Below are 115,256 nucleotides of genomic sequence, written 5' to 3' on the forward strand. Positions count from 1 at the left end.
CTGATGAACTAGTTGCACAGAATTTAGAAGCCAATGGAGAAAATTATGATATAGTCTCTTGTTATTTCAGAAATAATTCACGCCTCTGTTTAGTGAGTTTTAGTAGAGAGACCGTCTAGTCTTAACAGCAAGAGCTGGTATTTTATATTCTTTCTGTTGCTCTACGTGACAAAATATCTTGCAAGTCAATTAGTCTCCAAAGCTTTTCTTTTTAATCAAGCAGTAAGTTGATTCGTTTTTTTCCCCCTGCTGCAGTGGTATCTTAAGTTGTCATGACAAGAATAAGTCAGCGTGTCATTGTGAATGCACTTGTATTCCTAATGAAGTTTCTATTGCAAGCCAAGGATTTTGTACAATCTTTCAGGTAATTTTTATAATAGAGTGGGGTGGTCAAATCCTTTTGATGATCTTCTGGATTGGTCCTGTTGTAGTGAAGTGTAAGTGATTTTTGCAATGTTTGAGACTGACTTGCACATTTTCCCTGAATAGCTGTGTTAAGAACCTCCAATGGCATACTTATATCAACTTTCATTGTTGTGTCTCAATCTTGGAAACATGGCTAGTAAACATATTATGCCAGGGCTTCAGTCAGCGTTTTGTAGATTCAATAAAAGCTTATCTATTGTAACTTTCTGGGTGGGATTTGTACTGATGTAAAAACCTCCTGCGTTTTTCATAATACTGACTTCCAGGAAGTACTGTTACTGGTGACAGGATGCGTTCCCTTCCATTAAATGAAGTTTTAACATGCAGGTATATTCCTCTATTGTCAAAGTGTATCTTAATTCTCTTAATTTTAATCATATTAGCCAGCTAACCTCAGAGGAAGTTACTGTATTTGGGAATGCTGGTAACTTATTTTTGCAACAATCAAAAGACTGAACGGTAGAAGCAGCAAATCCTTATCATCGTGGCTAGCTGTTAGTGCACGTGTTGTTGTAGTCCCATGACAACGTGTAGCACTCTGCAGAGCTGCGGTTATGGTAATGATCAGAACTCCCATGGACAGAGGCTACACCAGCACAACCATTAATGTGGGTACCGATACATATCTTCACGGGCTTCATTAGTTTATTATGTGATAAACACCATGTGAAGAGCAGTGGGTTATAACTACATTATGGTTAAATTTGTATTTTATAAGGTTTGTAGATTTTTCTGGGGAAAAGCAGACTTTTGAATTATGTAACTTCCGTGATAAAGATGCATGTATACCTAGAAAAAAAATCTATGCTTACTTGATAATGAAGGAATAAATACTACTAATGCCAAGTGTGTTGATGAACTGGTTTTTTTCTAAAATGTGGACTGACATCGGCAGTAGTTTTAGAAAGAACAGGCATGCTGTGGGTCTGCGTGTGCTATGTAAGACTTCTTAAGACAACTGACTGCTGACAGACAGTGCTGCAAAAGTGTAAACTCCAGCTATATGAAGAGAAACTCCAAAAATTGTAAGCATGGCTTTGGACAGCACCGTGAAAGGAAAACCTAGTTCTAGAGAGAGCAATCTAAGTACATAATGGATGAGATGTAGCGATACCTGAGAATGAGATGCAGAACTAACACATCTTTCAGAAATAGTGCTGCCTTGTTGAAACATCAGTATTTCACGCTGGCTGCTGTGATAAGCAGAGGTTTCTAAAGCTGTTAATCCCATTTCACTGCTTAGAATGTGGGATTGCTTAATTAGGTGAAAAAATAAATCTACTTAGGCTGCTCTTCAGAACTTCAGTGCAGGACTTGACGAACAAAAACTCCGCTTCTTGGCAAGAGAAGGGGAGGTACAAGAGAAAAAAGAACTATGTCCTGTCATGGTGTTAGTTAAATCCCTGACCTTTAACTAAACCCTGAGTTCAACTCTGCAATAGGGGGTAGTGTTACCTGTTACGACAGGCTTTAACTTAGCAATAGCACAAGGTCTGCAGCCTGTTTTACAGTTCCGTAACTTTTCACACTAAGCATTTAAAATACTATTGCCATAACTTTCAGGTAGTTGATATTCCAGTAGCTATGTAGAATGGGATCACCAATACTTACATTCTGGGGTTCTCCCCGTTTTCTTCAGGGGGTGGGGGGAGAATGCTGGTATTCCTTAATATACATAGGAGATAAAATCCCCAAAGAAAAAAGCAGCTGCATAAGACAGTCTTATCCACATCAACATTCCCTTCAAAACACAGAGCTAATAATTATGTACAGTTGAGGCTATAGGTTCCTGTGAAGTTGTCCTGTCCATAAAGATCATATTCCTTGTATAGTACATAGTCTTTCAGGCAGTTTGGCAGTGGGAGGAAGGTCATGAAGACAGGACAACGGAGACGCAACCGGCCCATGCATTCCCGTATCTTCAGCCGGCAAAGATGCTTCAGAGAGCGAGGATTTGCTAGAAATGAGAAGGCGAGACTGATTAGTAAGTTACTTACTACATTTCATTCAATTTATTTATTCAATACTCTGCTACCTGGAAAACTGGACCTATCACTATCTAGCCTTTTTACCTCAGCCCATACATCTCTCAGTTATAATAACTGGCAGCTCAATCAACAGACTTTGGTTCTGTCAAGTTGGCTAAATATAGGTTAATGCGAATTTAAGTAGTAAAGTTTAGGGAATGTACTTTAACCCCAAATAATTGGTGCCAGTTTTCTGTCAACCTGAAGAAGCTAGTAAAAACAGAATTGCAAGCCGCTACTTCTTAATTTATGTACAAACAAAAAGGACATCAAATTAGAATTAAATCACTCAAAAATAGTAATTTATTAGATTTGTTCCCTCAACTTGAGGCAGGGGGAAAAAGCTTTTCTCCCCTTGAAGAGGATTGTGTTCCCTACATTGTAATTAAAGTTCCCAAGTGCACTACATAAATTGTACAGTTACCATCTGTCAGACTTCTGAGAGAAACTTAGTTTAAATCCCACACAGACTGATTTTTTAAGAGGTCTCTTGCTGTCAAAACATAACTTTTGGCCCAACAAGGGTCAAGAAAAGCACCAGTCTGACAGAAAGAAAATGAAAACTAAAATACCACCAACGAAAAAGGCCCCAATCCCAAAACAGCTTGTTTGTCATTTCAAATGTAAACATCAGATACTTACTTAAAATCGAATTGATGTCTGGCCAGAGCTCCTGTTCTTTGAGAACTGCTTCTAGCTTCCAGCAGATACTAACGTGATCGACGTAGTCTAACATTACTCGCACTACCTTCCCAGAGAGATGCTTCAGCCATGACAAGGTTATCACTTCACAGAACTGATAGAAACAAAATGTTTAATAGAATAATTAGTCAATACTCCTGTAAATGACTTCTGCCTCTGCAGGACAAGAGCAATTAAATAACTTCAGCAGAACGCTGGGAAGAATGAGTGTCCTGTCAGTCAGGGGAGCTTTAGAGGTTGTCACAGCTTGCATTAAGCCTCACTAGTAAAATCTGAGAGATGCTTATTTTGTACTAGACCCAGAAGTGAACTTAGGCAGCTGTATATTTGGTAATCAAGTGCTACCACTCCCTAAGTGGAATTTAGACTTGTGTCCCACCATGCTGAACAGGGGACCCACCAGCCCAGTGCATGCCACACCCCCTTAACGTCAGGTTCAAGAAGGGTTTATTAGGTTCAAGGGGACTCTACAAACTGCAGAACAATGATGCTGCTGGGTGTCTCTAGGAACCTCCTTAGGTTGGTCCAGGTGTGCTAATTTCTACTCGGTGCTTATCATGCCAGCTCCGGGGGGTCCTTACAACAGCCTTCCAGTCTAAGTGGCACGATACACGACAACCCAGCGAGCCAGCCTGCAAGTCCCTGCTTTCACAGCATGGACAAGACCACCCTGGAGAGCCAATTCTGTACTGATCATTAGCATATCATTAGCTATAGTTCCACAATTCAAAAATTTGCTGTCATGAACTAAGCCTGATGGCAACATCTATTTATTTTTAAAGCCTTGTCTATTCCTACCTTTATGTATAAACTGTCCTACAGTTTCAAAAGTTCCTTTTCTGATGCTGCATTAAGTACATTTTCATTTAGTTTTAGGAAGGATACTGGTAGTAGAACAACATATGAAGCCATCCGATATACTTGCCATTGTATCTTTGATAACGGTAGAAGTCCATCCATCAGTCACGTACTGGGAATGGGAACTGTTTCCCTGAGGGCAATCAAAGCAGCGGTGCACGTCATACCCATAGTTCATCAGCATTCTTAACATGACTTCATCTTTCAGAGCATACTGTAGAGCTGATGGAAAATGTGTTGTATTCACTCTGCAGAAGTAATTGACGTTAGCCCCATGTCGGAGCAGTAGATTCATTAACTCATAGTTGCCCATTCTCAAGGCTATCTGGAGACAGTTGATGGGATCTTGGTTTGGCAGGGCTCCAGCATTCAAGAGCAACTGTGTTGAACAGATATCCCCGTTGGAAACAGCAAAGTACAATGCTGATTTCCGGCGGTCATCGTAGCCTTTGCGAACTCTTTGATCCAGCATGAAATTGGCATCAAACCCAGATTTGAGGAGAAACTCAAGGCACTGAGGATGTGCTCCTGCTGCTGCCGAGTGAACTGGACTTATCCCACTTTCTTTAATGGCATCAAAATTAGTAACGGGAACTAAATTTTTTAGGGCTCTGAAGAATTAAAAAAAAGAAGAATCTCAGAATCTTAAACATACTGGGTCACCTAGCTCAATCTTTGAATTTCTCTGCATTGCTGGGCTTCAGAATTCATCATGACCGTATACAACTGTCTTAATTTACCAAATCAGTACCATGGCACGCTATACCTCTGCACTGACTTTAATTTCTAACAATTAAATTGTTAACCAGCAATGGATACTGACTTTACACCTACTACACATCAAATATTATTCTATTATACTATTATTCACAAACAACCCCATTCCTTGCTAGAGGAATAATGATTCCTTCTCAATAGAAGCTTTTCCTGAATGTCAAGAGCACAGTGTTATTGCTTAACGTACAGGAATTGGGGAACTAAGAGAATATATTATAATATGAATACATCTAATACATAATTCAATATATACATTTAAATTTAAATATAATTTCATTAATATGTATATAAAAACATAGGAATTAAGAATTCTCAGCTTCTTAATCACAAGGCAATATTCCTAGTATTGAAGAGTTGTTTCTCACTTATTGGTTGTGATTTTAGCATAAATATCTTCCAGTGGCCTTCCTGCCTTTAAAATAGGGGTAACTCTTATCCCCCAAGTCTATTTGATTGTTTACCTTCCTGTGATGGGGTGGAGATGAGGCATACCCAAAGAGAGTGAGGATGTCCCAAGAGCCTCAAGATCAGACTGGACAGTATTACTATTTGTGACAAGTGGGGAAATGCTATAGGAATTAGTATGTTCATCCTAAAATGATGAAGATTATCCTGACTGGTCTCTTACATTCAGACGCAGAAAACTCCTATTTACATGGTCAGAAAGAGTTCCTTCTGCAAAACTACAGATTGGCTGCCTGTTTTAAATAAGGTAGAATTAGCAAAATTAGTATTTCTGGTGTCACCATTACTTGATTTTTAAGTAGATTAACTCACAGAAAGTGTCCTCTGTATGCCGCTCTGTGGATTGGCAAATGACCCGAGTGCTTCGGTACATTGGCATCAGCCCCATATTCTAGTAAAAGACTCAGAGAATCTGGATTTCCTCCTCCTGCTGCTTCAAATAATACAGAAGCACAATCCATTGCCTGTGAAAGAACATCCGCACCTGGAAAGAAGCATCAAGGATTTTCACAGTAGTCACTGTAAATATCCGGCAGTAATTAATATTTCCAACCCCCCAGTGACATGGTATTGTGGATACTATTCTTCACCAAATAAAACCACTATGGGCATAAACCTTCATGTTGGATCCTTGGTACTGGGAACACGAAGGTCCAAATTGCTTTGGACACAACCACACAGTAAGACTTGACACTAGAACTGGGCAAGCAAGGGGTTTCGTTCTTATTCATAAAAATAATTGGGTTTTGGCTTACATACAATGCATTTCAGTTGTTCTACTTTACAAAGACTGGACAGATGTAACTGTAAATAGGAGAGAACCCAGTATCAAAACAGTTCATACAATCCAGTTCCAGTGCTGCTGAGCCATCATATAAAATTCCCCACCATAAATGTCTTGTCAAGCCTTCCCTAAGGTGACCTGTCTACGTGAGAAAACAATATTGCATTTAAAAACAATTACAACTACTCACTAAAACACTGATACATTATTTGAGTATTATGAAAATGTAGTCTTTATCAAGCCTTTACTTAACTACACCACAACAATCCTCTTGGTGCAGACAGCATTTAATTTTCTTTAGTAAGGAAAGTTACTTCTGCTGCTATTTCTGAAGACGTATCTTACAATAGCCAGTTCTAATCCAATCACAGAACTTTCAGGAGACTAAAAAATGTGTGTAAATAGGCTAACTACTTTAGAGGGAATATATGTGTGTGCGCGCGCATACACCTTCCCCTTCCCCCCCCCCCCCCCCCCCGTCCTATAACATGAAATTTAGATACTAGGAATTCTTTAGATGGACCTCAACTCACATGATCTGGGAGTCAAATTCTTAAATAAATTAAGATGCCATCCAAAAATGCAAACAAAGTATCTCCTGCAATGTGTCAGATTTGCTTACAGTTTTGTGAAGCATTCACTGATGACTACTACAGTTTGCTACAAGTAAGTAATCTTTAAAAATATATTTCATATACGTTTGGCTCTATTAACACTACCAGCTGTATACTCAGCAACATGGTAACAGTTCACTTCCTTTCACTTCAGTAATGCAAAGTTTTACTGGCTACTGAGCCAAGAACAATTTTTTGCTTCTGCATTTAGGAATAATTTTCTCTGTTGGAAAAAGGATTCACTTTGTCCCATTTGGGCTTTAAACATTTCAGTACTAACACATGTGGCTTACAATTTCTACTCGCTTGAACACCACCACCACCTAACCTACGTGTTACTAAATCAATCTACTGAGTTGTAAAACAGGACCACAGAATAGCTGAGGTTGGAAAGGACCTCTGGAGACCATCCAGTCCAACCCTGTGCTCAAGCAGGGTCAGCTACAGCAGGTTGCCCAGGACAGCATCCAGTGGCGTTTTTAGTACCTCCAAGGACAGAGACTCCACAACTTCTCTGAGTGACCTGTTCCGATGTTCAATCACCCTCACAGAAAAAAGTGTTTTCTTATGTTCAGACAGAATTTGCTAGGTTTCAGTTGGTGCCCATTGCGTCTTGTCCTGTTACTGGACACCACTGAGAAGAATCTGGCTCTGTCTTCTTTAACCATCCCATCAGATACTGATAACACTGGCAAGATAGACCCCCACCCCGAGCCGTCTCTTCCTATAACATCCTATATAATAAAGTCTCACCTTTTTGCAGTAAGAGCTCCATAATTTCTGTATGTCCCATCTGCGCAGCCAGTGCTAGAGGTGTGAGTCCATATCCACTGCGAGGGTCAGGATCTGCTCCGGAACGAAGGAGAAGCTTCACCAGATCCTTCCTGCCTAGTCTGGCTGCCTCATGTAAAGCAGTCCTCTTGTGGACACACTGTAAATTCACTTTTGCACCAGAATTTATCAACAAGGAGGCAATCTCATACGAATCATGTTTAATTGCTGTAAGACAATAAATGAAGTATCAGCCAGAATGTTATTCAACACTATTCTAGGCACTATAGCTTCTGTTATGTGGCAGTCCAGGAAAGCTGGAGCTGTTCCTGGCAGTGCTATTTATACACTGAGAAATGTCACACTACACTGAAAGGTTTAACAAGTCTGTTCTTTGTTTCCAGGATAACATTAACTGTACGAATGAATAATTTTATGGTAATCTCTTTTTCTCTCTGTAATCCTTTGTTGTGTTCGGTAATACTACGGAATGCAACTTCCCTTGCCACTAGACGGAGATCGTAGAGAGGGACTTGGTGTGGTCGGGAGCTGGCCTGCTCAGAGAGCTCTATTTAATCTTCATAAGCAGTTACCATAATATGAAAGTAAGTTTTAAATGACTGTGTCATATGCCTTCTTAGCTTAGTAAGACTGATCTGTTAAGTCAGTAAGGATCTTAAAAGAGTAATTTGCATTGGCCTCAGTGAATGGTATGAATAGGCAACACCTTTCCCCCCCTCTTTGATCTTCCAAGCTGTGCGGGGCAGAACAGTGAGAGCCCTTCACCAAGACAGATTAGACAGAGAAGCTTCATTTGCCACAGCTGCTTGAAATACCGCTGACAGCATGCTATAACCTGTGATGTCCTACTATCTGTAACCTACATGGCTGCTTCAGATAAATCCCACACATCCCCTTCTTGGGGCATGATGCATTTTAATATAGGGCACTTCAAAAGTATCTAGGAATTCTCTGCATCTTTTCTAAGCAGGTGGCCCTGACTAGAAGCTTTAGTAATTTCGAAAGGACAGACTGGGGGTCCTACAGATGGGTAGGCTTTTTCCTCTTCCTTTAACAATAGTTTTGAAAAAAACACCCTTCCAATATGGAAAAACTTACAGGTTTGTCCAAGAAACTTCTCCTTTAGAACTCAGATAATGAGAACACACTTTCCTTTTTTTTTTGGCTAGGACTCCATAAGAATAATAGCATCATAGCCAAAATTGGGGGAAGCAAATTAAATTAACAGAGAACATTTCTGAAAAACGTCTTGGCAAAAATATTAGGACTAGTTCCTTACAAATCAGGAATTACAGTTCTTGTGCATGATCAAATTAAAATGGCGCTCACACTAAGACTGATACTAGATATGGGACCTTCTTCTTCAATAAAAAAATTCAAAGAGAAGTGAACCGAGAATTTAGGCCTGGCTAGCTTCTTCACTTGGCATAGTTGGATTAATTCCAAGAATGTCTGAATAGGGACAAACACTGTTTTATGCTCTATGTAATGCAGATAAATCAGGCTGGTTTGCTATAATTTGAAAATCAAAACCAATTACCATGGGTTTTGGAGAAAGAGAAGCTGATGCAGTGAAAGACACACCACATAAGCAGAGAATATGAATGTTTTATGCCTGCAGACATGAAGAACAAGTGATACCATGAAGCAGCAGGAGGACCTGGTTATCTGGCACCACTGCATAAATGATGCCAAGGAAAGCAGAAGACAACACTCTGGCACTTCATGGAGAAAGCTATTTGATTCTTTGAGGAAGAAGATGTATGTTCCACTTGAACCTCAAACTCTTTGCAGCTGAGGGATGGAAAAGGGCAGGCATCTGGAGCTCCCTGCATTGGATCAGACTTTGGGGAAAGATTTTTAGCTTCTCCTAGTTCTGTTTCCCATACTTCCATAGACCAATATGGATAATACTTTAATTAGTAAGTAATACTAAGAACTTTGTGGTGACAGTCCCTAACTTGGAATTGTCAGCTCATTTAAAGCCTTGATATCATCTAAGACAGACAGACAGACAGGGACAGACACATTCCATACTGAGATTAAATTTTTTTTTCTCCTCATAGCAAAGAATTGTAGATATTCATTTGAGGTCAAATACATCAAAATGATACCTAAACTGTGTAACTATAACCTCACCTCACTCCCTCACCTCTCCACCCCTAAATAAGGTATTCACCTATAACTAAAGGAGAATCTCCCTCTTCATTCTTAACATTGGGATTGCAGCCATTGAGCAGGAGAAAGCGGACATTGTCTACAAAGCAATTTCTTACTGCCACCAAGAGAGGTGTTTCCCCTTTTAGAGTGGTCTGTTCCCACGTAAGGGCACGGGAGGCTGAAATACAGAAAAGCAGAACACATCTGAAGCTGAATCATTCATCAAACCTGACTCTGTAAAACTTTTTGGTGGAAAACCACAAGAACTCTGTACCTTTCAAAGTTATTTCAAGGATGTTCTTATTTAGCTGTGCTGCAGCTTCATGCACAGGAAGCCAGCCTTGCTGATCTGCTTCTTCAAAAGCAGAGCTGTGCCTCACCAACTTCATCAAGGCCTCTTCTTGGCCTGTGATATTTTAAGACAGACACATATCCCATTACTCATCATAAACCAAAATTCAGGCAACTAATATACTGAGTGCCATTTATCCCACCAGTGTATCTAGAATAAACAACTTCCTTTGTCAAAGCTATTTTTTCTCAGAGGGTGGTTTACATGAATGGAACAATCAATGACTGACATTGACTTACAAAGCATTTTGAATTATACATTGAAAAAACTTACTTATAATTAATATGACTAAAATATTTCATATACAATCCTCTCTTATGAGCAATAGCGCATGGAAGTTTAATGTATAAAGCAAACAGGTGTCCTAGTGAAACTGTAGGAAAAATATTTAGGCTGGGAAAAGTAAAATGAAGCTGAATTAACAGGATGAGACCTATCTTGTTATTCTTGCTTTTACTAACAATCTTACTGGAAATTTAACCACAGATGATTATGTTTTCAATTTTATATCTCATCAAGAAACAGCAAAAATTTCTTGGCTGCAAAGCCTGTTTAAGTAGAGGCCTGGTTTCTGTTCATGTTTTTTATCCCATCATTCCTGGGAGAAGGCAGTCTGTCCTCCTGTTACCTACAGCTATAGGGTGAGGGGACAGGCTGCTCTCAACCTCTGCTGCTGAAGTTCTCCTACATATGGAATAATTATATATTCATAAGGCCAGAAAGCAAGTGTAACTAGAGTTTAGGTGCATTCTTCATAGTGTGTGGAACATATATAGCACCTGCTTTTTCAGAAAAGACTTCGTTTCTTGATTCCGACTCCACTAAATATAACTACTTACTATGACATGTGAGTCTCTTTTCCCAAGTAACAAGTGATAGGACAAGAGGAAATGGCCTCAAGTTGCACCAGGGGAGGTTTAAATTGGGTATTAGGAAAAATTTCTTCATGGAAAGGGTTGTCAAGCACTGGAACAGGCTGCCCAGGGAAGTGGTTGAGTCCCCATCCCTGGAGGTATTTAAAAGACATGTAGATATGGCACTTAGGGATATGGTTCAGTGGTGGACTTAGTAGTGTTAGGTTAATGGTTGGACTTGATGATCTTAAAGGTCTTTTCCAACCTAAACAATTCTATGATTCTATGTATAAAGACTGGACTGAAGGTCTCCCACTGCCAGACAACTGTCCTAACAACTGTACTACTTATGCTCATTGTTTACTTATCTCTGTGACTCAGTATATAAATTGATTATACCACAACAAGTAGAAGTTTCAGAAGAGCAGGCTAAAAGCATCTCACATAGGAATAATTAAATAATTAAACTAAATTTTGGCAGTTAAGGAACAATTCTGGAACACTCTTCAGGTAGAGAAGGGATTTTAATCTGGGTGTCTCACAAAGTGAAATCCTTTTACGTAGCATTAATTGACTGGGGCCTTGCCATCCTGTTGCTTATTTTACAAGAAAGAGCTGGCATTGTCCCCTAATTCCAGGAGATGAAGCACTGGAGTCTGAGAGGAGTTACATTTGAACGATCCCATTACCATGTTCCTATCTAGTAAGTTAGCTTTTAGGTATCCCGTTTTTAGTCACCTTACTCCTCCCAAGACTATATAAAGAAAAACTGCATTTAAATCAGGTGATCAAACACCTAAAATGTAGGCATTGCTCAACGATGCAATACCCAAGTGATTCCTAGGGGTATGGGCTTAGTGTGGTGTATTTGTACTTAACTGTCCGAATTGCTGCAATTATCTTTCCACGTTCTTTACTTGCAATATACTGGAAACTGCATAAACAGAACAAAAATAATGCGAGAAGTAAAAGTTAATGTGTAGTTCAGGATATAATTTTACCTTAATTTAAATACTCGAGTCGAGACTACATGCTAGATTTCTGTAAGCTATGTAGGCTTTGTCAGGATTTAACACATTAAAACACTTTTTTGTTCATCTTCCCCTGCCACTGTAAATATTGGATTTTTCACACAAAGGCCAACAATTAAATACTAAAATGAGGGAAAGCTACCATACCAATCTATTTTTACATCACGTACGTCTCTTCTTCATAAAGCTTTGTACTCATTTAGATATTGATGTAAAACGTCACCTGAAAGTTTCATACATTCCATATTTTCAAGGAAATGAATATATTGTTTCAGGGAGAACTCAGAACAAGTGAGCTAGCAGTGGTTTCCAGCACCCATGAGACAAGGTCAGAGCAATCCAACACACAGAGTCACAAAGGAAAATAAGGTTACTACATACTTATAATATTGCCAAGAAAACACCCAAAATAGAAGTAATAACTTATTACCTTTCATCTTCTGTTGCATTGCCACTTGTTTCAATTTTATGCCTATCTTGTAAGCTTTCCTGAATAGCATGTTGGGTAGGGAGTTCATCATCAGAATCATCATCGAACACATATGTAGGATTATACATGGCAAATCAGCACAACCTGGATCACTTTCTGTAGGGAAATACTGCTTTTTAATTGGAAGCAGATGTTAAATCTTCAGGTTAAATCTGGAGTAAAAGAAATAGCAATTGCTGTTTAGGCATCAAGAGAAATGAAACATAGTTTAAAATAAACGAATCGGAACTTCTCCATCTCAAGCTGCAGCCTTCTCCCAGGTATTTAAGTTTGCGCTGCAGAGTTATTCTATTTAAAACAAGGTAAAGGTTTTGTATTCCAATAGCATGTACTAGCTTTTATCTCTGTTCCTCAGACTGAACATACAGAATAGCTACTTGTTCTGGCATTATGCATTAGAAAGCAACAAAAATAAGTGAAACTTAGTTTTCAGATAAGTAGTCATTCCCTCTTAAGTCTTTTAGACATTCAAGTACATCACAATTGTGCTCTGATGAATCCTTAGGAGGAAAACAGATGTGCAATTAGACTTGGGATGTTTTTTCAGTTTTTTCACAGAGGGCCTGGAAGTGAAGGGCAAGTAAAGGATGTGAAATTTTTTAATAATAGCTTTTGTTCCAACTGTTTCAACAAAGATATCGTTAGGGCCATATCTTGTAGTCAGGAAAGTATTGTAGATTTGTGCTATTATGTGCATCAGCCTTCCAACTGAAACAACATCAGACCCCATGCTTGAAAAAGATCAACTTTACCACCTTATGTTCATAATCTACAGCCATTTAGAACAGATAAACTTACAATTCTGCATTCTTCATCAATGCATACCTATTTTTTTCTAATACTTGTAAGGGATATGTGTAAAATACTGCAGCAATATATATCCAAATACAGGCAGAAATAAAAAACACTGGTGTAACCACAAAAAAGAAGAAAAGCTTAAGAATGGCATTAGTTTAAAAAAATAAAAAAAAAGTTTGCCAAATTGAAAGGGTTCAATTAAAAATATTTTTACCCTTTTAAGATTGTAATACAAACAATGGAACATAGAAATAAATCCCATTGATACTATTTGTTATGTCTAAATGTTAAAATTTAAGAAGAAAACATAAAAAATTATTAACGATCAAATCAATCATTAAATAGTATAATGCATGTAGATGTACACTGTTCTATGCATAAGCAGTCACACTGTTCTTTTGTATATTCAACTACATGCCATTATAGATTAAAATCACAGATGTTCTGCTAGGCTCAAGCCTCTCATCTGTTCTACCTTATCAAAACTTCCACTTCTGTCTTTCAAGAGAGTTGGCCTGAAAAAAACAACCAAAAACACAGGGCAAAGTAAAATAAGATTAATAAGTAAAACTGAAAGCAAATAAATAAATTAGCAAAATGAATGAGCACAGAAAAATGAAGGAAGTTGTCAAGATGCCACTTGCAAAGTTTGGAATGATTCTAGAAACATCTTAAAGTTGAGCAGCAGTAATTCATAGCAAACCTGCATAATTTAATTCATTACCTGATCCACCTAATGTGTGATTGCAAGGCCTTGCTCTGTAATTGCACATGTAGCAAAAAAGATAAATATATTAACATATATACAGACATATACACACAAGTAACTGTTAGTATTTGGTTATACTTACAGTACAATGAGTATATAAACATTTTAAATTTAGACTATTTCTTTTTTGTAAAAAGACCACTAATTTTCCTATAAATTGAGAAAATATACTGGTTTTCCTCACCTTCTGAAAGATGGAAGACCTCACACTTTGAAGAAGTGATTATTAAGTTGAAAGTGATATTTTCAGGATTGAAAATGATCTCAGTAGAGCCTATGTCCATTAATAGCTCACTATAAATACTTGATCATAAGATACTCTGGGACTTTCTCCATGTCTCTTTCATATAGGTTAGTTACGTTTAATAAACTGACCTGACAAATGGTGTCAGTGAAAGAAGGAATTAGAAGTCCAGTTTCTTTGTAAAAATACTCTCGTTACAAGTTTTTGGGATGAGAATTTGAGAACTAAGTAGTAACTATTACATTACGGAAAGAAAATTCTTCAGTGCTTTCCTACGAGAGTAAACTGAAGGTACTGTTAGAAGCTTACTTAAAAGAGTAAGACAGTGTAAAAAGAAAAACTAAACCCAATAAAAGCAAGCATAAACAAGTGAATAAAATCAAGCAAGAACTCTTAAAATTACTATGTTGTTTTGATTGCTTAATCACAATTCATGTATTAATATAAATAGAAAAGCAAACAAAAGATAAACATATAGAGGCTTTAAAGGGAAAAGCTCAGTTTCAGAAAGACAGAGCTATGCTGAAAACTTATGCTGGTGTAACACACAATAAGCAGGGGAATGAAGGACATCGATGCCTAGTTATAACAGTGAAGGTAGGACAGAGTGAGACTTTCATGTGCTTAATTTATTCCTACTGTATTTTGCGGAGGGATCCTTACAAAGCAACGATGATGGCTGTGTCTGAATGCAAGGCAGAAATAGTTCTTTACTGGAGGAGACCTAGGAAGAATGCTTGAGTAATTTTTTTTTTTTTTTAAAAGAAAACAAAAGTGCAGAATCAGTGAAGGAATTGAAACTGGACTGCCTCTCTGGAGCAATAGGGAAACAGATAACATTTTATGGCAGGTGGTGATAAGGGAGATTTTACCATTTATTCTTCACAGAAACTATTTGGAAAAAAACTCTTACAAAAATCAGAATATCTGAATTAAATCCTGAAAAGATTCATTTGCTGAGGAAGGAAGGCATCAGAAGTACCTACTATAGATAGTTAAATGATTTCTCATACTGCAATCTTTGCTGTTGCTATGACAGAACATAGGCTATATATAAATCCAGACTGAAATCCCAAAACTTACTACCTACTAGCTTTCCACTCACATAATTCAGCATTCTTAATGCTTCAAGTTCATTAACTGTAATGTTTCTCTCAGAAAGTGCAGACTATTGTCTTTTTCCATTAAGATTATTTTGTGATATTCAAGTAGTGCATAAAATTGATGTTTACACATTAATAATATCACCAAAGCCTAAAATCCTAGCTGTATCTTTTATAGAATTGTAAAGATGCTAATAATAATACATACTTATCTAAGACAAAATATTGAGGACCAGAAAATATTTGCATGCCCTATTTTAATATACAAAAGACCAGATGTTTCTTTTACACAGTATGTTCCACCTCCTCTGTACTGCAAGCCAACAAAAAGAATGGGATCTTGTGAAGTCTGTATCTGAACTGTCCAAAGTTAGTCATCCAGCTGGCAGAGCAATGCAACACCTCGCTTGATCCAGTGTTGAACTGGTTTATCTGTGTTAAGTGTCAAAGCAATGACGAAGTTAGTAGAATGTCCAGTAGTAGATAAGACTCCTTTACGCTCGCTTGTCTTGTAGAGTGGGCAAACATATGCATTAGCTTTCTTTACGTCCAATTCTGCAGCTTCAAAAAAAAACCAACCCCAAAATAATATATTACATTCAGCAGATCTATTGATAGAAACATAATCTACATACACATATTAAGTATTAACAGTAACATACTTAAAGCTAAATAAAAATGAAGAATTGTTTTGTGAGTAACATCATAAAATTATCTGGCTTTTTTCTGTGTTTTCTTTGTGTGGTTTGTTTTGTTTTTAAACCCAACTAATTTGACTACAATTTGTTTTCAGGAATCCATACCTTTCTGTGATTCTACCAGCTTTGTAATCATTCAAAGACACATTAAAATTTGAACAGTTACATAGTTAAAGCATAGTTTATACATGAGCTTTTAACAGCTCCACAAGAATTCTAGTCAAGCAGCCACAGAACCTAACCGCAATTCAAGTCACCTGCGATCCAAGGACACAGCTCTGCAGGGACTCTTTGTATGCCTAGACCACTTCCATGCAACTTGCGCAAAGTCTAAAATCATGCATGTCTGAAGAAATTCATGCAACCTCAAGAGAAAGTACAGGCAGAAAAATGGGAAACTTTGTAAGATTGCCTATTAGCTAATAACATCTAAGTTGCAACAGTTGCAGTACAAAGTCCTGCTTAAGTGAATAAATAAAACCAAGGATTTACTGCTCCTGATCAAAGAAAACAAGAGTTACGGAAAATTTCTTACTAGTACGACAGACAACTACCATAGCAGCTAAAAATAACCTGAGCAAACCTTGCTAAATCATGTGGGGTAAAACACTGAATCTCTGTAAGTCAATTAAAAGTTCTTCTCAATGTGAGTATAGCCAGGAATTCAAGCACCATGTGCTTTCCTACCCAAATTAACTTTTGGTTGAAAAATAGATCGGGCAGCACCTAAACTTATTTATAAAAAATTCATTTAACTAGTCCTTTCATCTAATCCATCATTAAAAAAAATCTGTGGGGAGAGGGACAGGCCTATTGCTCAGATGAGATGAGACTGAGTCAAGCTAGCAGGCCCAATTTTTAATGTAAAACTCATAGGTCAGTTGCACACGAATTCTGTGCACATTTGGGTGCTTTGGTGAGGGTAGGAGCATTGATCTTCTGTAAAAAAGGCTTTCACTGTTGCAATCTCCTGTTGAATAGCTCACACTTCAGAGAAATTATACTCACTTGGCTTTATCCAAATAATTGGCATCATATCAAAGAGCAATTTGGGATACTGCTCAGCTAACATTCCCCTGTCGAGAGAAAGCAACAAAGTAATTATTTGTGGCTTGGTATTAAGCCAAAGAGGGTTTTGGGGTGTGTGTTTTCGTTGTTGCTTGCTTGGGCTTTTTTTTTTTTTTCCTTCCCCAGTTTCCACGCGTGAAAAAGTATTTCATCTGGTGTGTTATTTCAATAATAGGAAAAGTATCACATAAAATATTTAAACAAATCTTGTTTGAGCACCAGAAAGCTTTCCAGAACCGTAGTAAAACACTTTGTTACTGACTTGGTCCTGTCCCAGCGAGCGCCGTCTAAAAATAATCCATGGATATAAACACCATCTTCTGGTGCAGTATCAGCAGTATCCTGAGGAATAACCTACAAGAAGTAAGTGTTCTGTGTTATTAAACTTTCATAGCTGTTTGCTTTTTGAGGCATTATGCCAACAGCCAATTTTCAGAAGACAATCCAAAATGGGAATAATATAGTAATACCTTCTTTTCACTACTACTTTTATACAAAACTATAAAGATAGCAGATTTCTGTGGGTTTGTTAATTACCTTTATTGTAGGTTATAAAATAAGGCTTTAATCACACAGACAAATACATACTCTACAGGCTGTTTTCTTGAGTGTAGAACTACTTTTAACGTACCTCTTTCACGGATGTTATTTACCATGCCTACCTTACCAAAGAATTAAATGTGTGTCTTCAAATTGCAGTGAGTTAGCTGCAAAATGAACCTTCCAGTCAGGATTTACTTACTACATCTCACTGCAACATCAGGAGTCAGATTGATAAAATATGCATTTATAATTTATCTCTACCTGAAATTCATATCCCAGAAGGTCAATAGGGATCCTGTGCTTCCTAGCATAGTTTTGCATTGCTCCAGTTAAGAAAGCTTGAGTAAAATAGAACCCCGACAGCCAAAAAACCGTGGGTTTCCCTAATTCATACCAGTCCTGGAAAAAGGAAAATGACACATTCAGTAATCAGAGAGACAAATTCCGTATTGTTTGACCATTGTCTACATAACAGTACTCAGAAAATCTAAGCAAAGTCTATCACTCCTTTCCCAATACTCCTTTAACATAAAGGACAAATTACATAAAGAAGCAGATTAAATAATTGGCAGTGCTGCCTCTGTACATTACCTGTAAAAATTTCAGCCTTTCTAGAAAATCTAGAATATAGCTCCCTAATGGTTTTAGACTTGGGTACGAACGTTTAGCCCAATTCTCAGGAACTTTTCCAATAAGTAGACTGCCACACAGAGCCTCCAGTTCAGCATCCATAACAACCAGTCCTTTAATGGCTTTCTTCAGGTTAATTAGTGTAGTACGAATAGTTCGGATTAAACTAGAATTAAAATATAAAACAGAGTTTTCACATGTTTTGCATGATTTGTAAAACATGACATCCTCACTGAAAAAAAAGAAAAAACAGGATTATGGAACCATCTATACAACTTGTATAGCTGCTACATAACTGTGTAATTAGCCACATCTGTAAAGTCGTAGATTTGTGCATTTGTGCCAATTTATTTAGGACTATAAACAGTTTAATACATTATTTTGTTGTCTCTGATATACTCTGTATTGTTTGGTAAGAGGATAAATTTGGAACTCCAAATGTATACACTATACACTAGATGAAGGAAAGAGATTTAGAGTACAATAGAGGAGGTGGGTAGGGTCTGCAACAAAGGAAAACTTGGATACTGAAGGCCAGAGAGCATTATCGAAAGTTTGGGAGAAAATGGAGTGGGAGACGTGAAGAGACAAATAGAAAAGAAGGAGGACAGAGAAAAAACAGGGAAGAAAGATTGGAGGAGCAGGCAAAAGATCAGAACGAAAATTAGGAAACGAAGTCAAAAGAGAGACTGGGGACCCAAAGAGAAAAATAAAAGTGATTATCGGTTTGTAATGCTAGGAGAATAAATGTGAAAATAAGGTATAGGAAGAAAGGCATCAGGAAACGGGAAAAAAAAAAGGAAAAATTCAGAACCAAAGCATATGACACAAGAAATAAGCAGAAATATTTCCAACTACCACGGAAAATGTTTCATAAACCATAACTGTGCATGTATCACAGTTTCTAAACCCTTTACCCTACAGGTCAGAAATATGAAGAAAATAAAATATAATCAAAGATAAAGAAAATGAAGTAAAAAAAAAAAAAAGGCACGTAAAAATACTGTTCACATTCTGTTTTCTAGGTGCCTCCTCAGACTCCCTTTTTCCTGACATCTATCCTACATTCCGACTTTCCACAAGGAGTAATGGTGCTTGGACTGCAGATATCACTGCAGACAATTAGAAAGGAACAAAATAAATAAATACAATATTTCACAGAACACAGACTTTACAGTGTATGATTCACATGAAAACTTCTGCAAATGGAATGATTTTCCTGCAAATGGAATACATTTAATAAAATACAACACGCCTACTTGTTAAATCTTTCCATTTCTTGCACCAACACAGTGTTCATACTTTCTTCATATCTCACAGGATATTTACTGAGGCAACCTTCAATGTCAAAATCATTTGGAAGCTGTAAATGACAACATATTTCGAAGTCACTCCATATATCATTATGTATCGGTATTACATTAAAAGTATGCAGATGTGAAAAACTGCAGAATAACAGATACCATTAAAGTTTCTGATGAGTATCTCATCAATATAGTATTTAGTAGTTTAATCCAAATAAAAGTTATAGTTTTTTTTAAAGTGATGTTTACCTTTTAAAAACCACCTAGAATTTTTCATACCATGAAGTTATGAATATGTTTCAATTTTATTAATTTTAAACTTGTTCACATGAATGAATCAACTGTTCTTCAAAGTTGTGTTTGCTCTGTTTTCTCTCTCTGTCTCCTATCTCCTACCTACTTAATAAAACTTCTTTCAACTGAAATATAGCTGCAGTCTGTTGCAGTCACACAAGTTATTACTTTCATATTGCACTAAATTCCTCACAGTAGGTTTTTCCTCCAACATGAAATCAGTTTGACACTGAAGATTCTAGTTAAAGAATTTCTGCTTTGTAAAAAGATAAATGGGAGTCATTGGTATAATACAATACCTTGCTGAGAATATCATCTGCAATTTCATAAAGAGCGCTGTCACCACCTCCAGAAGTTCCCTGAGTGCCACCTCCTTGCGTTAAAAGCAGAGATTCAAAGAGGATCTTAGTTTGCTGAAGATCTTTTGAAATATCCACATTTTCATGCAAACCAAATACCTCTGGTTGCTGACTAAAGGGAAGACTCTAAGGCAAAATAAACAATAAATATCTGCATGAGATAAAGCAGCATGCTAGGAATTAGATCCAAGTCATCTTTGAGAAGCCAAGTGAAAAACTACTACTGACTTCAACTGAAGGTGGATAAGGACCTTAATGGTAGGTATCTGCAGATAGTATTACTGGTGATAGAGCCACCACCTCACTTATGGAAAGCCATTTCCAAGGAATCCTTGATTATCTATGCTAGGTCCTCCTGTCCACTTACCGATTCCCTCTCAGAAACATTCTAGATGATGGGAAGGATCATACAAGGATGTTAGGCAAGAAGCCAAGCACACAGTTTAATGTGCTGCAAAACTACCTTTTTAACACAGAGAAGCCTTTAGAGATTGCTTTTTAGTGCATCATCATTATAACAGTTCAAAATCCTGTTGCTGCTTTTTACCTTAATAAACTCAATGTAGTCCTCATATGTGCCTTTTGGTGGAGCATAATAGTTGCCACTGGGAGAAAAAGTGTAACGAGGATTTTCAATTATGTTGGGATTATAGAAGTCATCCAGTATCGTCAGCAGTAAACGTCTGTCCCAGTCATCTGTCACTCGACCTCCGTAGTTGCACTCACCAGTTAGGTAAGACACAGCTTCAAAAGGAACGTGGCTATATTCATTTATGAATAACTGAAACAGAAGACATGAGTAATTCTAGAGACTTGAAACATCTGCAGAACAACAGTGTGACCTACAGACTAAAGGGCTGGAAGCTACAGTGCATGAAAAACTGCAGTTTATGGAGAAAATTTTCTCCCTAAGTGTTGGAAATGCAAATTCTGAAATCTTTTTTCAGGTAAAATTACTGTTTAAAATAAAGAGGAGTTAGTAGTAAGAGCCTCTTATGAATATCCAAATTAGTAAGTCATCCAAGTCATTCTTGAATTATTTACAAGTGGATAGTTTTTCCAGTCTAAACTTTCTAGATGGACACTTTTCTGTGTCATACAGAAATGTGCATTTCACACAATTTTTCTTCCAATCTTCAGAACCCTCTGATCTCTTTCATTAACTTCTTCACAACTTTTCCAACTGTTCAGCCTCAACTTCTGTAATTCACAGTTTTAGCTCTCCTGACTTTTCTGCACAGGGCCTGCAGAAGACTCAAGGTCAAGTAGTATTCAACATTTTATTTTAGGGAAGGAGAATAGTACAACGCTTTAACAAACAGTATATATGTAAAAAAAAGAAAAAAAAATCCTTCTCCTAACCACAAAAACCACCAGAATAGGTGACAGTCACTGACATGGTATTACTTAAAGCACAACGAGCTCTTATATATGACAATTTTAACTCTTGTTATAGTCATATATACTCATTATATGCCATATGTCTGTATGAATCCAAATCTCATGAAGAACAATTTTTAATTTTATCTCATTTGTAATTTTGAAAATATTTATAATATGATTGACGTTCCTTGCCTTTGTAGCTGAACTGAAGTCATGGAAATCTATGAACATTTAATGTAACTTAGGCGTATTGCTCCTTTTTGACTATCAGCTCGTTCCTATGCTTTGCAAGATCAGAGTTAAAGGTAGCAATAGATGATTTTACCTGCAGCTGTCTAATACTGATTCGCAAATCTGATTCATTAAATCCATAGGGTATATTCCAACCAAGAGGCCCAAATTTTCTTCTCTCCTGAACAAGAGCATGGAAAAAACAAACTCCAAAAAGCAGCTTCTCCCATACCTTTGAGAAAAACAAAACAACAAAAATATTATTAACTAGCCTATATGCTCATGCTGGTCTGTAACTTAAGAGAGGACACACCATTTGATTATGACTCTCCATCTAGGGTACAAATACAGGCAACTATTAAGTATGCTGCGGTTATTTGACTTGGGAACAAATACACACGTAGTTGCCACACATGCAAGCACATTTAGCTAGTTCCTCAAGAACCATTACACAAGATTTTTCTCTTCTTCCATGTAAAGGGCAGCTGACTTCATAAGAATTCAAATAGCACCAGATATTTATTTTTAAGGATCATTAGGCAAACATAAAATACAGATGTGTAGTTTAATATAAGTCCTTAGATGCACCCACTTATACCTACTTATATTGATTACCATACTCATATCTCTGGGTAATCCTACTGTTTTTTCACTTCTTTCACAGGTGATGATTAGCTACGTGGTTCATCACTTATCAGTAAGATAAGTGCTGGTCCCTGGTAGCAAGAAAAGATCTTCTCAGTGCTTATCATCTCAATAATGATAGGTATGCCCTAGTAATGAATGTTCAGACCTTATGTACATTGTATAATGTGTGCGTAATATATATGTAATTTAATAAAGCCTAAGAAACCTTTTTAAATATTGCCATGTGAAATTACCTGGCAGACTAATTCTCAACTAATCATCTTTATCATTGCAAAACCTCAACTTACAACCATAGTAAAAATTTTAGTTTATAATATACACTGGACAGAAATCAGTATATCTGTGGATAAAAAAAAAAAAAACAAACTGTCATGAGACAGGCACATTACCAGCTCTTTTTCAGGGCATCCAGAGAAGAATGCAGGATCAGAAATAGGATCAGAAAGAAATGACTGCAGCAGGTTTAACCGGAGACCAGTAGGAGGTTCATTTGTCATCTTCACTCCATTCTGCAGAATGGTTACTGGAAACTAGCAACAAAAAATAGCAAAACTGCATTCAGAAAGTGTGGAATAGATGCTATACTGTTATAATAATGTATTAGTACTCTGTGTTTGTTAGAGAAACAATTATCTGTAAGAAATTACAATTTAAACATGAACAGCTTTTAAAAAAATTCTCAAAGATCTCAAAGATCTTACAAGAAAGTAAGATCTTGCTGTAAACAACAAACCTGTATTTTTAAAATGTTTTCTTGGTATTCAACACCTTAGAAATAAAATGCAAAATTAAATTTTTGAATTTATGTGAAACAAAACCTCAGCGACAGCACAAAAACTTCTTAATTATATACGTTGGCAAAATGCAGTTCCATTCACTAGCACACAAAATACCACACATCACAGTATCAAAATATTACAAAGGAAGCTTGGTATTACTATGTTTATAATTATTTTTTAAATGTCCTGTCTTAATTAAATTATCTTTTCAACAGCCTCATTGTATTTCAGGGAAGTTCCATGTTATCAGCTCATTCAGGGATATGAATATTTCCAAAAAATATCATTGACTTTTCCTTTCCGCAAATACAGTGTATTTGGCAATGCATGTACCTTTGGTGAAGGGTAACTAGTAAGCCAAAGTCTGAAGACTGGATGACATTTTTCACTGTCAAACTCTTCACATATTTTCTCCAGCATCGGCATCCAGGAGACTGCTAAATGACAATTTTGCAAACAAACCCAGGTTCCTTCTTCCATTCCTTTTTGAATCATTTTTGTAGCTATAGGTCCTTGTCCTTGTCCTAATGAGATGGACTGAAACTTATTTCCAACCATCTCTCTGTCATTTGCAAATTTCAGGAGGCCTTGAAGAGAAAGCATAAAATTTTAGCATTTCTTCATTAAAAAGAAGTTATGTCAGGAAAAAAACCCTATTTTAAAATGTTTATTACTATTTTGTTAAAAATGTACATACAATAAGATGGTATAACTTATGGGTATAACTTAATGGGAATGGTATACCATTCCCATTTTTAGGGAGCACAGAATTTTACCAGTGTGACATGATGCACTCAAATCTACTTGCACAAAGTGCAAAATAATCGTTATTGTGTACTGAAGGGGAAATTCAGGTCCCTAATCGAAAAGCTGTACTACACTTTTGTTTTCTCTTTCTGTGTATACTTACTAGACATGGGGTCTGCTCCTGGAGATAGCACAAATATTAAAGGGATTGTAGAATTTGAATCTAAGTAACTTTTTGTTAGATCAAAAGGTGGTGGCTCTACAAATTTCTTCCCCAGTTTATCAGTTACAAATGTTGTTATAGCTGGACTAATCTGGTAAAAAAAGTAAATACAAACAATTAACATAAATTAAACATAACTGCATATTTGACAGCATCTTTTATGTACCATATAGTAGTTAAATTCCTGAGCCTACAGACACCTCTCTGCTTTGCATGGATTTGAGACTAGTCTTGCAGAATACTTCAGAAGCAAAGGTTTCACCTCTTGTTGACACCTTCCCCTTTTCTTTTTCCTTACAAGAGGAATAATAATGCTTTTAGAAAATAAAAAATAACATACCTGATATAAACAATATTAAATTACATTATGACTTTAAGTCAGGCTTTACCTGATGTGGAGGACCAGCACATTCCCCCTTAGGAAATATTAATGTAATTATTTTTAATTAATTCTAAGGAGCAATTGCAATATGTACTTTAAATCCTAACACTGATTGCTCCTAAAGTACATACAATACAATTTGCTAAGTGCACCAAAGGCAGAATGTGTTAAAAGTTCGCCTTGGCTGTTCAAATAAACACATTTGATCTCTCTTTGCCTTGGAACCCTTTGTATGAAAGCACATGGTACTGGATACTCTGTGTATGTGTTCAGGCTAATAGATCCTGTTCTCAAGTATATAACGGACTAAACGTGGACAAGCACTTGAAGAAAACTAAAACAATGTATACACTCTGAAAGATGCATTAAATCATGTGAGACAAAAGATCTCAGCTGATGCTTGTGGTGTTTGTACTACTCAACTGAAAAATAAAATATAATTTATTTTCTTAACGAAATTTCTAACGAATATGAAGAACAGATTAGTTATTTTAACAGCTATGCTACAAGACATGAAACAGTCTACAAACACCTGATAACAGATCATTTTACCTTGTCTGGTCTTAAGCACCGAAGAATTATCATCTTTTGTAATTCATTTAATGTGTTATTCAATTGTTCTGGTAATGGAAAGCTTTGTGGCTCTTTGCTGTCATAAATTTTTTGCCATTTGCCTATATTTTCAGAGATGTGACTCCTAGAGAAAAAAAGCACTTACAATTATTACTGTAAATACCTGGAGTCTGTTTTTTGATGTTTATCAAAAGCCAATTACATTGTATTGTCATACAAGCCACTCTACATCTATATCAGCAAATAATCCTACAGTAGAGCTTCTCCATGCTGAAGAGTGAAAAATCTTTTCCCACCATGCTGTTGCAGACATACAAGACTCCACCTGAAAGGTTCCAAGTTGACAATCAGTTCTGCCTGTTCCTCCAGCCAGCACTGCTTGGACCTTTACAGGCCTGGGTGAGTTTTCTGCCTCTCATATTTCAGGAAAACTCCTGAAGAAACTGAAGAAAATTACCAGGAAGTTTAACCAGGGAAAAAAATGTATTTTCCTTCATGCAACATGCAGAGTACATCCTCTGCAATGGGACAAGTGTCAGACTATTTAAAGGCTGGACCATCATCCACATTGCTACTAAAGCTCTTAAGGAGGAGAAACAGAAAACAGCCCCAAACAATTTCTTCTAACAGAGCAGTGTTTCCACAGTCAGATCCAAATCCTCCAAATATTTGGGCTCTGTCAGCTATTTATATGCAAGACTTGTACAGCCATGCTGGCTCCAGAATTTAGGGTTAAATTCTAAATCCAGGGTGAAATGTTCCCGATTTCAGGAGATTAGATTTTACCAAATTCCTCTCCCAGCACTGCAGTGGAATTTTGCTACATATACTTCCTTTGGTCTCCACTGACCCCCTTGAAACACTGTTTCTCTACCATGGAGACATTCCAAAAGAAAAGTTTCTTTAGGAAATAATAATCTCAACTAATTTAGGAAAATATTTTAATTAAATAATATTATAATTAGCGATCTAACAGTTTGACTTAAATGTGAAGCAAACCTAATGATGAAAAACAGGGCTGTTTTTACCATGTTGGCATTCTGGCACTGGTTTGGAAAACATATAGGAAACACTTCTTTCAGCATGTTACACGCACTTTGGTCAAAAACAATTAAGGCTAATTCACATCAACATTTTACTATACCTCAGTCCTTTCAAAGCTGGGATTTCACTTGCACGACATAATTCATCCCAGCTCTTATCTGGTAGCCAAGATGGGTCTGGATTCTTGTATTTATTCTTGAGACCCACCCCCCCAGTTAGTAAGAACATAAACTCTTGATGTTCTATTTCATTTTTAGCCCTGTATTAAAAAAAAAAGATGGATAATATTCAGTTACTGAGATACAATTTTACATAATATAAAGAGTTGTTTAATTACACTTCACTACCATTTAGTAATACTGCAGCAATGCTTTTAGCAATACTGCATTTAGTTACTGCAGTAACAGCTGAGATCAGATCTCAGTATTCTATATAGTAAAAAAACGTATGGTAAAAATGACTGATTAAGACTCTAGTAAGGGTTTCAAAAGGTAAATGGTATATATCTGCTTATTGGTTTTTAAAAAGTGCAATAATTCCTGATTTTTAAAGGCTTTATAGAAGATAATGGGTTCTGGGAATACAGTAGCCTTAGAAATTGACCCAGGAAGAATGGTCCATATACAGATGTGTACACATTGTAATTAAGTAAGTATGCACATTATGGTTGTGATTGTGCAATTTTGAACTCATCTTTCCTTTCACAATGTATTCACACAAAATTACAAAACAACAGGAAGATGAAACTAAAAAGCCGGTGGAAGAGAGAAGACTGCAACTGAGATCTCGTGATGTATGCAAAAGGATAAAAGAGAAAGAAGAAAGAAAATTAAAAACAAAGACAGAAGCCTAGAAGTTGTTGGGATGGCACATTACTGTCTTAGATTTCTTTCCAAAATGTTTTCTTAAATAATAGCAATTGTTCTTGACATAAGGATGCTATGTAGCGCTATCCAGGTCCTTTAAATGGATTCAAAGATGTATCATTGACAAAACCATTGATTTAAATCAGCATAGGAATGTTCTTTTTGTAATGTGTCCAGTAGTAGTGATACATGCACTCACATACTCTTTCATTGTAAATATTATCAGTATTAGAAAACCCCAAAACACTTATGACCTTACTCCAAAGGCATTATTATCAATATGCACATGAACATGCTATTTCATCAATACCTTCTTCCATGATAAGAAAATCATTAGTTTCTGTTACTAAGAGACTTCACAAAAATGAGCTTACATGAGAAGATTACAACATAGCAAAAACGAGAAGAGCAGCTTATCCTTTTCAAACAGTGAACGACACACATTGCAATACAAATTGTACGTGAAGTGGTCATTTAGATATCGAAGTCGCTTCTCCAAAATTTTGGATTTGTTACTAAAAAGAAAAGAAGTGAGAAACTGAGACTTCAAATTGAATAACTAGGCAATCAGTTAAGAAATCTAAATCTATTTAAGGTTGCGTAGGAATTATATTAGACCCACATGCTCCACAAGGGACTTATATGCCCATTTCCCCCAAATTTCAATTACACTCAATGTTTTACAGCTCTTTTAAAAGTCCCAAGCAAAATAATGAGCTGAAATAAATTTCCCACGGTTAGGTGGCGACACTCAGTGTTCATAATGGAGCCTAGTTCAGAACAAGACTTCACTGTGACTTTCTGTAAATCACAGTCTCAAAAATACCTAAATAAAGCACATGCTTACAGGCCATGATTTGCTCAAGCAGTAACTAAAACCAGCATTTACTTCATTAACAAATCATACTTTGCTCCAAAAGCCTGCATTTAAGGAGGGATAAGAGGTAAATTATTTCAAAATTTTTCTTCAAAATTTGGGTCCTGCACTTGGGTCACAACAACCCCATGCAATACTACAGGCTTGGGGAAGAGTGGCTGGAAAGCTGCCTGGCAGAAAAGGACCTGGGGGTGCTGGTTGACAGCCAGCTGAACATGAGCCAGCAGTGTGCCCAGGCGGCCAAGAAGGCCAACAGCATCCTGGCTTGTATCAGGAATAGGGTGGCCAGCAGGAGCAGGGAGGTGATTGTCCCCCTGTACTCGGTGCTGGTGAGGCCGCACCTGGAATACTGTGTCCAGTTTTGGGCCCCTCACTACAAGAAAGACATTGAGGTGCTGGAGCGTGTTCAGAGAAGGGTAATGAAGCTGGTGAAGGGTCTGGAGCACAGGCCTTATGAGCAGTGGCTGAGGGAACTGGGGTTGTTTAGCCTGGAGAAGAGGAGGCTGAGGGGAGACCTTATAGCTCTCTACAACTCCCTGAAAGGAGGTTGTAGTGAGGTGGCTGTTGGTCTCTTCTCCCAAGTAGATAATGATAGGACAAGAGGAAATGGGCTCAAGCTGCGCCAGGGGAGGTTTAGATTAGATATTAGGAAAAATTTCTTCATGGAAAGGGTAGTCAAGCATTGGAACAGGCTGCCCAGAGAGGTGGTGGAGTCACCATCCCTGGAAGTGTTCAAAAAACGGGCAGACATGGCACTTTGGGACATGGTTTAGTGGGCATGGTGGTGTTGGGTTGATGATTGGAATGATGATCTTAGAGGTCCTTTCCAATCTTAATGATTCCTAGTTTTTTCTTTCATTGTAAATAATCCAGCCACCAAGCCAGGAAATATGAAATTGCTACTCTACCCTTAACTGGTTTAGTGATGGACTTGGTAATGGTAGGTTAATGGTTGGACTGGATGATCTTAAAGGTCTTTTCCAACTTAAACAATTCTATGATTCTACGAAAATGGACAGAACTGTTCATAAGAAGAGAATGAAAACACCTTATTTTACACCAGAAAGACTGTATTTACCTATCATGAATAGAGTTGATGAAGAGGTTAACAAACCAGCTAAGGGAGTATTGGTACATGGGATCAATGTTTGCCAAGTCTGCAATACTAAAGAACAGCACCGATGAATGCTTTGCAATAGGTCGATAGCCTTCTCGAGATTCAGCTATTTTAAGTTCCGTTTTCTCTGCAATCTAAATATCAATAGTAGTGGATAAAGACAGGTTTTCAATATTCTTTGTACACAATTACTACTTAATACCATTATTAAAATACTTCTATACAGCACTTTGTAACACCAGAGTAAGACAACTTTTATGTTCCAGAAGGCACAATCACAGTAGGTAATGACTACACTAGGTAAAATGGGTACTTGCCCCTAACACAGTACTGCCTGATCCATTCACCTATACTACAGGATGAAATAGTCAAAACAAAGGACAAAGGAGGCACAACAGTTTTGCTGCATCATTTAGCACCAGAAGTATCAATCTATCTCTGCAGTGTTCAAAAATACGACTAATTTCAGACTGGTTATGTGTTTAAGCTCTACTTATTCTACCATAAATCAGCTTTATACAAAACAATACTTTGAATATAAAAAGGTTTTTCAAAATTTGACCATCAGACAAATTCTGCGATTACATTTGATAGTCATTAACAAATAGCAGTAAGGCAAACATCAGCTTAAAGAAAACATTAATATTTGATTTCTGTTAAGTCTACAGTAATTAGAAAAAATGTAAAAAAAACCTTTATTCTCTTACCAATGTTATTTAGGTCTCATTGACTTCAGATGGTATTTAATGCATTAAGTATAACAAAAGAATCTGTGCTTGCATACCTATATTAGTCACCCAGATTATTAATGTCTCCCTGAATATTTTTGTTGTTTTAAAAAAAAAATAGTTCCTTCTTTATCTTAGCATGTTACCTTAGCTTCAGAATTTATTACTTTTCACTCAGTCCTTATAGATACATACACATTCTTTAAAACATTTTAAATTAAAGACTGAATAAACTATCAGTGAAGATTCTAGAACAGATTCAATTTTATTTCTCTTCACATTTCACAAGCACAGAATTTCCTCCTTATGCTTTGCATTCTAATTCACAGTCCTTCTGCTAGCTGCAAATTTTAGCATTCAATTTCTCTGTATTGTTAAGGAAAGCACACATACACATTCCTTACCTGCTGTTTTTTTGTGATCTCATTAGCTGTTATTTTAGCAGAATCCAAGACCTCAATAGCAGTCTCATCTTCTAGAATATTCCCTTCAGATGAATGTAAGGTTTCTAAAATCTTCTTCTCAATTTCTTTTAGATGCTTTTTATTGGCTGCAGACTGAAGGATGAGAGCATTTCTTTCCTCTTCTAATTCTGGTCTAATGAAGAAAAACACATACAACAAAACCAGACGATGCTCATCTTCCACTGACTGTAAATGAAGCCCATAAAGATGACTCCCTCTTCCTACAATAAATATTTGTGAATATTCTCTTCAGTTTAAATAGGTTGTTACTGTTCAGCATATATTTATAATTCTGAGACTTCTTTGCATAACTTTAGTTCGGTATGTGGAAATGATGGTCTAAACTTTAACATCTTAGCATTTTGCAAATGTCAGCGCATCCTAGTTTTCCTTTATTATATCCCTGCTGCCTGAAAAAACACCATCTAATATGCAAAACAAGTTTACTGCTGGAAACACTTTCAATTGCATAGACATTTCTGTACAACCCAGATACTACTTCTCTGTATCTCTGTGAGGGTTCAGATAAGACCCATAACCAGTTTCAGAGGTACTGTGCATTTATTTTATATGAAATTAAAACTAAATCCTCATAATTCTGCAACCTCGTCTGGCAGCTCAGTCACATTGCAAAAATCACAATAATGATTTAAACTTCAAATAATATTTACACAGTTTTCTAACATTCAAGGAATAGTTCAGGAGAAAATTGTCATGAGAAAACAATGACATAACATCTGCTATTTTATTTAACTTGTGGACACTTACCCCACAGTAAACATGACAATCTGTTTCCCTAACAAGCGTTTTAGATATGAAAACTAGAAAAACAACTTTTTTTTTTTTAAAGCTGTTACTGAGTAACATTTACACCATGTAACATTCATTTTGCTTTACAATAAATTCATCTCTCATTTCCTTGGAATTACGCCATAAAAAATTTTAATGGCTATTTGCCATAAAGACTTACCTCTCTTTCGCTACAACAATACCTAGCAATTGGTCTTCAAGTCCCTCTGGTGTTATCATAAAATTGAGTAAAGAAACTTTTGTAGCAAGTTCAGGCATATAATGTGGATTTCTCAGTTTTGTGGTAATAAAAAACTTGAAATCACTGGAATACTCAATAATGGTCTCACCAAGCCTGATACACTCCATGCCTCCTAAAGTTAAGATGAGAAATGTTAAGAAAACCATTCCCTACTTCAAATTACTTACAGAAAAAAAAAAATTACTTTTGTGATTAAATAATAGCAAATTTCTTGTCAATGACAAATTTCCTGAAAAGTAGAAATAAATAAATAAATAAATCTGATATTCTGAGAAATTCTCACACACTTCAGTGAGGCCACATTTTACTCTTAGCAGATTAAATCGAGTCAATCCAATTACTACTGTACTATCAATGTGCATATACAATACTGGAGATGGTAAGAGAGAGCCGTGTAATTATTCTCAAATATGATATTCTTAAGGACTACTCTTTCCTTGAATTACCTGGAAAAAAAATAAGAAAAAAAGTGTTTGAGCTTTCCCCGTGCCCCCTCCCCCCTTAATGTATGATCATGAAAACCAGTAAAGCTAATCTATGTAAGAAGCAAGGAAAACATATTTGTGTTTATCTGCATTTTTCTGCCTTTTCCAGGAGGAAAAGAAAGAAAAGTTGAAAACCAACGCCATAGCTACTTAGCAAGTTTCAGAGAAACACAGAAAAACTGTGCCTTAAGCAAAATGCTGATAGCTTTTCTTGTTTTGTGCAAAATTTAGTAAATATTAGCATTAGACTAAAACATATGAAAATGAACAAGCAAAACATCATTTCATTGACAGTCTTCCCTTTGCAGAATCGTGTCTTCATTTAGTCTCCTGTAGTGACATGGTGAAGGTTTTCAAATAAAACCACCATCATGTGACATATGAATGATACTTATTAAAAAATAAAATAAAACTTAGGGCTGTTGTGAAATTAGCTTCCTCTTACCACAGGCAGCGGTAAAACAGAGAGTAGCAAAAAAAACATCAGACAGTACCACAGACCGTAAGATGAACATTAATGCAATCTACTTACAGGGTTCAAAATTCATTTTCTTGTACCTTGTTTAAAAGTCTGTTTAAGTAGCAGAGGTTCAAGTGATGGGTCTAGTTCTTCTCCAACATTTTCCAGCAGAAGTGGAGTTCCAAACTGAATGCAGTTCTCCACGGTTCTCATATAATCTGTGTCACTGACCTTGATAACATTCAGGTGGTTTTCCTTCTCAAAATTCTTGATCCATTTATTTGCTTGACCTTGAGGATCAATCATTAATGGCCTAGAACATACAAGACAGTCTTCTCAGTGCTTGCAGAAGTTTTTCAAAATTTTAAACTATTTTAAAATGTTTCTGTGTCAGGCAGTCAAGGAAAAAGCGATACAATTTTGATTCTGTTATTTTAAGAGATCAGCGAAAAATAGATGTACAGGTGTTTTATCATAATTTGAAAAGTAATACCAAAAATAGTTTTAAGAGTCGCAAAAAATGTTCATAACATTTTTCATAAAATACACTAGAATTCAGAATTCTTGTAAAATCTTGTTCTGCCTCTCCCCTGGAATTCTCAGTATTGAGAATTTATTTAGTTTTACAAATTTTGAGTTCTTTCTCATATATTTTTTCACTTAAAAAATAAAAATCAACAATTAGTTGCAATTTAAATCTGAGATGCTGGTATATGAGCTAGTATAAGACTGGAAATGTAAGCGAGGCAGGGAAAGGAAAAAAGGAAAAGAAAAAAAGGAAAAAGGAAAAAGAAAAAAGGAAAAAAGAAAAAAGGAAAAAGGAAAAAGGAAAAAGAAAAAAGAAAAAAGAAAAAAGAAAAAAGAAAAAAGAAAAAAGAAAAAAGAAAAAAGAAAAAAGGAAAAAGAAAAAAGGAAAAAGGAAAAAGGAAAAGAGGAAAAAGGAAAAAGAAAAAAGGAAAAAGAAAAAAGGAAAAAGAAAAAAGGAAAAAAGGAAAAAAGGAAAAAAGGAAAAAAGGAAAAAAGAAAAAAGGAAAAAAGAAAAAAAAAGGAAAAAGGAAAAAAAAAAGGAAAAAAGGAAAAAAAAAAGGAAAAAAGGAAAAAAAAAGGAAAAAGGAAAAAAAAAAGGAAAAAGGAAAAAAAAAGGAAAAAGGAAAAAAAAAGGAAAAAGGAAAAAAAAGGAAAAAGGAAAAAAAAAACCCCTTTATCCAAGAGCACTGCATCTCCTGGAAGGAAAGCTTTCAAGTAACTACATACACAAATCCCTAAAGTGTTGTACCTCTTAAATTTCACAGGAGCTGGATATAAAGATTCCACTCCTACTTTCAATTATATTGTCTCTACAGAAGCCACATTGTCTCTAGATATTTAGTTTGCTTTTTTTAAAAAAGTGAAAACTTGTTTGGATTTGGAAAATTAAACCTTTTTGTCACCTACCAACGCCTTGAATTGTCAACAATGACCCCATTGTCTACAGAAAATATGTCAGTTGGCAAACCAGCAATATTCCAGGCTCTTATTTTTATTGGGTCACCAAGAGTCTTACTCAAAGAGAAATTCTCAGAACAAGGGATATTTCTCTCCTGGGGAAAAAAAAAAAATAAGAAAAGAAAAGAAAACCCCATTTATCTTCATTCCATGTTACATCTTTTACTAAATGCCACTTCAATCCAAAGTGACAATGTGCATTTCCTTTTAAGAGTCTGAAATAGGTCCAGTATAAGCAAAAATCCTGGGAAAAATAAAATCATAGTTTTAATAGCTAGCTATATTTCCCCACTGAATATGTACTCTCTCTCCAAATTTTGTAGGATTTTTCCATTTCTTTTGTACATTCTAAATGTGGGTTTGTTACATGAAGTTATGACAATGCATTACCTTAAGAAACTCACACACAGTTGGAAATCATCTAATGACTACATCTTCCATTAACTCAATGCAGTAATCCAATGCTGATTTGTTACTGTTTAATGTCACAATCAGTGACTTCAAATCACTTGATGTATGAATTATGGCATTAGTATAAGTATGTTGAAACTGTCCCTTTGCAAACAGCATAATCAACCATTTAACTAACATATAAATATGTGACAGTGTAAGTTATTATAGAATTTTTTTTTACATTAGATGCAACTGCATTTTAAAGTTAATTCTTTCATTTAAAGGCAAAATAGAGAAAATTCTGAGATTTTATTTAAGTAATAATCAAGCCTTACAAAGTCAATGATGTGCTCTCATTTCTGATACACTATTTTAAGTTACTCAACCTATTCACTGATTTAATTAAATTCAAATTTACAGAACATTGGATCGGCAGAATTTATCCCATTGTTCTTAATGAGTTTTACTAGGTTAATATTAAATAAACAACAAGGGATTTTTGAAGCCTTTTGCAGTAGTCCAAAAAAAGCAAACAGTTAAATTTAAGATAACCTTCTAACCTTGCACAGTTTGCTCCAATCTTTGGTACATTCTTGTCGAAATCCAGCAGTAAAAGCTCCCAGATATGCTATCACACCAGCTGATATCAGAACATCTCCTGTCAAATTATCATATGTGTCTTGAAGATCATTTGCAGCATTACTCCATCTATAACAAGCAGAAAATACAGAAAAAAACCAGTGCTGAAACCTTCACATTAATGATATTGACGACAGAAATCAACCTTGTTGTTTTTTAACTGAACTGCAGGTGGAGAATAAGGACCCTGTGTTTATGTACTTTATTCTCACTTTGAAGACTTTCTCTACAATTCTCCCAATGCTGCTGCCCATATTTTTACATTAAAAACAATTAGGAATCTTTCGAGGGCCCAGACTCTTAAACTTTTCAGCAGTACAGCCCTCAAACAGAGATACACCTCAGAGAACTGATGTTCAAATTCTTTTTCTACAATGGCTGTTATATGAGATATTTGAACTTTAACCTGACCTTGATTTCTCTCCGCCAAGGCCTCCAATCAGCTTCTCTGCTCGTTCTAGTTTTTTAGCACACAGATCAACCTGGAATTCTAAACGAGCCTTTTCTTCAGTTTTCTCAGTGAAGGTTCGTTCCAAAGCAGCCAGACGATTTTCAACTGCTGCAAGTTCTTCCCTCTTCTGATTTAAGAGTGCCAGTGTCTCTGCTAAGGACTGCTGTGCCTCTCTTAAACGATCTTTCTTCGGTGCAACTACCTATTCGGTTATAACCAATACACAAAAATGTGCTTTAAGCATTTGTAACTTTATTATTTAATACAATGCTTAGGGTGGATATAGCAAGCAAAAGAAAGATTTCATAGCACGGAGGGACTAAGATCAAAAACGCACCTTTGCAACCCTGTCATACACCTCCATTGCCATAATCCATTTGCATAAACCCTCTGCTGCCGAGGAAGCTTTAGCCACCTTTTGTGGATCAAACTCAGGATTAGTCAAGTATTCAGCCCGAATCTTCTGCATGACAGCTGCCTGGATAACAAAAGCATTGTAGCTCATCAAAGTCTTGTGGCTGACACTTTAAAATTACACTGATTGATTGCCATTTCTCTACACAATGAAATAGGAAAGAACTACTCAGTATTAATTGTGGTAGAAACCACTGCTCATTTGTTTCTTTTGATTTTCCTATCATGCTTTGTGGTCTTTTCCTGTTTTCATCCTAATCCTATCCTTATCCTTTATAATCATGCATTTGGTATGTCTTCCATGTGGCAGCTACGTAAATGCTAAGAGCATTACAGTCACATAGAAGCCTTACTTTATGCTGTCCCTTGTGCAAAACATGCTACTTCCATTAGTTACTATCTTTTCCCAAGACACAATTAGCTTGTGCTTACTTTTGGGGACCAATTTTATAAAGGGCAAAGCGTATTCAATCTCCACTAAATTGGGCAAATGGCAAGAATCATACTCTTGGATCGTAAGATCTTTGGGGGAGATGGTAATATTTTAAATAAAGTTTTACAGCTAGTACATTTCTGCATTTATTGTACACATTCTAGTATACTTAACAAAATATTACTCATTTTGTGGCAGCACTCATTCAATCAAAATAATACAATTAGAAACAGCCATTAAGAAGAGCACCAATGGGGGCAGTTATTTAAAAATAGAAAAAAAGTTTATAATGCCAGAGTAATTGATTTAGAAAAACTAGTACAGGGAAAAAAAAAAAAAAAAAGCATAGAAAGTTTGGACACGGATCAAATCTTCCCTGGTTCCACAAAAAAACCCCAACCAAAACCCAAGCCAGAATACATGAAATGAGGCTAGAAGGACCCAGGTTCAGAAGAAACAGAAGGCGGCAGCTCTTCATACCACTTAAAGTAGACTTCTGGAATGCTTTGTAAAAAGATCTTGTAGATACAGAAAACTTATGTGGGCTTAGGGGGACTAGAGAAATTAGAGAAGAGAGATCCACTGAAAGCTAGTAAACACAGAAACTACATTCAGCTTTGGAAGTCCTTCATTTAAAGTGCCAGAGGCTGGAAGAGTATTTGGAGAAATTATATATACTGCTCCTACTCCTTCCAAGGCACCTACTTATAGCCATTTTTGGACACAGGATAATGGACAGAACAGACTATTTACTCTGATACAGTTTTTTTATGTGTACTTTTACATTTTGATGAGATACTACCTATTAATTGCAAAGTTAGAAACATTTGTGCACAGAAGGACATTTCATTCAAATAAAAGACAGGCTATATAGAAGCCTTAGAAATTCCCAAAGGGAATTCTAAAGCCTTCTGAAATGCCACTTAGAAGGCTCACCCTGAGGAAGTTTGACTCACTTGCCATGACCATACTCATCCTATAGAGATACCCTATCATATTGTGAAGACCCTTGGTCATAACAGAAGTTGACTAACTTGGGACAAATGGGGCCTCTGATATAGTATTTTCTAATTTTATTCCCCCCCCGCAAGAAAGTGTCTACATGGTAAAAATCACTGAAAAATTAGACAGAAGTCTTACTGGAATATTGTCCTTGTCATACTCTTTCAAATCCTTTAAGAAATTCATGTCACCAAGCAGTTTCTTGCTTGGAGTCCAGTAATCCAAAATCTAGAAAACACAGCAGGAAATATCTTTTCAAGCTTTAAAACAAACACACAAACAAAAAATTACAAATCTCTTTTAATTAAAACTCATGCATATTTAATACTGATGACCTTGTATCTCGTTGAGACATCAATAAAGGAGAAAGTCTATCTGATCAAACATTTTCCCCAAACCATACCTAAAGCCAAAAACTGAACAGTGTCTCAGGAAAGAGTTATGTATTATCTATTATCTGTACATGAGTCAAGCAAATTAGATGTGTTCTCTTTGCACATTACAAAACTTAGAGAATTTGGAATTCTGGAAGTTTTCAGTAAAATAATAGATGGAGGCTGTAAGTACTTGCCTACCTTAGTGGACCTTGGGTGTTCTTGTTTATTGAACAAGTGCTCTGTGTTTATAAGAACATGAATTACACTTCTATTTGAAACTATTGTCTGCCATTTTACCTTGCCTCCAGTCCCTGAAGGATCTGCAATTTTTTCAGGTTTTATGTCTTTCATGACACAGACAGCAGCCATGACAAGTTTGACACCAGATGGAGGATTTTTCATTGATTTGACAATTGATATATCAGAAGGCTAAAATAAAAATCACATTTAAAAAAATTATGACAAATGTTATGCCTTTCTCACCACTAATATAAACCGAACTAACAGAAAAAACGGGAAATTATAACACCATTATCAATTAACATTATTACAGAGGACTTTTAGAAGGGATCACACAGTGTTAGCAAGACAGTTAACAATATCCATCAACGTATCCTATGCAGGGGAAACAAAAATGAAATAAATGCTAGTAACTGTGAACTAATGATTAATTAAAATTATGTTCAAAAAAGTCGAGGTCAGAATATTTTTTTATATACTTCTGTAGGTGTCATCTAAGACAACTCATATACTTCACAACTCCTACTGAACTACCTCCTACTATACTAAATTCCTGCAGGACTTTCTCAACAATGCTGCTTTCACATCATGTGTAAGTCATGACAAGGACAAAACTTTTAAACCAAAGATCCAGATAATTCTTAGCCATAAACAACTGCCATGTTACACACTGGCCGTCAACATTAACTTAGCTGAAAGAGGAAATTCAAACTTCAAAACTTCAGGTTTTGGTTACTTTTCCCACAAGGGGGCTTTCTTGCAAATCAACAATTTTTTAAATGCACCCCCTCTTCATATTCTGAGTACATGAAGAGGAAATACACTGAACAATGACTGTACAGGTCCTCTCCTTTGCCAAAACCGAGGAAATTTAACACTTCTGAAAGTCTTTTCATCTTAGTGCACTCTTTCCCAAGAGTTTCATTGTGTTAAATAACTCTTCCAAATGCTGAAGTTTAGATCAGCTTGCCTTCAAGGTGTTGAGAGCATCAAGTGCAGCCTCCAGGGCTGGGATTGCCTCTGCCAGGTCACTCTCACATTCATTTTTCAACGTCTGAGCTTCTTCAGCTTTTTCTGTAGCAATTTCTTCATCTACTTTTACAGTTTTTCTTTTTTGTTCTACTTCTGCAGATTCTATTTCTATAGTCTAAAGAAAAACATGTGGGTGAGCTTCCTATTGAGCAGTGAATGATCAAATAAAGTGAAATTACCTAGTATAGCACTTATGGAATACTATAAAATACAAAGAGAAAACTGAAGTATTTCAATATTTTAATATTTTTTCAATTTATGTTAAGGGAATAATTTGTTGCTTAGCATAATGCAACATCATCATGGAGCTTTAACAGTAGGTAAACTGCATGAAATCAGATTACTGTCAATAAAAGTTATTTAAAATATGAAGTTCAGAAGACAAGAAACTCTTCATGTTTGTGCATCAGGTTGTAACTAAAACATGACTAGCTTTTATAGTGAGTTTTCATATCTTCATAGTCTATAACATTGATTACTGAAATTTATTTTATTTTCAGTGATGAGTCAAGCCTTCATCCACATACTCCCTTTTCAGTTCCACATAAGTGACAGAGTTTTCTTAGAGGTTTGTAAGAGTAGGCAGAAGAGGTATCACTGTATCTGTAAAATCACTTACAAATCAGAAGCAAGTGCATAGAAATGTCAATCAAATCTTGCTTTTTTGTGATGCAACAGTAACATACTAGGTAAGTGTATTTTTGCAAGTCAGAATTTTCAAAAACATCTAAGAGATTGGCTCCTACATCCCACTAAATTTCTATGAAGTTAATCCTTTTTAGGATCCTTTTAAATATCAAGTGTATAATCCCTATGCATGCAAAGACAGACTGTGCAAAACTGTTCTTGTTTATTTTGTATGCTGAAGAACTATTTGTGGGTTTTGCAGTCTTTGTGAATGATCTTGGGAAATCAGGTCTAACCACTACTAGCATGAAAGTTCCTCTAACATCCTTCAGCACAGAGCTTAGGCAAGGACTGCATATCCAGAGTCTGTGTCTTACATAAAGAACACAATTTTCTTCCAGTTCTAGGGATATAAGCATAAATAGTGTCAAGTTTCACAATACTGCAAACCCCAGTAAACAAGAAGTGAGCTCAAAAACCTGAACTTAACTCTTATTTTCTGAAAGTCACGTATCAGCAACTTCATACATGCATATTCTTTAGAACCTGTCTACAATCAGCTGAGATACTGAAGCAGAAGTACATCGTACAATTAAGATTCCTCATTCAAAGCTAATTATTACGAAGGTGAAATTATGGATCCCAAGTATACACACGCTTACATTAAAAACCACAAAGTTGTATTTGTATAACTGTACCTTCATCATGTTTGCATTATCCAATTTAGCCTCTTCCAGTTTGGGCTGCAGCTGAACTAGTTCTTGTTTCATCTCACCAACCTACACGCATGTAAAACAATCAGGTAGGATTCAGAAGTGCCAAGTACAATTTCCAACAATTTCTATAAGACCTAGATTTTACCTAATGACTAATTTATTGATAGAAGGAAATAACACTCAGTTTCAAATCAAAACACTTCAGAGATTTATTTTTATCCCATATATACAACCCCTAATTTTAAGAACTATGTTCACTTACAGTCACCTGTTAACCATTTAGGAAAGAGCAGCTCTGTTCATATATTGCTTAGCAATACAGGCTTAGAGGTCTGTGGCCTCTAGCACAGCTGCTATGACTGTAGGAAACAAAAGGCAAAACACATTTCTTATCGTTTTACTGTTGAAGGTTGAGCTAAACAAAATCTGAAGTAATGCTTTTGACTGACTTCTCCAGGAAAAGACCTGCTTTTGCCAAACATTTTGTATTTTCAGTTCCATTTTTTTCCTAACGCACTTGTGATTCAGCAAAAGCTAGTTTATCTAGTCCGTTCACGTATTTCTTCTTGGCTTTCATTACAGTGTCTCGCTTCTGAGTAAGAAGTTTCCGAAACGCAGCAATAAGCTCAAGATAAGAAGTAGGAGTAACATAATTATGGCGTCCCAGACTTTGCAAGAACCTATTAAAAAACAAAGAGTACCTTTAAGCTTTGTTTTCTTTTTTTAGTTTAACTATTGTTAGCAAAGTTATGTTACTGTTTGACAAATCATAGGAGTAAACAATTTCAATAATTTTATATAATATTTTTATGCCGGCAGGTAGCATACATTAACTTTTAAGACAGACATGAGTAGTAATGAAACTCAATCACCTACTATTTTGTTGTCTCTTACTTCTAAAAATTCAACTTTTGAGTTCTCTGTTGCTCAGTTTACTACTTTCAACAGCACAATCTTTTCCCTCTTAATATTTCTATAAATTAATGAGTTGTTTTCAAAAGAAACAGACTGACCTTACAGAGAGTGACAGAACTGAAGTATGAAAGTATTTACAGATGGGCACAACTTCCTGACGTTCGCTGTCTGTGAGCTGAAGTGTTTCTAAGAACTTATTAGCCACACGCTCAAGGGCATCTTCAGGCCACAGCTGAGGGAGAAGTGAGGAGAGAAGCATTTGTACAATTCAGCTGTTAGCAGTCCTCATACTTTAAAACCAATTTTTACCATTCAAAACACCAGAATGAGACACACTGGTCCCAACTATGTCTCAAGAACAATGAACTGATATAAGGGTTATATCAGGCAGCAAGGTCACTACCCACATAACCTTGTCTGGCAACTCCTGGCTGATCTTCTAGTTAAAAGCTACATATTGCCATTCTATCCAAACATTTCTGTGTCTATGTCATCCTTTGGCAGAGAAATTAATTGACGTCAGCACCAGGCCAAGCTATAGAGCTAACTGCACTTTATTGAGAGCAACACTGCTTACATTAAGGACTATTAACTACAGTAGTTTTCCAAGTTTTATTCTGCTATAAAAGATCTACTGATAGACAACAGGACTTGTATTTGCTAGTCATTCCCATGATGCCTGATCTGCTTAACAGGCAACAGAAATTATGATTATTTTACAATCACATTGAAATGGTTTCACTAGTCCTTTAAAACATACACATTATGCGATAAAATAACAAATTACCATCACCAAACTGAGACTATTCACTACTTCAGAAATGTAAAATTTGTAGCAACAAAATTTAAGTTTTGCAGTTGTGGAAATGCTGAGATTGCACACCAAAGAGCTCCCAAAATATTACAAAAAATGCCTATGCTATTTTAAAATTTTGAAAAACATTGGGTACTTCTATACAGAAGGTAAGAGCAAATCCAATGGGACATGAAAATATAGTTTGTTACAAAACTGAAGTAGTTTGTTGAGGAAACAATATAAGTATTTTCATATACCTGGAACCAATCAATAGTACAGCAGTTGATGAGTGAGGGAAACTGTCTCAGACGATTGCGGAAAGCATCTCCAATTGGGCTGAATGCTATCACAATATGGAGATTTTCTTTGCAGCAGTTCACAAAAAATGCAAACAAGGCCAAGGGACTGAGTTCTTCATGTTTATTGCCAGCCTGAACTATTGCACGAACACCCTTAGGAATAATACACAGCGTAAAAACTGTTACATAAATTCTCATTAAGCACTTCTGAAGTCCTACAGCAATCCTGTTAATGATAGCATCACCGTGAAATAAAATTTTTCATTGATAAATGAAACAGGTAGAATAAACTAGAAAAACAGAACAAGTAGTAAATACTATTTGAGAATAGGTTTATGATATTTATCTGTGACCCTGACAACTCCTTCTAGAAATTATCGTCTGCTGCTTTGAGCAACTGAGAATACATAAGAACAAAAACTAAAAATCCATCCCAAGATGAGTTCCAGATGGATAAGACACATTAAGATGAGACAGAGGGTTAAGACACATTCTGAAAAATCAGAATTCATAATTACCTCCTTCAAGAAATAAAGAACCAAAGCCTTCCAATGATAAATACAACTATCAGGCTTAATTACAATCAATCTTCAGTCATTCAAAGATTTAGGAGATACAAACAGATGAGGCAAATTACTACTCTCATTACACAAAAGCAGATGTTTTTCTCATCATCTATGCTTTAAGAGCCATACAAGTGCCATATAAGTCCCCTAAACAACATTTCAAGACATTAACTTACTAAGAACTTTTTTAGCTTTAATATTATACTAAAATACGCTGTATTTTCCTAATTGAAGAGGAAGATTTAAGTTTCAAACATCAAAACATATTCCATTTGTTCATTTACCAAAAACAATAATCTCTCAAAACAAGAAACCTCTAGATTTGAAACTAAAGACTACTTCATAAAAGTATTATTATCCTCAATTAATTAACAGTCCATGAAATACTGACTATAAACCCCTAAAACTCCAATTATTCTTCCACAAAAGCATGTACACTTTACATAATCCCACAATTAAAATAAATGACAAAAATTAGTTTAGTAGCAATAGAGTAAAAGTGGAAATATTTTGATGGAGCAGATTTAAATGAGTAAAAAACAACTTTCCTCCAGCTGGCATATTATGGATAGCTACCAAGTTCTAGCATACATCAACTGAATATGTTGGTACAATAAAATTCTAAAAGAGCCACATTATCTTGATATTGTTATTATATACCTGGCAAGAATGAAACGGTAATAGAGAAAGATGATTAGAATTATAATCTAACTTCTTTGCAAAATACATGGAATGCAGGCATCAACAAGCTCCACAACTTAGGTGCAAGAAAAACCAATACGGTAACATTTATCAAGTGATATAGCTATTTCAATAAAAACATTTGTGTATGTACTAAGAATCACTTTGAATGTCAACTAGAAGCATACTTAGGTAATTTATTAGTAAACATACCACAGAGATATGAAGACAGCACAGCATACAGTTCCAAATATTGTTAGCTAACATTGTTTCCAACTTGATGTATACAAAGATGGATGCCCCTCCCTCCCAACTAATGACTGCTATTTTGAAAATCCAAGCCTGATTTTAGTTAGAAATTTTTTAAAAATTGCCCGAGTACATTACATCTTTACTTCTGAGCCTGAATTCATGGAGTACCCTTCCCCAACTTCTCTCTGAGTAGAAATGTCGAGACTATGAAATTCTGTCTAACAGTGCCCTAGACAGCAAGAGTCTATTGACAAAAGCAGGCTGTGTTTTCTCAAAGAACGTCTTTGTCCTTAACTGATCATTGAAAACATTATGATGTACATTCTTCTTCTGCACAATATACTGCAAAAAATAACTATGGCCACAGGGCATTTGTGAACGAACAATCAAAGTTCCTTACGTGCACAACTTAAATGTGTTTGTGAACAGAATGCCAGGTCAGAATTAAAGTTAGGAGTAGGCATAAGCTACTCCAAAAGTTTACTAGTAACTGGCTGATTTATCTAAGGTCTCAAAAAAAGTCACAGAATTAAGTACATATATCCATCCAAAAGCCACACTCCACACTGAACTGACAAAATAGCTTAAAAGGGAGGTGGTATTAAGAGAATTTCTAAAGATACCTCTGTAATTTCTTGTTTTTCATCTGCTGCAAAAAGATTGGGTACCTCCCCAGTGTTGAGGACACTGTCAACATCTTCTAAAAAGCTTTCTTCTTTAATTTGTGCATCTGTGATTATAAATACAGTTTTCAAGCCTTTTACACCTGCATTCTTCAGAAGACCCTAAAAATGCAAGACAGTTAAAATATTGTATATTCCAAAACATCCTTCCTCAAAATTGTCAACATGCAGACAGGTTATTAATACTCACTTTCAGATCTTCTCTCCACTCATTTGTACCATAGGTCTTAGAAATCTCTGGTTGAAAAACACACATTTTTGCCATGAATGCTGCTAGACGAGTCAAAGACTGACGTCCACTTCCTCCCATTCCAACCAACAAAGCATTACCCCCTGGCTGCTTCAGAATACGGCTTATACGAGACAAATGTTCCAACACATACCTGTATTTGAAATGTGCTGATTACCAGAATAGAAGAAACACATATATATTTGTGCAGCTATAAATCTGTGAAACAAGTATAGAAGTAGCATCTCCAAAACAAATTTCTGAAGGTGGGGCGGGGTGGGGAGGAAGAAGAAGAAAGGGAGTGGGTATGCACTACGAAATAAAATAAAACTCACAACTCTTCTATTATACAAATATCAGTATTTAGCTAAATTACAATTGACTACAAATTACTGAAAGGAATGGGCAGTGGTGAGAACAGGAATACTATATGGATAAAGGTGTTGAAGAAAAAGAATACAAACAGAAATTCTCTGCTTCTAAATCATAACAGTATTATCAGTTTCAACTTTCTTGAAGTATAACAGTTTAAATACTTTTTAAAGGAACACCTGGGGAAAAATGGGTTGTATCAACAAACCTCTTCCTTCCCTCTGCCTCTGACAGTGTTTTATAACTTACATATTTAATAGATATTGGAACAACATCTTCAGAAAGCGATATCTGCACATTACTGAGAGTCCTATCTACTGTGAAAACACTAGCATCGTTTATCTTGGAATATGCAGCAAGGTCTACAGGAGATGGCCTGTTTAAGCATAGGGCACGGGGTAGTTAAAGCAAGCTGAACAGCAGTTAAAACTGGTCTCAAAAAAAGGTTAAAGCATTTCAAAGAACATAAATTCTTGTTTATTTTGATTGGTTAGAAAAATAAAGGAGTCAAATCCAGATGTTATCCATGAGATTGGACTCTCAGGCTACAGTCAGACATGGTCTCCTGGCTGCTGTTCAGTGAGGTAACTGGGATATTGCTTCTACACTCAGGAAGTGGCCTCTGATCAGAGGCTGCCAGCTCTTCAAACTCCCAGCATAGTTGTATATACAGGTACTCACAAATCCAGCTTGTCAAAATGACCTAGACTGAAATAAGCTGCTAGTAGAAGTGTTTAACCCTAATCACCTTCACGAAGCATCTACATGTCAAGTTACACTGGCAAATATGAAGAGGCAGTAATCTCTAGCAATAGGGAGGAGGAGGAAAGAGTTGTGACCTCCTAATCTGTCTCAGTTGTGGCTCTGCCTGATCACAAGTTAAGGTAACAATAGCAGCCTGCAGAGTCTAAAATTTCACAGGATTAGTGGCAGCACCAGGCTGGGTACATGCCCCAGTGTGGGGCATTGCTGTGCTGCCTAATAACAGAGCAGACAGACGGCTATGATTGTGCTATATCTCACTCTGCACCTCACAACCTTAGAACCCTTGTCCTTGGTGAAATGAAAGTCTGCAGGCAAAACTGACACCCATCTTCACCGGTAACAGAGGCCTAGCAGAAGTACAGCAGCCACCTGATTTGGTGCACAATGCTTCTTTAACAACCAAAGAATATATTCAAAGCCCCTTAGGAGAAAACTTCTCATTATTTACTTTTGGATAGAAAAAGCAGGGGCATAAGAGAAAAATCAGTTTACTTCCATCCAAAAAGGTGTAACACCACACTTTTGTGGATGTGTTAAGGGGGAGAAGACATACAAAAACCATAGCGCACAAAATTGGGTATATGGAATTATCAACTACTGCTTAAAGCTCTTAATAAATACAGATCATATGCACCTGAAAACTACAAGGTTCATTCTTGTTTTGTGGGTTTGATTATATTCATCCAGACACTGCTCCACAACATCACCGAACAGCTGAACGCTTGGAATTTCAACATAAAGTCTTTCATCTCCCTCAAGTTCTGGAATCATGTAGTCACCAAAAAACAAGCTTCTCATGTTTTCTTCTGTTACCTATGGCAAACATTCAACAAATTATGAAGTTGAGTTTAATATTTAATGAACATATTCTGCATTAGAATTTTAGAAAACAAAGGAGAATTTAGACAAAACACTCCAGACACGAGAACAAGCACTCTGAAATATTTTGACTCACAGACAACATCCACCTCAAAATTCTCTATTTCCCATATTAAACAATATACTTATTCTTAATTTGGTTTTGGAACACAATTTGCTCAAATAGCCATTAACAGTCTCACACTCATGACCTTCAGAATGCACCAAATTTATACATGTATGTTTAGCAATTGTCAATATATTATGAAATGGATAACTAAGACCGCAAAGTTATTTATTCGATACATCAGTGAAATGACAGGGGAAGAAAAAAAGAAAAACAGAAAAAAGGAAGACAAAGCATACAATATAACATGATTATACAACATTTTAAATACCAAAATTTCATAAAAATTACAGAATGCTGTTTACCACACAGTAACTCAGTCACAGGTTAAATTTAAAAAGCAAATGTTTCTTTATCCTGTAAATCAGGTCTCTGGAAGTCAATTTAAGAGTATTCATACTTGTATTTCTCCTTGCAGGCACAGTACCATATGCAGAACCCAGATACTTTTGTGGTAGTGATTTATAAACTACTCTGTTTGTTTGTTATCTTATCTCCCGCTGCCCAAAGATTCAATACATGCTGCTACATCTCCAAGAAAAGAAGTGACAGAATTTTTTTGAAAAGTTGCTCTGCTGACCAACTGATTAATTGGATGCTTTATTTCTATGTGCAGACATCTAGGAGCTTAAGAAAACACTACGCTTGATAAATTAAATTTCATAAGATACAAAACCCCAGGTTTTTGTGGGTAAATCTGAAAAAATGTAGCACTATTTTTTTAATTGAAAAAGAAACAAGTTTTTGTTTCACTATCAGATACACAAAATCCTTTTATGGAGAAGTAATAAGTTTACCCACATTTTAAATGAAATATTTTTTGAAAAGGATGTTTATATATAACAGTTAAACCCTTCCAAACGTTTTTACTCCTTTTTTTTTCTAAAGAAGCCATTTTTCCAAATTCAACTCAAATTTTTAAGCACATTTGATCCAAAACGTCACCTGTGATTGAGAAACTTTCTAGTCCTAAGTTTATAATGAAAGCAACTGTTTTGCAACAGGTAAATGTGATACTCACAGGTGTGTTTCCCTGCTTCAGGTGTGCAAAAACTGAATCAAATACTTCTTTGAAATGTTCTTTCACAATATCTTTCATTAAATTGAACAACCAGGCTCTATCATTGTCTTCCACTAGACGGTCATAGAAGACACGAAATACCTCATGTACAAACAGACGAATCATTACATGTTTGCTTTCCACTGATTTTCTCTTAATGAGCAAGCAGCCATGGATAACACGTGAAAAGTCACGCAGGTTGAATGTATAATGAGATTTGGCTGGTGTGGGCAAAAGATTTTTGATGGCTTTCTTATACACCTTAAGATAATAACAACAAAAAAAGAACAAAATCAACAAAACACTAACACTGACTATATTATTATAATAAATCTTAAATGTCTTCTAAAATTGTATTTCTCCAAGAAAAACGTTTAACGCTTAATAAATCTTAATCACATCTAAAGATCTCAAAGTCCTCTGAATATATCAGATGCACCTCATGCAGTTCTGGAACATGCATGTACTACTAACCTAATTGCAAATGGGAAAAGTAATTGTAGCAAGTGTAAAGAAATCTGTTGTAGGACCAGGAATACCACTCAGATCTCTTGACTTCCTTTAATCATACAATATCCTCCTTCAAGTGGAGGATTGATTGATACGTAACGGTAACTTCATAGATTTTCAGTTGTTTAAATCTGTTTGTTTGCATATCTACAAATTACTCAAAAATAAAAAGAGAGTCAATCAAATTGCTGAAGGAATAAGGAAAGCGTCTTTTGACTATGTTTTGCTCTAATGTGGAATGCATCAGCTGTTGTTAGCTCAAGCTGTTATGACAGGAATAGTGTCATTTCTCATTACATTGAATATAATTAATAACATGCTGAAGTGAATGCTGACAGAGGAAGCTTTTAATCTGTCTCTGTGTACTCACAGGTGAAGACAACTATCAAACATTAACCTGATTAAAAAAAAATGTACAGTAAAATCAAGTGTTACAGAATAGACTATATCCATGGTACTGAGTACACATTTCACCTGTTGTCCCATGTCCAAAGCCCATTCCAAAGCCCAGTTCTTCTATTATACTTTAATCCTAGGAGTTGGAGGGTATTGGTTACCAGGATGAATATTAATGTTAGAACAGATTCTCTAGCAGGCAAATGTGTAAGAATCTAACAGTATAAACAAAACTCGATGCAGTCTGATGAGAAATACCTGCAGGACTGTATTAAAAGACAACACTCTGAAATTGGTCTAAGATATATCCTAAAAAAACTGAATGTTTTAAATATGTAGTCAAATGCATTCAAATCACTAGTAGCTGCTACTATTATTTTCTGTTTAAAGAAGCAAAACTTGCGAATATCTTCTGAATTACTTGTTTGTTCATTTGTTTTGGAAGGATTAATTGAACCTACAAAAAGATTTCTAGTGGCAGTAGTCAGTCAGCCTTGTGATTCATACATTGAATGTATTATCTAACAATAGTCTGAAAATACCAGCTCTGCAAGTCCTTGGAATGAGATGGATTCAGTCTTGGGTATAAAGCAGAACTAGTGGAAGTCTGAGAAAGGCCTTAGTTCTGCAGTAGAAGGAAGTCACATTCCCCTGTGAAACTTCAGCCATTTGATTTTGCCTTTGAAGCTGATCAGATTTTCTGTCAGAATTTTTCACTGGTCAAATACTAGCTACCTAATGCATTTCCATGATGCATACTTATGGTAGGCAATAGACTTGTTCACACTGCTAATGATTTCTGCTACGTAATAAGCCAGCAAAGCTATACCTTGATATTATGTCTGTAACTTAATGATTCTTTGCAAAAATGTCACGAATTGCCATTCCTTTTTTCATGTGTATGGTACATTGCAAATGTGATACTCGCTAAAATCCATAACATGGAACTTCACAAAACATAGAAATTCCATACAGCTAGGCCTAATGGCTTTCAGTTTCACAACATTTCTGTGATGTCTTTTGTCATACTGGAGTCAGATTCTACAAAGCTGCACGTTCACAGTGGCTTCCCTAGACTGCTGTGATGTGCCCATAATTAGTATAAAAACTGGGAGAGGAAGGAGGAAAGTGGAGAGGGTGATTTCTTCATTCTTAATCTCTCTGAGAAGGAAGTTTGGAAGGGTTGCAATTGGTATTTTCATTTGGTCTTTGCGTGTGACAGCTTCCCGTGCCTGTCTGACTCTGAAGAGATTCCAGTCTCATCTACTTGACATTATGTGGACAGGTACTACAGAGCCCACACTAACACAAATTCAAAGACCATTTTCCTAGAATAAAAAGGTTACTGCAACAATAAAACTAGGACAATTTTGCCAAAGCAGATGAGGCTGTATGTTAAAAATAATAAGGAACAAAACATCTAAAATCTCTACTTCACCAACTAAATTATTATACAGCCATTGGAACTTTACTGAACAAATTAAAGGAAACTTCCATTAAGGTATTTGCCTCTTACCTCTAAAGTGGCAGTGACAATTTGATTTCCAATTGTGAAGAACTCAGAAGAAAATTCACTAGTCCGTAGGTAGAAAGCTACTATGGTAGAGAAGATGCGGACCATTGTTTCATCACTAAAAGAATTAATAGTGCAAACGTTGAAGTGTCGCAAAAATCGAGGAGTAACAGGATTCCTCCCACCGCCTGGAGGCCCCATAGCGGCAAGTAACTGTACATCAACAAGTGTAATTTTAGATGTGTCCTTTAAATCATACCTTCAAAATAAATTGCAATGTGACATTTAGACAGTTACAGATACAACACGTTTGTTACAGCTTAGATGCATCTATATTAGAGAGTACTCTCTGCATGCATAACATGTACTTTAAAATATTATATTCTATATTACATACTATATTTTTAATATATATTTATATATATTTTATATTTCTTAAAACAAAAAAAAAAACTAAAAAAAAAACCCCCAAACCAAGAGCAACCAGTCTTATAACTATGCTCCAGTTATCTCAACACATCCTGTCGGTCTGAAAGAAAGATTATTTGTTTAAACTGGGTTACATGAAACCTGACAGGAAATTTTGATATGAGTATTTAAAACTGTAATGTGGCAAGATATATTATCTCTGTTCAAGAGCAACAGATATTTGAGCCTGGAATCACAAAAGTAACAGTATTTGAGAAGTGCCTGGTATCACAGAATAATTCAGGCTGGAAGGAACTTCAGGAGACCAGCTGTTCCAATCTTCCAATCTAAGCAGAGCCAAAAACCTCAAAAGCAAGGAAGACCTTTATCTTTTTTTTTTTTTCATGCCTATTACCAGATCTGATTTCACTGTTATTTTAAAAAATTATCTGGAAATATTGTCAAAAAAAATATTTGTGATCTTGGATGACAGTAAAAACCAGTGCAATGAGTAAAATCAAAAGTTTTCTATAATTGCATCTCTCTCTGCCAATTCACTCTGAGGAGGAAGAGAAAGGAAAGAAACAAGGAACTGCACTGGAAAAATAAAACCAATGAAAAACGCAGACATGAAGAAATCCAGGTGTAAAAGAATTATTTTATTTCCTTATTTATTTATTTATTTATAAATGCTGCTGAAGTGCAGCAATAAAACCTTATAAAAAACCCAAAGCAAATCTGATGATCAATTTTCTAAATTGAAAAGTCACTTAAAGAGCAACACAGAAGTTGCTTCAATTTTAAATAATATATTTTTATATAAACCGAAGCTATCTTAACATCTATAAAGCACTTTAAAAAAGTTTTGAAAGTAAAATTCAAGTGAACAGGAAATGCAGCAACAAAAAAGTTTCAATTGTATTTCAAATAATTACCAAAATCCATGGTCAAAAAACTGTCTTAAAAGTTCTATAGGAGGCTGTGCACCATACTTCTCCAAAGCAGGCATATTCATATCATCTACAAAAATAATGCACTTCTTTCCCATTGGAGGGCCAAAGACTCCTTTGCGCCTCTTGTCCAGCCTGGCCATAATGATGTTCTATAATGCAGACAGGAATATTCAAAACATAGATTAAATATTCATATATGTTATCTTTCTGAAACATAAATTATCTATTCTACTAACCTGGGTCTGATTGGCACTGGTTCGAGCTGAAAAATTAATGAAGAAGGGAAAGTAGCGCTCCTTTTCCAAGTTGTTCATTAATTTGTCCTTGACATACACAGATTTCCCAGTACCTGTTGGTCCCACTAGAAGCAGCGGTCTTCACAAAGAAAGAAATAAAGCATACAGACTGCAGAAATCTAACAAACTATAAACTAATTGCAATTAGACATCAAAGGTTTTACTAACTTGCCCTGCTTGTTCTACCTCTAAAAACATTATGTGCCTTAAGAGGAAACTAAAATGTTTTAACATATTCATATAATTTGCTCATAATTTTGGTTTGCTCCCACCAACAAGACAAAGAGGACACAGAGAGAGAGACATTTCTCATTCCCTCATTCTACTGGCTTTGGAGTATGTATGAACATACATGGGAGTTGAATTTCTCCCAATAGGTCTTGCAGTAGTTTAAACATCATAAAACTTTCAGCCTTGAAATTTAACCTGAGGCTGTTTTATATTTCATTCTCTTATATCATCTGACCATAGCTAATATAACTGATCTTGATATGACTAATCAAAGGAGAGGAAAAAAAAAATTCATTACCAAAGAAGAAAGAAGGTAACAAAATATCTTTGGGCTGTCACAACAGCATCATCAGAACAAGCATACTAAAACTGGATTATAATAAGGCTTCATAAAAAAAAAAAAAAAAAAAACAGACTTTAAGGCAACAAATTGTATTGTTTGTAGTAAATGTCTATTTTTAACAGGCCAAATAAACTTTGAGGGCTTGATAAAAACAATGAAGTCAATGGAAAGAATAAGAGATACTTCTACCTATGATCAATATTTCAGAAATTTGCACTGAAGTAACTTACTTTCCATGGGTAATGAACAGCTCCATCAAATAGGTGTATCGGACTGTATCCATAGTTGGGACTATATCTTGAATCTTTACATTTTTATCACTGTAATTAATATTTTTAATAAATCCATCCCAATGAACCCAACATCCTCTGCCTTTCAGCTACGAAGAAATACAGATGTAAAATAGAATGGTGTTACTTCTGTACATATGGAAGGTTTTCTTTACTACTTCACTTTTGAAAAAAGAAAATAATGAATTTTAATAAATTAATATTAAATGTTTCAGAAGTTCATATATTTAGTTTGGTTTATCTCATTAATAAAATGTTAAATTACATACCTAAGCTTAGACTCCTTTCTTAAAGATTTTGTTCAGCCAAAACAAACAAAAACGTACAAAAACTCAACAGAAGAACATATGCAAAAATTAAAGTATAATTATAATCTAACATTTCTAATGGATGCTATAAACAAAATTGTAATATAAGCAAACTGCCTATGGGCTCAATATCCTGCTTTCCTTCTAGACAGTCCACATCTTTCCTTCTATACAAAACCAGATTTGAGTCCGTCAGCTTAGCTTTAGCTACAGAATAACTATAATGTGGCAACATTATAAATATAACTGACGTGTACATCTTGGTATTTTCTAAAAAAATCTGGTCAGCACATTAGTATTCAAAAAAGAAAAATAAATGAAAAATGCACTGTGGGATTTAATCCAACGCCAACACTCTACAACATCCAACAAGCTTGGTAAAATTAAAATATCCACCTAGCTGTATTTTCCTTCCATTCAGACTGTAAGAATCTACTTCAGTCAACGCAGAAGCAATTGATCATACCTCATACATGTAGTCATAGACCAAGCCTTTCTCTTCAAAGGGACACTCCCATTTTCCCACACTCGTTGGTACAGGATTTACTCCAGATTTCCCAGCCAAAGTTTCCCTCAAGAAATTATCAAAAATTATTCTGCTGTCACCATCACAAGTTCCACCAATGGACCAGATTGTGGCAAAAGCAAAACAACCCTGCAAGGGCAAAAAGACAAGCAACTGTCTAAAAAGTTGACATATTATATGAACTTTGTACAGCCTGATTAACAAACAATTCTGAAAAATACTGTTAAGCAGATAGGTGTTACAAGTTACCCTTGAATAGGCCTGGTCTAAAGAGATTTAGAAATCTGATTAAAGACAGAGCAAACAAAAAACCTTATTCAAGGAGATAGATAGATAGATAGACATACAGCCAGACAGAACAAAAAAATAAAGGCCACTGACTAAAGCATTATGTGACATGACAAAGCCTGAGATGAGTTCAATCATGTGGTCTCAGGATTTTCTAACTGCAAACCAGGATCTTGGAATTTTCTAATTCAATTTTAAATCAATACTTTTACATTCTGTTTTCTTTAGCTTTTCATAAGAACTGTCATATATTAGTTGGACACTCTGTCTGACCTTATAACTCTCGGAAAACACTCTTCCCAAGGAAATTTTGCTCAAACAAGCCAATCAGTATTATGTGAACTTTTATTTACTTTAAGGGAAACAGGACACTTTGCTTTAGCTAATTACTTCATTGGTTAAAAAGCACATTTAACAAAAACACTACTTATCCCAGTTAATTGGAAAAATAGTAAAATATTTAATCATATTTGTTACTTCTAAGACTTGTGTCTCATCTGGGCATCTCCAAAGTTTGGGGGGAGGGAGCAAGGAGGTAGCAAAATTGTTTCACATGTCTCTTATCCCAAATTAAAGTTGTTTTGATTAGTCCAATTATTTTTGAAGATCAGCATATGCAGAAACAGATATACATTTCTCTACAGGTTAAAAAAACCAACCATAATCCATGCACAGATGTTTCTGTTGGTGGGATCTTCTTGCACAGTTTGACAAATCAACATTTCAAAAAGCCGTGTAAGAGCTACTATAACATTGGTGTCGCTTGTAGGTACCAGTTCCTAAGAGATACAAAAGGATGGGTATTATACTTTACCTGTTCAGTTAGTTTATCTTTTGCAGCTAAAATACTGAAATAATTAGACAATTAGCTAATTCTGAACAAATATTTGAAGGCAAGGTTTACACTGACTTTTATTCAAAAGATCATTTGCCCTCTTCTAGCCTTGAAATGTCAAGACATTTAGCTTGTTAACCATGTTCACGGCTACCATGTGACCACTACAATCATACATCTTACATAAGTAACTACAGCAATACATGAGCAAAGGTCTAAGCACTATATCACACAGAGTTTGCAAGGAACTACATGTACGTTTCCCCTAACACTTAAAAAAGTACTTCCCTATTCAACATGATGTCTTTAAAGAAAAAAATACATGCACAAAACTCTCTTGGGAAGACTTTCCACTCAACGCTTTAAATATTTACTTTACTTTTGAAAAGAACAAGGCAAAAACTATGATCAATTTACAATATGAGTCTTACCTAACACTCTCATTTTAACTTTCCAAACTGGACCCAAGAGTTGCCCTTCTCAAAACAACAGGGGGCTGCTGCATATTCATTCTAATTGTGCTTGTCATGAGAGAATAGTCCCTCCCTACCAAGGGTAACAGAATGGAAATGGCCACCTAGCTATTGCAGGAAAAAATGGCAAAAAATACCTTGCACTGTCTCCGACGGAGTCTTAACGCTGGTGGTACTAACCAATCAAAAAGTCCCTGCAGAAGATCTTGATGTCCCTTTAAGTTAAGGGGTTCAGGCAGTTTACTCAACCAAGAGGTAACAAGTGGCCTCCAGCCCAGTTGAGAAGGTTCCAAATAAATCATGCCACAACGACTGACTGTAGCAGGCTAAGGAAAAATTGTAAACTCGTTTTATTATACATTTAATGTATTGAACTTCGCTTCATATTTTCATTAAATACAAAACTTACTGATGCCTGGGAAAGATCCATTGTTTCAAAAATAAGATTCATCTGAAGGGACATTTGGATGATTTCCCCACTCATCAAACAAAGCTTTAATAATAATAAAAAAAAAAATTACAAGCAAGATTAGAAAAAAAAAAATTAGTTGTAAATTATGCTTCCTATCACAGCAGAGTTCTATATGAAAATCAGCAAAACCAAGTATAACCAAAGACAAGGTCAACCGCATAAAATGTTCAATCACTTGGAGCAGTGATTATTTTTTTCAAGCTTTAGCTAAATTCTTCACTTAAACCATAGTACTCCACATTTTCCTACCAGTAGGTTCGTTACAGGTAACTATCAATCTTGCACATGACAGGATAAAGAAAAGACAGCAAGCTGAAAGGAGAAAGGATATCTGCTGCTACTGTTGCTAATACTGAAGCATTCCAGCTGGAGACCCACCATTCCTACCTATTAAAATAAAAGTCCAGTTTGTGTATTTTGGCATGCTATCATCCAGAACTTAAACTTAAACTTAAAATGTCGTCTCTAATTTTTATATTCACTTTGAGATTCCTAAGGCCCATTTACAAAAGTGCTATACGGTTACAACTTTGACTTCAGAAATCATTAATTTTGAAAATACAACCCTTTGTGTCTTAGGATTGTCTTTAAATATAAGTGCCTAAGTCTGTGCAAGTTTTGAAACTGTGGGATTTACATTAAATATGATTAAATGTATTTTTTAAAATTTAAATTTCAACTATTTATGTTACAAACAATACGACATTAAGGAAATACTATACATTTAATATCTTACAGCAATGAGTTGATTCTGTGAATATGATTCCCATAAAGTAAAGTTAAAAAAAAAACAATAAAGCCAACCAAAAAAAAAGCTTACAACTTGTTACCAAAGCCACCCTGCACGTGCTCTTTTCAAATGGCAGGCACTGCTGCTTGCATTTGTGGTTTTATATGTAGAAGAATATTTACAAAATGTCATGTTATTTTATTTAGGCATTTATTTCTACTGACTGATACCTTTTTGTTGTCATCCAGAACTGTGTTCATGCTTTCTATCCACAGGGTATCAATTGGGCCATCAAAGATAACCCATTTGCGTTCAGGAGTCTCAGATAATGCAAATTCTCTGAAAGTATTAGCAATTACACCATCTGTCCACTAGAGGAGGAGAACATAGGAATGAAAAGTAAGGCATACTATACATAGTACAATTTAAACTGCAATTAACACAAAACCCTTCCATTTCCTTTTCATTATTCCTCTCTTTTAATTATTCTGCTCTTGTTCCACACAGAGCGGAACATAACTTTGCAGTTTCACTGAGGGTCATGCAACATCAGCAAATTTTAAAATAATGGTTTTTTTACATTAAAAATATTATAACAGAAGACCAGCAATTCAATTTACAGAAACGTAGAAGTGCTTCTGCTCTGTCTTGCATCTGTTTCTCTCCAGAGTCACCCTAAGTTTCACTATTTCACATTCACCTCTTCATAGTGTTTCTTCTCCAAGCCTAAGTTTCAGACTTGGGGACCCCTAAGTTTATAAGTTTTTCTAGATATTTTTGCATTACTTTGATTATACTGGTTAGGAATAGACAGAGAAATGAATACTGTTAAGTTTGGTATGATTTCCTAGCATGGATGCAACTATACTAGGACAATGACCCTCAGAATGGTATTGCTTTTTCTTGCATATTTAAACCTACATAACTGCATACACACTTGGTACTGCATTTCTTTATACACCAATTTAAAACAAGCCATAAAAGTATTAGTTAAAATAAAAATTACAATTGTGTTCTGATCTGTGTTTAAAATAATAAAATTTTGAATTCAACGGTTTACAATCCAGAGTAACAGAGGTCTGACTGTTGTGGTTTAACACAGTAGGCAGCTAAACACCACACAGTTCGCTCACTCCTCCCCTCCCTGCAGGACAGGCAAGAGAATCGGGGGGAAGAGGGGGGGCGGGAAGTAAAATTCGTGGGTTGTGATAAAGACAGTTTAATAGGACAGCAACGGAATGGAAAATAATAATAGTAGTAGTAGTAATAATAATAGTAATAATATAAAAAATAAGTGAGGTACAATGCAATTTCTCACCACCTGCCGACTGACACCCAGCCAGTTCCCGAGCAGCTGTCTCTGCCCCCGAGCCAACTCCCCCCAGTTTCTATACTGTGCATGACATCATATGGTATGGAATAGCCCTTTGGCCAGTTTGGGTCAGCTCTCCTGGCTGTGCCCCCTCCCAGCTTCTTGTGCACCTGGCAGAGCATGGGAAGCTGAAAAGTCCTTGAGTAGTGTCAGCACTACTTAGCAACAACTAAACCATCAGTGTGTTATCAGCATTATTCTCAAACTAAATCCAAAACACAGCACTGTGTCAGCTACTAGGAAGAAAATTAACTCTATCTCAGCCAAAACCAGGACACTGACAAATACAGGAAAAGGGAAAAAAAACCCCACAACACTAGAAATACTACAAAGCAGAAAAAGCAGACAGTATTGTTAGCTCCTAGTCTTGAACCCATACTGTTATGTTTGCTTCTTTTTTCTTAAAATGAAACCAGTAATTTATTTTATAGCACAGCCCTATAAACACTGCCTGGAGTCCAGGGAACAGATGAAGAAATGCTGTCTGGAATTGGGACTTAAAAACCACAAGCAGGAACCTTGCAAACTGCCTTTCCTGCCCCTGAAAACAACTGTGGAATGACACCATGAGTTAACCTAAAGTTAGAACACACTTACACAAGTGCACTCATACAAACCCCACGAAAGCCACAGCAGGTGAGAGGAAGAAACAGATAAAGGTGGGCAATTACTGTACACTATTTTTAAAACATACATTACCTCATGGGATACTGTATCAAACTGCCCAAAAAGCTGACCCATAGTGATTGATTTTGGATTCACAGTTCTAAAAATTACTTTTTCTTCTTCACCATAACCACGCTCTTTCATAAGAGACAGTGTATCTGCTAACACATGTAGAACTTTGGTCTTCCCAGAAAAAGATTCCCCTACCAGCATAAAGCTGTTAGATGGGAAAAAAAAAAAGGCTATTAGTAAATTTGTCTTGCAATTTAGACTTTTACAGACCACATGAAGGCCAACAGCATCATTCATATGCTTAAAGCTAATTTTCAACTAATTTTCAAAAAGCAGAGCAAATAGATGTGGTTTGTATATAGGAAACATCACTTAGGCAAAAACAGTTTTATTTGCACATGCAAATCTGATTGCACAGCTGCTGTACGCAACTTGTCCTCTAAAACATAGATTTACCACCGCACTAGTCCATTTATTTGCTGAATCAAAGATTACTTTCTAGTTTCTTTTCAGTCTAGACAGAGTTTATAACAAAGTTCTAGAAGAACACAAACAGTAGGAACATGTACTACACCCCCCCCAAACTATCTTCGCCCACATTTCAAAATAACTTTTTTAGTCATGCAGCAGAGGGATGCGACTACAAAAATGTCACACTGAAAAGATTAATTAATGAGCTGAATAGTAACAATCATATGACTAATGTCATATCATATGTATTTTCTCCACACAGTCGGTATTCAGTAATAAGAGTTAGGAATAAAACAGAAGAGATCTGGTAACTAATATTTTAATACAGACAAACTTTTACAGTCCTAAGTCTTCACCATAATGATATCTGCACCTAAAATCATTACACAGGTGAGGCTACTTCCGATATCAGAAGTAGTACAATTCCCCAGACGTACATTTACAAGAATTCTGGTACATGTAAAAGCAGTATTGGTGACCAGCTGTTCCAATACAAATAGAAACATTTTGCCACCCTTAAGACCTTTTATATTTGATATAAATAACCACTACAGTATAAGCCAAAATTACAAAAAATACTGCTTGTGAAAGAGTAATGAGAATCTTACCCATGTCTAACAATCATCATTTCATATGTCTGTATCATTTTCTCTATAAAAGCTTTTACAGGTTGGACATTATGTCGAACGCAACATTCGTTGGCACATTCCAGAAAATCCTAAAATCAAAACAGATCATAATCTTATCACTGCTACAATTTAAATTACTGTCTTGGACTAGAGTAGAACAGTCTATGCTCATCAATAAGGGTTTCAAATTAATCAATAACTGAAATACTATTAATCAGAAGATAGCAAACATCCCTGGAAAAAGAAAAAATCACTTCTGCACTTCATATGCTAGAACAGCAGTTAATGGCAATTTTTATCTTGAGGAGAAGGCATATCACCATCAGGAAACCAACAGTGTGCTTTGGAACAATACACTTTTAACAAGACTCCAGTATTTACTGGAAATTTTTAAAAACGTTAATCCATTTTGTCTTTTCCAACATGCTCCTCTTCCCAACCATCCTCCTACAAAGGAACTATGCTTTAATTGTTGCTATAAACAAAAGAAAATACAAACACAAAGCCTAATCTCACTTAATCATGTCCAAAAATTAGGAAAGAAATCAGCAAAAGACCCCAAAATTTGGTAAATATGCAGATCAATCTCCAATCTGTAGGACGCCTTACACAACCTTTCTGGATGTAAGGGAACTCAGATGTGGATAATATTTAGAACAGACACAAGAACTTTCTTTGGTACTAAGTTTCATTGCAAACATTCAGTAATTTTCCTTATCTTGCAGTAACTCACAAATTACTGTATTAATTACACTTGGTTAAAAACAAAACACAACACAAAACAACCCACAATAATTACAACCAAGGAAAAGTTACAAGTGTACTTACATTGTAGTCTGCATCGGGAAGCTTGATTCCAGGAAATAAATCACTAGTTATACCCATGAACAGAGGTATATCATGTGCCAAAAATTTGGGCTCGTTCACATCCTTAATTGATCTAAGAAGCTAGAGGAAACAAATATACATTTTACTGTTCTTATTAAAAACACAGAATAAACTGTTCATTAATTAAAATAGTCTAACATGCAATAAAGATTAATTAATTAAATGGTGCCTTTGATAAGCAGTCAAGCACAACTGTGCATCACCAGCATAGCACTGGAAAGCACAGCACGTATTTTATCATCTTCATTTCACAAATACGGAAACTAAGAAATGTGGATCAGTGATCTGACAAGACGTGGTGGAACTCCCTTCAGAACTCAGAACTGCATGCATCTGTAAAATTCCTTAAGAATTATTCCCTCAGGAACTCACCAATATATCTTCATCTTCTGTGGGAAATTTCAATTTTAGATTCCCAGCGGCCACCAACACAGCTTTAACTGCTCGCATACCATAGTCATAGTGATACTGAGAGGAAAGCTGTTCTGAACAAAGCCTGTAGGTCATTACTATCTTCACTGACAGTGACTTAGCATTCAAAAATCCATACGAATAGAGCGAAATTTCTGCTATCAGAGCATAGTTAGGAACCATCATGGCTACTGTTCGGAAAAGAACCTGAAATACATACCAAAAGAAGTCTCTTTAAATAATTAATTAAGGAATGGAAAGTAATTCAGAACTTTTGCAGGTGATGGATCAGTATTCATCCCATCACAGCATTTCTAACTGAAAATAATAACAGCATTTTAAATTAAGTACTGCTTAATATGATTAGGTAAGCTGTGGATCATTTAAAATGGTTACACTGAAAAGCAGTGGCCTGCAGAAGATTTGGGAGCCAATGAAATAGAAGAATTATCAATGTTTGCAGCTTATGACTCACTAGGAAGCTAACATAAGTAAGCTGTCATCAAGATCCATCTCAATGTACAATGCGGTGCAGAAAAGACACTGTCCCTCCCAGCTCTTTTCCCTCATCACTATCTCAAGAATGCAGTTTGCCCGTTACACTGACACATCCAACACAGCAGTAAGTGAAAGAAGGTGTTGTACATGGCAGGTGAGAGAATGTACTTCCTTTCTTTAAGTAATCTGCAGCTGGTATACTCTTCATGCTGCATTAACTCTCCTTTAAGTTAGCATGCACAGTATAGCTCCCACTGAGGCAACTTGCTCTGGCCCAGTAGCCCTGTGCCATGCTGAGTCGTAAGTCTTGATGCTGCTCCAAAAGGCTCCAGATTATGCTAAAACCAAGCCTCCTCAGTGAAACAGCTGATCTAGTCAAAACAATCATCTCAAAGATTTTATTTAATCAGGTAATCTAAGCAAATTAATTACATGTATTAAGTATAGTTCGCTTTAAATAAGACTACAATAAATGCAATGTAAAAAATAAGACTACAAAAAATGCAATGTACAGCATTGCAGCCTTTGGCCTGGAAAAATAATCATGAAAAACACTAATAAACACAAGAAAATAAAAAAAATATTTCAAATTCCTTCATAAAGAACAAAGTACTGGGGGGTGGGGTGGGGGGAGGGAAGAAGGAAGAAAAAGAAGCTTAGTATGTCTAAATAGCATAACAAGTATATCGGAATCACAGAATCGTTTAGGTTGGAAAAGACCTTTAAGATCATCCAGTCCAACCATTGACCTAACATTACCAAGTCCACCACTAAACCAATTAAGGGTAGAGTATTCCAGGTGGTACCGTCTGAATACCAGCAATACATGTGTCCCTCAACTTCTTTGAAAATTCATTCTTAAGCAGAAGCATGTATTTTATTATTTTACCTTCAGATTATCTGGAAGTTCAGAACGTCCTGCGTAACCTGGATTCATAGTAATAGCTACAAAACAGTTGGGGTTAAGCTTCAGTTCAGTTCCTTCAAAAATAAATGTTTCTAGCTTTATCTGTATGGCTCTCTGGATGCAAAGGATCTGCTGTGCCACAACAGACAGTACTTCCAGTTCAATGCGATTGAATTCATCAAAACACGCCCACGCACCTGATGAAGCTAAACCTTTGAAAAACTGCAAATGAAGAAAGGTAGAAATAATATCACTAACAGAATCTTAGAAGACTCAAAAGAAACTAAGAGTATCACGTTGGAAGTTTAATTACATGAAAGATTCAATTATGATAATATCTAAGCCTGTTTAGAGCAAAGATCAGTGATGTACTGAAGAACAAAGTCTTTTCCTGGTTCTAAAGAAAGCTAAATTAGAAGATCCTGATCCTGTGAACTCTTGTTTCTTTACATGTTTTAATTAGTGACTTAACAGGATTTCGTGAAGCACAGAAAATTAAACATTTGTAGAGAACAGTATGTAGTGTCCAAGGGCAGCAGACCACAGGTGACGCATTTATTTAAGTGTCTCTGCAAAGTAGGCACCCTACAATTTTCATCCTAAAAAATAATATACAAAGAGTGACATTTATTTTGTATTTACCTTTCCCATTGCCAGGTAATCGAGGCCATCAGAGCAGTTGAAGACAACACACTGAACAGCAAGAGCTTTAGCCAGATCTTTGGTGGTCTCTGTTTTACCTGTCCCTGCTGGACCCTCTGGGGCACCACCAAGGTTTAAGTAAAAGGCTCCAATCTAAGACAGAGAAATAGTTTATGGAAACTATTAGTACTTCATTCATATGAAATTATTCTGAATGAAAATGTTAAATTAAATTGCACTAGATAGATACAATGACTGTATGAAACTAACATAAAAAGTATCGTAATGCTAATTAAAAAATAATCTGAAATTTACTTACAGCTTGGAACTATATACAAGAGAATTGAATTTTGACCCTAACAGAGAGTTTAGTTTTATTATCACCATGACTGTGATTAGTTACTCGAACTTTATTGGACCCAGTCTTTCAGTTCTTGCTTAGATAAATCTTTCAAATTAAATTTGATGCAATTACTTGTTTGCTACTCTTTTCTATCTCTGTTTCTCCTTTAATATACTTTTTTTCCTCTTTCCTTTTTGTTTCCCACATTGTCCCCCTTTGTGGCATTTGTATTCCATTGACCATTCCATATTTTCTCCACTGAAGTAGGAGGAAAATCTGACAGAAAAAAAAGAAGTTGCAGACTCTAAACAAAAGCCCAGATGTATTTGGCTTCCAGTCCACAGTTACAGGGCCACATCTATATTGACAAGCACTGGCAGTACTGTATTAAGACCTTTGTGGGCAAAGGACGAATTTCCATTTGCCAGGGTACGAGGATTCCAACTGCTTTGCTCCAAGATTCGGGGTCTGTGAGCTTAAAAAAGAAACAGACTACCAGCTGCATCGTCCTCGCACACCAATGTACCTTCATGTTTTGACAAATAGGTACCAAGCATCAGCTAGAACCATAGCACAAAAATTGAAGCCCCAGAAAGGGCAAAAAAATATCTTCAGATGCATCAGTCAGGTCTTTTCAGACCTTTTCTTTCTTAAACCCTACGGAGTTTGTGATTAGGTCTCCAGAGCATGAAAATTATCATCTTAAAGCAGGAGGAGGATGGTGCCTTGTAAAACTTGAAACCGTACTCCAGCCAAATAAACTGCAGTAAATGTTAGTCAGAAAAGCCATATGTGAGATTACTTTGATAACTTGCAGTTGTCAGGTTAGTTGAGGATAGACCAGTACAATAATACACATCTGTAACAAGAGTAGGGATATTAAAAAGTTGCCGAACTGTTGTACTAGTGTTAGGAACAATATGATCACAAGTGGATCCTTCACCATTTTATATAGCAACATCAGAAAAGGATTTTGTGTTCTTGTAATCTGGACAGCAATAAAAATATTGGGTGTTTTTTCTGTTTGTACTTCAAAAAACACATCCACAACAGAACAATCCACTAATGTTTCAGTCACGTGGGTGGGCTGTCCAGATTTGTTGTTATAAATCAGTTTCATGTTCAATATTCTATAGAAATTGCAATCTTTGAAAACCACATTTTAACAGAAATATCACAATCTGACAGCAACTGCAAGTGCTAAAAGTATGCCTGTAATGAACAGTGTAAGAAATACTATACTACAGTAAATACAGTAGTTAGTAGCACTGGTGGAAGATCATACCAAGGTGCGGTAACACCTGTCTGTAAGAGGAGTAATGACAAGGCGTGGTGAGTTTCCAAGGTACTCATAGGCATATTTTACGTTGCAATTAATGATGCAGACATGAACGTTCTCAAATTCCCAATAATATCGTAGTTGTGCAAGCCACTGAAAGTCTGTTTCACTCCGCACACCTGATAAACACAGAATTGAAGGCAATCATAAAAGATGTTTTAGATAACTGGATTTTCTATTAGGTTTAAATTTAAAAACGGCTTTGAAATTATTAATGTTGGTGCTCACATGCAAATACTCACATACATATCTTAATATTGTTGTATTTTAGGCAGCAAAATCAGATTGGTTAACTATTTTTAATTAACTATGTATTAAGACACATGTGAAAGAAAATGTTTTAAAAGACGATTACCACTTTCAATCATTTCCATGAGGACGTCTCTAGCATGAACATCAATAGTAACCAAGGCACCCAGCGTAGTCCTTGCTTGCTTTGACAGTTTTCCTCTCACCAGCTCTACAATATCATTAAGCTGAACCTGAAGTGTATCGTAATAATCCTTTAAACCCTAGGAGAAGAAAGGTAATTATGAAACTGATTATATGACAGTTTCAGGTATCCAGACTTCTTCATGTTGACTAAATATCTTAATGAAGATCGGTTATTAAGCCATTCTTTTACATTGCCATGTTTTTGCATCAACTTCTCTCTCATTCACAGTTATGCATTTATGTTGCAAAGCTACATTTTAATCTATGCTTGCTCTAAACAAGAATATTCAAGTACTTGAATCAAAGGTATAAATCACTGTATATAAATTCATGTATATCAAACACATATGCAGATCCTTTTTCAAATTTTATTTTGATTGTAGAAAAATATTTGATTAAGCAAAATACATAAGCTGAAATGAAAAATTAATAAAGATTTTTTAAAAATGATTATGCATTACGAAGTACCTCTGGTCCGCTGCAAAGAACTTCATGTACCTCACTTGTCCAGAACATTTGAGACACACACAACACTACTTGTCCAGGCCACTCCAGAACCCATCTTTTTCTCTCAGTCTCTAGATATGCCTGAAAGAGTTAAATGCAGTATACAAATACAGTGTCAGTGCATATGTATCATAATGTAATACAGAAGCATATAATGGGATGCTATTAACATTCTTTGCTAAAAAATATTATTTTCCTATTTTCAAAGTCCAAACGAACTTTTAAATGCTCTTTTCCCCTTAGATTTGCAATTTGTTATCAAATAATTTTAAAGATTCTTGCAATTGTCTTTCCATATTATGTAAATAATGACAACTTCCTAACTTCATACAAAGAAACATTTTCTGGCTAATGATTTTCTTTTAGGAGGGAGCAAACATATTACAACTGTTGTATTTCTAACTTGCAATTAAATAAAAAAACCTGAATAATATATTTACATCAGGTGATATATGCTATAAACACAGTATTGCTGCCAAGCTTTTAAAAGAATTTATATCCAGTGTTACAGGAAGACGACGATTCTTACTCAAACTAAAATCTTACTTATCTCACCAGTCTATAAATACAAGTCCTGTTAACTTGGTCCTGGCCCCATAACTTGATCAACTCTTGTGTTCAGGAGGAATTTTAGGAAGCCAAGAGACAGCCTTAAAATAAAGAAAGGTCTATTTGTGCCATAGTTATTAAATTATTACAAAACCCATACCATTCTTGATCTAGCAATAACATCATGTATACTCTTCAGCATAATATCTTCTACTTGAATTAACCACTTCTCCACTGCACCTCGAGCTTCAGAAGTAGAAATGGTTGAAATCAGTTCTACACGCTCGCCTTCAGAACTATACATTGCTTTAATATCCAAATTGGGAAGGAAATGTAGCTTAGCAATGCCTTCAAAACACTTCTTCAAGTGAGGCTGAACTCTGAGAGGATCCTTAGTCTCTGACAAGATCTCCAACATTTCATCATTAGACAAGAAAAAGAAGCTAAAAGAAATTTAGGAAAAAAAAATAGAAAAAAGCCAACTATATTATCAAGCTACTTTAAAGGCTGACTTCATTCACAACAAAATAAACATTCAGAATCATTGTTTTTTAAATAGCCAAAATTCATCATACCGGGGAAAGAAGAGACGTTTTTTCTCAAGATAAGCATTAAGCCCTTTCATGATTTTGTCAAGGAGCTCATTACAGTTCTGAAGCTTCTCCAATAACCCTATCAAGGAAGTAGCAACAAGAACCTGTAACAACAAACACATGCAGACTGTAATTATAAATAAGACACTTCAAACAGTAGAAGGTATTCAAATAATGTACAACATGGCTTGTTCCTAGAAAGCCTAAGCAACTGATATAGTAGTTCATTGTATATATTCTGAAAACAAAAGCATTGACAAAAAAACCTGAGAGAAGCTACTGTTTCCTTTTAGTACCGTATATTTTCCTTACCTTTGGGTCTTTGGCACAATACTTCATAATATCCCTCCAGTATCTATCCACAGTCTGAAAGAGACGCCCCTCTTCTGGCATCTGTTGCATAATATCCTCAGAAGAAAAAATGGGTTCCAAATAAAGCCACTGTGCTTGCACTTTCAGCCATTCATCAATAATCTCCTGAATTTGAATTAAGCGATTTTCCCATTCCTTAATAAATATTTAAAGAATGTTACCTTAATATCTAGATTTAATGTTATTTTTAACATTAAAGAGAATAAATACAGGAAAGATAGACAATGTGGTACTCTAGTTCCCAAGGAGAAAATAAAAATGTCTAGCAGTAAACAAAATAAAAGAAAAATATTTAGGAGTATGTAGGTTCTTCCACGTAAACAAATGGCCAAAGAAGTTCAGAAGGTTTAACTTATCTGGAAATGAATTTTCCAAAATGCAGTTATCACTTTAGTGCTATGACCTTTTAACAACTTAATGGTTAAGTAATAAGGCTACCAGTGACAAATTCTGTTTCATGTCCCCATAGCAAGGAGCTCTTGGTGTGCAGCTGAATTAGAGCAGGGACACAAGAATACCAGAAAGGCCACACTAGATCACAGGAGACATCCAGTCAGCCCAGTATCCTGTCCCTAAAGTGAACAATAGCAGACACCTCTGGAAGAGGCTGGAGAGGCTCCCTGTAAAGGGTAAATACTACCTATGTTCACTGAGCCTGCTTGAACCTGAAGACTTCCTACATAAACCAACAAAGAACTAGGGAGGGTAAGTGCAAAGCAATTTCACCAGCTTCTCTCCTGTCAATAGTCATGGTGTTAGCACCTGTCCTGGTTTCGGCTGGGACGGAGTTAATTTTCTTCCTAGTAGCTGACACAGTGCTGTGTTTCGGATTTAGTTTGAGAACAATGCTGATAACACACTGATGGTTTAGTTGTTGCTAAGTAGTGCTGACACTACTCAAGGACTTTGCAGCTTCCCATGCTCTGCCAGGTGCACAAGAAGCTGGGAGGGGGCACAGCCAGAATAGTTGATCCAAACTGACCCAAGGGGTATTCTATACCATGTGACGTCATGCTCAGTATAGAAACTGGGGGGGGGTTGGCTGGGGGGCAGTGATTGCTGCTCGGGAACTGGCTGGGTATCAGTCAGTGGGTGGTGAGCAATTGCATTGTGTATCACTTGCTTTGTATATTATTATTATTATTTTCCCCTCCTTTGCTGACCTATTAAACTGCCTTTAGCTCAAACCACAAATTTTACTTTTTTTCCCCAATTCTCTCCCCCATCCCACTGGGGAGAGAATGGTTGTGTGGTGTTTAGCTGCCTACCACAAAAGCACCACAAAGGCTACCCTAGCCCTGAAAATACAAAAGCAGGTGCAAAGCAATGCCATCATTGTTCTGAGGCCTGATTAAAAAACCTTCTCCCAGCCCTCAAGAAGTTTCCTTGCCCCAATGAAAACACTATAGTTCAAAATTTGAGTCCAAAACTCAAGGATTAAATCACTAAATGTTCTTATTAGCAATAATAAAAATAATAAATGGTAAATGGTAGTCATCGTACCCTGATTTCTTTGTCAAATGGTTTAATGAAATGTGATCCTCTCATTGTCTGAGTTTTCATAATCTGATCATCGAGAACAGCTTGAATCTCATCCACTGCAGACAGAATATGAATACCAGTCTCACGGTACAGAGTTGTACTGAAGGAAGTTGAACCCCAGGATTCCATCATGGCATGCATTGCTTTCTCCAAGGAAAATTCCTACAGTTTAAAAAGAACATAGTTTATTTTAGTCACTGCATTATTTTTTTCCAGCTCACTAATTCAATATATAACCTTATTTAGCTGAATAAGCTATTTTGCTCTAACAGCATAAATTAACTTCTTGTTATAATTTTTCTTACTATATCATTTGCTAGTGCACAGAAAGCAGTACACTCAGGAAATACTAATGATGTTACATGAGATACAAATGTTTACACACTCACTGTTTGACCTAACGGGCCAAAGTCTCACCAAATCTCTTTTGTTGCAGAAGGGCAAAGGCAAAAAAATCTAGTAAACCATAGAAGCCATCACTAAGAGACCTGATGTTGTATTTGACACTATCAAATCTCTATGCTTACCTTGCTTGCACCTATACTTATAGCTTCAAACTCTTCCAAATAAGGGGCTAGATTCTGCTTTAAAACTTTTCTCAGGGTAGTTCCAGAATCTGGTGTTAAATCATATCCTACTATACTTGACATCTGCTGCCAATGACGAGTTCTCATGCCAGGGTTACAAAAGATAGTCACAGTGGGAATATTCTCCTAATTGAGGAAAAACATTTATAAGGTAAAAATTGTGATGTGCATTATGTCTTAACTTTTTAATCATCTTTGATGTGCATTTAAAATTCTGCTGCAGTAGCTGATGACATGAAAATCTTTTCTGAAAAGTGCAGATGGATCCATTCAGTTATCCATTCCATTTCTCAATAATTGTAGTAAATTACAGAAGAAGGAATATAAAACTATTAAGCACAGTCTTAGCAGAAAAGAGACAAGGAACAATTTTTCAGCTACGTTATGTTAAATTGGGCTGCCATTAACATAACATAGTCCCATTTCAAAATTCCCAACTACATCCTTAAATGTTTCTCTGCATCCAAAAATTACTTTTCTCCTGTGTGTGTTCACTCTTTAACAATTCACATTCCTAAACTACAAAGATATCCAAAATCAAATTTTATTAAAATCAATGGGACAGCAGAATCTGGAAATGGTGATTCAGAGCGCACTCTCTCTCTGTAATAACAGGAGTCTCTGACACTGCATCACCTACCTCTACTGAGTGCTGAATTTAGCCTTTGTCCCTCAGCATCAAATATTAATATACCTCACCTCTTCTTACCTTAAAGTCTTTAATCTGCTCCAGAATGGAAGAACACATTGTAAGAGTTGGATTTGCCTTTGTTTCTTCTGTCTTCTCTTCTACAGTTCTGTGTTGTGATGTCTTTTTCCACTCCTGTTGAATTTTCTTCTGCTTTTGTTGGAATAGTCTTGATGCTTTGTATATCTCTCTGAAAAACTCATCAACCTCAGCCTCCATGCTTTCCCCATTTAGTTCCAAAAAGGTACCATCCATCCATCTGAGAAAAATCACAAAGTTAGAAAACAGAATAACAAATAGTCCACAAATAATTAACACTTTGTTTTGCAACACAAACTAGATGTAGATTAATAGTTATTTAAGTTAGAGCAAAGCTCTTGTTTCCAATTATTGTCATTCTGTGCAAAATTCTAATGCATATCTAAAGGTGGCTTGATCACCCTCTTCTGTGTATTTGTGCAATTCTCTCAAGTCAGTCACATACTGAAACCAAGTAACTGCATGGATTGAGAAATATTTAAGTTAAGCTCTGGATAGAGATCAACATATGACATCAAAATATACTAGGCCTTTGTATTTAAAAAAAAAAAAAAAATTCCATACTTTCTAGCCATATCATGTTATAGCTTCCAAAGAGTGCAGGAACTGGTAAACAATCGCACTTATTTTAGACTCAGACATACCACAGTTTTTGTGATAGCATCTAGCCACCGGATAGCAATGTAATCATTTGAGCACATCTACATGGCATTTTGGACAGCCATTAGGTTAAAAATGGTTTTCACTACACACAGATTGTGAGCTTTCTAATAGAACTTCTTCCTTTTCTAGTATATAAAATACCTCAAAACTAACCAAATTTTTTCTTCCTAACACATTTCTTTCACAGAGTTTGTCTTATTATAGGCTTCACCAGCATGACCAATACAGTTAGAACACAGTATGCAATATAGTCCTTTGCACTACATTAAAACAAAACAATAAAACCTGACATTTTGTCTAGCTGAATTAAAAATAAAAACCCTGATATGTAAGTTATATTACTATTATACTTGGATTGCTAATAACAAGTAAATGTTTCTAAGAAAAAAATCCATATTCTACATCTGTCATGAACAAAACCAGCATAAGCGTTTCTCCCGCTCTCCCTCATTTAACTTCAAGCGTTGAATTACCTTTTTTCTGTTCGCTGCCATTTCAGTATAAGATGAAAGAGTTTCTGATATGGTTCAATCTCAACTTTTAAGCTGTCGAGGAGTGGGAAGTCACTCAGTTTCCATTCGAGCAGAGACTCTTCTTTATTAATAAGAGCTACTGTTTCATCAGCCTCCTGTATGCGTTTCTGTAATGCCCTCAGGTCAGCCACATACTGAAATCAAATAATTGTATGTCTTCAGAGATAACTAAGTTATGCTCTGAAAAGCTATCAAAATAAGATATCAAAAGATAGTAAGCCTTCATATTTATTAAAATTTTAGAAAACATGAGTTAAAAACTTGCCTTCTTATCCTTGAGTAGATAAACTGTGAAGAACACAGATTAACACTAAGAAAAATAAAGTTGGTTTTACCATTACTGAATTTAAGAGTATAAAACCATTTTCAAAATGTTTGAGCTTTAAAATTCACTGTTCCAGGAAGGCAGGCATACACATTTTTATGTACCTGACATATCATAAGGGCAACTGGGAGCTTAGGATTTCTGTTTGTGCTTTGAAGTGTTTTGTTTTTAAAAAAACAAAATTACTAAGCACAATTGTGATACTCTCCAATTAAAGCACAAGACAGGCTCTGGCAATTATAAAATACTTCTAGAAATCTGCAAAGTTTTGGAGCCAGTGGTCTGCTCTTCATTAGCAGAAAAATCAAGTTTTGAGATTCATAGAAAAAATAAAATATTAAAAAACTCACCCCAACAAACTGCTACCAGTCACTCTTTCTAACCTGCTATTTTTTCCTTCAGTTCCTCAATATATCAAAAACAGGGAAGGAAATTCTGATTCTACTGAAGTTATTTGCAAATAATGTCACTAGGGCCAGAATGTCATCCTTAATATAAACCAGAATAAAGAAAAAAAATAATTCACTTTATACATCTGTAATATCTCAGTCCTTACTGGGATTATCTTTCAGCTAATTTAAGCTCAACTTTACTGTAAACTTTCCTGTAAATCAAACGTTATTGCCAATGCAATATAAAAAGCAGGGGGGCAGGGGTCATTTTGAGAGTTTGTTCATTGTGGCAAGAGGATAATAAACGGTTTAGTTGACATTTGTTAAAATAACCAATTACTTTTAATTCTAAGTTTCTTCCATGACCCCTGTGTACTAAACATACAAAACATTTCTACCCATTTTATACTGAATGTTAATCAGACCTGTTGCATGCAATCCAGTTCCGAGTATTCTTCAAACTCCGTCACAGAACACATCAGCTTGTCTAACTCCACCATCAGTTTCTCATATTTATGTATTAGTTCTTGCTCTCCTTTGCATTTAGACTGTTCAATCAGCTACAAAACAATTGGGTTTTTTACATGGTAAAAAAGCAATGGAAAAGCGGTTGTAAGTCCTTTCAATGATTAACATACATAGTACCATCTAAATTAAACATTTAGCACAAACAGACAGAAAATAAACAATACAAGTAAGTTACTATCCTTACAATAATTGAAATTTCTTCAGGAGTTGCTTTCTGTATGTCCCATTTAAGTGTGTGCAACCTCTATATGTTAACATGCAACCCTTATCTCAATAATCACAGCAGTTATAATTGCCTGTCATGGTTTAGCCCCAGCCAGCAACCAAGCACCACACAGCCGCTTGCTCTCACTCATTCCCCCTACCCCGATGGGATGGATGGGGGAGAGAATCAGAGGAGTAAGAGTGAGGAAGAAAATTAACTCTATCCCAGCTGAAACCAGGACAATAGGAAAGTATTACAGAAAAAAAATAGAGATTCTCATCCTTCTGATTCAACGTTTTATTGCCAAAAGAAGAGACATCTACAGCTGTTGAAAGCCAATGCTATCCCACATGTATCTACTGCTATAAAAGGTAGAAATTCTAGAACATAAGAACTCATAGAACTCTAAAGCACAGGGTCTGCACACAGAGGGGTTATTTTTAAGGTACCAAACAAGAAATCAACCGAGGCAGAGACCTCCTGAGACAAGGACACCTACTACCATGCAAAAATTGTGAAGCAGACAAACAGAACTTCTCCAAAGGAGGAACCAGTCTTTTCCTACTGCGTTAGAGTAAGAATAGACTGGGCAGGACGTTGCATATTTTCTATTAATGACCGTGACCTAAAAAACACAATTCCCACTGTTCTTTTATTGACAGAACAAAATATCGTTTTAACTAAATGACTTCCTGCCCAGAGCACTAACTCTTATTAAGGGTCTGGCAGTTACATTTTCAGCACTAGTCAACTGCAGTGTAGTGAATTTTCACCTTCCTAGTACTGACCACAAACAAATTAAGATAATAAGACTTGCTGAAGGTTTTAAGTTACAGTGACAATTTTTAAATTACTCCACTCTGTTGATATAAAAATCTGGAAATATGTTATTTATGCATGTCTAAATTAGTATGGTTCATGTTACATGTGTAGATACATTTAGCCTGCTGAGGAAATAAACAGCTCAAGTAAAGTGAAAAGTCTACAAGCCAAAATATACCATAAACTAAGAAAATGCTCTTACATCATCATGCTCATCAAAAATAGGGTTAATCTTCTTTGGCCATAATAGAACTGTTGCATTCAGTGCAATGTCTTCAGAAGCAAATAAAAAAACATCTAAGAAGTAATTCATTTGCCGACAGCACTCCTATAAAAAAAGATTTCACAAGACTTCAGTTACCATAGATCTGTTTAAAATATAGGGTAGGACAATATTATCTACAAAGATAAAATAGAAGTCTATATTTCACAGACTTTTCAGAATTCAGAGCTACTTCAGCCAATTGAATATTAATATTCAAAATACATATAAAAAGGTATTCAAATCCCTGTCCCGTTTGTGAGCTTATTTCTCTAAATATGACTCCTGTGGCCTGTAAATCTACATGCAAAAATCCTATTATTTTAAAATATAAACAATATAAATTCTGCAGAATAAACACGTGTTATATTTACAGATGTATTGCCATAACAGAAAATCTGATACATATCATCATAACATATAGCAAAGAGCTTCTTATCCAGTAATGTTTTTGGCTGACCCACACCTTACACAATTTTTCAGTTTTGTTCTCTGAGCGCACACAAAGTACTACTGCTAATGCAACATCATCTATCTTCTGCTCAAATAGTAAATTGCTTCTTGTGTGTGCGGTCATGACTGTTCCTACACATAAAATTCTCTTTACACCTGTGTGTTACATTTTCACAAATAGCTTTTTAAGCAGCCCTGAAGTCTCTAGGTACAAAGAATAAACTGAGTGTCTTGTAATCTGCTATGATTTATTAACAGCTGCATTTTCTCACTGACATGCAGAACACATGGGGATGGGGAATAAGAAAGAAAGGCGTATGGCAAAGAATGAGCAGGACTTCCCACTTCTCTCTGAAGTAACACTGCGAGTGATTGAGGGATTGAGAGCAGCCCTGCAGAGAAGGACTTGGGGGTACTGGTAGATGAAAAGCTGGACATGAGCCAACAATGTGCGCTTGCAGCTCAGAAAGCCAACCGAATCCTGGGCTGCATCAAAAGAAGCGTGGCCAGCAGGTCGAGGGAGGGGATTCTGCCCCTCTACTCTGCTCTGGTGAGACCTCATCTGGAGTGCTGCGTCCAGCTCTGGGGCCCTCAGCACAAGAAGGACATGGACCCGCTGGAGCGGGTCCAGAGGAGGGCCACAAAAATGATCCGAGGGCTGGAGCACCTCTCCTACGAGGCCAGGCTGAGAGAGTTGGGGTTGTTCAGCCTGGAGAAGAGAAGGCTGCAGGGAGACCTTATTGCGACCTTCCAGTACTTAAAGGGGGCCTACAGGAAGGATGGGGGCAATCTGTTTAGCAAGGCCTGTTGTGACAGAACAAGGAATAATGGATTTAAACTAAAGAAGAATAGATTTAGACTAGACATAAGAAAGAAATTTTTTACAATGAGGGTGGTGAAGCACTGGAACAGGTTGCCCAGAGAGGTAGTGGAGGCCCCATCCCTGGAAGCATTCAAGGTCAGGTTGGATGGGGCTCTGAGCACCCTGCTCTGGTTAAAGCTGTCCCTGCTCACGGCAGGGGCGTTGGGCTAGATGACCTCTAAAGGTCCCTTCCAACCCAAAGCATTCTATAAAGGTCTTTTCCAACCTAAATGATTCTATGATTCTACGATTCTACGAGTGCAGTTTATTCATACACGTAGCATGAACAGGAAAAGAGTCTCTGCACTCCAGAATTAATTCTGTATTTGTATAGGCCAGCATGTTTGGTAAAAGAGCAAGAATTAAAGGATAGTCATTTACCTTGATCCTTAACAACAGGTCCTGAATACCTTTGGCTTTGACCTTCTTTATGTAAGCTACTGTTTCCACCATTTCCTCTGTTGTCTCAGGAACTTTTAATGCACGTTCCTTAATTGCTTCAAATTCCCTGCATATCCTATACATTTATTTAACACAAAAATGAACATTTTAAGATTTTAGTTTGACTGGCTTCAAGTTCAGCTTTAATGGAATTAAAAGTTCAAATTACTTCTTTAAGTATTACCCCTGCACAAACTCCATTACTTTATGAAACAAAATAGGGAATATGACCAAGTCAGTCTAGAAAAATACTGTTTATTAACTTGCAGTAATTGATTTTTTTGGATTTTTGGGTATTCTTTTGCAATAAATGCTTCAATTATTTTTGGTAAGTACACGAACTTAAGTACAGCATCGTTAGCGCATGCACACACACCTTCCTAGTATATATTTTGTCATTTTGGTAATGTGGAATCACTATAAAACTTGATTATAATTGTTCGTTTTAACCAAAGAATTTAATATGACCTCAGTCATGGTTTAATCTATACCTGCAAATTAACCGTTAGAATGGATCAGTGTTATTACCTGTCATTATCTATGAAAGCCTAGAGGTATCTGTCATGTAATAAGAGAATTTAGCTAGTCTTCCCTTTGACAGCACAGCAGTACTGTATTTCACACTTAACGAGACAGAACGGTAATGAAGTCCTTTGATCTTTTTGCTCCTCTGTTATCTAAGTCTATTAATAACTTTTCCTACTAGTTTTTGAGTCTAAAGCAGAGGAAAAAAATATATAAGCTGGTGCAACTTGCATGAGATCATTAGTTAGCCAAGAGTCTTCATTGAACAGGAGTATGGTATATTTGTATTTCTTCTACATGTTTCTACTATGCATTTAACACATACAGCATTCACAAGCAGAAAATTCTACTTACTTTTCATTTTCCTCTCTGTGATTTGCAACTATTCTGTCCATTAGCATTTTTGCAAAGGTGTTTGCATTATTAGCCAAACCTTGCTTTAAATCCTCACAATTCAAACAGATCATAGGGAAATGAGCCACCTCTGGTAAACTCAAGATTTCTTTCTTGAGGGTGAAGAATTCATCTATGAACTCCAGAAAAACATTAGATTTTACACTTCAGAGCTGTTATTTAAATACTTGGCTACATGAATAAGTATTACACATTGAAGAAAATAAATAATATTTTTTTCTATTCACCACAGACTTTTAGGGAAAAAAAACACTTATGTTGTATATTTGTAGGTAGTCAACATAATTTTTAGCTAAAGGCTAAGCACCCGTTATCCTCTGTTCCCTTTTTATTATTGCTGTATGTATAGTAAAAATTATATATAAATATAGTAAAAATTATATATAAAATAAAAAACTTACAGCAGTATATTCATCAAAACTGTGTTCTTCTGCTTCAAATCTTTCTATCTGTGCCTGTGCAGTTCCATCTACAAGCCAGCCATACCTTTTAACTACAATTTAATTATATTATATTAATATTATTATAACACATACACTGTACAGCAAGTTACTTATTTCAAAGAATTAACACAGTTATTTAAACACTCTTCTATCACTCACCATAGTTTTCAAAATATTCCTTTGGACCTTCTAAGTTGTCTCTGATAGATTTTTTCAGTGTAGATGTGGCCCATACTATGACATGATTAGGAAGCTCAGTGTCCAGAGTTGTAGTGCCTCCCATTAGCCAAGAATGTACCGTCTGGATGTTCTAATAGAAGTGCAAGTTCTGATTATTTACATTTTAAAAACAAATGCAGGGATACATACATTGTAAAAGTTGCGACCTGCAGAAGACACTGTATCAGAAAAGTATGAGACCATAATCACGACCAAGGCCACATGCTTCATATACACCTAGAACGGCTCTTCCTGATTCAGAAAGTTTAACAGGAAACATGTAAGATGGACAAAAAATAATTATCCAATCTTACCTAAAATTAAACTCTATCCTATGTACAAGCACACAAAACTAAACCCAAAACACTTCTCTGAAAGTATCATCATGTATGATTAAAGGCCAATACTAAGTCTACAGAGATACATCCAAAGCCCCCAGAAAGGCTGTCTTCCTGGAAGTCACAGGTTGGTTCCTAAGGCATAAATCTTTAGATATTGTATACATTAGTTGTCAGGGATTTGAGGCTTTTCTTTTTCTTAGAAAGAAAAGGAATATCAACTCTAATTTTCCTGGGGATCTTAATTATTAATGCAAGTTTATTGCAAATCATCACATATATAACTAAGGTGCTAATTGTATTTCTATGCAAAATGTTAGTCCACAGAAAGTATACACTGCAAAACTACTTGATTTTTAATGTTAGAAATAAATACATAAATAAATTAGAATATGTGGTTACTTATACTTAAAGCACTCTAGGTTTTCTAAACATACCAAAAAAGAAAACAAAAACTTTATCTTTTAGCTAGTTTTCTTTCCTGGGTAAGTTTTCAGCCTGACTTCTTTTTAATGAACAAGCAGACAATTAATTTGTAGACATACACACAGATTTGCAGATTAAAACAGAAGACTAAAACAATCAGTAGCAGGAACACTATGTTTGGGTTTTTTTTTTTTTTAAATGAACAAAGAATAATGAAATGAGTTTCAGAGCCTCAGAGCCTGGAGTTCTGCTGGGCATCAAGATTCATGATGTGACCTTCAGAATGCTCATGGGAAATAAATACCTCAGGTGCATTCTGCTTCCCATTACTAAGGTAGTCAGAGTCCTAAACTACTAGTATTTTCACATCCAAAGCAACTTAGCAGTTACATATTTAAATAAAGATAAAAGCACACCTGGAGAGTCTGTCCTATACGATTTACTATAAACAGAATTGCTTCTTCTAGGTCTTGGAAGCTTGGATAAAACTCCATTTTCTTTTCATCAAGAGTCAATTCCATCTTGAATAAAGGTAGACAATTTCTGTCTTCAGGATCAAAAAGTTTCACAAAAGCTTCAACCGTTCTTCTCAAGAATTCTTTCAGCTAGGTAATAACATATATCACCTATTAGTTGAAAGAACAGAAAGCCCCATCCCACTGTCCCTTCATTCAGTAAGCCAGGATTTCCATTCATTTTCGTACTTGTGGCCTGATTCATGGATAACTGAAGTAGTGTGATTTTTTCTAATTACATCAGTGAGCATTAGTCCCAACCCTTAAAGGATGTAAATTAATGAACAAGTAAGCAAACACTTCAGTAAAGCCTATGCATTTATTTTTGCTACAAAAGTAAGTCTATTGCTAATACATGCTTTAAGTATAAATTAAATATCTGGAATGCATTTTCCTCTGACTTTTTTTTTTTTTAATATGACAATGATTTGATTAGACTGTTGTTCCATTATTTTTCTGCAAGTAAATAAAGGTTTAATCTTAAAAATTACTGACTTCTCAAACTGCTGAACATATATATCCCCATTGATTATTATATTCTTAAATAGAACAATGTAAACAACAGATGCTTTAAGTTAACTGGAAGTTAAAGGATTTTTAATTTTCAGTAAACTAAGAACTTCGAAAAACAATTGTCTCAGTCTGAAATCAGTGATTTCATTTGAATGGTCTTGTTTTATTATTATTAGGAAATACAACACTTGGACATTCCTAAAACAAAACAAAACAAAAAAATTAACTGAGAAACACTTCATATAACTTCCATCTTGACATAAATAATCAGGGAGAAAAAAAATTAACTTGCAAAGCATTGTGGCATCATTTTCCACAGAAAAAAAAATGTATCTGGAAATTTTGCAGAACTATAGCCATTTTCATACACGTTGGCAGAGTTGGACTTTCAGTCTGTTTGTGTAGGTATGTTTGCTTTCAAGGGAGAGAGATCAGGTTTTGTTCATTTTGCTAATAAATGACGTGTAATTGTAGTGCCAAGATCGGTGATAGGAAGGGTCCTGAGAACACTGAGATATTTCCTTCTTTAAGCTAATTACATTCTAGTTGGTAGAATAAATAAATTTTCTGCATCTAAAAATCTAGAAAAAAAGAAGTAGGCAAGATCAGGTATTTTAAATGAGGGAAGTTAAGCTTGTTTAACACTTTGAATACTTACTGGATTATATGCAACAAATGGCTAACTGATTAATTAAACAGGCCACATATCATGCAATGTGCTGACTCATTAAAATTACCTAAATTTCACATTAAGCTTATCACGGAGAGGAAAGACTTTTACCTGATTAGACATAAGTGTAGCCACGCAGTTATAAAAAGAGTCAATCCGATCCAAATTTACACCATTCAGTGACTCCTTCTGTGTAAAGAGACCGATAATTCTTTGATACCACGTATTCAGTATCTTCTCTTCTGCTTTAGAACAGCTTAGAGAGACATCAGTCTTTAAAGATTCACAGTCAATTGGCCCTTTCAATCTAGAAAAGAAAGTTACAGGCAACTTTATTAAAAAAAAAAAAAAAGTAGTAGAGTAACAGTAATCTATACGGTATTACAAACCCATTCTTTTTTAGCAGAAAGCACAGTGGGAACCTAAGCATCACTTCTGTAGACTTAAATGAGGGAAAAAATACCCCAAATCCCAAGAAATAAAGAACAGTTACAAGAAAAAATAATGCGGAAGAAGATACTGAAAATTATCTTTTTGAAAATTATGAAAATGAAAAGTTCCAAGATTAAAAATAAAATTAAAAAGAAATCTGGTCTTTAGGGCTAGCGTATAATTCCCTACAGACAGTAATACTACTAGAAGTCAAATTTTCAAATGCTACTTCAACCAGACTTCTATGGGGATCATGGCATTAAGATTAAATAAATAATGAGGAGACCTTTACAGAATTAAAGGCAAAACATAAATCAAAAGGGATGATACTACCAGCAATTTAAGCACCAATAAAATATTTATACGTAACAGAGAGAAGAAAAGTTAAATGTGTCATAACACAAAGTAACCTACTCAAAGAACATTAAATGACACATTGAAGAAATTCATTATATAAAAACCCTTATGATAAGTAACCAAATTGAACACACTCTTCTTTATCAGCTTCAAAAACCTATATGGGTTAATAATTCACCAAAACAGACTTTACCTGAAATTTGAGAAATCCACTATAAGAAAGGTAGAGAATGCTGCATAACCAAAATCCAGCAGAGTTTTCATTGTGGGGTGGAGAATGTGCAAGTTGGAAAGGATTTGAGTTTTTGCTTGGATAAAACTGTTATGCCATGGTCTAGAAAAATCCAGGCCTCTGGGGAAACAACAACAAAAAAAACCCAACCAAAACAAACAAACAAACAAAAAAAAAGAGCTCAAGCAATACTTGAATAAAAAATTCTTACATTCAAAAAGTAGTATTAAAAAGCTTATTCCCTAACAGGAATAGTTATTTAAATGCCATACACATATCCTCAATATGGTGCAGTGGAAGCCATAAAGATACTCTGTTTGATCAACCATGTTTTATACTCCAGAGTATTTTCAGATCGCCTGTTCTTCCTGAAGCTCTTTCAATGTAAACTTCTAACTTCACCAACTGCTAACAGGAAGTATTTATCATCAATATTTAGATGGCACATGTCCTGATGCTTCAGCAAATTGTGCAGTTCAGACAATTATATTCTGTCTACCTGAATTCCTCTTCTATTTTGGCAGAGCATAATAGCCTTTCCTTTGGTCTCAAGGTTTCGCCTCGTGACACCAAAGTCATAGGAAACCTTGGCATTAGATGCAGTTTTAGCACGTTAAAGCATTGTGCAATGCTGCTGCCAGTAAACTGCCCCATGCATATGCACTTCGTTCCAGAGGTGGCTGCAATATGACTTTAGTGTCTGGACACTCAGAGCCAGAAGTCTGATTTACGGTCATTAGTGCTACTCCATGTAACTGTAACAACAGTAATAAAACACTGCCAGTGCTAAAACTTTGTAAAGCATTCAGATGTAAGATGTTTAAATGTAAGATCCTCTACAGACAGAAAAAAAAGTCTCATTAAGGGACTCCAGGATTAATATTGTGCCATAACTCTGTTCATGCAGCTCAACGAGAATTTCACTCGCAACTGAGTGTGTTTTGCTAGTGGGTTATTTGCTAACTTAAACCACTCACAGAGGTGATAAAGGCAAAGGCGCCTCCTCTTCATCTTCAAGTCCTTTTACATCTGGTTTAATAAGAACATTTCGCACTAGGAAAAAAAATATATATGAACGTTACAAGAAAATTAAGCCACGTTCAACAGGCACTGTACTTCCTCAGTCTTCCTCCAGGTTGAACCAAGCACATAGGAGGATGGAAAGGTAACTGTATCATCCAAGTCTTCAAAACACATTCTCCTTAAGGTAACTCAAAATCACAGCTTCTGCTAAATATCTATACAGATTCAGGTGGCTTAATTCCAATTCTGTCCCCTACTCATGACGGTTTTCAGATAGACTAGTGTTTAAATAGTTAAGTACTTTCTTAACTGAGAGGATGGTCAGTCACTCGAACAGGCTCCCCAGGGAAGTGGTCACAGCACCAAGCCCGTAAGAGTAAAAGGAGCGTCTGGACGATGCTCTTAGTCATATGGTTTAGTTTTAGGTAGTCCTGTGAGGAGTAGGGAGTTGGACTCGATGATCCTTACGGCTCCCTTCCAACTTGAGATATTCTATGATTCTAAGTATTTATGGCAATCTTGTTTAATATAATTCTAGTGTAATAATGTAATTATCCTACTGATGACATTACAAAGAAGTTAGTCCCATGTTAAATTGTGTATTTTTTATCTGAATTTTTAAAAAGGTCAGCTATCCACCAAAATACTGACAAAATTTGGCTCAATTTCAGATTTCAGATACTGTAAATGTCAATAAAAAAGACATTAATACATAATTTCAAGGGAATACACTTTCAAAATTCCAGTTCATTACTCTTTTAAAGAAGTTTAAAAATCAGAGTGAGTTGTATGAGTGATATCTGAAAACCGCTAATTATCTTTGCAGATTTTTATTGCGAGCTTCCTCATGCATAGAAAGCAGCATCAAAAAACTTATGGATGTGCTTGTGGATGCAGAGATGAAAAAAAGCTGCTGTTCCTGAAGAGGCAAAAAAAAGAATTACCAGTACATAAAAAGTTTCTACTTTCTTTAGTAGAAACCAGCAATACATTCTTGCATGACATTAACTAATCAGGTTAAAGACTTCATGAAATAAGGTCATCAGCAATCAACCTTTTTCTCATGAAGTCTACAGCTCCTTTGTCTTTGCTTGAACTATACCTTTGGCTGGTTAACTTTTTACTAGTCCAAATAAAATCAGCAAGTTTTGCCTTTAAACACTATGACCAATACACATTTGATGAGGCAGAAGAAGAGAAATCAGTGGTTAATTATAAAGATCGTGCCTGGCTGAAAGAACAATACACAAAAATTATTTTCAGTGGGAGAACATGGAACAGCTTATAATATATACACACACACACATTGATATATTAATATTAGTACTGTCTAGTTTCTGGTACTTACCCACACATCTTCTCATGCTCATTTCATAATCCCTTATTATCTCCCCTAAAAGCTTTTCAGCTAACAGCTCTCTGTCTTTGCCTTCCATAAGCGACTGTGGCACCAATGTGAGCATGGACATTAGCCACTGCTGCTGAATGGGAACCACCGGATTACTTTGCACACACTTCTTCATAAAGAGGTAGTTTGTCTGAAAGGACAATATTATCAGAAGTCTAGTAATTGGCTCTGTAAATACTTTTGCATTAGGCTTGACAATAAAGTCTCTTTTTATTCACCATTTCTTATACTTAAGGGCAGGCAACATAATCTAATCTTTTCAGTATTCACTGACTAGTACACTAAAAGCTACCCTACGGTTGGTAAAATGGTCTCCCTGTTGCAATGCTTAAATACAAAATATTGTACTCTCTAGCGTGGCATTTTCCTTGGTTCTCTGCTGAAGTTTATGACTGACAATAAAACAGTTCAAGGTTCCTGTTACTGTTCTTTGGACAAACATTTACCTGGCAAAAAGTATGTACAAATGGGGGGGGCTGGCCAAAGAAATAGGTATTTATACTTTTGAGTGATAGCTTTGTTATAAAACAAAAAGGGATCGGAATTTCTATAGTCTTCAGAATGAGTTTACCTAACATTGGCTAGGAAAAATAGATGTTCCCTTAAGCTTCAATATATTTCAATGCTAATTTGAGTTTAAAGTGGCTCTCAGAGATAAAGTTTTATTTTAAAAGCTGTACACAAATTTCAGGATTTGTACATGTTCTTCAAATCAGGTGAATTATGTCAAAGACTACTTTTTGTACAGGCTAAAGTACGATCTATGACCTCAACTGAAAAAATCCTGAAGTCTGTTAGAATTTTTCCTAATTAATGATCTTTAGGGTTTAGATCAAAACTTAAATTACTGATGGACATACTTTCTGTAACAGAAAAAGACTTTCCTTCTATTGGACCACAAGAAAAGATTCCTATCTTGCTTCCTATTCCATTTTTCCCCAACAAGACTACTGAAAAAACTTTTCCTGCTTAACCACCATTAATTCCACATAACATACTCAACCCCTCTGAATAGAGACCATTCACTCTTCTACTCTAAAAAAGCAGAATAATTTAACTCACTCTTCGTTGTTTTTGCTCACTGTTCATCTGTATAAAAAAAGAGAAAATCATAATGTATTAAGAACACATAAACAAAAAAAAATCAGAAATATAATATTTAACAAATACTATTCCTAAATAAAGACTTTATTCTGTAGATATAACAGTATCAATTTCAATGGGACTACTTGAGCATATAAATACGTTTATTACTTACTAAGGATTGAGATAAGTATCTTTAAGTACATACTAAGAAGTAAGAGGCATAAATGCCCCAATAACAAAGAACAAAACAGGCAACAGTTAACACATTAAAGAAATATTTTCTCACAGTGGAAGGCAGTTCCGGAATAGGAGGTACAGGATCTCTGTGATATTTTTCTTCCATGCATACATGATACACTTTCAAAGCTCGATCAATTCTAAAGTAAAACATAGAGTCAGAAGTGCAGAACAACTACAAATGATATATTAAAAATAATGCTATCATTTTAATTGATGCAACCTGTTTTTTAATGTTTACCAACTCTTTGATCACTAAAAGGTAAGGCTGCCTTCGCATACTCTGTCTTCTCTTATATAAAGAGCCACATACATGTTGACCACAATCACAACATATACATGCCTCGATTCACCTCATCCAATTGCCCAGTACTCCTGTTAGGACTATATCTTACTTCTCCTCAAACAACTACAACAGATGTTGTCCAACTGTATTATGAAAAAAAAAAAAAAAAAGAAAAAAAAAAAGAAAAAAGTGCAGAACAAACTCCTAAAGCTGTTTATTTTAAGATCAGCTCTTTTTTACTGCCTCTGGTTATAAATTGCTAAATAACTATCAGAAAACGATGGTTAATGTTGGCATGTCCTGCTGACCTTACACATTAAAATATTTCAGTCCATCCTTTTGGGGTACACTCTGTACATATCTTGCAAAGAGTATTTCAGCCTTATCTCAGTATAACTCAGCTAAAAACTCTCAGGTGGAAGTTAGACTGCCAATTTCAAGTACACACTCAAATAATTACTTCATGGGACCTTATTTAAAAAACAGTTCACTTTTTGTACAAAAACGGAACTGAATCAATGTTCCAGCAGAATATTCACTGTTTGTCAGCTGGCTGGTCAGCAGTCATCTTACCGCATGGTAAGTTATCGCTACAACATAGTTGACATTTTCAGCATACTGAACACCTGCATTCTAAAAACTGCACTCTGCTACTGCAGGTATCATTGAAAGGTCAGGATTTACTTTCAAAGAGCTAAAATTAAAAGACTTCTTTTTGTTAGATTTGTATTGTAACAGTCTTTAAACTATTAAAAGAAAGGAAACGTCTTTCTCTACTTTTAACTTCTATACAGATTAGCTGCTTTCTGTAACTGGTTGTTGCTACCATTATTTAAAAAAAAAAAAAAGGAAAAAAAGGCAACACACCCCCCCTTAACTTTGGCACAAATCAGATTCCCTTCTGTGATCAATTCTTCTCAGATTTTGATCCTGTAACTTAGTTTTATACCACTGCCTAGCTCCAATGAAGCGAACAATTTTGGGACACATACAAGCATCTTTTGAGAAAAAACAACTTGTAATACTTGGCCACAAAAATTTAGCCAGTATCAAAATAAGAAAATAAAAAGAACCTAATTTTCTATTAGACCTACAACAATTACATGAAAGCAGCCTTTTCCTATTGTCTTTCCTCCTTTGCAAATGAAAATCTTGAACGACAATTTTATGTGAATTTACCAATCATCTTGGCAGCTGTGCTCCTCTGGCAGTGACACAGATCACTAAGCTCAGCGTAGCAAATGCATTAAGATAGTGACAAAGCAGCCTGTTAGTAGACCTACGTTTGGATCATTCATACAAAGGCAAACAAGTAATCCAGACTTTTATTCTCTTTGGAAAAGGTTTTCATAAAGAGAAAGAATTTCTTTCAGTCTATCATAAACAACATTCAAAATGTGAAAGTCACTTTCTCCTCTCAAATCACCCCAACAAACATACCTCAGGCAGGTTTTGGGTGCTGTAAAAGAAAAAAACATCAGAGATTCCATCAAATATTCTATTATTAATAATTTTAGATGGAAATAATTCAGCACTGCAATAGTGACATCAGAAAGCTCTAAAATTAACAAACGCTATTATTATTTCTCAGATGTTGAATGTGCAATGTTTCTTTCATTTAAATGTCAACATTTCTTGAATTACATGAAACTCACAGTAACTGATTAAGCATCTTTTGCTGTTCGTTGCATCTTCGGTATGTCAATAGTTTATTCTTTAACGGTGACATATCAGATACGACTGACGAAGGTAAAACAGTGGGCAGAAATGAAGTTCTCAAAGTCTTTTTATTGGGAGGCGCTCCATCTGAGTGTGGCATCTAAAACCATAACAAAACCAAGATTCTAGAATACAATTAATCCTGCCCAGAAAGCAGTTTAACAGATGCATGTATTAAGTTGAATGTACATAAGATGTAAAATGAGGTAGCCTCAGGGATTTCCACAATCTGGGTATGAAAGTTTAGCTTTCAGAAAACAGAAGAATACTGTATATGCTAAAATGTCAAAGTTCAATGGAAAGTGCGTACATACAAAGTCTGCTTTAGTAAAGTAAAAACTATGGTACAGTTCTATAAACTCAAGATTAGCACACAGCATGAAAGTGAAGTTCTATTACAAATCTCTTTAACTGCTAATCTACCAGCTGTACACAACACGGAACACTCCAGAAAGGCAGCCTATTAACCCCCTCAGCAGACTGCACCAGACTGGCCCTGATGTAGCCACATTTCCTGTACTGATGGGGCCTGAGACAGTGTTGCTGTTCCTGTGGCTTCAGTAGGTGACTACCTATACCTTTCTTGCCTGGTCACTAAAAAAAAATTACTGCCTCATTAAGTCTACCCATGCTAGGTAACGTGGAACAAATTTGGACAAGGGTGGCCTCTCAAGTTCTGAGGAAAAAGAAATGCCCAAAAGCATCCCTGGTATTTGGTATTACTGTAAAGATAAAGCTGCAGCAAGTTTTCAAATACAAGATCCTAGAATTCTGCTAAAGTGAGAGGCAGTCTTAAAGGAAAAGAAACTAAATCATAATGACATCAACAGACTTATAGCTTCACCACAACATCAAATAAATGGGAGCAAAATTATGAGAAAGTTATTCTTTAGACACTATACTACTGTTAAAGAGAGATGGGAAAACGTGCAGGAAACTATCAAGAATGCATTTCTATAAAAACAGCACCCTTTTCTTCTTTTCATGTTTCTCAAGGAAAAAAAGAATTAAGCATATTTTCTATGTGCAAAGTAGTTATTAGAAGTTCTACTCTGTACATGGAAAGGTTAAGAAACTGCATGATCACCTTGTAAAAAGCAGTGTAAAATTGGAGACTATTCAGAAATAATTTTGCAATGCTGAAAGTCTTGTGGTGAATTTAGCAGGCTGCTTGAGAACTCTATCTTGCATATAAACGTATATTCCATCAATAGACCCTAGTGATAGTGTTTTATGTATTTACCTAAGGCAGAGCAGGGCACAATTTCATTTCAACTGCCTGTCTGGAAATGTTTATCTGAGCTACCGCAAGAAGTGCCTCTGTAAATACCAAGCAGGTGCTTGACAGTACTTTACTCTTTTAAGCTGCAGCAACTCTGGGTTATCTAGATAATATTCATTTACAGTATGCCAAGGTGTGCATCTTCAGAAGCAAGGCTAAGTTGAGCAAAGACTAAACTGAGATTACTAAAACGAAAGAAGCAAGCAAGGTGTTAATGTGGCTGAGGGCATTTGGCTAAATCCTGGCCTGTGGATGCAGATTACCAATGAAAAGAAGGTTTGTAATTTGGGGGGGTGGGTATGGGATTCAGGCTAAGCAGATGGGAGTTTTGGTTGTGACCACAGTTGTGGGTAGCTGGGCTGTGCAACAGGGAAGTGGAGACAGGTATGGGTTTGAAATAGGAATCCTAGTTTGGGCGCAGGATGAAAATGTGCAGCAGATAATTGGGTAACCACGGTTAAACATACTTGGCAACCAAAGTTTGATAATCACCTCGTGTAAAGACAGAGGAATAGGAGAAAAGAAGGAAAAGAAAGGAAAAAAGCCTGCTGTGTGACTGGGCTCAGGTTCACTAAAAGACTCTCCTTCCATAGTGGCTGAAGTCTGGCCTGTGGCTGAGTATGGCTATCCCAAAAGACTCACGGCAGGGTTCCCGGGGAAACAGGATGCCCAAAGTCACAACTGCGTTCCAACAGGTTCTCACAGGGGAGCAGAAAGCCAAAGCTACCTCCCAAATTAGCGCTACGTCCTAGAATTGAATTAAAACGGGTGGTGGTGGAGGCATCGAAAGCAAGCAAGCCCAGCTAAAGAGAGCCGAGACGGTACTACGTTTTCCTGGCGCTCCCTCAGCCCCGCAGGGCCCGGGGCCACAGCCCTGTCGGTGCGGAGGGAAGGGCAGCATCAGGCCCTGCGGCCGCCCCAGCCCCACGGAGGGCCGCCCCAGCCCCACGGAGGGCCGCCCCGCCGCCCCGCCGCCCTCACCTCTCCCGCCGCCGCGCTGCCGGCGGGCCGGACGGCGGCCGAGGCGGCTCGGGACGCGGTTGCCAGGGAGCCGAGGGCGGGCGGCGCGGCGGCGGTCAGCGGAAGGGGCGAGGCGCGGCCACGGCGCCCGGCGGGACTCTGCTCGCGGGGGAGCGGCTCCTTCGCTGGCTCTGCGGGGCCGGGGCCGCCCAGCCGGCCTCCCCGGCGCCATTTCAAACGCCAGAGGCACACGGCGGTTTCAGGGCCGCCTCAGCGCCCTTCGCGCCCGATGGCGTTAACCGCGGCCCTGCCCAGCTCCCCGGTGGCGTGCGGACAAAACCGCTAATGCCACGGCCGGAGCCGCCACCGCCTCTCCTCAGCCTTCAGAGCAGATCTCTCCCTTGAAAATGAAGCGGCACACAGGCCTTCAGAGGCAGCTCTGCCTGCCTAGGTCCCTACTGCTAACAAGGTTTACCTGCCCAAAATAAAAAGCTCATTCAAGGCCTATTTATTGCCAGAAAGGGTGTTTGTTGCGCGTTGTGCGATACCAGACTACTAATCCTCTGAAAAAAAGAAAAAAAAAGGGGGGGGGGGGGGAGAGGGGAAGAAGAGACAGAAGGGGGGGGGGAGAGGGAGCGGAAAGAGAGGGAGAGGAAACAGGAGAGGAAAAAGGAGAGAAAAGCAGCAGAGACTTGGAAAAATCTTACCTTAAATTTCCTAGTCTGCCACACGGCTTAATAGAGCCTTACCTTAAATTTCCTAGTCTGCCACAGGGCTTAATATAGCCTAAGTAATCAATGTCTCTCTGCTGCAGCGTTCTGCCTGCACAAAGCAGATAAAAACCTTCTTGTTCCAGACTACAGCAAGAATGCTTAAGAAATCATAATACCCTCATGCATCAGATAGCTGTCGCTAAGCTTCTACATTTTGTAAAGCCATAAATGGAAATTTTAAGAAATTCCAGAGATTTACTACCCGCTTGCCCGCATTTGACAGAGACTTTAAAAACCTGACTTTGTGTGGGCAGAGCCCCATGAGCAGAGGCTGCAGGAGTGACAGCTGGAGAGAATTTTAAACCCGTTTTTGGGAAGTCCTGGGCACCTTCCTAACACATTCCAGCAACCCAGGACTATTCAGTTTGAAGTTTCAATCCAGACATGAAACGCCGCCTCATAAACAGAAAACAAACGCAACCCCTTCATATCAAGAGATTTGTCCATAAGCAGTTTGCACCGATGTACGCGTTGCGTGGGAGGCCAACCCCCTTTTCGACGGCCGTTAGCGGGGAGGGGGGGGGGGGTGTCAAAGCTTCCCTGAGGAGACAGCATTGCGCTGCTGAGGGAGCAACGCCCGGTGCTTCTCCAGCAGCCTCACTTACGCCGTACGGGCAGGTTAATCGCCGGGAAAGGGGCCGAGAACACGCGAGGGAGAGGAGAGCCCCGCGGCGACGGCGCTTCCGTCACGGCGAGGCGCTAGCGCTAACGCTAACGCTCCCGCCCGCGGCGGCGCGGCGCGGCTCGGCTCGGCTCGGCTCGGCTCGGCTGCCCCGCCCCTCCGCCGGGCGCGAGCAGTGACGCGGTGGAGCGCCGCTCCGCCCAGCCCCGCTGCCGAGGCGCGCGCAGCTCGCCGCTTCCGGGCGCGCCTGTCGGAAGCGGGCGGGCGGCGGCGCCGGGTCCATGTGGCGCAGGCTGCGCTCCGCCCTCAGGAGGCTCCGCGGCTCGCCCGCCGCCTCCCGCGCCGGTGGCGGCCGCCCGCCCGCCGCCATGGAGCGGGCCGTGGTGCGGTGCGTGCCGTCCGAGCCCAAGCTGAGCCTGCGGTTCGTGCTCCCCGACGGCAGCGCCAGGCACATGCAGCGGGACCAGGCGGAGCCGCTGGGCCGGGCGCTGGCCCGCATCGCCACCAACGCCGCCAAGGGCCAGGGCAAGGCGGCGAAGAAGAGCAAGAAGGCGCGGGCGGAGGGCGGCCCGGCGGGCGAAGCGGCGGCGGCGGCGGCCGTGCCGGCCGTGCGGCTCTTCTCCCGCGACGGGGAGGCGGTGGCCGAGGAGGTGCCCAACGCGGCGGCCTGGCAGGACGGCGCCGTGCTGCAGATCGGGGAGGCGCAGTACCGCGTGGAGCGCAACCCGCCGGCGCTCACCGAGCTCCGGCTGCCGCGCTCGCTGCTGGCCGGCTTCCCCGTGTGCCCCAAGGTGAGCGCCGAGTTCGCCGCGCCGCAGCACTGCCTCTTCCGCTGGTACCGCGAGCGGCGGCCCGCGGCCGGCGGGGAGGCGGCGGCGGCGGCGGGCGGGGACGGCCCGGCCTGGGTGGAGGAGGCGGCGGCGGCCGAGCGCGTCTTCACGCCCTCCAACGCGCTGGTGGGGCTGCGGCTGAAGCTGCGGTGCACGCCCGGGGACGCGGCGCAGCGCTACGGGCCGCCCCGCGAGGTGGAGAGCAGCGGCCCCGTGGAGGCCGGCCCCGGCGCCTGCACCTTCGACTCCCGGCACCTCTACACCAGGAAGGTCTGCGGCGAGGGCTCGGTCCGCGCCGTCTCCTACAACATCCTGGCCGACACCTACGCCCAGACGGAGTTCTCCCGCACCGTGCTCTACCCCTACTGCGCCCCGTACGCCCTGGAGCTCGACTACCGGCAGAACCTGCTCAAGAAGGAGCTGGCGGGCTACAGCGCCGACCTCATCTGCTTGCAAGAAGTGGACAAGTCCGTCTTCGTGGACAGCTTGGCGCCAGCCCTAGATGCTTTCGGACTCGAAGGGCTCTTCAAGATCAAGGAGAAGCAGCATGAAGGCCTGGCCACTTTCTACCGCAGGGACAAGTTCAGCTTCCTTAGCCAGCATGACATCGCTTTCAGCGAAGCCCTGCTCTCGGACCCGCTGCACAAGGAGCTGTGTGATAAGCTGGCCAAGTACCCCTTGGTGCAGGAGAAGGTGCGGCAGAGATCGTCGGTGCTGCAGGTACCAGCTTTTACGTGCCTCCTCCTCTTCCTGCTGTTTCCAGGCAGGTGCAGTCCGGTTCAGTTTGTTGAGCGTCAAACCACAGGAGAAGGGAGGCAGAGGGTTAACAGTCTGAAACAGAGACATAATAGTGGCATGTTCCCCGTTAGCTAGGCGAATGAATAGAGCAGAAGAGCAACTTAGGAACAAGATCAAAACATTGAGATTTTACTGAACTGGGTAGGTAGAATTACTAAAGTTTGGTAAAAAAGGCAAAATGATTTTTTTGTTTTAAGATGAAGACAGCTGTTGAGATTCTGGGCCAGGTATCGATGGTGGTATTGGCTGCCAAGTTTTTCGCTACTTACTCTTGTACGTCAGAATATGTATTTGATAAAAAATCTTGTAAGATTAAGTCGATTTGGCTTGCTTTACTAATGGCACAGAGAAGAAATAAGAGAGAAATAAGGTTTGTGAGCTTGTTGATGCCAGTGGGTCTGCCAGCAGAGCTATCCTGTAAGTACAAAGGTGTCAGATCTAGGTCTGTGTCAGGAATTTCAGAAACACTAAAAGTTTCCTACTTGTGGACTGAGTAGGACTAAGAAGCTTTCCTCAATCGCTGAAATCACCTCAGAATTCACGTTCAATTTAACAACTATGCAGTGCTACAGTTTGCTTGCTAAAACCAGATACAGCTCCAATTCTGTTGCAGAGGTGGGAGAATAGAAAATAAAAGTAGTTAAGAATGGTACAGCATTAGCAACATCTTATGAAAAAAAAAAAAAAAACGTGGAATGGATTGAAGGAAAAAATACGGCCAAACCAGGCACTTACGGACAAAAGAACATTTGTCAAATACCTGGATGTAGTGGTAATATTGGTAACATATTGGCTGATACCTAGACCTTATATAGAAGATAAACAGACTCAACTTAGGAGCTGTACGGTTCATTAGTTATAAGCATCCGATTCTTTGAACTGGACCATAAAGGCATAAGCTAACTATTGCATTGTTTTAAAATATATAACCTCTCTATTTATTTAATACTTAGTATCAATAATAATTTAATACTTAGTATTAATCTGTAATACAAAGATTGCTTTTTCTCTTGAAGGTTTCAGTTCTTCAGTCTACAACTGATCCTTCCAGGAAGATTTGTGTAGCTAATACCCACCTATACTGGCATCCAAAAGGTAATTTTGTCATGTTCCTGTCTGTAGGATAACTGGGTTTGTAAAGGTTTTTGCCCTTCCTAGGGAGAACAGATTTTCCCCCATTCTTTTGCAGCTATAACCTTTTCTTCTGGAACTGAGTGAGGGTTTCCTGCCTTGCTTCTTGTCTAGATGAATCAAGCCAGGCTACTAGGTCTGCTGGTTGATTTATTTTCCCTAGAGTAAGATTGTTCTAGTCTGCCTGGGAGTCAGTAGAGTACAGTGGAAAGCAAGACAAGTCATGTTACACACAATTCATCCAAAGAGTAGACTGTAAAATATAGATGGCTTTGTGTGTGCTCATGCCTTCCCAATCCTGTTGTACCTGAGTTACATTGGGGTACTGCCAGAAGGGCAACCAAATTGGGCTACAGAAGCTTTTAGAAGAGATTATCCTCTTTTAAATTAGTTTTCTTTTGGTTCTGTGCCTTTCAGGAACGCTATTAGGATGGCTGCCACAAAATGGAAAGCTGCTGCGATGTGGGTGTTTAGGTTCAGAGTTCTTGCATGCGCGAGTTTAACATTGTCTGCCTCTCTGAAACTTTCATAGTCACAAACTTCAAAGGCTTCTTTTATGAAAACTATTCTAAAATGTAGTGCACAGAAAATTTAAAATGAGATTACTGTTTCACAGCTATACATGATATATACTTAAATGAGCAACTTTGAAATTCCTCTAATGCTACTGCAAAGTGTTTAAAGTAGTATGTTTTTTATATCCTTAGGTGGGAACATCCGTCTCATCCAAATCGCTGTAGCCTTGTCTCACATCAAGCATGTAGCATGGGATTTGTATCCTAGCATACCAATCATATTCTGTGGAGATTTTAATAGTACACCATCGTCTGGAACTTACAGTTTTATTAACAGTGGTGGCATTGCTGAAGATCACGAAGACTGGGTCTCTAATGGTGAAGAAGAAAGGTGCAATATGCCTCTAAGCCATCCTTTCAAACTGCTAAGTGCTTGTGGAGAACCTGCTTATACTAACTATGTCGGTGGGTTTCATGGGTGTCTGGACTACATTTTCATTGACAAAAATGCTCTAGAGGTTGAACAGGTCATTCCATTGCCAAGTCATGAAGAAGTAACAACCCATCAGGCTTTGCCAAGTGTTTCACATCCTTCTGATCATATAGCACTAATATGTGACTTAAAGTGGAAATAGATCAGCTCTTGCATGGTGCTTTTGGGGGTTTTCAGACAAGAAATTTAAGTTACTGGTGGGGAACTGAGGCTACACCCTGGCTTGTATGCCAAGGAAAGTCAGAACGATTACTGAAAAGGTCATGTGTTTAATGGTTCTACTGAATATTATCCCACTGTTTAGACTGTTTGCATGACAACTGTTCCCTTCCCTTTTTATATCCTAATAGGGAAAATATATTTAAGACAGGGGGTTTTGGAAATTCGATTATCGTATACCTTTTTATCAGTTTTTCAAGGATTAAGAATTATTTTGTTAAAAAGATACGAATGTAATCTGATTTCTAAGACAGTGTACAAACTGAACCCTGCTTAACTCGGAACCAAATGCAGAACGTGAAAACAAATGGATTTACTTGATTCAGCCTCCTTGTAATTACTTTCATGATAAGACTTTTTTTTTTTAAAAAAAAGTTCAGAAATTGTCTTGTTCGCTTACCGTTACAATGTCCCAATTTTTTAGTAAGTGGCATGAACAATGTACTTGATGCCTACTACCTTCTGAAAAAATGTTCTTTAATTGTCAGTGAATGGACTTTCAACAATCAACTGTGTTAAATCCAAGGTTATAATTGATTTGGAAGCATTTTGCTTGCCCACTTAATATGGGTAATGAGGGTAACTTTAGCACCTGGTAAAATTGGACTACATATATAGGTAGCAGCTACTTTGAAAATCTGTTCCTTCTGTTGTTTATAGTCATTGGCAATACTAAAGTTTAGGACAGCCAACTCTGGATGAGAGGGAGCTTTTTAATAATATAATCTGTTTTCAGGCAGGGGGAGATAAAGGATAGTTAATGTGGTGCATTAGCTATCTGTGCCTAAATCTTTAAAAAGAAACACAAGTGACTTGCAAATCTTTACCCCAATTGTTTCATTTTGTTCACAATTTTGTTTCTCTTACATACAAAGAAAACCCCCATTTTTAATGGTGTTTTTACATGCATTTTTTTCCTTCTAGAAATAGTCTAGTCTTCCCTATTTTGTAAGGGATAATTTGGATGTGGGGAAATGTATTTTATCCATACCTTCATTGAATGTGTTGGAGGGGTTTGAAGCATCCACCAACCTTCTTTCCCTGCATCATTAGTCCATATGAAACAAACAGCATTTGAAAACCATTTCACTAGATTTCCCTCTTTCACTTAATAAAGTTCCCCTTTCAATTGTCTGTCACTGTTGTCAGTTGATTTTTTTTCTACTTTCTGGTGTCATTCATGGCAAAACAAGTCCGCCCAGGTACATAAAAGCTGTGTACTGTATACTTGCACAACTACTCACCTCTGCTGCATTCTGGTGGACTGTAGGTTATAGCTGGGATTCACTAAACTGTTTCTATACTTCTAAAAAAGGCAGCCACTTTCAAGTAGCACATTGCTGAGGGTTGTTGGTCCTGTCTCTTGCTGTAGTGCCTGCTATACTGTGAAGGGTGGTGCTTTGCAGAAGCTTGTAAACATCTGCTCTTCAGCCTTTTCTATGTTATTTCCAATAAAATTACTACTGTTTGTTGTTAGTGTAGTATCTGAACATCTAACAAGTTGATACTGATAAACAACTGCACTGGTAAAGCCAACAGGTATGTGTAGCCTCAAAGGTCATACAGGGCTGAAAAGATGCAGGCCCATAAATCTCAAAACATGTCTCAAACAACATGACATGAGAAGTCAAATCTCATGAACTGTCCAGAATTTTGTTACTAACTCTGCACATAAAAATACAGGTAAATGGGAATTGACAAAAGGACTGTTCTATGAATACACAAGTTTGTAGAAGCCTGGATTACTAAAGATCTCATGTGAATGTCCTCTGTGAGCAGCTTTTTTCCAGCAACATAAGCAGTTAGCCTTCCATCTTCCTCTCATCCCAACCTCTCTTACCTGATCCTGCTCTACCACCTCTGAATTCTGGCTACTTGTTCCTGCTCATGCCACACCAAACTAAAGCAGGGAAGTGATCCAGCTAAAAATACAGGGCCTTTTCTTTTCTTGACTCTGTTATCGTTCTAGTGTGTCATCATATCCCAAGCTGATTGGGTGCAAGAGGCTTTATGGTGAAAGAGCAAGATACAGTGAATAAGTGATGGAGGCCTGGAGCAAGGCGTTCACTTGCTTAAGCATATCTGCTATGAAACATAACACATGACGTCCTTGAAAGAGCACTTGTTTATTGTAATGGGCTTTGGCAGGCTTACATGTAAGCCTTCAAATTTCAATTTTTGCAAAGTTAGCATTTTAGCTAAGCCAAAGGGTAGCTAAGGGCCTTTGGATAAAAAATGGAAGCAAAAGAGGGAATGTGGCAATGAATGATGTTCGATCATTGCAACAGAGTGATGGACAGTACTCACCCTGTAAAACTGGATCCTAAGTACTTTGGGTGGGTCCTTGATTAGTTACTGTTCTCTGATAAGTCTAATTAAAAAGAAGAGTGTCATTCAATCTTGCATGAGTTGAAGGTGATGCCTGTACTCTACAAAGTTGATAACAGAAGTATGTGATTCATAACTAAACCTCAACATACAGGAACAAGGAGAAAATCTTGCAAACAGAATGGAGGCTCTAAACCTCATATCTGGGCAAAGAATATTTACTAATTTAGTAAGTGAGGGAAAGATTACACCTGAAGATTTAACATTTGCAAGTATATGGCATCTTAAAGGGCAGAAAAATTAATTGGAAGAGCTGTTCAAGAAGAAAATCTTAAGTGCTACACCTTGGAAAAACACTGAAAATGAAAATTAATTGGAAGATCTGTTCAAGAAGAAAATCTTAAGTGCTACACCTTGGAAAAACACTGAAAATGACTACATGACAGTTGAGTCAGGGGCCTTCTACAATTTGCCAGCTCTGAAAAGTTTTGGGGAAAAACACCCCAAAACCCCAAACTCCACTGAGTAATGGAGGCTTGCAGGCTGGCAAGAGAAATGTGTCAGTCACTTAGAATAGTAAGATTGCAGTTGTTAAGTTTGGAAGTGAAATCATATTACTTACAGAGGCTAACTGAGCTCCCCTTACAACTTTAAAAACCAGTTTTTTTTCTGCTTTTTAGTACCTATCCATTACAACTGGGTTACTTAATTGTTTCAAAACCCGAAACATTAAAAAAATCTGTAACTTCTCCATAGTACCAGAAGGTGAGGCTGCCAGAGAAGAGACTTGCCTGGTATTCTGCCTCCTAGACCCAGCTGGTCCCTCATTCCCTGCATCCGTGCTGGGGTTGCTGCTTCTGCCTCCTTGCTGAGCAAGGAGAGGCAGAGCACAGGAAAGCTGGCATCTGCCAGAAGCAAGCAGTAAGGGAAAAACACGGCACTCGAACAGGCCCAGCAACATTAGATGGTCCTTGCACATGGCAGATAATCCTTCAGTATCGTCAGGAGGAAATTCAGCCTCACGAGCTAGCGCAGGAGATTCTCCAGTCCGAGGATCCCTGGTTTAATTAGTACAGCGTTGCAGCACAGGCTGACCACCAATAGCAGCAACATGTCACGAACCAGCTGGACATTTCTGGAGTGAAAAATGCAGAACTAGGGTCTAGGTTAGGACAAAGTCACAATTCAAAGGAATTGTGATTCTTTTGGGGGGTGAGAAACAACCCTTAGGCACACCTTCAGCCCATATCCCCCATGCTCCCAATCTATATTTACGTCTATGTGAGGTAATGTATGTGGAGTAGGAGTCTTCCTACTCCACATAAGGTGACTTTAGCCCCCATTTTAGCTCCCCCTACACATCTGAACCTTGCCAAGCAATTAATTCTTCCCCTCAAAATCACCTCTAGAACCCAGATGTGTAGAAGCCCCATTAAGCCTGTCTCCATTTTATTTCATAAATGTAAACTCACCTGGTGTTCCTCTTCCAGCAATTGGAATGCTTCATATCCTTCGCATAAAAAAACTGGGCAATATTCTTTGCATCTTTTAATTTTTTTTTATTTTTTTGTTACTCTACTTTCCCAGACCAGTCATTAAGGAAAAAGGGAGAAAGGAACACCTCACTTTCCTTCCTCATCAACTTTCCCATCTCTGCTATGGGATGCAGTAACCAAGACAGACAGCACTGCTCCAGCATCTGCTCTGAGTAGCTGTTGTCCCCGGAGGGAGGGAGGAGTTTCTTCTTTCACACTGGCTCCCTGCTGCGCACAAATTTGTGCACAGCAAAGAACATTATGAGAACTAAGAGCACTGAAAGACTGGCCCTCTCGAGGGAATAGATACTTGGCTAGTTTTGGGGTTGTTCCAGTTATCGTGAAATGCAGTTTACCTGTCTGTTTGATATGTACAAAAAAAACCAACCAAGGCCTGTCAGATCCTTCAGACTGGTCTGGCAACTTGGAACTCGTATCTCCTGACCTTGTCCATACCAGAAAAAAGGGTCTCAGACACCCATGACAGTACTTGAATTCTTACACATCAGTATTTCTTGTATCACTGCTATTTTTGAAGGGACTAACTCAAGCCTTCAGTAAAATGCATTTATGTATCATGACAAAGCAAAAAATAATGCAATGATTGAGAGGAGGGAGAAAAGGAAGGAGAAAAATAGTACAAGAAACAGGGAAAAATACCCAACATGCTAAGGAGTCAGATCTTTCAACACCTCAAATTGCGTAGTTGCCTCGTTTCTCACATTCCTAGCATAAAAAACAAAAAAAACCCCACACCAAAAAACTTTCAAGACTTTCAACTCCCATCCAGTAAGAGGAAGAGCCTGAAACATTTCAGTTTCCCTAGAATAAATCCCTTAATAGAACCTGATGCTTTTAAAAATTTTTCTGCACAATACATTCGTTAGCTAAGCTTTATTCATAGATCCAACAGCAGCGTATCAAATGTCATTTCTTACTCAAGTCCTCTGTCAATACCATTCTTGACAAGAGCAGGAAAGATGTACTGGGACAAGGTGATGTGCAAAGTTTCATCAAACTGCACTAAATTGCCTTTGTCCAGACCTTCATATAAAGATTACTCAGATGAGCAAGGACTGCAAACAGGGCTCCAAATTCTCATTACTGGCAAAACCCTAAACCACTTTTATACACAAGCCAGGCCATTGCTGTAAGTGCCCTCGTAGTGTTCTATTGCCTCCAGTACATTGTTTTATTGGTGTATGTTGAAAACTCTGAGAACAAACCAAGCAAGTAGAGATGCTTATAGCGTTTGTTGCTAATTCCTGATGCGTTTAGAACCAGTTTTTGTTCTGTGTGCAAACAGTTGAACCAAAGTCTGCAGATTATCTACAAAACAGTTGCAGAACAAGTTCTAGACTATGTTGTTCATGAAGCCTTTTTTTTTTTTTTAAAAGACACCCCATCCCCCCACCCCCAAATATCGTCTACTATTTACATTGTAGGATTGAGCACTCGGGTTAGTTACATGTGAGAAAAACAAAACAAGCCTTTTGCACTCGTCTGTAGGTAGATCTGAATATTCACGCAAAACTATTCTCCAAATGTTGGAAAAAAAATGAAAAGCCAATCATGCATGTACTGAAAATACAAGGAATAAACTGTGTCAGCATGGCCAAATAAAAGAAAAAAAAACATTCTTCAATGTTTTGCTCTCTATAGTTAAGCTGGCCATCTGATATACTGAAATAAAAACTCTTGCATGCAAATATTACTAGACTGACTCCCCAGTGCAGTAGAACTTACCCATTGTTTGAATACAGGAGTTGATGCTACACAATGAAAAATTTCAGTTACTGGAATTCAGGATTTCCTGTCACTACAGTAGAATGAGAAACAAATTCTTAGCAGTCTTGTGCCCTTCCAAGATTTTGAACTTCTCGGACAACAGCTCAGTTCAGGTATTTGACTTCTGATAGGGAAATGACAAAGTTAGTGTATCTAAACTCTTAACAGACATGACAGAATTGGATCTTCATGGGAATTTCATCTGCCTCCAGACAGCAGGGCTGTACTATACATTGTTACTGACATACAGCATATATAGGTCACTATTATAATTGCTTTAGCCAGAAAATAACAATTTCAAAGAATGCCAAAAAAACAAAAAAAAGTATTTTTACCTATCCAAAATGTCTTAAATGACAGCCAGTGCCTTTACAGTAGAAGAGTTATACTGTGTTCAGGTTAAGAAGACTAGCATACAAATTATCGTTTTGGTCAGTTTAAGAAAGCATCACTGCCACAGCTAATGAATTTACTGACAGGTAGCCTTATTAACAGAGTATGATACGAACTTCAACACCGCATGTGATCCTGGTACTAAAAGAGTCAAGACAGGATAATAAAAAAACCAAACAAACAACTCATCAGGACTAGGTTTGTTCTTGTACTAGCAGACAAGCACTAGCTACAAAAGTAGCACTAACTCCAAAGGAAAAGGAGAGCCACCAGTACTTCAGCTCACAGCAATAGCCAGTAAGAATATGCCTTACTACTTCACAATTGTCATCTGAAGGCATGGCGGCTTTCTAAGCACATGCACCAACGCCAGGGACTGCTGCTTAGAGTCAAGAACACTTAATCTAGAGCATGCCTTGAAAATGTTTAGAGAACTGAGAACAGTTGATGAGAATATAGTAAACTGAGGGAAATTTTATTTATTTGTCAATTGTGACGTTATTCCACAGCCCATCAAGTGTCTTGTCCCTTCTACAGCTTAGTATTATTATGAACAAACTGCGTAACGGAGACCTTGCTTCCAAGATTACAACCTTACAGAGTATTAAGAGGCAAATATCATTTTAGTAACAGGTTAAGTGTGATCTTATCTATTTACAGGAAGATTGAAGTACTTGCTTCAGTTCCTCTTTATGCTCTGATTAACACTACAGTGACTACTCAATTACACCCAAGAATTTTATTGACTTTGTCTTACTACACTTCACTGTAAGCTGTAGTCTTAACCCCTCATGCAGATCCCATCACTCTTAAATGAGGCTCAAGATCTTTACTACTTTCTCACTTTGATTTTGTGAAATTACTTATTTTATAGCAGAATTGCAACCTACTGGTACACAAAGCCAAGCATGGTGACTCTTTGAAATACGAACTGCTATACGCATGCTGTAACTCAAAAGCGTAGTGGCTAAACAGAGCTCCCCTAAACCCGAGTATTTAATTACTTAAAAGCACTTGAAAGAATTAAAACAATGAAATAGTAATTTCTGTTTACCAAACAGCATGTTTCTTTTGAGCTAACAGGCCTAACTTGGTTTTAAGTACCTGCTTGTTTAAGTCTACCTCTAACTTCTTCCCTGGAAGAGGAGACAGCATTTAATTTGTCACAAGCATTGTTTCATTTTAACCTATTGGGACTACCAATACAACCCGTATTGCAGGCAAGCCACCTCTTCTGAACAAGGTGTTCCTTTTAAGGTTTGTTTCAAGGAGCTGCATTGCTAGAAATATGCATATTAACAGCTACTGATCCAATGCATGGAAACATCAGCTTTGGTTAATATGTAATCAGCAATTCATTGAAGGTGTAAGCAAAACTCTACTCACTTTGCACTGTCTCCTGGGTCTCTGTTACATATTGGAGATAGTTAATGACTTTATTCAAAAGCTCTGGAATTTTCTCTTGTTAGCTGTGTTCACAGTTAACAGTACTTCCTGGAAACTTAAACCTCAATTACATAAGAGCACCTTCCAAGGCAGCTTCTGAACCTATACTAGCTTGACTTTACCAGACCTTGTCACTGGGATTTCTTGTAGCAAGGACAAGAAGACCTGGGCTAAAAATAAGAGAGGAGCTTAGCCTAAAACTGCAATGAAATCATGCTTTGTGTTCCTAAAGACATACAATCAATAGAACAGAATATTTCAGTTGGAGGATTGAGCCATATTTGCATCCATACAGCAGACAGGCAACAGAAAAAGATTTTAAAATGCCCATTAGTAGCAGCCTCAAAAAACATATTAATTTAAGCCTTTTGAACTACAGAAGTATAAGGGGGCAGAAATACAAAAGCAGTCAGCAGCAGTTGCATAGAGCTGATTTTTTGGGTGACTATCACCATTAATATAATACTGACTAAATCCCTGTACAAGTGTTCAAGTTAACTTCCCAGCTAACCACCAACATAATCTGTGATTCTTCTGGTAGAACCCATGTTGTTTTTTAAATGTAGATACAACTATGAAACAGACATGCATGCTTTTCAGCAGTTCGTATTTGTTTTATTACAATTTTTGTAACTGTTAGTATTTTCGTATCTGGACATCTTAATAGGAATTTTAGATTTACAACTTCAAAAGACACTTACAGAATTATACGTCTTGATGACAGCTACTCTACTGCATTGTATACAACTTTGTTGCCCACCTTCCGTGTCCCGCTCTACATAGCTCCAAACAAGTGAAAATCTGAGATTTGATGTTCACATTCAAGCTGCACGAAAGCTCAGTATACGGAAAAAAAGTGGTAACTTGCAGTTCGACTATTTCAGGAATCAAGAAGAGCATACACAGAACTATACATTTTATAATTTTATTAGGAATAATTCCAAGTGGGTTATGAAGAAACTAATCCATTGAGTTTGATGAATTTTTCAAAATTTCTTTATGAAGATATGTTCACCAACAAACAGTAAAACTTCAGCAGAACTATTATACACTGGGCAAAAATAGTCAGGCTGATACCAAAAAGCAACATGCAACATAAAAAAAAAAAAGATACAATATAAAGGAAGACAATCTGCTGAATATTAAAAACAACCTCAACATGAGCTCTTCGCAACCAGCACAGAACTATTCTACCCATCAAATCCAATTCACACAAAGGCAAGTTGGGCTGACAGAACCCAAGGATTAATAAAATGTTCCTCAGTGCAGTAGATTCTTATAGTGTTTTAGAGCATTTCCTTGTCTGGAACAAGCAGTATTAGGAATTCTTTTTGGCAAGGGAGAAAAATAAATACATACGGAATGCTACATTTTTAAATCAGCAGACTGTCTGAGGAATGAAACAGGGCATCAGTAAACTAAAAGTAGCAGGGAGAAAAAAAATTAAAACATTAATTTACTGGGACTCAAAAGAGTATTCAAAACAGATCTTAAAGATGTCACAATAACTATATTCAGGCATTTAGGCTAACAAGGGGAATAGAATCAGAAGATACACTATTTCCAAGTTAAGGAGATTTTTACCCAAGCATATTGCTACCTTTGCAACATATAGCTCGGTAAACAATAATTGGCAACAAAATAAGTTGAAACGCTGTGATATCCTGCCCAAATATCGGTTCCAGATACTGTAATAACCAAGATGCAAACTAATTTTGTTGTAACAAGCCTAGACCACTTATATCAAACATGTCCCTGGTGAAAGAGTCATCCAGTTTGAGTTAGCGTTTTGAGAGTTCATTTGACAGCCAGTCAAGTCCCTCATACAGACCAGTTCCTTGCGTAGCGCAGGTAGCCTGGACATACCACTGTTAATGCAGAACACAAAGAAAAATTAAATTTTAAAACCGACAAAATGCAAGCTATGTTATCACAGTATGAGACTCTCAGATACCTACTCAAATAGCGTTCTTTAAACACAGTTTTGTGCCATAAGTAGAGACAATATTGAACAGATGCTATTTTTGTAAGTTTTGGAAAGTACATATACAATAGATGGGGTTCAGACATTATCCAAAAACTCACGTGTTGGATTACCAAATGCTAGAACACCATTTAGTGCATCAAGAAACAAATACAGAACTTGCGTTTGGTTTATATCCCGAAAACTAGCTTCTTGTTTTTGAAAGACTGCTCTTCAGGAAATGGACATGGAATTATCTAAATTAACAGACCTCTAAAACATCTTCCATGGATATGATATTAATGTGTCAACAGACATTAAGCAAGTATTAAAGAAGGATAGATGGTTTATGCAAAGCAACCCCATGTCTCAAAGGCTTGCGCAGACGGAATCTAACAATTCAGCAGCTACTTAACTTCCTCCCGTCTTTGTAGTGGTGAGAGTGCAGAATGCATTTTCTCCCCCAGAATTATAAGTATTGGGAAAACAGGAAACCTCGCCACATGCTTTGTCAAACATGTTTGACAGCTGTATTTCAGTGACAGCCTGGAACATTTGTATTTTTCCAGGAGAAGGTGAGAGATGAAACACTGCAACAGCTGTACACATGGGATCATACTTCCAAATCACTTATTTTGAATGAGGACCTTAAACTATGCACTACAGAGTTTAATAGCAGGTATGTGTATCTTTAAAGGAAAGAGAAGTTTTCACCTCTTTCTGTAGAGAGGAAGATTACATTTATGATATGAAGGAAGACAAAAGTTCAGCAGCCAGGAAGTTTAGCACTTACAGTTCTGTTACGCAGAGACTGAAGACCTAGTTTATCTGTCATTTCACTGATTGCCATGGCATTTGGCAGATCTTGTTTATTCGCAAACAGAAGCAGCACTGCATCTCGCAGCTCATCCTCCTGAAGCTAACAGAAAAAACGTTCACGTTATTAAATTAGCTCAGTTAAGTTCTTCAATTACTTCAACAAGTGCTAAAGAAACCTAAATACTGATTTAAGGGTTATAAGCTTTTTCATTCTTGCTCCTGAAGTCACTAGTAAGTAGAGTGAAAGTTAGCAGAGAACTTCTCCTACAAGTAAAGAAATTGTCTTTCAACAGGCAGTTTAAATTTACCAGCACCTTGCTGCGGAAATTCTTAGCACCAATTTGTTTTTCCAAAATTCTTTCTTCATCTGCTGCATTTCTATTAAGGCTTTATGAAGGAAAGAAAGGTTCTGACACAGTAGTAGTTCTTGAACTAAAACCCTCTACAGAGTTGTAGTTACAACTCAGTGTACTGTGTGGCCCAGAATTACCAGGTGAATACAATATGCACTGTACAAACTCCCTAGAATTTTAAAATCCTAAATCTCTTAAGGAAGCTAAGACACATCCAAAACCAAGACAAAGTAAGTATAACAATTATATTTTAGAAGGTATTGGTATTTACCATTTTCTGCAGCTCTTCTGCTGCTTCCTGGATTCTCTCTCTGTCATTGCTGTCTACCACAAAAATGAGGCCCTGTAAGAAGTTAAGCAGTTTTGAAAAAACAATGTAAACATGCAGTACTAATTTAAAAAACAAAAAAACTCTTACTGAATATTGGGACCATCCTCTCTCTTAGGTAAGCAAATTTGACAGAAATTTAAAGCAATGCAAGATGTCCATCTGAACAAGGACATTAAGTTTCAACTTTAAAATAAAGCTAGGCCTTCTAAATCAAAGAAGTTAAATAACACAAATGTCAATTTATAGATTAGTGTGGGACTCATTAGTTTGAAAGAAAAAAAGACAGACACCAGCAAAATTTCAGAAGCTAACTCTCCCCCTCCCTTTTCACTCATTGTATCACACTAAATGCATCAAGAGAATCGCAAGTGCTTCACCATCTCATGTCTCACTGAAAAAACCCACACCCTTAAAGTAAGGCCTGAATTTCTTTGAAAAAGTTTGTACCAAACAGGATTTCTAATGGCATCTGTTATTCAAGTGTCCTCCTTACAAACGCACTATTTACTTCTAAAATTTCAGTCTGAAAACTTTACATTTTATCATTCTCTTTAAGAGAACAGAAGAATCTTTTAAAAATATTTAGTAACAGAGTTGAATAAGGAACTGAAATTAAGTATTACTCTATTCACAACAGTACTTTGCTAGCTCTTTTTTGTCGATCCAGACTTCTCCATTTGTCTGCACCAATCACATCCATTATGCTGCACAGAAGTCTCTTGTAAACAGTTCTATATTCAACACAGCAAAAAAAAAACCCCAAAACCCAAAAACCACACCACTCCCAAAGTTTCCTGATACTAATAAGCAACTTGCCTTACTACTTATGAACCAAAGGAAAGAATCACATTTATGTCACCAAAAATGACAGCAGTCACATCAATACAAAGCAGACACTTTCTAATCAATTGGTAACAAGATCTTTTACGATGTTTTTAGGTACTCAGGATACTAAATACAGTGACACAGCACAGTAAAAGCTGTATATTTTGAGGCTGACTAGAAAAACAGAATATGTAGAAGGGTGCTTAGACAATAACATTTCTTATGTATAAGCCAATGCCAGCTGAAACAGATCAAAACATGGCAAAGTTGAAGAGCTCCTCACAAACAAACCAGCTGCTCTGGCACGTTACAGAACACTGGTAGATCCTGAAGGACTTAATCCTTGCCAGGCTACACTCAGGACTAGACTTGAAGCCTTCAAGGTAACAAACCAGCTTCAACTAGAATAAAATCTGGGTATCCCTCAGAACTCGCAGGAAGTAGTGAGGAGCCTTTCTGAAAGGAAGGGACAGAAGGCAACTGTCCACATATGAGACATTACAAAACAGGTCTTTTAACAATTGCCATCTCGGAACTCTTACCTGTGTGTTTTGGAAATAATGCCTCCAAAGAGGTCTAATTTTATCTTGACCACCAACATCCCAAACTGTGAAACAAATGTTTTTATATTCTACTGTTTCCACATTAAAACCTAAAATAAAAGAGTCAAATAGTTAGAAATAATGCTAGTGTTAAAAGGTCATTCTAATCATGTTAAAGATAGTTACTTCCCAAGTTCTATTTCTCCCAAATATATATAAAATGGCTTATCACAATCGAATTGCTAGATCAAGAAGAAAATTGACTTAAGGATGAAAAAAACAGATCAATAAAATCCAAGTACACCCCTTCGGTTCAACAAGTCTTTCAAGCCACAGACTGCTAGAGGTTCGTGGTGTTTGGGGGAAGTACTGCTACTTAATCGGTTCCTATACACCTGAGCATCTGCTACTGGCCACTGTCAGACACAGGACTCTGATCTAGATGTATCTTTGATCTGACACAGTTATGTTATGGCAGTACCAGAAAGTCCATGTTTGTCTTGATTCTTATACTAACAGCAAAGATAGCAAATCCCTACATTCTGCAGAAGCCTGTCTCTGCAACACAAATTTAGAGTAACAAGAATGAAGACATGAGAATTGGTTATCTTACCAATAGTGGGAATTGTGGTGACGATTTCTCCTAATTTCAGTTTATAAAGAATAGTTGTCTTACCAGCAGCATCCAAACCAACTAGAACAAACAGAAAACTTGATTTAGTTCACAATATACACTACAACCTGCTAATTTAAAAACGTGCATTTTACATGCAGACTATTAGGGTTTTTTTCCTAAAACAGACCGAGCTTTTTAAACACTCTTAAGTCACTGTTGACATATTGCTGTGTGTTCCTCCCCATCTCCTCTACCCAGCACTGAGGGAGAGAACAAGCAATGAAGAAAACAAGGGTCAGTAACACATCTTCATCCACAACTTACAGGCTCACAAGTTTCTAGTCATCTTCCTTACTCTTTGTGTTACTTAAGTTTTATCATTCACTTTGAAAGTTTCTTCTGTGTAAATCAGAATGGTTTTAAATGCCTAGCAACAATCTACAAGCAGCACACAGTTTCTAACTGATCACATTTGCTACTTCACACTCAAGCAGGGGAAATGTCTCACTCCACCTTCAGCTAAGGCCAGTTTCACATGCACCCGAACCAACAGGAGTTGGCACTATCAATGGAAGACACAGTCTCCCTCATTCCAGTCCCTTGTCCCCTTGCTAACACATTTCTTTTGCACTGACAAACAGACATATATTAGGAAACTCCTGTCATCCCTCCACATATACCCTAAGGGCTGTAACTCTTCTTCAGGACATCACTTCTATTCATTGAGATCCACTAGGATGCTTTCATTAGGAGTCTCCACTTCTGATCTTCATAGAAGGCCTTCCGCACTGAAATTTGCTCTTCTGTTTCTACAAAAATACCTTAAGCTTGCTGTTTTTCAATGTAAGCTATGTGGTAAATATGTGATCCTTAAAAAAATAAAGAAAGAAAACAAACTGGAGCCTCAAAGACATCTTTTGAGAAGCATCACTGACACTGCAGGCATACACTGTAGTTTTCTAAAACTGTGCAACTGCTTGTTGTTAGACATTTCAGAACACATAAGAGCAACTCAAAATACTACTCCTTATGTTAAAATCCAATGCCTAGCGCATAAGCGCCTAAATAAACAGCAGGTACTAAACACTTTCCACAACAACAGCTTGAATAAAATGTCTATTTGTGAAACTTAAATTGGTCCATAAAATTTTGCCCAAACAAAAATACACACCCCCCCTCAAAGAATTAATTAAATAATATTTGCACAAGAAACCAAATGTTATCCTTGTTTGATAACATTCTTATGTGTTCTGAGTTAATTTCCTACTTGGTAACTGTGATATATTAAGCTTTAAGTGGTTTGATGACTTGACTATTAATAATACGACTGTTTCCTTAGCCTTGCAATAAAATGGAAATTGAGATTACCTACTTATTCAGAATGAAACCAAACTCTTAAAAAGCCGCCTCCTTCTCAAAGACCCAAACTGCTGTTACAGCAAGCTCATTAAAAAACCCATCTATAATTGTCCTATATTTTGATACTGTGAACAGGATTATACATGACAATGCAGCTTCTTTGGTATTGTCATTGTGTTTTTAAAAAAAGTTGTTCTAATTGTTAATATCATGAAAGAAGGGGGGTGGGGTGGGAAGCTACCATCAAAACCAAAGCTCCTCGAGGGGTAATAAACTCCAAAAATGCTCAAATTAAAATTTAACAGTTTCAAGCTTGCTATTGTCTAAGTGCTGGTCTCTTTTACAGCCGCACACAAGCACGAACAAAAAAGAGACATGGCGCAGCAGAAGTTTCACAAGAGCTTGCAAGTCATGAAACTTGTAAATGTTAGCATTTTCTCTAGACCAATGAAGTGTCAGGTAGCCTTAGAAAACCCTTTAAGCAAACTCTGAAACCCTCAAATACTCCATCTATGCTGAAAAACAATGTTTTTAACAGCACAATGCTTGAAGGCCAACACTATTCTCACACAGTTCAGCTTCAAGTGAGCATTTGTAGGAGGCCTCGATCTTTGCAAGAAAACATAATGCATGTACATGACATATATGTGATAGTTTTCCAGTAAATGAACATTATGATCATTTAGTGAACCACCAATTAAAGCTACAGATACTCACAAACTCTTCTCCCACCCCCCAAAAAAGCCCTCAGTTATCAATAGAACAAACACTGACAAGATTTGTTAAAATTCGCAACAAAACAAAGATGGCGTTATCTACACAAATGGATTTAGTTTATTTAGGGGTTATACTAAAGATACAGAGGAAGACAAAGGAAAAAAAAGCTAATCTCATTTCAAAGAATATGCACAGGGTATTGAGAACCATTTGAAGATATGACTCAGAGTTAAGAAATTAGAAACTAGTTAAGAATTTTAAACTATTTGCTAAATTTAAGAAATTATTGCCCCAATTATCCACTCTGCTCTTGTGCAAGGACCCACCACCACCTCAGTGGCGTTGGGAAAAGGCTTACATTAGCTACTGAAAGTGCAAAGCCTGGAGACTTTGCTTAAATCCACTATTATGCACAATTCTAATTAAGCTGTTGGACTTTGCACTGAGGCAGGCTGAGTTATGGATATGTGTTTTCTTCTTCTGACTCCACACTTGAGACAGCAGCTTTTAACTGAGGGGAGGCAACTTCTGCAAATCACCATGACCCCATTTGCAAAAACTGCCTCTTTAAGCCAAATTGCAAACGTTAGGAAGCCTAAACAAGCAAAGGACATCAAGAGCATAGCCTCCATTCACACTTCTTACTCCAATTTGCCATTTACCACCCTTTTTAGAACAAGAAATTTCAGAGCACCAAGTCACATTTAATCTTTTTAGCTGCTACGACATGTAACCATTGCTTTTAGTAGTCCAAGAATAAACACGTGTTTACATTTGCACTGGAACACAATGTAAATCTACAAGCTACTTCAATGTCAGAGTTTAAGTTGATTTAACTACCAAGATTAAAGCCTAAGTCTTAAATCCCCAAATAACGTAAAGGATATTTCCGATTCTACATTTTCACTCTGATTCCACTGCCTGCCTGATCACTGGCAAGACTAAGGTGTAAGAATCTCAATATAGGGTATGACGGTCAGCAGTTATACCACAAAGCATTAAGATTACAATGGAGTACAAACGGGAAGCACAGACTTGCACTTGCAACCATTTATCTTTAAACTCAGTCAAACATCCTCTTCCTCTGGCTGGAGAAAAAAACATCTACAATACCTTCAGTTGCTGTTAAAACCATTGTGGTCCCAAGCCCTTTACTCCTCTTAAGAGTGTTTTATTCACAGTCTGCCTATCATTCGCTTGTCCCTGGGAACACCACCCCTGTGACCACATGATATTCCTCATTTACCAACTTTCTACTTTGATCATTGGTGGCTGAATTATCAAGCTGCCTCAGTTACCACAGCACAGAACTTCATATAAACTATAGATGCAGAAAAATTGAGAACTGACTTTTTAAATGGAATCCCCATCAAGACCAATAGATCTTGGTTGTCAGATTGAGATTTCCAGAGTTTACTATAGAATACAGCATGTTGCTGCTTCCAACATGAACATTTTCCACAATCAGAGAAAGAAAAAAAAAAAAAAAAAAGCACTTCTACTATATTTAACTGATTCATGACATTCATGTTACAAACAAAAGCCAACTTACAAAAATAAAATTAACCATTTCCAATTTACTACAGGTTTGTATTCCTTCACTCTTCTTTTACCTTTATATCAGTTCTCTCAAAACTTATTTATCCTTCATGTACTATTCCTCTTCCAGGTTTCATTTCAATTGCTAAGACTTTGGGGGACATGAAGGGATCATTCTGAATACAGCTTCTCAAGAAAACACACATGCATGGAAAAAAACCCAACAGCATGAAAACCAACAGTGCTTAAAAAAAACCCAAAACAAATAAAAACCAGCTAAATGGGTTTGTGCTGTACGGTGACACAATTCCCAAAGAATCTGACAATTTTTTTCCTGATGTATTTAGTAATTACCTTTGTATTCGAAGCTCCTGAGTAGCTATTATCTCAGTTAACACTTGCACAACTACACCAAGACACAGAACACTAAACTATGATACTGAAAGGTGCACAATGAATCAATAACCTTTCTTTTTTAAGCACAAGAAACTATGAGTGAAGAGTTTTACAGATAGGTACATGTCAGGTTAGGACTCAGTTTTTCCACTCTAATGCCCTGGTTGCCTAGTCTAAGTCATTCAATCCTATCCTACAGTTTTTTCTTTCCTTTTCCCTCATGTTAATTCCATCTATAAAACCGACGCAGGAATTATTCTACATTCATTTCCTCAGAATAATGTTAACTTTGTATTTCTGAAAAATACTTAATTATACAAGTGCCTTTTTTAAAAAAACAAAATTTCAGTTAGCAGTATATCATTACATGTCCACCTTTTACCATAAATGTATTTTGAGAATACAAAAGATAGTGTGTCATGTTAGCTCTTGGTAATGGTACCTGATGAGAAATATTCAAATTCTGCAGAATTCAATAACACAAATTCTGTCTTAAGAGCTAAATTAATTCTACTTTAACTTGAATTCTGCAGAAACAGAAGAGAGTTGTGAAAGGGAAGTTTGAATTATAAATTAATACTCTGTTCATTATCAACTCACCCATATAATATCTTCCCCTAAATATTTCATCATAAACACCTTACCCCATCAAGTTACTTCACTGGCATACCACTTAAATGCCTAGCCTTGTCCAGCACACTTTCAAATCATAAATTGATAATTATCACCTTGAGGAAAAGTTTAATTCAGTCCCAGTATTCATTCAGACATATCTCCTCAAAAGTGCTGATACATAAAGCAGAACACTATGAAAAGCTGCTTCTCCATGTTACAGGTATAAACGAATCCTGTGATCTCCAATATAACATATTCTGCTTCTAAACATCCAATTTAGGTTCTATGATACAGTCTCATCACAACATAGCAAAAGTTTCACCCTATTATACTACATAACAAATATGATGCAGTCTCATGCTCTGATCCAGTCCTGTATTTGAATATAATCCATGCCTTAAAATCAAAATTATTTAAAAAAAAAAAAAAATGCAGTTGAACCAACTGCTAGAAAGTGTGACTCCCTAACTCATATCTAACCTAAATTTGAACTAATTCCCTACCAATGAAGAAACTAAAGCCTTGCAAGCTGTTTTGATCTGTACGACACTGGTTTCCTGTTTTCATTATTTTGCAGAGTGCAACAGAACTACAAATACCATAGACACTATCTCATCCTAGTGTCAAGCTCATTTGAGGATTTTACTTCATTCAGAGTCATATGAAGAGTCTGGCTGCTAGGGAGACAGTCAAATCACTTCCTTGAAACCAACGGATGTACTAAGTTGTCTCAAAGATAAAAATTACTCAGGTTGTTTTGAAATGGATGAGAGTCTCCAATTTCAAGCAGCAAAGATACAATAAAAATTACTGTGCATGTAATGGAGAACTCTGTCATCACAAAGTGTATGGAGAACCTGGAAAATTGTAATTAAAAAAAGCTGCATTATTGTGTCTGCTGTGCATACACAGGCAGTGTTAAGAATGAGCAGCATGCCAAGAAGTTTCACAGTTAGGACCCAGTTCCATTGCTGGCTACACTGAAATGAGCACTTCATATCATTTCTTAGGACAAGCTCCTTCAGTCTATGGCCATGAGTCAAGTTCCATTCACACTGGTAACAGCATTTGACAAAAAATTGGGGGTTAAGATCTGCTTGTACATAAAGCTTGCGGGGGCGGGGGTGGGGTGGGTAGGTGGCTGGAAGAAGGCAGGGAAGAGCTGAAGCGGGGGAGGAAATGCCGAATGCAGTGTGCACTTGCTTTGACCTTTTGAACCATAAGCTTAAAGTAAGAATCTTCAAGAGCCACCGGCTTCAACTCTTGCACAGTCCGTGTCAAGAGAACCAGAATCTAATTCCAAATAAATAATTACGGGCAGACAATAAAACTAAGCATTGCAAGAGCAACCGACGGGGTTTTACGGTTTTGTACACGAAGCACAGCAGAATGAAGGTGCACAGATGCTATACCAAAATGTCCTTTCACACGAGTCAGAGACACAGACACCCTAGTTACAGGAAACCGGCCAGTATACGGCAATTTCTTAAGCTCCTGGCGTTAAACACACGGGGCTTTGTCACGTCCCGTTGGAAAAGCCAGAGAGCTCGGGCAGGAGCGGCGTGCCCAGGCCCAGAGCACCGCCGCAGCGGCTGCGCGGGGAGAGGCGAGGCGCAGCCCCCGCTCGCCGCCTGGGGAAAGGGACACCCGCCTCAGCCCCACGCATTTTCCCCAGCAGGCGGGCACCGGCTTCACCTACCGCAGTTTGATCTTTGTTCTACGTTTCGCTCCGGCTCAACGCAAGCGGAAACGCAGGTGCAGGGAGACGGGGCTGAAGCCTCGCACGCCCCGCTGCAAACCCCGGAGGAAAAGCGGGGCTCTGCCTCTCCTTGCCCACCGCGACCCCCGACAGCGGGATTTTGGGGGGGGGGGGGGGGGGGGGGGGGGGAAGGGCACAGGAGGGAAGAAAGCGAGAACACGGCGGAGGAAAAGGAAGGGCACACATATCGCGATCCCCACCCCCTTCCCCCACCGCTCCCTCTCTCCCCGCGGCTCGTTCGCTTTCCGACGGCCCCGCAAGCCCTGAGGAAAGGGGACAGAGAGGTGCCCCGTCCCCCCCGCCCCGGGACGGGGCCAGCCCCCCCCCCCCGCGCCTTGAGCCCGCGGCCCCCTCCCGCCGGCCTCCCCTCCCCCACCGCCAGCGGGACGCGTCCGTGAGGGAGCGGGCGGCCGGGCCCGGCGGCGGCCGGGCAGGGCTCGGGGGGCCGCGGCCGGGCGGCGGCAGCGTGCCGCCATCGCCCCTTACCCATGAGGATGCGCATCTGCTTCTTGCCGAAGAGGCGTGAGAAGAGCGAGGAGATGGTGAGGCCCATGGCGGCTCCGGCGCGGGGCTGGGCGGCGGCGCAGGAGCGGGAGGAGTGCGGCGAGGAGGGAGGGAGGGAGCGGCAGCGCGGCCCGGCTGCTGTCTGCGCTCACGGATCCCTCCGCGAGCGAGCAGGCAGGCTGCTGAAGCGCGGCTTCGCCCGGCGGCGCCGACTTATAAAGCGCAGGCGGCAGCAGCGACGGCGGCGGCTGCTGCTGCTCTGGGGCCGGGGAACCTCGCTCGCTCGCTCGTTCTCTGCCACGTCACGCTCGCCACGGCCGCCCCGGCTCCAACGCGGACAAAATCACGTCACGCTCGCCACATCCCCCGGCCGCGGAACCACCCTTCGCCACACGGCCCCAGCGCCCAACGGCGGCGCGGACTACTGCTCCCAGCCCGCGCCGCGCCCGCGCCGCGCCCCGCTCCTCTACCCGCTGCCGCCGGCGCATGCCGGGGGATGTAGTCGCGGGCTTCCATCCCGCCTCGCCGCAGCTTCCGGCCGCCCCGGGCACGGCGGAGCGCGGCAGGCCGGGAAATGCAGTCCGCCGGGCGCCCAGCGGCTCCTCCGGCGGCGGGCGAGGCCCAGCCGCCCGGCCCCGCAGCACCGGCCGGCGGGGGCCAGGCTGCCTCTCCCCGCCGCACGCCTGCCCCGGGCTCGCCCCCAGCCCCCGGTAATTCACCGCGCTGCGGCTCCTGCTCCCAGGCTGAGGCGCGACAGCCACCAGGCTCTTCCCCCCAAGGGCCAAAGGCTGGCCCAGAGCAAGACAGGGAGGCGTTTTGGGGTAAAACAAACCCTCAGGGAGACCCTCAGTACACCCCAGTAGCGACAGAGCTAGGTAGTTTAAAAAAAAAAAAAAAATAGAGCTTTTTTTAAAAAAAGCTCTATCACAGGAACACTGATTACTGCAGGATCTTTTTCTTAGGCTGTTTCTATGACCTGGACCCCCCGCAGCGTCCCAGCGGCTGCAGTCGAGGCAAAACGGCGGGACCTTGGCACCAGAACAGCACAGGGTTTCTTGGCCAGGAAGCACCAGACAAGATACAGGGAAGTAATACCGGAATAAAACTGAAACAAGCCATGGTTTATTAGAAACGAGGCATTTTTTGATTTTTGATTTCATAACCGGCTGTAACAGCTACTGTAAAAAGCCTGTGTAGTAGCCCATGATAATTAACTTTGGGGCAACATTAAGGTGAGCTGCATTTACTACATGGTATTAGTTTTAAATAATGAGTGAGCGAGCTCCAAGTGACTGAGCTCCCTATCCCAAGGAAGCACTGGTTCAATCAAAAGCCCTAAAAATTTTCAAGGGAATTAATAGCCTACCTACGCTAATTACAAACTATGTCAGTACACAATAGCTAACATTTTTCAAACAGAAGCTATTTACTTATCTTCCACTAAAGAAAAACATCTTTAACGGTTTTGATAAAGACACAGCCCTGAAGCAGTTCCTAACAGCAGGCTGCTGCGGGTGGGACTCAACTTAGGCTGTTCCTTTTCTTACGTGTCATGTTGAAAGTCTTGACTCAAGTTTTAAATTATGTTCTTCTGAACCAAAAATCTGTTTTGAATTAAGATTGAAAGTTATATTTTAACTTAACCTAGTTAGTGCCTAAGATGTTACTATGATCCTGATCAACTATTAGATTTCAATTTCCTGAAAGTTTTAAGGAGTCCACTTCTAAGCTTCCAATACTTACCTATTTTCTCTTCAGAGCCCTCAGTATTTACATTTTTTTTTTTTGCCAGGAAAGTTAAG

At 37.6% G+C, this 115,256-nt stretch overlaps 4 protein-coding genes across 5 annotated transcripts; 1 reads left to right on the plus strand and 3 right to left on the minus strand.

The window, feature by feature from the left end:
* Positions 1-2,189: 2,189 nt before the first annotated feature.
* On the minus strand, positions 2,190-12,400 carry ASB14 (ankyrin repeat and SOCS box containing 14). The gene is made up of 9 exons (XM_009479885.2): positions 12,273-12,400; positions 11,695-11,745; positions 9,880-10,016; positions 9,625-9,783; positions 7,407-7,652; positions 5,568-5,739; positions 4,081-4,624; positions 3,096-3,249; positions 2,190-2,383 (listed from the first exon to the last, which is right to left on the minus strand). Exons 1-9 carry the CDS (start codon positions 12,398-12,400, stop codon positions 2,190-2,192), a joined length of 1,785 nt encoding a protein of 594 aa, XP_009478160.1.
* A 3,216-nt stretch (positions 12,401-15,616) lies between these two features.
* DNAH12 (dynein axonemal heavy chain 12) lies at positions 15,617-86,103 on the minus strand. The gene is made up of 73 exons (XM_075713518.1): positions 85,940-86,103; positions 84,048-84,138; positions 83,738-83,764; positions 82,616-82,805; positions 81,222-81,297; positions 80,206-80,364; positions 79,335-79,530; positions 77,942-78,130; positions 76,702-76,852; positions 76,501-76,592; positions 76,040-76,218; positions 75,101-75,236; positions 73,345-73,470; positions 72,013-72,147; positions 70,811-71,004; positions 69,657-69,894; positions 68,888-69,073; positions 68,322-68,522; positions 66,759-66,953; positions 66,429-66,550; positions 66,014-66,296; positions 65,266-65,385; positions 64,718-64,874; positions 64,309-64,481; positions 62,681-62,833; positions 62,021-62,260; positions 60,595-60,840; positions 60,163-60,282; positions 59,314-59,423; positions 58,256-58,439; positions 56,415-56,555; positions 55,392-55,475; positions 55,120-55,308; positions 54,334-54,453; positions 53,327-53,515; positions 52,493-52,641; positions 51,629-51,767; positions 51,375-51,541; positions 50,035-50,290; positions 47,574-47,873; positions 46,202-46,380; positions 44,392-44,584; positions 44,142-44,303; positions 41,978-42,172; positions 41,023-41,156; positions 40,527-40,689; positions 39,992-40,072; positions 38,605-38,781; positions 37,692-37,823; positions 37,156-37,245; positions 35,506-35,646; positions 35,129-35,370; positions 34,639-34,786; positions 33,635-33,780; positions 32,299-32,513; positions 31,175-31,367; positions 30,145-30,337; positions 28,974-29,146; positions 27,393-27,533; positions 26,253-26,411; positions 25,088-25,232; positions 24,094-24,244; positions 23,517-23,770; positions 22,794-22,934; positions 21,851-21,988; positions 20,690-20,923; positions 20,083-20,268; positions 19,445-19,548; positions 18,147-18,351; positions 17,817-17,954; positions 17,275-17,366; positions 16,953-17,020; positions 15,617-15,807 (listed from the first exon to the last, which is right to left on the minus strand). Exons 1-73 carry the CDS (start codon positions 86,101-86,103, stop codon positions 15,617-15,619), a joined length of 11,871 nt encoding a protein of 3,956 aa, XP_075569633.1.
* Positions 86,104-89,921: 3,818 nt separating this feature from the next.
* On the plus strand, positions 89,922-94,737 carry PDE12 (phosphodiesterase 12). Its single transcript, XM_009481107.2, has 3 exons — positions 89,922-91,190; positions 92,285-92,363; positions 93,107-94,737. Exons 1-3 carry the CDS (start codon positions 89,922-89,924, stop codon positions 93,547-93,549), a joined length of 1,791 nt encoding a protein of 596 aa, XP_009479382.2. The 3' UTR covers positions 93,550-94,737.
* Positions 94,738-102,027: 7,290 nt separating this feature from the next.
* Positions 102,028-113,521, minus strand: ARF4 (ARF GTPase 4). Of its 2 annotated transcripts, XM_075713638.1 has the most exons (6): positions 113,437-113,521; positions 106,563-106,643; positions 105,950-106,059; positions 104,523-104,594; positions 103,873-103,998; positions 102,028-102,984 (listed from the first exon to the last, which is right to left on the minus strand). In XM_075713638.1, the coding sequence occupies exons 1-6, from the start codon at positions 113,501-113,503 to the stop codon at positions 102,898-102,900; spliced, it is 543 nt and encodes a 180-aa protein (XP_075569753.1). In that variant the 5' UTR covers positions 113,504-113,521; the 3' UTR covers positions 102,028-102,897. The 2 variants fall into 2 exon arrangements, with proteins under 2 accessions (XP_075569753.1, XP_075569754.1); XM_075713639.1 differs by lacking the exon at positions 105,950-106,059 and having other exon boundaries at positions 106,543-106,643.
* Positions 113,522-115,256: the final 1,735 nt, after the last annotated feature.

Source organism: Pelecanus crispus, chromosome 7 (genome assembly GCF_030463565.1).
Source record: "Pelecanus crispus isolate bPelCri1 chromosome 7, bPelCri1.pri, whole genome shotgun sequence".
NCBI classification, from domain to species: Eukaryota; Metazoa; Chordata; class Aves; order Pelecaniformes; family Pelecanidae; genus Pelecanus; species Pelecanus crispus.

Coding starts and splice junctions, on each gene's coding strand:
- ASB14 (XM_009479885.2), bottom strand. CDS start 12,400: ATGTATAATCCTACATATGTGTTCGATGATGATTCTGATGATGAACTC. Junction 11,746..12,272: donor AATGCAACAGAAGATGAAAG/GTAATAAGTTAT, acceptor CTGTTTATGCAG/TTTCCAGTATATTGCAAGTA. Junction 5,740..7,406: donor GGAGCTCTTACTGCAAAAAG/GTGAGACTTTAT, acceptor GCTTCTTTCCAG/GTGCGGATGTTCTTTCACAG.
- DNAH12 (XM_075713518.1), bottom strand. CDS start 86,103: ATGCCACACTCAGATGGAGCGCCTCCCAATAAAAAGACTTTGAGAACT. Junction 83,765..84,047: donor TTCCGGAACTGCCTTCCACT/GTGAGAAAATAT, acceptor TTTTTTATACAG/ATGAACAGTGAGCAAAAACA. Junction 78,131..79,334: donor CTACACTTATGTCTAATCAG/GTAAAAGTCTTT, acceptor GTTATTACCTAG/CTGAAAGAATTCTTGAGAAG.
- ARF4 (XM_075713638.1), bottom strand. CDS start 113,503: ATGGGCCTCACCATCTCCTCGCTCTTCTCACGCCTCTTCGGCAAGAAG. Junction 106,060..106,562: donor CACCACAATTCCCACTATTG/GTAAGATAACCA, acceptor CTTTTATTTTAG/GTTTTAATGTGGAAACAGTA. Junction 103,999..104,522: donor CAGAAGAGCTGCAGAAAATG/GTAAATACCAAT, acceptor TTTTTCTGTTAG/CTTCAGGAGGATGAGCTGCG.
- PDE12 (XM_009481107.2), top strand. CDS start 89,922: ATGTGGCGCAGGCTGCGCTCCGCCCTCAGGAGGCTCCGCGGCTCGCCC. Junction 91,191..92,284: donor AGAGATCGTCGGTGCTGCAG/GTACCAGCTTTT, acceptor TTTCTCTTGAAG/GTTTCAGTTCTTCAGTCTAC. Junction 92,364..93,106: donor CCTATACTGGCATCCAAAAG/GTAATTTTGTCA, acceptor TTATATCCTTAG/GTGGGAACATCCGTCTCATC.